Source organism: Staurois parvus, unplaced genomic scaffold (assembly GCF_062004578.1).
Source record: "Staurois parvus isolate SC_StPar_1 unplaced genomic scaffold, SC_StPar_1.0 ptg000211l, whole genome shotgun sequence".
Lineage (NCBI taxonomy): Eukaryota > Metazoa > Chordata > Amphibia > Anura > Ranidae > Staurois > Staurois parvus.
The window spans coordinates 1-116,167 of record NW_028318007.1 but is presented as its reverse complement, the minus strand read 5'-3'; the positions used below and the strand labels follow the sequence as shown (position 1 = coordinate 116,167).

Here is a 116,167-nt window from a genome sequence, read left to right as displayed (position 1 = left end):
GTTTGGCCATAGGGCGGGCGGCAAATGGTTAAAGTATATTAAAAGCCCAAACTTTAGTTCATTTTTAGATTTGGATAGAGTGGTGAGTGTTTAGAACCTTGTTCAGGTTTTTATTGCTGTACCCGTTAGGAAGAATTATTTTCCTTAATATTCCTGATGACCATGGTCATCAAGGCCAAAAGGATGGGCAAATTTTATATTCTGAGCTGGCATCAGAACAAGAAGAGAAATCTTTTAATGGGGCACTTTTTCCAGTGACATCTTCTTAAAAGGATAACTATATCACTTTGGGAGGAATTCCTCCAATTTCCTGTTGTGCCTACAGATCAGGAAGCAATGTAGAAAAACAAATTGACAATATTTTTACCCTTCTTTATTCTACCCAAAATGGCAAAAAAGTTGGCGTTGGATATACTTAAATCTACACATCATTGGATCAGCCAAGGAAACAGCAGTTTCAGGAGGCAAACTCCGCAGGGCAGTCTCTCTGGAGTGGTTCTACTAAAAAAGCCTTAACCGGTTTCTTTTTCTGGTGATAGAAGATGTTTCCAGATGAGCGTCATGTCTATTATGGTAAAACAACAATTTTCTTCTCCAGCTTCTGTGGTGGGAATAGAAAAGCTCTCATGATAGAGTCCAGTTCCTCCAGGCCTAGCTGGGCATGAAGAACAGACACAGAGTCCGATTCACACTGAACCACAAACTTGAGCAGGCGGTACAGCTCCAGGAGAACATCACGTAACACCTAGAAGAACAAAGAACAAGGAGGAGGAAAGTGTTGGTGTGATATGTCTACTGGAAATTATCATTGTCTACAACCTACAACAGTGTTCAGTCTTAGATCCTCATTAAAGGATTCTTGTCAGAGATACATGGAGGCTGCCATAGTTGACCTCTCCTTTAGAAAATGCTAGCTGTCTGGCATTCCTTCTAACCCTCTGGCTTCAATGTTTTTGAAAAAAAACTTACCTAGGACAAGCATGCAGTTAATGACTCTTGACAGCTCTCTGGCTTTCCTGACCTGCATCCTAGTTCCAGGCTAGTGGCTCAAAAAGTATTCAAGACAGAAGTCTACGTTAGTAGCCAGGTAACTAGCACTTTAAAACAAGGTCTATATGAACAGCTTTGCATTTCAGGTTTACTTTGAGGACAGATATAAAAAGCAATTAAGGCAGATAAGGAATTATTACAAGTGACACAATTAAATGTACAAGGGTTGGAAAGAAATCTGGAAACTTCATTATTTGTATGTGTGAAAGGGATGATGTTTCACATTGAAAGTGATGTAACATTCTTTTGCTTCTGCTGTGTGATGAGCCACCTTGCTAAACAGGTGGGAAGCCTCACTTTTGTCATTCACGCTGCTAGTAATATGGAGTCATATCAGAACTTACAGAGCTTCAAAGAGGGCAAATTGTTGGTGCCGCTTAGCTGGTGCCTCTATGATTGAAGTTGACAATATATGCAGTGTCGTGAGGTGCAGTATCAAAGGTTATAAAGGCATATGCAGTTTCTGGGAAAAGGTCAACTGATTAGCATAAGCCAGGTCGATATAGTCAACTGACCAACTGAGGACATTGTACAGGATTGTGACCCGGAATAAGAAAAAGGACAAAAGTGACTGCAGAGCTCAATCTCAGTCTTCCAAAGCTCGTGTCCACAAAAACTGTGCCAAGGGAACTCCATAAGCAAAACATTCATGGGCGAGCTCTTATTGCCAAACCACTAGTGACCAATATTAATGTTTAGAAGAGGAGAGAGTGGTGCAACTCCCATAAATTGTGGACTAGCTATCAATGGAAGACTGTAATATGGTCTGATGAATCGAGCTTCACACCACCGAACGTTTTTACGCGTGGCAAACATCTTCCCAAGCTTGCGACCAGGACTGTCTTGTGCCAACGGTAAAGCATGGAGCATGGTGGAGGTTCAATCATGGTTTGGGCAGCCATATCTCGGTATTTTGTAGGTCCCATCATCAGCTTGAAAGGTAGAGTCACTGCCAGCAAGTAAGTACAAATGTTGGCTGACCATGTGCACTCCATGGGGAGAGCCACTATGGTCAATTTTGGAGAATAAGGTTCAGTCTTGTTTTCTGCCTTTGGCATTTATGCATGAAGAGTGGTATCCAATTCCATTATCCACCTTCCAAGACTTATATTCGTCAATTCCCAGGCCTTCTTGGAAGCCAAAGGCGATCCAACACCATTTAGGTAACAATTTCATTCTTTTACCTGGTGTTTCCATAGTTTTGTTCAACCCCTTTATTTTTAAATGCAAAAGCTGAAAACACATGGCTTAGACATAGTACCTGACTCCTGTTTTCCCCCTGTATAGCAGCGCTAAGACTGAAAGAGGGAAGAGCAGAACCAGGGGAGCTGCATTCACATCTACTGTGAGAGAAGATGCAGACAGGAGGAGAGAGCATAGGGGTGATCTCGATCACTATGCCTTCATGGCCCTTATTACAGTTTGTGAAAAGGAAAATGACCCAGCTGTTTCGCCTAATTGCAGTAGAGAGCAGTCACGTCACCAACCCAGCTGTGCAAATCTCAGGACTAACTAGACAGAAATATGAATCCTTTAGCAGGTAGACATGAAAGCTTCTGATTTCCTTCCTCTCTGGCTCTAAATAGCAGTTCACATTTTCAGGTTTGCATTGTACAAATCTTGTCTCTATTCTTCAGTGTCTATTACCACACTTATTCTTTGCTGACATCCATCACAGTTACTTCTTTCAAGAATTTACTCCTCTTATCAGATAATGACATTTCCTATACTACCAGTCATTACTCCATCTGCAATAGATTTGATGCGTTGTTATGGAAACCAGAGTAAAGGCTTCAACCTGTGACTATGACAACTGATTAAGAAACTATATTTTATAGTGATGACAACATATAATAGTACTTGGAGGACCGAAGATTTTAATTATCACAATTCCAGCTTCTACTATGTTGAATTTAAACAATTTAAAAAATGCCAAAAATAATCATATTACAATATACATTTGTAGCAACAGTGGGAAATAAGATGAACAGTGTTGAGAAAAAGTATTTGCCCCCTTTGGGATATTTTTTTTTTCTTCATATTTGTCACACTTAAATGATTCAGATCAAACAAATTTTGAGCGGAGTTAAATTTCACTTGCCACACTCAGGCCTGATTACTGCCAGACCTGTTGAAGCAAGTGATCACTTAAAATAGGAGCTGCCTGACAAAGTGAAGCAAGCTTAAACAAAGTCATTGACATGTATCAGTCGGGAAAGGGTTACAAAGCCATTTCTAAGGTTTTGGGACTCCAGCGAACCATGGTGTGAGCCATTATTCACAAATCATTTAAAAGCTGCATTTTGTATTTACTTGGGTTATCTTTGTATAATAGTAAAATTTGTTGGTGCTCTCTGCAGGGCTAATCCAACACTTCCGGCGGTCAATTGCGGATAATTCAAAGGCTAAGAGTCAGGATGATGTTATTGATCGTTAGCTGTTTCAACAAAGGCAACTGCAGCTGACAGCAAAAAAAAATAAAATAAAATAAAAAACGGATTCAGGCTGGCTGATGGGCAGATGTCACACCAAGAACGCCAAGCCTTCCTGGTTCACCCAAAAGATGGATACTATGCATGTGCAGGAAAATTGCCATACAGAAGATAATGGCTGGATAATTTACAGTTTAAATCAGACAAGTAAATTATGTATTTCTGAAAGAAAATGTTGATTATTCTTCTTTTTCAATGGTTTTAAGTGTGTACTAAATTGACATTAAATAAAGCTTATTGCCCCTAAGCAGCAGCCCTATAATTGAAGGTGTGTTATGCCTGCCTATCAGCAGCCAGCAAGTGAACACCGCTGTGGCAGAACTTAGGGGTGGGACCTGTTTTCAGTCAAAGCTACAGATTCGCTGACTCTGCCTGAAAGTCATCCTTTGAACGACACTGCATATCTTGTCGCAGTGGCTGAGTTTGAATAATGGCAGCTAAGAGGAGCCCCAAGTAAAAGGGATCACACAGATCATGTTATGGATCAGAGGTGGCTAAAAAGTAGAATGAATGTTGTGTAGCAACAATGTATCAAACTTAAAACCGAAATCCAGGCACAAAAAACCCCCCCAAAAAACAAAAAACAACAATATTAAATTACATTCAATAAAAAGCACACACCCCAACAGCCAAGAGGAGAGGGGGCAGAAACACAACCATAGCGCAGGTCTATACAGCTCCCAAATCTCAGTGGCCAGGAATGCAGTAGGAGTCTCCCTCCCCGTGTGTAGACAATAAATGTATAAAAATATTAAAAAATGTGTATATAACTAATAAATGTATAAATGTGTACAGATGGTAAACCCAAATCATTACACACTCTTGTAAGCTTTAATATTTTAATAATGTCAAGTCATCTCCTAGATTGTAAGCTCCCAAGATCAGGGCCCTCTTGTATTGAACTGTATTGTTCCTGTATTGTCTCCCGTTATATTGTAAAGCGCTGAGCAAACTGTTGGCGCTATATAAATCCTGTATAATAATATATATATATATATATATATATATATAAATCCTGTATCATAATAATAATAATAATATATAAATCCTGTATAATAATAATATATACAGTTGTGACCAAAATTATTCAACCCCCAATGCTGTAAAGGGGTTTAGGGACTATAGTGTACATTTGGAATTGTATTCAGAATCAAATCCTACAAGGACGTTGTAACTACCCAAATGCAACTAAAATGACATCAATTGTTTATGTAATACAGTAGTAAATGGTTCTTATGTGGTTTCTTCATTGCCACAATTATTCAACCCCTTAAAGACTACCACTCTGAAGAACAGAGGTTCATACAGGTGCTTTCCATCAGGTATTGAAAACACCTGTGGATGTCACCGAGCAGCAATCAAGCATAATAAGCACCAATTAGGCAGCTTTAAAATGACTGTGATACTCAGCTCCTTCTAGACATTTACTGGTGTGGTTACAAACATGGTGAAGGCAAGAGAATGGTCCAGGAAGACAAGAGAAGAGGTGATTTCTCTTCACAGGAAGGGCAATGGCTATAAGAAGATTGCAAAGATGTTAAACATACCAAGAGACACCTTAGGAAGCATCATTCGCAAATTCAAGGCAAAGGGCACTGTTGAAACGCTACCTGGTCGTGGCAGAAAGAAGATGCTGACTTCGACTGCTGTGCGCTACCTGAAGCGTAGAGTGGAGAGAAGTCCCCGTGTGACTGCTGAGGAACTGAGAAAAGATTTGTCAGATGTGGGTACAGAAGTTTCAGCCCAGACAATAAGACGCACACTGCGTAATGAAGGCCTCCGTGCCAGAACTCCCAGGCGTACCCCCTTGCTGTCTCCAAAGAATAAGAAGAGTCGACTGCAGTATGCCAAAAGCCATGTGGACAAACCACAAAAGTTGTGGGATAGTGTTCTGTGGACTGATGAAACAAAATTAGAACTGTTTGGGCCCATGGATCAACGCTATGTTTGGAGGAGGAAGAACAAGGCCTATGATGAAAAGAACACCTTGCCTACTGTGAAGCATGGTGGAGGGTCAATCATGCTTTGGGGCTGTTTTGCTTCTGCAGGTACAGGGAAGCTTCAGCGTGTGCAAGGTACCATGAATTCTCTTCAGTACCAGGAGATATTGGATGGAAACGTGATGCAGTCCGTCACACACCTGAGGCTTGGGAGACGTTGGACCTTTCAACAGGACAATGATCCCAAGCATACCTCCAAGTCCACTAGAGCATGGTTGCAGAGGAAAGGCTGGAACATTTTGGAGTGGCCATCGCAGTCACCAGACTTAAATCCGATTGAGAACCTCTGGTGGGACTTAAAGAAAGCAGTTGCAGTGCGCAAGCCTAAGAATGTGACTGAACTGGAGGCCTTTGCCCATGAAGAATGGGCGAAGATACCCGTAGATCGCTGCAAGACACTTGTGTCAAGCTATGCTTCACGTTTAAAAGCTGTTATAACTGTAAAAGGATGCTGTACTAAGTACTAAGATTGAATGTCACTTGGGGGTTGAATAAAACTGATAATGCTGTGAGCACAGAAAAGACATTTGTGGTTATTTCATTATAACTGTTATGTTATATTTGTCTGACCTACAAGTGCCTCTTTAATGTAAATGTAAGCAAGATGACTGAATGATCAAAAGCAATGTCAAACTGGCCAAAACACTCAATTTCAGTGGGGGTTGAATAATTTTGGTCACAACTGTAAATGCTGTATAATAATAATAACAAATCCTGTATAATAATAACATAAATCCTGTATAATAATAATAACATAAATCCTGTATAATAATAATATATAAATCCTGTATCATAATAATAATAATATATAAATCCTGTATAATAATAATAATAATAACAAATCCTGTATAATAATAATATATAAATCCTGTATAATAATAACATAAATCCTGTATAATAATAATAACATAAATCCTGTATAATAATAATATATAAATCCTGTATCATAATAATATATAAATCCTGTATCATAATAATAATATATAAATCCTGTATAATATTAATAATAATAATAATAATATATAAATCCTGTATCATAATAATAATAATATATAAATCCTGTATAATAATAATTTTAATATTTTAAAATATCTGTGGCTTTCTTTTAAATCACTGCTGATCCTGACATGAATGGTCTCTGTGCAAACACTTTTTTTTTTTTATAGCGTACTCTGTCCTTGTCCCCCAATTACTTTTCTGCATTGTCACCTTGTCACACACACTGCCCCGATGAAGACATGATCCATGATCATGGCATGATCCAATGCGGTCACCATCGGGAAACCAACCTTGACCAATTTTTCTTGAGTGCTAGTAGACAGGATGGGTGAAAAGGGGCTGCAAGAAATCAGCAGCACTGAGATGCAACCAAGAAGGAAAAAAAAAAGTGAAGAGTATTTTATAAATTAAATTTAAAAAAATTAAAAGATACACATATGGCAATGGTTAATAGAAACAGACAAGAGATGGCAGAAGTGACCAAGTGGTAAAACCATGACAACAGCTGCCTGTTTTTACTACCCCCAAGCCTCCTGTGTGAAAGAGCCCTAACTGCTAGTAAAGGAATTAGATGGAGCAGAATGTCAGTGAAACAGCTGCAACAAACCATGCCTATGGGTCAGGTCTGACTGATCACAGACTCTCTAAATGGCTAATGGTAGCCATACACTGTATGAAAAATTGCTCGAAAAGCCATCGTTTGGACAGTTCGTTCGTTTTTCATCCAATTAATGGGCACAAATAAAAAATAGTTTATGGCTTTTTTTTTGAGTCAAAAGATTGAAGGAAAAGGTTGGGAAACATCTGCTGAACAGACAATAAATTGAAAGGTTAATGTGTTTTTCGCCTGCTAAACTTCAAACTGTTTTTGCTAAGGACACTCATCATTACATGCGCAAGTGGTCTCAGTTTCTGCAACGTGACATTGACCTTACACAATGGAAGAAAATTTGGGATAACACATCTAAATCCTCTGTCTGTGTAGTTTATAAAGAGAACACGTATAAAATTTGAATGTTATGGTATAAAACTCCCGAGGCTGTCCATGCCTTTAATCCGAAGGCTCCTTCCGCTTGCTGGCGCTGTTGGAGGGATGTTGGCTCCCTCTTCCATATTTTTTGGACTTGTGGATCTATTGTCCCTTTTTGGGAGGAGGTTCGGTCTTTTCTACAATTGTTATTGCAGACTTCTCTCCCTTTTGAGCCTCTGTATTTTTTACTGAGCCTGCCATTCCCAGGTCTTCCCAGAATGGCCAGTAAACTCTCTACACATATCCTGACTGCGGCCAGAAGAAGCACTCCGATGTGTTGGCTATCTACTATACCCCCTTCGATGTCAACGCTGTTTAAAATTATTGCTGATGTACGACAGATGGAGTACCTGACGGCTGGACAAGCTGGTTCGCTTGCTTTGTTTGAGGCAGTGTAGCACCCATGGGATACTTTCTCGTCCTTCCGCCTATCTGCAGATGTATAGTTCTGTTGGCCACCCCAATGTAATTTTATGCCATTCTTATGTTCATAACCATGCAGTTCTCATCATCGATGTGCTCCTTTGTTCCTTTTTCTTCTGTGATTTTTTTTGTAATTACAGTGGGGCAAAAAAGTATTTAGTCAGCCACCAATTGTACAAGTTCTCCCACTTAAAAAGATGAGAGAGGCCTGTAATTGGCATCATAGGTAGACCTCAACTATGAGAGACAAAATGAGAAAAAAAATCCAGACAATCACATTGGCTGATTTGGAAAGAATTTATTTGCAAATTATGGTGGAAAATAAGTATTTGGTCGATATCAAAAGTTCATCTCAATACTTTGTTATATATCCTTTGTTGGCAATGACAGAGGTCAAACGTTTCCTGTACGTCTTCACAAGGTTGGCACACACTGTTGCTGGTATGTTGGCCCATCCTCCATGCAGATCTCCTCTAGAGCAGTGATGTTTTGGGGCTGTCGCTGGGCAACACGGACTTTCAACTCCCTCCAAAGATTTTCTATGGGGTTGAGATCTGGAGACTGGCTAGGCCACTCCAGGACCTTGAAATGCTTCTTACGAAGCCACTCCTTCGTTGCCCGGGTGGTATGTTTGGGATCATTGTCATGTTGGAAGACCCAGCCACATTTCATCTTCAATGCCCTTGCTGATGGAAGGAGGTTTGCACTCAAAATCTCACGATACATGGCCCCATTCATTCTGTCCTGTACATGGATCAGTCATCCTGAGAAACAGCCCCAAAGCATGATGTTACCACCCCCATGCTTCACAGTAGGTATGGTGTTCTTTGGATGCAACGCAGCATTCTCTCTCCTCCAAACACGACGAGTTGTGTTTCTACCAAACAGTTCTATTTTGGTTTCATCTGACCATATGACATTTTCCCAATCCTCTTCTGGATCTTCCAGATGCTCTCTAGCAAACTTCAGACGGGCCCGGACATGTACTGGCTTAAGTAGGGGGACATGTCTGGCACTGCAGGATCTGAGTCCCTGGCGGCGTAGTGTGTTACTGATGGTAGCCTTTGTTACGTTGGTCCCAGCTCTCTGCAGGTCATTCACTAGGTCCCCCCGTGTGGTCCTGGGATTTTTGCTCACTGTTCTTGTGATGATTTTGACCCCACGGGGTGAGATCTTGCGTGGAGCCCCAGATCGAGGGAGATTATCAGTGGTCTTGTATGTCTTCCATTTTCTAATTATTGCTCCTACAGTTGATTTGTTCACACCAAGCTACTTGCCTATTGCAGATTCAGTCTTCCCAGCCTGGTGCAGGTCTACAATTTTGTTTCTGGTGTCCTTCGACAGCTCTTTGGTCTTCACCATAGTGGAGTTTGGAGTGTGACTGTTTGAGGTTGTGGACAGGTGTCTTTTATACTGATAACAAGTTCAAACAGGTGCCACTGATACAGGTAATGAGTGCAAGACAGAGGAGCCTCTTAAAGAAGAAGGTACAGGTCTGTGAGAGCCAGAAATCTTGCTGGTTTGTAGGTGACCAAATACTTATTTTCCACCATAATTTGCAAATACATTCTTTCCAAATCAGCCAATGTGATTGTCTGGATTTGTTTTCTCATTTTGTCTCTCATAGTTGAGGTCTACCTATGATGCCAATTACAGGCCTCTCTCATCTTTTTAAGTGGGAGAACTTGCACAATTGGTGGCTGACTAAATACTTTTTTGCCCCACTGTATATGTATATGTGAAAATCAATAAAAATTGTTAATATAAAAAAAAAGAAAAGAAATTCAAACTGTTTGTACTGCGCATATGTGACAAAATAAATGGGAAACTGATTCATTTATGACTATTAAACAATTTATCATTCGAAATTTGGTCATCACATGATGGCAATATTGTTTGCTCTCACGATCAAGTGTTCGTTATTCAAAAACGAGTTTGAACGATTTTTCGACTAGTGTATGGTCAGCATTATCCTGTATTTTCTGGAGCTTTTTAGCAAGCAGGCTGAATACACTGACATATCAATAAATCTCTCTGACATAACATCCTGGAATATGGTACAGCAAGTGGTTAAAAATGTGGAAGTCACATGAAACATTACTTTTAAAGTAATAACTAAAAATATGCACTCAATGAAATTCTAGCGCTGCATTAAGTGGTAATTTGTATAATTTCTCAGCTGAGGTTACCAGGGAAATTAACAAAGGCTGGAGGGGAAGCGAGAGGCTTGCAGAGCTCCTGCTGTTTTATAAGCAGAGTATATTATAGTACGGGAGGGGAATAAGAAGGATAAAACAGGAATCCAATGCAGAGTGGAGACCTCATGCTTGAAATGCCGTTACAATAATCCTCAGTCTGAGATCGACTCCAAAATTCTGATCTCCAAGTTACAGAAACAGGGATGAAGACAGACCAGTTGTAATTAAAATGAGATTCCATAAAAAAAAATTTGAAATTATACATAAAAAAGCATGCTCTTATTTGTAATTAAGGAATATTGGTGCTATATTTATAGGAAAAAACGACGACGCAGTCTAATGCCGGCCATACATGGGTCCAAAATCGACCAATTTTTCATCCGAAAATCGTACCTAAGAATAATCAGTCGATTTTAGCTCTGTTAGAGGGTCAATGGCACTGGCTGATTTTCGTGGTTCCTCCTCTTTTTGGTGATCGGGCATGTTGGAAAATTCCTAAAAAGCTCCCGATTTTCGACTTGATGGTCAAATCGTACGATCGTTTTTCCGAAAAGAATACGTGCATGAGCCGTGACCTGGAAGGAACAGAAGTTTTGCATGTTTTGTGGGGTGAACTTAATGAATTGGTCAGCCGATTTTCGTTTTCAATGATGGCACCATCAAACTACCGAGGGAACGACGTTTCCGATTTTCGGATGAAAAATCGTTCGGAATTCGAACCACGTATGGCCTGCATTAGAATGCTTCTCTCGTCTTATCCTTTGCTTTAAAGGATAAGTTCACCTTTTAGACAAAAATATTAAAATGTACATTTTTTGCAGGTAAAAAAATGTGCATTTATTATTTTTGTCTAAGAAGCCTGGAAAGCATTGCACCAGTAATCAGTAGATCGATGATGCCATGTAGGTCTCCTGCAGACCTGTCATACTATCTGCTTGCCGTATGGGGTGTACGAGAACGCAGATATTCTGACAGGAAACTTCAATGGACCACCACAGCGCAGTGGTCGTTCATTGAAAACTACAAGCCGACAGCTGCTAAGGCTGTCGGGACTTGTAGTTCATTCATTCACAGAAGTCCGTGAATGAATGATGCGACTGTGTGAGCGGAGCCACGCTTGGCTGTGCGGTTTTCAAATTTGATAGATAGTACGGGGAGACTTCTCCCCGTACTGTCAGAGGGAGGAGGGGGAGCGGCGAATGGCAGCTGTGGCTATGGGAACATGTTACATGTTCCACCCTAAAAACGGGTGGGACATGTAACATGTTCCTAAAGGTGAATGTATCCTTTAAAGCGGAGCTCCAGGTCCATGGAAAATGTTTTTGGTTTGAGGGCCAGTTCACACCAAGGTGCGGTAGGTCTGTTTTGGGCAGCTATTCCAGCTCAGCCCCACCGCACTGCTGAAAAAAAAAAAGAACCGCATGCACTACTTTTTTCAGTGCAGTGAACAGCAACACAATCCACTGCCTCGCCCCGTGATTGGTGCATTGGCACTGCTGTCATCTTGCTGCATGCCAGTGGCTGCGTTCTAATGAAGCCAATGGTAAACCAGCTCTAATACACTAGGCTATGATGCATGTTATTTGCCCAACAATCACTTCCGGTATGTGCATTGTAGCAGCAATCCTTAGTTATGCTGAGTTAGTACGAGTCATGTGACCAAATGCCGGGTCATGTGACCAAATGCAAAATTATATATACACCCTACTTGTAACATTTCAGATTGGAATGGCGTTTTACATGCTTGCTCTAGGCTCCATTCACAACAATGCGTTTTTTAGTGCTTTTTGCAGAAATGCAGTCCATTTAACATGGTTTCCTATGGAACGCGTTGACATCTATGCTTTTTTGAGCTGCTGCATTTTTGGAAAGGGTCAGGGACTTTTTTAAAAGCAAAAAAGCAGCATTTTTGCTACAATAGAGTTCAATGGAGAATCTGCTGAAATTCATGGTGGTGTGTTTTTGCTGCGATTTTGCGTTTTGCATTTTTATTCTGCCCAGCAAAAGAAAAATTCCACTTAAAAAAAAAAAAAAATAGTTGAACAAAAACGCAAATCGAGGCGAAATCGTGACAAAAAGCAAACTGGATAGGTGTGAACGGAGCCCAAAACATAAAATCTACCATCACCTCCTCCAATGCAGACATTCTCACCCCAATATATTTACATGGATTATAAGAGGGATTTAACTACCCTTCCTGAAGAAAATACTATGCCAGGTTAGTGCTGGTCATGTGACCAAATGCCAATGGCAGGTGTTTAGGTAGAGCCATTCAATCAGCAGCTTTGCTTGAACACCAAACCTCCTCTCCTGGTCATTTTTTGTAATGCGAATGACACCAAAGTGACCCCAGAGATCATAATGCAGGAAGGAGTGCTATTATTCTATAGGTTCACTGTTAGGACTTTAAAATATCATTTCTTTTTTTAACAAAACTACTGTGCAAGTTAAACACGTGCTTCTTTTTTTTTTTCCTTTCCATATCTGCAACGTGTTGTGTGTTGAATCATTGGGTATCAGTGGCCCCACTTTCGGATGTAATTTGTGTCCGTGATTAAAGCTGTGACCTTCAGCCTGAGCAGCCAATATAAAAAGGACGTCTGCAGGTGACCGGCTCAGGGCGTGCTTGGGCTGACACTTCCATTGTGTGTAAGAATTTCACTGCAATCAGAATATATTTCTCTAGTGTGCCTAAAAATAGCAGCCTGGGGAGGGCCTGAAAAATGAACAGAGCGGCAGAAATTGGCAGTTTATCACGGTGGGTAATTAAGAAATTGAATCTGTGCAGGAGCTGAGCTTAAAATACCCTTCCGTGCCGGCTGCTCGTTGTACGCCGCATGGAATTAACTCCAGCAGTGCCTTGGAGGTCTGAACGTCCAGGAATCAATACAGACACAAGGAGGTAGATATGAGAAAAGCATTTGATCAATGCAGGAGAAGATAGTGTGTACAGTGGGCAATCAGGCACATAAACAACGAAGCCCATCCAACTATAGTGTAGCCTGCTGAGGGTCGATGATTGGCTGCCAAGCTTCAATGGGAAAGTGCTGGCTCAGCTGCCATATCAGTCATTCTGCATTACCTGGAGGGCTGTGCTAAGTAATAAAACTATTGATGCCCTGCAGCTAGTGAGAATGGAGCAAAGTGAAGCTGGAGGACACATTTTCACATATACTACAAATGCTGTACCTCCTAAATGTCAAAGATGTTTTACAAATACTCTGTATATGTATGTATATATTATTAAAAGAAAAAAAAATTATATATATACAGTCATGGCCGAAATTGTTGGCACCCTTGATATTTTTCCTGAAAATCAAGTATTTCACACAAAAAAGGTATTGCATTAACACATGTTTTGCTATACACATGTTTATTCCCTTTGTATGTATTGGAACAAATATAAAACAGAGGCAGAAAAGCAAATATGACATAATGTCACACAAAACCCCAAAAATGGGCTGGACAAAAGTATTGGCACCCTTAACTTAATATTTGGTTGCACACCCTTTGGAAAACATAACTGAAATCAGTCGCTTCCTATAACCATCAATAAGCTTCTGACACCTCTCACCCGGAATTTTGGACCACTCTTCCTTTGCAAACAGCTCCAGGTCTCTCTTATTGGAAGGACACCTTTTCCCAACAGCAATTTTAAGATCTCTCCACAGGTGTTCAATGGGATTTAGATCTGGGCTCATTGCTGGCCACTTCAGAACTCTCCAGCGCTTCTTTGCCATCCATTTCTGAGTGCTTTTTGACGTATGTTTGGGGTCATTGTCCTGCTGGAAGACCCAGGATCTTGGACGCAAACCCAGCTTTCTGACACTGGGCCCTACAGTGCGACCCAAAATCCTTTGGTAATCCTCAGATTTCATGATGCCTTGCACACAGTCAAGGCACCCAGTGCCAGAGGCAGCAAAACAACCCCAAAACATCATTGAACCTCCACCATATTTTACCGTAGGTACTGTGTTTTGTTCTTTGTAGGCCTCATTCCGTTTTCGGTAAACAGTAGAATGATGTGCTTTACCGAAAAGCTCTATCTTGGTCTCATCTGTCCACAAGACGTTTTCCCAGAAGGCTTTTGGCTTACTCAAGTACATTTTGGCAAACTGTAGTCTTGCTTTTTTATGTCTCTGTGTCAGCAGTGGGGTCCTCCTGGGTCTCCTGCCATAGCGTTTCATTTCATTTAAATGTCGACGGATAGTTCGCGCTGACACTGATGCTCCCTGAGCCTGCAGGACAGCTTGAATGTCTTTGGAACATGTTTGGGGCTGCTTATCCACCATCCGGACTATTCTGCGTTGCAATCTTTCATCAATTTTCCTCATCCGTCCACGACCAGGGAGATTAGCTACAGTGCCATGGGTTGCAAACTTCTTGATAATGTTGCGCACTGTGGACAAAGGCAAATCTAGTTCTCTGGAGATGGACTTGTAACCTTGAGATTGTTGATATTTTGCCACAATTTTGGTTCTCAGGTCCTCAGACAGTTCTCGTCTCCTCTTTCTGTTGTCCATGCTTAGTGTGGCACAGACAGACACACAATGCAAAGGTTAAGTGAACGTCTCTCCTTTTTATCTGCTTTCAGGTGTGATTTCTATATTGCCCACACCTGTTACTTGCCCCAGGTGAGTTTACAGGAGCATCACATGCTTGTAACATTCTTATTTATCCGCAGTTGTGAAAGGGTGCCAATACTTTTGTCCAGCCCATTTTTGGAGGTTTGTGTGACATTATGTCGAATTTGCTTTCTTTCCTCCCTTTTTTTGTTTTGTCCCAATACACACAAAGGGAATAAACATGTGTATAGCAAAACATGTGTTAATGCAATACGTTTCGTGAGAAATACATGATTTCCTGGAGAAATATCAAGGGTGCCAACAATTTCGGCCATGACTGTATATACACACACACACACACACACACATACATACTGTATATATATATTCACATACATACACACATACACAATATTACCAAAACTATTGGGCCGTCTGCCTTTACATACACATGAACTTTAATGGCCCCCCAGTCTTAGTCCGTAGGGTTCAATATTGAGTTGGCCCCGCCCTTTGCAGCTATAACAGCTTCAACTCTTCTGGGAAGGCCGTCCACAAGGTTTAGGAGGGTGTCTATGGGAAGGTTGGACCATTCTTCCAGAAGCACATTTGTGAGGTCAGGAAATGATGTCAGATGAGAAGGCCTGCCTCACAGTCTCCACTCTAATTCATCCCAAAGGTGTTCTATGGGGTTGAGGTCATGACACTTTGCAGGCCAGTCAAGTTCTTCCACCCCAAACTCGCTCCTCCATGTCTTTATGGACCTTGCTTTGTGCACTGCTGTTCAGTCATGTTGGAACAGGAAGGGGCCGCCCCAAAATGTTCCCACAAAGTTGGGAGCATGAAATTGTCCAAAATGTCTTGGTATGCTGAAGCCTTAAGAGTTCCCTTCACTGGAACTAAAGGGCCAAGCCCAACCCCTGAAAAACAACCCCACACCATAATCCCCCCTCCATCAAACTTTACACTTGGCACAATGAAGTCGGGCAAGTACCATTCTCCTGGCAACCACCAAACTCAGACACGTCCATCGGATTTCCAGACAGAGAAGCATGATTGGTCACTCCAGGGAACGCGTCTCCACTGCTCTAGAGTCCAGTGGCGGCGTGCTTTACACCACGGCATCCGACACTTTGCATTGCACTTGGTGATGTAAGGCTTGGATGCAGCTGCTCGGTCATGGAAACCCATTCCATGAAGCTCTCTATGCACTGCTGTTGTGCTAATGTGAAGGCCACATGAAGTTTGGAGGTCTTTAGCTATTGACTCTGCAGACAATTGGTGACTTCTGCACACTGAGCTTCAGCATGCGTTGACCCCGCTCTGTCATTTTATGTGGCCTACCACTTGGTGGCTGAGTTGCTGTTGTTCCCAGTTGCTTCCACTTTGTTATAATCCCACTAACAGTTGAGTGTGGAATATTTAGTAACAAGGAAATGTCACAGATGGACTTATTACACAGGTGGAAACCTATCACGGGACCACACTTGGAGTCACTGAGCTCTTGAGAGCGACCCATTATTTCACATTTGTTTGTAGAAGTAGTCTACATGTCTAGGGGCTTGATTTCATACACCTGTGGCCATGGAGGTGATTGGAACACAGGAATCCTATGATTTGGAGGGATGGTCCAATAGTTATGGCAATATAGTGTGTATATATTTGCCACCAGTGCTGGGACAAGGTAATCTAGAGCCCAGGGCGAACATGCCAAGCTGCCCCCCACAAGATGTATGAGCTTTATGTGTCAGCAAAAACCTCCCTCAAAAAACTGAGCACTAATCTCCATGTTTACCCCCCAATCATAAATTCCCCCTCCTCCCAGTACAAATCCACCACTCTTAGCACCCCCCCCCCCTCTTCTAGCACAACCTCCCCCCCATCCCCCCTCTTAGCATAAATCCTTTTCCTCCATTCCCCTTCCCAACACAAATTCCCCTAAATCACTACTCCTAACACCCTCCCCCCTCACATTTCCTAGAACAACTCTTCCTGCTGCCCCCAAAAATTCCCCGTCTCAGCACATCCCCTCCCACCTCACATGATACCATAGTGCCCAGGGCAGTTTCCCCTCCTGCCCACCCCTTGTCCCGTCCCTGTTTGCCACTGCTTATTCATTAATAGAATCTTAAAGCTGAACTCTGTGTCTGGACATCAGGAACAGTCCACCACTGGTTCGTTGGGGAGTGCTATTTGAGGATCAGGTGAGTATAAGGCTTTCTGGTAGCCCCTTGACAAAACGAGTAGTTAACCCATGTGGTGCAGGCGCAGCCCCACTGCATGGGAAAAAAACTGTCTGGAGTTTGGCTTTAAATGTATTTTTTTCAATGCAAGTAGAGCAAGTACCCAAATTTGACTTCAGATCAGTCGTTTGCAATCCCCTGTACAGCAAAGCTGAATGGGCAAGGAAGCTACAGCATAGCTTGCTAGTTCATGTACTGACAAGGTGCATGCTGACAGGAGGAGAAAAGCAGAGCAACAGAAAGATGGGCTAATCGCTGTGCAGCTGCTGCTTCACTATCACAGACTGGTGATGGAGCCCATGAAGTCCTGGGCTCAGAGGAAGTGGGCTGAATGATGCTGGCCATTGTTCAAACCAGAAGGCTGAGAACATTTTGTTGTAGAATAGATGTATTGTAAAGGACAGCTCTGGCCTGAATCTGAATATTGCAGTAAAAGTTGTTTTTGGAATTTTATCTTTTAATGGAGTATTCAAACTCTCCTAAAATCTGATTGGTACATACACATCAGTAATAGTCAGTACACTTGATATAGGTACCCAATGCAGCCTTACCACATCAACAAAGGCCCACATATATTCAACATACTGTATAATGCTGCAGACAAATGTAGAGACTGCTGACATGTTACAGGAGATGTGCACAGGCTGCAAGCATGCTACAGGAGACAGGCAGAGGTCATGGGTATGCTGCAAGAGAGCAAAAAAAAACTGCGAGCATGCTACCAGTGACAGGAAGAGCCTGTGGGCATACTACAGGAGATGAGCAAATACTGCTGGTATACTAGAGGAAATGGGAAGAGATTGCTGGAATACTAAAAGAGATGGGCAGAGACTGCTAACATGCTATAAGACCAGGGCAGAGACTCTTAGCATACTACAAGAGATGGGCAGAGACTGCTGACATGCTATAAGACCAGGGAAGAGACTGCTAGCATACTACAAGAGATGGGCAGAGACTGCTGACATGCTATAAGACCAGGGCTGAGACTGCTAGCATACTACAAGAGATGGACAGAGACTGCTGACATGCTATAAGACCAGGGAAGAGACTGCCAGCATACTACAAGAGATGGGCAGAGACTGCTGACATGCTATAAGACCAGGGAAGAGACTGCTGACATGCTATAAGACCAGGGCAGAGACTGCTGACATGCTATAAGACCAGGGCTGAGACTGCTAGCATACTACAAGAGATGGGAAGAGACTGCTGACATGCTATAAGACCAGGGCTGAGACTGCTAGCACACTACAAGAGATGGGCAGAGACTGCTGACATGCTATAAGACCAGGGCAGAGACTGCTAGTATACTACAAGAGATGGGAAGAGACTGCTGACATGCTATAAGACCAGGGCAGAGACTGCTAGCACACTACAAGAGATGGGCAGAGACTGCTGACATGCTATAAGACCAGGGCAGAGACTGCTAGTATACTACAAGAGATGGGAAGAGACTGCTGACATGCTATAAGACCAGGGAAGAGACTGCTAGCATACTACAAGAGATGGGCAGAGACTGCTGACATGCTGTAAGACCAGGGAAGAGACTGCTAGTATACTACAAGAGATGGGCAGAGACTGCTGGCATACTAGGAAAGATGGAATGTCTGACAAGCCAAAATCGTTGTGACAGTCTTACATTTTTGCAGATAGAGAGAGCAAAAAGGGGGGTTTCCATGTCAACCAAATTCTACTGATCATATTGACAGTGTCACATCATAAAATTACTCTCTTTCCACCAGTTTTATTATGAAGAATGATGTTCTTCAGAAACAATGCTACAGATAAAAGCTTTAATAATACCTCCTGGCATTAATGAGCAGAAGGCAGGGACACCGCCATGACTATGTGAACAAAAGAAGGCTTCCTTATAGAAAGGCTGGATAAACCACTTGATTTCGGCTCACTGTGTTACAACATGCTCACAAAGAATAGCATGACTTCCTAAAGAATAAGGTATTTACATGTCATCACATCAAACACAATTTCATTAAATGTTTTAGGATAGCAGAATAGTAGGTCTTCAGGGTCTAATTGATCCCTTTAGACCCTCAAAGTGGCTATAAATGCAGATTTTATTTTTCTTTAAAATAACAAACATGTTATGGTTTGTACAGAGCAGCCCCTCCCTCCTGCCAAGTGCCCACATAGCAAGCAGCTTGCTATGGGGGCACCCAAGTAGATTTACTCCCCAGCCATTGTTCTGTGTGTTCATTCACACAGACATGGCTTGGCCCTGCCCCCGCTCTCATTGGCTCACTGGCTGTGACTGATAGTAGCTGGAGCAAATGGCATGTTTGTCACTGCTACTCACTCCACTCCTCACCTGTCATTGGTTGTTAAGGATGCTGTTGGCTTCACAGCTGACAGCCTTCTAGCAACCAGTGACACTGATTGTGGATGGAGCCTGTATGGGAAGCTGAGACACTAGTTCCCCCCACCGGGTATGGTCTCTCTTTATGGCTCGACAGCAAGCAGTGGGTGGATCTTACAGCCAATAGCAGGCGTCTATTCGCTACTGACTCACCTGAAGCCCACTGTCAGTCAAGGAGATGAGATATGATGGGGAACTAATGTCTCTTATTCCATATCAGGCTCTGCCAACACAGACTGAAAACTCCTTGTTGGATGCACTGACTCTTCAACAGCTGCAGCACCAGGGAGGGAGCTCAGCTGCAGCACCAGGGAGGGAGCTCAGCTGCACCACCAGGGAGGGAGCTCAGCTGCACCAGGAATGAAGTGCCCCTATGGACACCCAAGCATCATGGATGCAAAGCTTGCCCCTAATTAATGTACCTATTTCCAATCTGTCATCTGAACCAGCATTTGTTATGCAGAGGCTTGACAGAATTCTAAAGAGTAAACTCTTTATGGATTTCCTTGAAAATATGTTGGCTGTATACAGGTGTTCAGTAATGGGAATTCATCATTATACTGAAGTTTCTGAACACTTGACTGAAGCACCAGTTTGGTGGAAGACATGCATTGTAGTTTGATGGTAAAATGATTTAAAAAGAAATGAGCGTCTAGGCAAAAAAACATGCATATAGTACATCGCTGCAATACACGCACACCTGCCCTTGTTTTATCCCTCCAAACACAATGCAAGTACATGAAAATAACTGTTGATGTGCCAGAATTATAATGTGTTATTACCTTCTTCCTTGACATGACAACACAGTATTTTTGGCTCTGAATGCTAAAGTATGTGTTATCCCTTTGAGGACCAAGGGACGTATTTGTCCCATGTTTGTAATTGCGTGTATCATCTGATTAAGAACTTAAAACTCTTTTTTTTTTTTGGTTTGAGTCAAAATATTAGTTCTTATCAACAAACAACAAATGGATCTAGCTTTTTGCCAATTATTTCATGAAATGGCTTAGTTACAGCAACTGAAGTGTACGAACTTTAAAAACAAACAAATTGGTTCTTTTGGCGTTCCAAAATCTTACAGTCCTCAAAGGGTTATGAGCCTTGTCTGTGCAACTCTGCACGGGCAGAGAGCAGAATTCAATAAGGTGCCTTTTTATAATTATTGCACATATAAAACCTTTCCATATATATTAGGCAGTCTAAAAGGAAGCAAATAAGAAGTAGTTCTTTATTAGGGAAGGGATGACATACACACAAAAAAAATGAAAATGCACTATTCTTAACTCCTTTGCACCCACCTTGTAATGGTCAGTGGTTTAAACTTCTGTGGCTTGTTTTTTCTTATTACAGGTTGTAGGAGCATTGAAAGAGCATATTGTCTTGGAATGAATTTGTTATCTCCAGTGATATGTGATAAGTTGTATAGTCCTGTGCCATAGGATTTAATGCAGTCACTTTGTTTAGTATTGTAGATTTGATACCCAGAGGTAACAGACCAGAGCTGTTAAGCAGGGTATACATGTACAGTAATTTTTTGTTTTAGTTCAACCAGGGGATGTTGATGCAAGGATCTCTCCCAATGTTCTATTGTAGTCCCCCCACCACCAAATACACAGATCAGCCACTGGCTGCAAGTGCTGATCGAATGCTGGTTTTCCAGCAAGACCACTTGACAGAAGCCGGCAATTAGACTGACTTCAGTTGAACATACAGAAGTATATACATACCGAACGTTGGCTGGTGCCTGCTGATGTTGTAAGTTGTATGTGTTTAATGAAAAAAAAAAAAATGAAAAGAAAAAAGCAAAAATAAAACCCAGAAACATTTACTTAAATGCCCTATATTATAATTTTTCTTTGTGCCTCCTCTGGTAGCTGACTGGTGATCAAAAGTTTTTTTGTTTGCTCTCCCCTCTGGTCAGCTGACCAGTCTTGTGCCTTCCCATCCATATGGAATTGCTGGAAGGCATCATGGTCCTGCATGAACTCCAATTCTAGCCCAGCGATGGAAACCTCCAAAAGGCAATAGGCAGCATCAACATCACCAGAAGGCAACGTTAGCACTGCAGACAAGATCCTCTTACTCTACAGATGAGAATAAAGAAGACCTGGTGTGTCAAATGACCAGAATTAATTGGATATTTAAGATTGAAAAATATCAGTTAAATACAGGGAAGTGTCATGATAAGTTTTTTTTTTTTTGCTCACTGGAGATGAGATTCAATGAGGTTTTCAACCATCAGTGAAAATGTCAGTAGTTCGAGGCCATACAATACAGCAGGGGTGTCCAAACTATGGCCCTCCAGGTGTTGAGGAACTGCAAGTCCCATGAGGCCTTGCAAGACTCTGACATCCACAGGCAAGACACCCAGCAGCAGAGGCATGATGGGACTTGTAGTACTTCGACAGCTGGAGGACCATAGTTTGGACACCCATGCAATACAGAGACACTTACTTCTGTGGCTCGTGAGCTCAGTCCCCTTAGGAGTAGCACCACCACGTGAATAGCAGCCCGGCGCACCTCAGCCTCTGGATCAGTACGTATCAGCGCTGATAAACAGGAGCTCACCTAAAATGAAGAAAATTCAGTTTTCAGTATCTATAGGAAGACTGCCATTTTGTGAGGGCTTCATATGATTACAGAAAACCAATTAGATGAGAAAATGAGGATTTACCTCATGGACAACTGAACCTAAAGAAAATTGGAGCAGCTTGCACAACTCCCCCAAGTTAGAAAGGCTGCTGGCCCTCAGAGAGCTGTCTGGATCCCGGGAACCCCTCAGGAAAGCGTGAATTAAGGCGCTCTTGTGTGGGATGACCATGTCTCCTGCAGAAAAAGAAACTTGATTATATTAAATATATTCTAAGGCATTGCATACTCCTTGAAATGACTGAGGCTTTCATGAACAACATGGAGGGGTACAAGGTGTAACCTCCTAAGCCACGTGTTAAGGAAATAAGATATCACAGTAAGATCAATCTCGTGGTGTAGAGGGGAAGGGAAGGTATACTTTATTTTCACTGAGCTCATATTTTAAGCTGTTGTTGCAAAATTTACTTTACAATGTGTGACTGTGAACTTAGCACTTAGTCATCCCTTTGATAAGGTGCTGGTGCACGAAACGCGTCAGTGAGGAGCCTACTAGAGTGACATCACGCCGCATACGGCCACCAGGAAGGCTGGCGGCCATTTTACATATCTCTTCATTCATGTGTTTTATATTACGGATTTTACTGGAACTTCAATAAATACTACATGATCACTACCCATTTGTCTCTGGCTCGTATTATGCGAGCCCCTAAGGTGGATATCTCCCCCAACCTTTGATGCTTCTGATCTGGTGGTCTGATACTAACGTGGCGCTGTCCCTGTGATATCCCTGGTTTGGTGGTCTGATGACAACATGGAGCTGTACCTGGGAGCAGAGTGTGCCCTTTGAGAGTGATGTTACCCTGTGTGCCTTGAGTGTGCCTGATGACCCCGCAGCCCTAGCTTTGACCCTGATGACCACTGTTGGATGTTTACACGCATGCGCATTTTTTGTGCGCTTCTGGTGAGTGCATTCATATTACTGGCCCTCACCATATAGGATCACCAGCACAAAGCACGGATCACCTAATTTTTTGGACTTGATTTGCATTGTATATGATGCACTACAGTCACTTTATCTATTGATCTTATACTCTTAAGACGTCACTAAGAGACGATTTATCACGTTATCACTTTAGAAGCGCTGTATTAGCGCTCACCGTGTATCATTTAATATTTTTATTATTATTTTTAGCGCTGCATTTATATTTTACTGTGAACTTAACATGTTGAAATTCTTAAAAAACCAAAAATATATATCCCAGCGCCAAAAAGAAAATACTAAGAGATTATGCAGCTGTGCAACAGTGAAAACCACCAATAAACAACAAAAAAACAGCGCAAAATCCAAAAACAAAATTACATAAGTGAACAAAAATTAAATTAATAATAAGTGTCCATGCACTCACCAGATGGAGATGAGTAATGAGCCTTATAGGATATAAGGGATCCTATAACCCCTCCAAAAGAGATCAAATCTTCTTTTTCACCCTGCTTAGGTATATAAATCGTCTCCACTTTATTCCTCCATGGATGTTGAAATTCTTGTTCACCCATATTTATGTCAGTTTGTTAAATGTAGAGAACTGTATGTTAGCCGATAGAGGCACAGCGGATTAACCACTACAGCAACTCTGCCTAACTGCCTAAACAGATAACTCATCAGCCACACATGGAGTGAATTGTTTTTGAGGAGTCTGCCAACTCATACTGTATACATATAACTAAAAAAAGACATTGACTACATTCCCTTTAAACCAGGTGGCTATAAACTTGCAGATCTCGTAAAGCAAGAATAATGGGTGAAAACTTTGCCGATCATTTCCCAAACTCAGCCAATAAACAGATGAACTACAAAGGTTTGTTCATGAATTCTCTCCCTGCAGTTTCATATCGGTGTGATGCATCAAATTCCTACACATTTCTGCACAACAAGCCTACAGCTGACCCCTACCCCTGATGAAAAACATGGTCTGAAATGCGCTGGGAGGGGAGGGGGGGTTTCTGTGGAGTGACATACGTAGGGAATTTTGGAATATACCTGTCAGCATAGAAAGTCAGTTCCTGGTAATATAGAAATACCCAGATCTGGTCTTTTAATACAGGTAAAAACTGTACAAGGAAAGTGTTCTAGCTTTTTGGGGAATATTATGATTGATCCTGGAAGTCATGTGACTAGGGGAGGAGGAGTTTGAGAACAAGGACTGGGTCGGAAGGTGCCAGCTAAGAGTGCACCATGGAATGGATTGGGTACCAGACAGAACATTGAAGGCATGCCACAGAGAGGACGGACATTCTGATAGAGGAAACTAGTAGGGGAGGATCGAAGGAAAGCAATTACAGAAGAGAGCAGACAAAGATATGGAAAAGACGTATTGTAAAGGACAGCTCTTGGATGAAGCTGAGTACAGCAGTAAAAGCTGTTTTTTTTTTTAGAATTTTATCTTTTAATGGCGTATTCAATTTCTCTTAAAATCTGCTTGGCACGTACACATACGTGGTAGTCGGCACACCTGATATAGGGACCCAATGCAGCCTACCACATCACCAAAACACCCAATATACTATTCATTAGAAATGACTAAAGAAAAATGTGTAGAGACTGCAGGTAAGCTACAGAAGATGGAAGAGACATCGGGCAACCTACAAGTGACAGGCACAGGCTGCAAAGCATGCTACAGGAGACAGGCAGTGGGTGTGGGTAGGATACAAAACATAAAAAGAAACCACGGGTATGCTACAAGTGACAGGAAGAGACTGCAGGCATGCTCCAGGAGAAGGGTAGCGATTGTGGGCACGCAACAAAAGGGCAAAGATTGTGAGCACATTACAGAAGACAGGAAAAGCCCATGGGCATTCTACAGGAAATGGTCAGAGACTGCTGGTATACTACAGGAGATGGGCAGAGATTGACAGGTACCCGCTCCCACTTCCGGTCCAATCGCCTAGGCCAGGGGTAGGTAACCTGCAGCTCTCTAGCTGTTGTGGAACTACATTTCCCATGAGGCATTGCAGACTAAAACTGACAGTTACAGCTAAGACTTGCAGAGGCAGGATGGATGTTGTAGTCCTGCGGCTCTCAGGTTGCCTACCCCTGGCCTAGGTGATCGGAAGCAGAAGGTGTCCTCCCTCCCTCAATCCCTGCAGTCTTTTGGGACACGTGACAGGTCCCAGAGGGCTACAGGACCATTCATGAAGCGCAGCGCTACTCGCGCATGCGAAGTGGGTACCCGGCTGTAAAGACGCAAGGAGTCACAGCCGGGTGTCCACACTGAAGATGCCGGCCTCCTGGAATACAGGACGGCTTGTGAAACGAGCTGCGGGGGACACACCGCGGGACAGGTAAGTGGCTGTTTTTTAAAAGTCAGCAGCTACAGTTTTTGTAGCTGCTGACATTTATTTTTTGACAGGGTGAGTGGAACTCCACTTTAAAGTGGACCTGAACTCAAAAAGTGAAATATTGCTGTGTTATAGGAAACATCTGGAAATGTTAATTGTGCCCAAGCAGTGCCTTAAATCATACCCTTATAACTTTTTAGGCGAGATTCGGTGATGCCACTAATGTGCTGTTTATTATTCTCCTTGCTGGAGGCTCTGATATAAAGGAAGCAAAACCCTGCCTCTACAAAGATGGCTGCCTTCACGCAGAGACACAGTGCAGAACAAGGCATGGCAAGTCAGTTTTAGGGAAAAGATCAGCTGCAGGGAGTCCACAGGCAATACTGGCGAATCTTTGTCCTCGGCTTCCAGAGCTCAGTTCCTCTTTAAGCTAAAAGTAGATAAAATACATGGAGAACATTATCAGAACCAGAAAAGAAGAGAGAAAAATGTTTAACCTGCAGGCAATGACCATCACAGCCATTGAAAGGTTTCTCTCTTTTTAAGTGGCGTTTCCTCACAGTGTGTCAGTCTGTAGCCTCCGGACCTGCTGACAAGGCTGCATAGAACCAGATACACACCTCACTGAGTAACAAAGAGTCATCATAAGCAGCAGTTAGTCTGAGGGCCAGGAGGTTACTCCCACCACCATCAAAGCCTCACCTTCACCTACACGTCCTCCAGCAATTTCCTATTACTTGCCAATTTACATGGAGTCCAATGTGCAGACCTGCAGGAGATGTTGTACAAGTATACAACATTACTAAAGTGAAATTTATAATAAAATAAAAAATGACAGCATAATGAACCATCTGTGCGTTAAGGATGTGCTGAATGTAAATAAACTGTAGGTGCATATTTAGGTCCACTGTGGTGTGTTGATAGCTCATTCCAAATGAATGGACTGCATTACAGCGATGAGTGTTCATGCACCGCACATACGTGAGCCTGGAGTACCATTTTACATAACTGTATTACTAACTGGTATGGTATTGGTAAGTATATGCCCACACCAGCCGCTGCGTTACAGCGCAACAGGTGGTGTGCACTCCAGCTGGACTGGCGCATTGCTGATGCACAGATCTCGACGCATCCCATGGTTCACCTTTTTTTTTTTGGGTAATGAACATTATTGAAAATTCACAAAGACATTCCATAAAGTTTCCTTGTCCACCGCACTGTATTGCATTGCACTGCGCTGAAAAAAAAAAAAAAGTACTGCACACAGTATTTTATTTCATTGCACAGTGTCTGCACAACACCGCAATGCAGCGGTGTGTACTAGACCAGTGGTCGGCAAGCCGCGGCTCGCGAGCCACATGCGGCTCTTTGCACACTTTAATGCGGCTCTTCTGTGTGCCGGGTGCCCGCTCCCCTCCCTCCTCTCGGGCGGCTGCCCCAAAAGTCAGGACTCTGCAGCTAGCCCAGCAATGGGCAAACTACGGCCCGGCGGACCTTTTAATCCCACGGAGCGTGGCAAACATTGGCTGTCAGGGTGTAGGCGGGGCAGCGTGACGAACTCCTCTCCTCTCACAGTCCGCCCTGAAGACCGGAACGGCGCGGGAACATGGCGAGAGGAACGCGCGGAGCAAAGGTAAGTAAATTGACACAATATGGGGAATGAATTACTATAGGGGGGATGAATTACTATATGGGGGATGAATTACTATATGGGGGATGAATTACTATGGGGGATGAATTACTATATGGGGGATGAATTACTATATGGGGGATGAATTGCTATATGGGGGATGAATTGCTATATGGGGGATGAATTACTATATGGGGGATAAATTACTATATGGGGGATGAATTACTATGGGGGATGAATTACTATGGGGGATGAATTACTATATGGGGGATGAATTACTATAGGGGATGAATTACTATATGGGGGATGAATTACTATGCTTACTATGGGGGATGAATTACTACATGGGGGATGTATTTTCAGTTTTAAAAATGTGGCTCTCAAAATAAATTTCAATCGTGGTTTTGGCGAGATTTGGCTCAGTTGAAAAAAAAAGGTTGCCCACCACTGGCCTAGACAAATGAGGAGACAAGGCATTTTACTTTGTCATGAAATGGGATTACTCCGACATAACTGCCCAGTGCAGTCCCATCACATATGGGTCTGAATGTACCTTAAATGAAAGAAACAACACACATACCATAATAAATACAAATGCACGAATAGGTTCTTATTTTTCCTTTTTTTCAGTTTACTTCCTCAGTATCTCAATAAAAGCAGACAGGCATTTATTTTACTACTGAAAGAAAGCTTCAGCACATCGAATTCAGATGGTGATGACAAATGAAAAAGGTTAATAATGATTAAACGGATATGGCACTAAAATGCAAAAAAGTATTCAGGTAGTTAAGTGATTAAAAGACAAAAGATTTCCTTTAAAAATGACTTTTCCTCTATTAGTGGATGTGGAACACACAGGATGAAACATGCAGGGAAGCCCTGTAAATCCTGGGAGAGGCGGACACCAATACACCTGGGAAATGCAGAGTCTCGCTACAGATCTGAGCAAGACACCGGGTCACGTGACACCTGATACGTAGGCAAACTATCCCTGCCTGCAGCAGGTTTACTTACAGTGCAAAGTGAATCAGAATTACAAAAGCATTTCAGGAAAAGAGATCTTTTTTGTGAATGTAATCAGTTTAATGTGAACAATTTACAAACCGGTGTAAATATTTTAGGGGAATCCTCCTCGCTGTATCTTTGTATTCTTACTGCGGGGAGAGCGGCTAAAATCCGACAGAGCGGTTGAAGAGAAGTTATTTTAATATTCGTGAATCAGAATTACAAAAGCATTTCAGGAAAAGAGATCTTTTTTGTGAATGTGCTCAGTTTAATGTGAACAATTTACAAACCGGTGTAAATATTTTAGGAGAATCCTCCTCGCTGTATCTTTGTATTCTTACTGCGGGGAGAGCGGCTAAAATCCGACAGGGTGGTTGAACAGAAGTTATTTCAATATTAGAATTCTGTTCAATCAAAGTGCCCATTAAGTTGACCAAAATTCATCCGGTCCCTGCAGAACCAGAAAAATTTCAATCCATGCATAGCCAGCTTAACCACTTCCAGTCCGGACACTTTTACCCCCTTCCTGTCCACGCCAATTTTCAGCTTTCAGCGCTATCACACTTTGAACGACAATTGTGCGGTTATGCAACACTGTACCCATATGAATTTTTTAGCATTTTTTTGAGACAGGTAAACTGTAATTTTAGTGGTATTTATTCACCACTGCGATGTTTATTTTTTTGCTATATAAGTGAAAAAGTTAAACAATTTTGAAAAAAAGTGGTTCTTATAAAATTTTGCAAATAAATAATCTTTCTTCATAAATCTTGGCCAAAATTTATTCAGTTATCTTTTTAGTAAAAAAAAAAATAACCCAAATTAGTTTATAACCAAAAATAATAATGTTTCAAAAAATGTTTTACATTTTTTTTTTTTTTTTTTTACACATACTGTCACCCTAGCAGTACAGTGTCACCATAGTAAATTAGTAAATTAGTTTATAACCAAAAATTATAATTTTCCACATTTCTTTTACTTTTTTATATTATTATGTGTTGTTTTTTTTTTTTTAACATACTGCCACCCTAGCAGTACAGGGGGGTGATGAAGATTTTTTTTTTTTTACACTGATTGCTTTTACACCCATAAAGGCTGTAAAAACAATCATTTCTCCTCTCTGGCTGCATTCCTGCAGCCATTGAGATATACTGTGTGAGCTGGGATTGGTCACAGCTTGTCACATGGTACAAGGCTTCCTGTCCAGCCATTTATATTCATGGACCGGACAGGAAGTGGTTAAGAGTCAGATGACTCACTGGAACTGATGTACATCTAGTGTGGCTGATACCTGCTGTCAACAGCTGTAAAGCTCTAAAGGTAGTCATTGTAGTAGCTTATCTGCTCCAAACTCTACCGGGCTTCCCCATATTGTAAGGGTTAAATGGTTGTTTTTGGCAAGGTTATCCTTTAAAAGCACTTTTACTTGACTCATCCCTCATCCCACTTCCCCAACAGCCAGCGATCACTATTTCTCGACAGTGCTTTGGGTTGTAGAGAAATGATGATATTAGAAGAGTGAATGACAAAGAACAGAGGCTTCAGTGGACCAGATGCAAAGAAAGAAGGAGGAGCTTTCAGGAGTGAGGTGTAAGGCACATGTGTCAAACACATGGCCCGCAGACCGAATCTGGCCCGCCAGGCCATGTCATGTGGCCCTCACAGCGGATGCCACTTCCTGCTCTCACCCTCTGCTTTCCACTGTCACAGAACAGGTGCTGCAACAGGCAGCATGTGCGATCGGTCCAGCACAGCCGGTCAGTTGTGGAGGTACATGACAGCTCTGGAGGGTAGCGTGTTCCTTACCTGGAGCAGGCTTTTAAGGACTTGATCCATTCAGCAGAGGCAATGTGCATGAAGAGAGGCAGTGCTGTAATTGCCTTCTTGTACATCATACATGTGAGTGCAATTGATTTTAGGTTTTGGTCCAAAAAAAACATATTACAATAGGGCAGAACTGAATTCACTGGAGCTGAATACACAGATTTAAAGAAGTTTTGGGGAGTGAGGGCTATGGAGGTGTGCAGGCAGATGTGTGCAGAAGTGAGGGAATGGGGGGAGAGTGGTGGATGCAGACGTCAGAATCCAGGAGGAGGGGTGGAAATGAGATGTGGCACTCTGTACGCAGTGCACTCCTGAACCCTGCACTCCCCTAAACCCTACACGCTGTACGCAGTGCACTCCTGAACCCTGCACTTTGCACGCAGCACACCCCTAAACCCTACACTCTGTACGCAGTGCACTCCTGAACCCTGCACTTTGCACGCAGCACACCCCTAAACCCTACACTCTGTACGCAGTGCACTCCTGAACCCTGCACTTTGCACGCAGCACACCCCTAAACCCTACACTCTGTACGCAGTGCACTCCTGAACCCTGCACTTTGCACGCAGCACACCCCTAAACCCTACACTCTGTACGCAGTGCACTCCTGAACCCTGCACTTTGCACGCAGCACTCCCCTAAACCCTACACGCTGTACGCAGTGCACTCCTGAACCCTGCACTTTGCACGAAGCACACCCCTAAACCCTACACTCTGTACGCAGTGCACTTCTGAACCCTGCATTTACACGCAGCACTCCCCTAAACCCTACACTCTGTACGCAGTGCACTCCTGAACCCTGCATTTGCACGCAGCACTCCCCTAAACCCTACACGCTGTACGCAGTGCACTCCTGAACCCTGCACTTTGCACGCAGCACTCCCCTAAACCCTACACTCTGTACGCAGTGCACTCCTGAACCCTGCATTTGCACGCAGCACTCCCCTAAACCCTACACTCTGTACGCAGTGCACTCCTGAACCCTGCACTTTGCACTCCCCTAAACCCTACACTCTGTACGCAGTGCACTCCTGAACCCTGCACTTTGCACTCCCCTAAACCCTACACTCTGTACGCAGCGTACTCCTGAACCCTGCACTTTGCACGCAGCACACCCCTAAACCCTACACTCTGTACTTAGTGTACTCATAGCGCACAACTGGTCCTTTGAGGGCAACCATACTGTTGATAAGGCCCTTGATGTATTTGTGTTTGAAAACCCTGATGTAAGGTAAGAAAAAATAGAGAGGGAGAGAGAAAAACATGCAACATGCTCAGCATTCTCCCCCTTGCATTGCTGATCCCCTCTCTCACTGTGATACCGAGCTGGGGATGCTCTCCCCGCATCCGCTTTCACAATTTGAAAACAGCATGGATGTGTGAGGCTCTGCCCACACAGCCACATCATTTATTCACAGAGTTCTGTGAATGAACTATAAGTACCACCTGCCATAGCGGCAGATGGCTTGTGGTTCTCAATGACCTCTGAGGGCACTGATGAGCGTTCTTGTAGTTCATTGATTCTTCCTGCTCTCCAGTAATGGTCTGCATGTATGGGTGGTACAAGCAGACAGCTTTATGGAGAGTTCTGCACCCACGATCTGCTGATCGTGGGTGCAATGCTTTGCATGCTCTAAAGAAAAAAATAATAAATGCACATTTTTTTACCTGCAAGAAAATGTGCATTTATTATTATTATATTTTTTTTTTTTTTAAGTGAACCTATCCTATAAATGCTTCATCACAAAAAGGTGTGAATGAAAGTTTTCCCTTTTAGTTCTCTTCTGGACATTAAACACAATGAAGACACTTACCCAAAGTTCTAGTGCACCTCATCAGTGCCTCCCCCATTTTCATCCTGGTCTCAGGAGACAGTGTCTTGCTGTTGGATGATGCAGAATTGTTGTACTGTGCAAGAAGGATAGGTAGGACGCGGTCTGGAATGTCCCCAGAAAGTACAGCGACACCTATTCATCAAAATCATATGTTATCAACACGATTCATGATTTATATCATCTTTTTATATGGAAAAAACAAACACGGTGCATGCACTGCAGCCAAGTGCTAAAGCCAAAACTAAAAAATGACAGAACAGTAACTCATTAGATGATGGATTTAGGGGGACTTAACAATGACTGTTGACAAAAGCATCAAAAGTGCTATTCTTTGTACAATGATGGCATTGAGCTCCACAAACTGGATGCTTACCAAAGTGTTACCTTTGCCATCTTTCATAATGCACACTACCTACAGAAATGATCATTCATTCCTCTCCTCATTTAGCCCAATGAAGCACTTAGCAATCCAGCTTTGGTGACTGATTTTTAGTGGACAGTCAAAATATCCAACCAATATCCAATCAGTTAATGCTACCGAACCCTAGACTAGGGACTATAGGGGATAATAAAGCAGCAGATACTCATACTTTTTAGGGGCCCTTTCACACCTATGCATTTTAACCATTAGCCGCCCGGCCAATGGCCGTTTGGCGGCTTCAAAAGTGTTGCTGCATTCCGGGTGCACGCCATTTGGCGTGCTCCCGCACATGCGCAGTTTGCGCTAATGCAGAGCGGCGCAGCAGCGCGATCTGTCACCGGCCGTGTACCTCGGACACGGCCGATGACAGATCCGAGTACCGGCTCCCGTTGCTGGTACCATGTGACCTGCTGTGACCAATCACAGCAGGTCACATGACAGTTGTATACAATGGATGGCTTCATTCATGCCATCCATTGTATACTAGTGCCTAGCTGTGAATGGTCACAGCTAATCACATGCACATGTCATGTGATTAGCTGTGACCAAATCACAGCTAAGCACAAAAAAAAAAAAAAAAAAAAAAAAAAAAGCTGAATGAATCGATGTCATTCAGGTAAATGCTTGCTTATAGCAAAGTAATTCTTTGCTATAAGCAAATTGTATAAAGAAAAAAAAAACAAAAAAAATACTGATCACTTCCCCAAAGTAGTACAATGTTACTATGGTAACATTGTACTACTTTGGTCATAGTAAAATATGAAAAAAAATCTTAAAAAAAAATAATAAAAAATTAAAAATAATAATAATAAAAAAAATATATATTTTTTTTTTCCATACTGTCACCAGTCAGTGTCCCTGTTCACCGCCATGCCAGTTATATGATGATGCTGTACTGCACTGGTGACAGTATGTAAAAAAAATAATTTTTTTAATTTTTTAATTTTCCGAAAAATTATGACAAAAAAAATACAACTTCAAAAAACTCGCCATGCCTCTTATGAAGTACGTCAGACTGTCTACTTTGCAAAAAGGGGTCATTTGGGGATATCTGTACTATTCTGACATTCTTGGACCTCAAGAAATTAGATTGGCTGTCAGTACTTCAGGATTGATCAATATTCAGATCTATACCATAGTTTGTGAACTCTATAACTTTCCTACAAACTAAATAATACATCCTAATTTGGGTTATTTTCACCAAAGACATGTAGCAGAATACATCTCGGCCTAAATTTATGAAGTACAATTATTTATTTGTAAACTTTTATAACAGAAACAAAGAAAAATGTGTTTTTTTTTCAAAATGTTTGGTCTTTTTTTGTTAATTTAGCAAAAAATAAAAACCCCAGCGGTGATTAAATACCACCAAAAGAAAGCTCTAGTTGTGTGAAGAAAATGATAACATTTTAGTTTGGGTACAGTGTTGTATGACCGCGCAATTGTCATTCAAAGTGTGAGAGCGCTGAAACCTGAAAAATGGCCTGGACAGGAAGGGGTAAAATTGCCCGGTATTGAAATGGTTAAAGCACATCAATGCATGCACACAGGTAAGCCATTGTACTAATACATGTCTGTGTGATGCATCAACTTGCACAGATGTGTACTGCGCACAGACATGTTATAGGGCGATTCTGTTGACAATGTACATAAAACCGCACGGAAAGGGGAGAAACCACCCAAGGAGGATTATATGCCACTACAGAAGTGACTGCTGGACAGAGAACTGAGACCAAGAAACCTTGTTGGTTTATTGATCATTTTTGATTTACTTGCCATAGTAACCTGGCAGTGTATGGTGACCACATAGTGTATTGTTGTCCAGTTATGGCCATCACATAAAGAGGACCAGTCATTTAATCCATACCAGCATACGCCTCGACTATTGTAACTCCCTCCTCATTGGCCGACCTCATCGCAGGCTATCCCCCCTTCAGTCTATCATGAACGCTGCTGCCAGACTCATCCACCTCACTAACTGCTCTGTATCCGCCACCCCTCTCTGCCAATCCCTCCACTGGCTCCCAGTTGCCCAAAGGATAAAATTTCAAAACACTAATAATGACATACAAAGCCGTCCACAACACTGCCCCAATTTACATGTCCGATCTTATCTCTAAATATCACCCAAAACGTACACTCCGCTCCTCGCAAGACCTCCTACTATCTAGCTCACTTTTCTCCTCCTCCCATGCTAGTCTCCAAGACTTCTCCAGGGCGTCACCCATCCTCGCCAATTCGCCAATCAGTGATCACATGATCGGGACCTCGTACAGAGGTCCTGATCACATGATCGGGACCTCGTACAGAGGTCCCGTCCGACGATCGGTGTTTCACTGTGTTCTGAGGACACAACGGGCACCGGATCGCGGTGGTGCGCGCTCCCAGGGAGCGCGCACAGCTAGAAAAGGCGGGTGCCGTTTAGGAACGGCAACCCGCACCTGGACTGCCACCGCCCTGCCGTTTATAAACAGCAGGCGGACCACAAGAGGTTAATAACTTAGGCTGGCCGTCTATTATACAATTTTGTTGAAAGTTTTGCTTTAGATTTACCAAAAACCATATAATATGAGGTCAAACCCAAAGAACACTTTTGATTGTATTCAGTTAGTCGGGCCCTTGCGCTACATAGTTGAAGGTAAATCTAAAGGAAATTGGGCAGAAAATTGTATAGTGTATGGCCAGCCTTATCCCCTCAGAGTCTCTTTGAGCCCACTGCAGCTAATGCACAGCACAGTAAAGGACTAAAGTGAACCTGTGCTGGCAACAATACCTTCATTTGGAAGTGAAGTATGTTCTTGTGTGCCACCACTTTCTAATGCAGCACTTCTTGGGATAGCAAGGTGAAGAGGGTCTCTTGTCTTCTGCATGGTCAGGCTGAGAGGTAGGTAGAAAAGATGGCTGCCTTGGGCACTTCAGCAGCAAGGGATGCAAAAAGAGCAAGGCCTGCAATCTTTGCTGCTGAAGTGGTTCATAGCTCCTGAGGGGTGCACCTTGGCCTTTTTCTCTTGAATCTTGTCCCTGCAATATGTGGCTGTACTGTTGGATTTTTTTCAAGTATAGGTTCACTTTGCTATCCCTGTAGCTGTAGATGCACCTAGCAATGACTGCTATATCCTGCATGATCCTCTCTGGGTTGCTTTGAAGCTGCTCTCTGCCCTGAGAGTTCTTTATTAATGATTAGTGAGGCCTTTCAGGAGGGAGATCAAAGCTTCCTGAATCTTTGACTTTGGTTGGGGAACCTGGGAAGGAGCTATAAACATAGGTGGTATTGTCTCGCTGCTACAAAGGGGTTCCTTTCTGCTCCTGTCCCTTCACTTCCCCTCCACTCTTTCCTAAGCATCCCCCATTATTATCAGTGAAGCAGATCATCGAATTAGGGTGTAAATATACAAAGCCACTTGCTTATCTAAGAAAATAAAGAACTCCGATCTATATAAAAAGAATGCTGTTGACTGAAGCAGATCCAAGCCCAGTCACTAGAATATCATAATTTGATTTTTTTTTTTTCTTTAAAACGTAATTTTAATTTTTTTAAATCTGCAACTTTAATTAAAATAACACCTGATGATCCTGACATGAAGGTCTTTTTGCTGTGATTGTACACTGAGCTGCACATATGCACCTCACTGTACAGTGTAAACACCTGGTGCCCAACCTGCAGCCCTTTGGTGTATGTTGTGTGGCCCTTGGTCCTCAGCAGTCTGTAATGGGAACATTGATTAGGCTAATAGCATTGATGTCTACTAGCCTCACGTAACATGTTCCCAGTTTCACATTGTCTTCTGCATCATGTCTCCAGGCCAAAAATGTAGCATGTCCACACTGACCCTCAGTTCCTTTACTAGGTCTGCAGTTTGACGGTCCTCACAAGCATTACATATATTGAACATTATGGGAAGTCCTTTGGTGATGTCAGGGGCCAATTTTGAGGCCCCTTTTAACTCAGAAGTTGACAACTATTGGTGTAAACAATTTACAAAGAGGAAGGTAAACATCGTTAGTTTTTGAATAGATTGGGGAAAGATTAGCACCCCTGTCAGCTTTTACTAAAATTCAGGGCACCTTTGGAGAGCTTCCTCCTTCACTTTCTGCTCTGTGGACAACTTTTAACACACAGGTAGAAAGGAACAATCTGCTGCAGGGAAACGGAAAATAAAAAGCTGACCAGGGTTCTAGAATACTCCCACTTAACCACAAACTATAAAAAAAAGAAAAAAAGAAATTTTTTTTTACTTATGTCTGTGTTGAGGTTACAGATTACCTCTCACTTTCTGGCCTGGGGGGAAACCTCACAGGAAGCGAAGGAATCTCTCCAACAAAGCCGCGTACTGCAGTAAAACCTAACAGAGTTCTAATCCTTCACCACTACAAATTTCTGCTTACCTTTTATTTGCAGAAACTTCCTATAAAATCTTAAGCAGGCCATAGATGGATCAAATGTTGGCCAGGTTCAGCAGGAACCAGCCAAGATTCGATCCATCTATGGGCAGGCTGGTTGTACTGAAGTTGATCCATCAGTCAAATTCAGCTTGTTGGATTTTTCATGTGATCGCTACCAGCGGCTATAGCTCCCTGCCAGCAGAACACTAGGTGCTGTGGAAGGGATTCCCCCATTAACGCTGACTGTTGATGGGGAAATTGAGCAATTTTCTTTCTATCCACCCCCAGGTATTTATCACCTCTCATACAGATCACAGTATTCCACTGCCAGATAGCACCATCATTGTTTTGCCATCATCCAGAATCAGCATCTACTTCCTGTGTTGAAATTCTGATGACACAGTCATGTAAATCCTGGTGTCTGTGCAGTTCTTGGCTGTAATCACAAATATCTGAAACAGATCAGTCCATTTTTCAGCCTTCATCCATGTGTTACATGATTCAAAGCTACACTGGTAATTGCTGGAGGAAAGGAGACTGAGGAAATACTCCCTTTTTCCTGCAGCAGACTGATAGCAATGCGTCAGCTTAGGCAGAATTTTTTTTGACACATTAACCATTTCAATATCGGGCAATTTTACACCTTCCTGCCCAGGCCAGTATTCAGGTTTCAGCGCTCTCACACTTTGAATGACAATTGCGCGGTCATACAACATTGTACCCAAACTAAAATTTTATAATTTTCTTCACACAACTAGAGCTTTCTTTTGGTGGTATTTAATCACCGCTGGGGTTTTTATTTTTTGCTAAAGTAACAAAAAAAGACCAAACATTTTGAAAAAAAAAAGTTTTTCTTTGTTTCTGTTATAAAAGTTTGCAAATAAATAATTGTTCTTCATAAATTTAGGCCGAGATGTATTCTGCTACATGTCTTTGGTGAAAATAACCCAAATTAGGATGCATTTTTTAGTTTGTAGGAAAGTTATAGAGTTCACAAACTATGGGATAGATCTGAATATTGATCAATCCTGAAGTACTGACAGCCAATCTAATTTCTTGAGGTCCAAGAATGTCAGAACAGTACAAATATCCCCCAAATGACCCCTTTTTGCAAAGTAGACAGTCCGACGTACTTCATAAGAGGCATGGCGAGTTTTTTTGAAGTTGTATTTATTTGTCATAATTTTTAGGAAAATGAAAAAATTAAAAAAAGTAGTTTCACTATTTTTTTTTTTTTTACATATTGTCACCAGTGCAGTACAGCGTCATTATATAACTGGCATGGCGGTGAACAGGGACACTGACTGGTGACAGTATGAAAAAAAATATATATTTTTTTATTTTTTATTAAGTTTCTTTTCTTTTTTTTAAGATTTTTTTTTCATATTTCACTATGACCAAAGTAGTACAATGTTAACAAAGTAACATTGTACTACTTTGGGGAAGTGATCAGTATTTTTTTTTTTTTTTTTACACAATTTGCTTATAGCAAAGAATTTCTTTGCTATAAGCAAGCATTTACCTGAATGACATCGATTCATTCAGGGTTTTTTTTTTTTTTTTTTTTTGTGCTTAGCTGTGATTTGGCCACAGCTAATCACATGACATGTGCATGTGATTAGCTGTGACCATTCACAGCTAGACACTAGTATACAATGGATGGCATGAATGAAGCCATCCATTGTATACAACTGTAATGTGACCTGCTGTGATTGGTCACAGCAGGTCACATGGTACCGGCAATGGGGCCGGTACTCAGATCTGTCATCGGCCGTGTCCGAGGTACACGGCCGGTGACAGATTGCGCCGCTGCGCTGCCCTGCAGGAGCGCAATCTGCGCATGTGCGGGAGGACGCCATATGGCGTCCATGCGGAACGCTGATGACATTTGCCGCCCGCCATTCGGCCATAGGGCGGGCGGCAAATGGTTAAACTGTTGCTGCAAATTATGACATGTCAGGAATTTACGTATGTAGCCTTGTTATGTTACTAAAAGGTCCTCTTTAAACACTGAACAATTTTTGAAGAAACAACCGCTCTCTTGTCCCAGTCACATGACCAGATACCATGTCATTGGCCATATAACCACAGTGAAAGACGAGGATCAACATTAAGGCAGAGCAGCTGACATGATGCTGTTACCTGAACCTCAGTCCTAGGCCATTTGGTCTAGTTCATAGGACCAATGTTTTGGCTTTGAGGTGGTGGCCCAGAGCAGACACTTTATTAAAGTAAAGCCATTTAAATCAGAACCTACAGCGTATTAAACACACGTGCTGTATTCAGATTCATTTGTCAAACTACAGTTGTTAAATTACCTTGAATTGCTGACAGGTACACAAAGGAATCCTCTTGCTCCAAGTTATCCAAGAACAACTGGGGAAGGAAAAAAAAAAAAAAGAAGTTATTATTGTTATACAACTCTGCAGACAGAGCTACAATGCAGGTAACAAGTTTGTCAAATCCTTACCTGCATCACCTGTTCCCTGTGTTCTGTCACTTTTGGATGTTTCTGCTCCAGAAGCCGAGTGAGGGTGCGCAGGGCTGCCGCTCTTGTGGGGACATCTCCGTCTGTTGCTGACTTCAGCAGCTCCTGGATATTCAGAATGTCAGAAGTCAGGTGATCTCTGTTGGGCTTCTGTGGTTTGCTTTCCATTTTGTCTGTGTTGTGGTCAGCATAGGTTCCATGCATGAGTGGGACCGCACAGTGTGTGGCAATTGCAACACGAAGGTCACTTGCCAGCTCCTGAATAACCGGCTCTGGGTGGGAGCGGGACACGTTTTCCAGCACTGGAAGTAAACGCTTGAGATGCTTGAAATCTGTAGAAGTCAACTGAGTTAAAAAATAAAAAAAAGGACATGCAAATGTCAGAACCATACAATACTGAAGGTCAGATTTACAAGCCTCTTAAACATGTTGTGATCAGAGGTCACTGATGCTTAGATTGTTTAAAAGAACATATTTGGCTTTTATTTGGTACATTGTTTTAGTAAAAACTCTGCTCTGTATCAGGCTAACAAATGTGAAAAAAAAAATATGAACAGGAGCCAGGCGCTGTGTAGTTTTGTGATAAAAGTAATACACCTTTATATGGAGGTGTGCCTTTAATAATTCATATGGTACAAAATAAATAACCAGCCTGTGGCTTTAAGAAGCCAGGTTCCAAGATGGACGGCCCGTCTGCTCAGAGGGAAGCAGTGGAGTAGAATACCTGTCAGTGCAGGGACCACGTGTACCCGACGTCCCAGCGTCCTGGATGACGTCACCACGATGTGGAGAGACGTAGGGGGGGAACTCTTGCTCCCCCATTTGAGAGCCATGCTGCTGGCTCTCAAATGGGGGGACATTTATTACAGTATTCTCAGCATGGGGTATTGTCCTAGGGATCATTAATGAACAGATTTTAGATACATGTGTGAAATTGGACCCCTAACTGTGTTGAGGGCTGGCAAGGTCAGTCATCACAGACTACCAATTGGAAGACCTAAAAAAGTGGGAGGGGTAGGGCTAACCTATTTTTACAGGAAAAGTCTAAATCTGCACCTACCTTTAGCTGCATAGGTCTTTGAATGTATTTATCTGTGTAAAGCTGAAGCTTAAAGTGTTACTAACCCAGGACCCTGCATTCACTATATCTGGTCTCCCCGGACCCTGCATTCACTATATCTGGTCTCCCCGGACCCTGCATTCACTATATCTGGTCTCCCCGGACCCTGCATTCACTATATCTGGTCTCCCCGGACCCTGCATTCACTATATCTGGTCTCCCCGGACCCTGCATACACTATATCTCGTCTCCCACAGTACACACAACATGGAAATGCAATTATTTTATATATATAAACTGCTAAATACCTTTTCTCATCAGCGGTATATAGCAGTCTTGTGCCTTCTATCAGTGCCTGGCCCAGCACTGGTTAAAGCTTGAAGGAGGAGTTTTTATCCTCCTCTGACTGTCCTATGATGCTGCATGACCCCTGAACCTCTGTCTAGACAGTGCTGGTTGGCCCTGTGATGACCACATGCACTGCCCCCCCCCCCCCCCCAGGGCTCTATATTAAAGGCAGATGGACTGGGGACTGTGGAAGAAGGGGAGGATCAGAGGAGACAGGACCAAACAGCCTTTTTACACAGTGCAGAGGATTAACCCCTTAGGTTCCACAGTGAGTATAACAAGCATGCTTTACTGCATATACAGACTGATTGTACTGTTGTGGGTTTAGTAACACTTTAAAAAGGAGCTGCACTTTCTGAAAAAAATAAAAGTCAGCAGCTACAAATACCGTAGCTGATGACTTTTTATAATAATATGCTTACCAGCCCAGGAATCAAGCACGGTCCTCATCCAGGCTGGTTCTTTGTCAGTCTTAGGGTCCCCGGAACCACCACCAGGGATGTTAAAAGCCGGCTGTGACTGCGGCACTTTCTGAATGGTCCTGCAGTCTCCTGGGACATGTGATGTGTCCCAGGAGGTTGCAGGTGGAGGGAGGAGCTGAGCTTCTGCTCTACTTGCCTAAGCGAGCAGAGCGGAAGTGAGTTGTGAGAGTGGGTCTCTGCCAGAAATAGGTACCTGCTCCCAGAAGAGAAAAAAAACAAACAATTAATTAGCGAGGTGGAAGGGGAGGAGGAGAATAAATGGAACTTTGTATTTTAAGCGAAGTTCAGCTTTAATCGGCTAATATTTTACCTTCCCTGGTTCTTCAATAACACGCTGATGAAGACAGTAAATAAAACCTGTTTTAGTTACAAACCTTATTTTAGGCCCAGTGTCACCATCACTAGGTCTACAAGCTTCTCTATGCAAAGAAGGCAGATAATGGCTGGTGGGAGGGGGCAGCAGGGAGCCGTACATAGCTCCCTAAAAACAAGAAGCTGAGGCAACGCATACATATGATGCTGAGCATCCATTATTGAAAGAACTGAAATTCAATTAATGAAAGGGGAGGGCCAAGGACTGCAAGGCTGGGGAGTAAAGAACTATATGATACTGGACGTCATCCAGCCAGGAAATGAGGCAGGCTCTAGGTGACTTGCTGCAGCTTCTAATGCACACTGTGAGAAGCTACCAGTGTGCAGTGAGATCAGTAAGTAATTTGAGTACAGGAGAGGAGCCAGTACAACTATGTAAGACAGAAAGGAAGGCTGGAGTTCAGTTTTAACCACTTCAAGTCCGGACACTTTCACCCCCTTCCTGTCCAGGCCAATTTTCAGCTTTCAGCGCTATCACACTTTCAATGACAATTGCGCGGTCATGCAACACTGTACCAATATGAATTTTTTAGCATTTTTTTGAGACAGATAAAACTTTATTTTGGTGGTATTTATTCACCACTGGGATTTTTATTTTTTTTGCTATATAAATGAAAAAGTCCAAAAATTTTTAAAAAAAGTGTTTTTCTTATAAAATTTTGCAAATAACCTTTCTTTATAAATCTTGGCCAAAATGTATTCAGTTATCTTTTTAGTAAAAAAAAACAAAAACAAATTAGTTTATAACCAAAAATAATAATGTTTCAAAATATGTTTTACATTTTTATATTATTATTTATGGTTTTTTTTTTACATACTGTCACCCTAGCAGTACAGTGTCACCATAGCAACACTGTACTTCTTGTGGGGGGTGATGAAGATTTATTTATTTTTTTTTTTACACTGATTGCTTTTACACCCATAAAGGCTGTAAAAGCAATCATTTCTCCTTCTCTCTGGCTGCATTCCTGCAGCCATTGAGAAATGCTGTGATTGGTAACAGCTTGTCACATGGTACAAGGCGGTTGTGAATAGCCTTGTACCTTGTGATCTCTGTGATCATTCACAGATTTCACAAGTAGTAAGCAATGATGTCAGGATAGGCCAATCAGTGACCACATAAATCGGGACCTCACACAGAGGTCCCCTACAGCGATCTGTGTTCCGCCATTGAGGAATACTGTGTGAGCTGTGATTGGTCACAGCCTGTCACATGGTACAAGGCGGTTGTGAATAGCCTTGTACCATGTGATCTCTGTGATCATTCACAGATTTCACAAGTAGTAAGCAATGATGTCAGGATTGGCCAATCAGTGACCACATAAATCGGGACCTCACACAGAGGTCCCCTACAGCGATCTGTGTTCCGCCATTGAGGAATACTGTGTGAGCTGTGATTGGTAACAGCCTGTCACACGGTACAAGGCGGTTGTGAATAGCCTTGTACCTTGTGATCTCTGTGATCATTCACAGATTTCACAAGGCTGTTGTGAATAGCCCCAGGGAGCGTGCACAAGCAGGGAACAGGGAGGCAGTTTATAAACGGCCACCCGCCCTTGTACTGCTTGGGCCGGATGGGAAGTGGTTAACATGCAGCAGTTTTCACTCAAGACGACCCCTATTTGCAATTTTCTCAACAAATTTTCAGTTTGAAATGTCTAATTCTGGGACAGGTTTACATAAACAAACTTCACGTAAAATGTAAGACCTTGTATATCCATACACACAACAACATAGACAATGCAGCATGATCCTTCATTGTGCCAAGCATTGATCACCTCTTCTACACGGTTATATATACACAAATTACTAGTCACTGGTTATTCCTTTGGCTCTGGGGATGATGACTGATTGACTTTTATACAGGGGGTCTTACAAAAAGAGATCTGTGCCAAGAGTGGGTATCTTCTTGACAGGTGTCAAAGGATGAGGATGTTATGCAGGCCATAGATGGGTCGAAAATCGGCCGATTTTTCGGCCGAAAATAAAATCGGCCGATTTTCGGATCGTTAGTGGGCTATTTGTTCGGCCGTTTTTCGGTATTTTGGGCGTTTTTTTTTATCGGTAAAGTTGGAAAAAAAGTCGGCCGATTTTGCCGATCGGCCGATTTTCGCGGCAATAATGGGCAAATCGGCCGATTTTTTTACCGATAAAAAATCTGCGCATGAGCAGTGACCTGCAAGAGGAAGACAAAAAGAAGAAGAGGAAGAAGAAGAGGATGATGATGATGAAGAAGAAGAGGACGATGATGAAGAAGAGGAGGACGATGATGAAGAAGAAGAGGACGATGATGAAGAAGAAGAGGATGATGATGAAGAAGAAGATGATGAAGATGAAGAAAAAGAAGAAGAGGATGATGATGATGAAGAAGAAGAGGATGATGATGATGAAGAAGAAGAGGATGATGAAGATGAAGAGGATGATGAAGATGAAGAAGAAGAGGATGATGATGAAGAAGAAGATGAGGATGATGATGAAGAAGAAGAAGAGAATGATGAAGAAAAAGAAGAAGAGGATGATGATGATGAAGAAGAAGAAGAAGAGGATGATGATGAAGAAGAAGAGGATGATGATGAAGAAGTAGAAGAAGAAGAAGAGGATGATGATGTAGAAGAAGAAGAGGATGATGATGAAGAAGAAGAGGATGATGATGATGAAGAAAAAGAAGAAGAGGATGATAATGATGAAGAAGATGAGGCAGATGATGATGAAGAAGAAGAGGATGATGATGAAGAAAAAGAAGAAGAAGAGGATGATGATGAAGAAGAGGAAGAAGAAGTAGTAGTAGAAGAAGAAGAGGATGATGAAGAAGAGGAAGAAGTAGAAGAAGAAGAGGATGATGAAGAAGAGGAAGAAGTAGAAGAAGAGGATGATGATGATGAAGAAGAAGAAGAGGATGATGATGATGATGAAGAAAAAGAGGATGATGATGAAGACGTAGAAGAAGAGGATGATGATGACGAAGAAAAAGAATAGGATGATGATGATGATGAAGAAGAAGAGGATGATGATGATGAAGAAAAAGAAGAGGATGATGATGATGAAGAAGAAGACGAGGATGATGATGAAGAAGAAAAAGAAGAGGATGATGATGAAGAAGAAGAAGAGGATGATGATGAAGAAGAAGAAGAGGATGATGATGAAGAAGGAGAAGAAGAGGATGAAGAATAAGAGGAATTCCAGTCCGGCAAAAAGTGTCCCTGCAGAGAGCTCCGCTATTTCTTTGACAGTTCCTTGACATTTACAGAGGTTGCAACATTGTATCTATTTGTTTCCGAATAAAAACATCTGTATCCTAAATGGATACAAATAGATACATTGTTGCAACCTCTGTAAATGTCAAGGAACTGTCAAAGAACTGTCAAAGAAATAGCAGAGCTCTCTGCAGGGACACTTTTTGCCAGCTGTAGACGGGATGAAAATCGGCCGGTTTTTTTTACCATTGGTGGTAACGTCGGCCGCTTAAACGACCGATTTTTCGTTTTTTAAAAGAAAAACCGGCCGTTTTTCTCCCCGTCTATGGCCTACATTAGGGTGAGTCAGGCAGAAAAGCAAACACTTCAAACTCTGGGCTACAAGGATGCCATTAGTGGTCTGGAGTATAGAGGAGGTTTATAAACAGTCAGTGGATACCACCAATAAATGTGGACCCTATAAAGGGTATGCTTGAGGAAAGTGAACTAATAATAAGGGCCACTCAAACTTTTCCTGCAATAAATGGTACTTATATAATAATGTTGAGTAACGCTCCTCTAGATTGCAGGTTGGATTATAGGAGAGGCTGCAATTAGGTCACTTTCCCGACTCTCTGAAGGGCTCCTAGATGTCTGCTCTGTGCCAGTTTACTACAGGGCTGGGCAGGAGTCGTCATCGCCTTCCTTCCTACTCTCTCTTACAAAATATTGTGTACTACGGCAGAGGTGTATAGGTGTCTGTTAGAGTTGCCTGTATATGCATGCTGCTAGTTTTATTGCTTCCTGTATCCTGAATCTAGTTCTGAAGAAGCAAACCTACGACACCTCCGGGTAGTGTCAGAATCCACCCACGTATCATACTGCCTCATCGGCCCAAAGGGACGTATTGTAGGAGGAAGCCAAGCTCCATACATCTCCAAACTCATCCACAGATAGCACCCAAATCGCCTGCTCCGCTCCTCCCATGATATCTTCCTCTCTAGCTCCCTCATCACCTCCAGAACTTCTCCAGAGCCTCTCCCATCCTCTGGAACTCCCTACCACAGCATGTCCGGTCAGCCCCCACTCTGTCTGCCTTTAGGCGATCTTTGAAAACTCACTTCTTCAGGGAAGCCTACCCCACCTCCACCTAAGAACTGTACTTGAATCACCTCCGCCAGATCATCCCCCGCAGCTATCACCTTTTGTATCACCTCCCCCTTCCTTTAGATTGTAAGCTCCACGAGCCAGGCCCTCACATTCCTTCTGTACTGAAATGTATTGTAATTGTACTGTCTCCCTTATATTGTAAAGCGCTGAGCAAAAAATCAGGGATTCTTGGTACACATTTTATAGTACACAGGGGGAATGTGTCCTGAATGGCAGGTACAATTCCCCAATATTGGATTGTGGTGTCTTTAAGGGGGACAATTTTAGGGGCATTGCTGTACTCAAGAGGTTCTCAATCATGCAGGGCGAGGTGTTCAGAGGGAGTTTGGGCTAGCGAGAGGTCTGATTTCCAGTACTCTGTGGTTTGACAAGTCCATGTTAGGGACCCGGAATTTTAGAGGTTCCAAAAGACTTGGGTGGGAAAACCTTCCAAACCTTGACTACCAGGACTGTGAAGTGAAGCAAAAAGAAAGAGCGCACCAACCTTGCGCATTTCCTCAGTAAATCTGTGATTTTATTAAATAAAATTTATATAGTCACAAACAAGGAAGTTAAACAAGCATTACAGATCCTCAAAGGAACTAGGGAGTGTAGAGCCAGTGTGAGTCCCTTCATGGGGGTAGACTCTCAAAGTGAGGCTGACGCGTTTCGAAGGGGGACCCTTCTTCATCAGAGCTTTTTTTGTCTTTTCTTTCTTTTTGCTTCACTTCACAGTATCGATCAGGCTTCTCCAGCCTTGTTCTAGAGCTGCACAACCTTCCATGCACTGGTGGAATTGTTTTGAAGTTCCATCGATTCTTCCATCCCGGGTTCGAGTCCTATAGCGCAGGAGGTGTTGTTTCTGTACCTGACTACTAGGACTCTGGTCCCAAAGACTGTTTGTCATTCAGTGACTGCCTGCCAGTATGAGGTACGGGCAGATAGCTACACAGACAGTCTGCAGGAGCCTGAGATTGCAACTGGGTGCAACGATTTACAGGCTCACCAAAAAAACAAAACAAAACAAAAAAAACAGATGCAAATTTTTTTTTACCTGCAAAAGATTTGCATTTATAATTTTTTTTTCTTTTAGAAACTTATCCTTTAAAGTGCCAATCACTTAGAAGTATTTCTTGAACAGATGTAACTTGTCCTCCAGATAAGTTGGCACTTCAAGGTAACTGCATGCATGTTTAGTTAAAGTATAATCAGAGGCAAAACTTTTTTTTTGTTTTGGATAGAGTAGTGTTGGATTAGAACACCTTTTATTGCTGTCTGTGCCCCCTTAAGGAGATTCACCCTCTCGATTTGCTCTGTTAGCCATTATCAATAAAAGTGAAGGTAAAATAAAATCCCAAATTTTGGGTTTTCCCCAGAAAATAATAGGAGGGAAATCTTCCAATGGGGACAATAGTTCTGGTGACCCCAAGGAATTCCCTTAATTTGCAGGGATTTCCTCTCACTTCTAGTTTAGCTATGGGATAGGAAATGAGGGGAAATCTCTGCAATGGGGACACAGATGGAGACCCTCCTTACTCTATTCAAAATGGAAAAAAAAGAAGTTGTGCCTATAGTTCTACTTTAATTTGCAGAAGGTTCACACAGCATCCAGATATCTCAGTGCTGGCCTGCCCTGCTCATATCCCCACTGGCATGCCAAAGTGTAACTGGTGGCCTCACTAGCCAATAGGGAGGGTAAAAGGTCTCTGATTGGAGCTCTGCTGAAATGGATACATATTTTTTTTCAAGTTTACACCTGCGGGGATTATTTTGATATTTTGGACACTTTTGTTTGTTTTTATATTTTATTGTATTTTTTATTTTTAAAAAAAAAGAGAAAAGTTTTATAATTTTTGTTTGATTGGCCTTCAAGGGTGGAGGTGGATGACTTTTTTGGGATATTACACGGGGATTTTTGTGCTGTGTATTTTAATATATATATATATATATTTTCAAATGTTGCTACAAATTCTCAAAACAAAACAAGAACTATAATGATATTTTATATTATGACAAAATTATGATGATTTTGCTCAAAATACCCTATTAGTTTATTATACACATTTTTTTTGTAGCACTACAAAGCTTAACTGTCCTAAAAATGTTTTAAACTCTGAGAATTGGGGCTCTATATTTGTAGTTACGCCGCTGATTCTGTCGATGACTTACAAATCTTTTTCTGAACGTCCTATCAACCTTTTTTACCAGTGTATCAGAAAAACAAAGAATTGAAGAATATATATATAAAAAAAAAAAAACTATAAGACATGAAGTAGAAAATAGTTCAAGTGAACTAAAAATGTTCATAATGCCACAAGACACTTTATCATGAACAATGCGAAAAGAACAGGCTACACAAGATAAAACAATCAGTCACTCACTATACTGCACCCTATAATCTCACAATGGGAACACAAAGAAACCTAAAACTCAACATATGCAGTAATCTGTAAATGATGGGAATGGTTACAGGACTCTGACCCATTTTACTTGACCGACATAATGAAACAAGGAGCTGACATTTCATGGAAAAGTGACTCATGCCCTCTTTATGAATTAATGTTTTGTCACCAGCTGCTAAATAGCTTAGTAAACCATTAAATAGGATTAAATCAATCCTTTCACCTCTACCCCTACCACTGTGTAAACCAATCAACTCTCTCTTCAGTTTTTTTTTTTTAAGCTTGTCCTCTGTTTCTTTAACCATTTGCCGCCCGCCCTATGGCCGAATGGCGGGCGGCAAATGTCATCAGCGTTCCGGGTGGACGCCATATGGCGTCCTCCCGCACATGCACAGATTGCGCTCCTGCAGCTCGGCGCAGCGGCGCGATCTGTCACTGGCTGTGTACCTCGGACACGGCCGATGACAGATCTGAGTATCGCCCCATGCCGGTACCATGTGACCTGCTGTGACCAATCACAGCAGGTCACATGACAGTTGTATACAATGGATGGCTTCATTCATGCCATCCATTGTATACTAGTGTGTCTAGCTGTGAATGGTCATAGTGATCAATGCACATGTCATGTGATTAGCTGTGGCCAAATCACAGCTAAGCACAAAAAAAAACAAACCCTGAATGAATCGACGTCATTCAGGTAAATGCTTGCTTATAGCAAAGTAATTCTTTGCTATAAGCAAATTGTGTAAAAAAAATAAAAAATACTGATCACTTCCCCAAAGTAGTACAATGTTACTATGGTAACATTGTACTACTTTGGTCATAGTGAAATATGAAAAAAAAATCTTAAAAAAAGAAAAAAAATGTAATAAAAAAAAAATATATATATATTTTTTTCATACTGTCACCAGTCAGTGTACTGCACCAGTGACAATATGTAAAACAAAATAGTGAAACTAATTTTTTTTAATTTTTTAATTTTCCAAAAAATACTTCAAAAAACTCACCATGCCTCTTATGAAGTACGTCGGACTGTCTACTTTGCAAAAAGGGGTCATTTGGGGGATATCTGTACTGTTCTGACATTCTTGGACCTCAAGAAATTAGATTGGCTGTCAGTACTTCAGGACTGATCAATATTCAGATCTATACCATAGTTTGTGAACTCTATAACTTTCCTACAAACTAAAAAATACATCCTAATTTGGGTTATTTTCACCAAAGACATGTAGCAGAATACATCTTGGCCTAAATTTATGAAGTACAATTATTTATTTGCAAACTTTTATAACAAAGAAAAACTTTTTTTTTTCAAAATTTTTTTGGTCTTTTTTTGTTAATTTAGCAAAAAATAAAAACCCCAGCGGTGATTAAATACCACCAAAAGAAAGCTCTAGTTGTGTGAGGAAAATGATAACATTTTAGTTTGGGTACAATGTTGTATGACCGTGCAATTGTCATTAAAAATGTGAGAGCGCTGAAACCTGAAAACTGGCCTGGGCAGGAAGGGGTAAAATTGCCCGGTATTGAATTGGTTAAAGTCCACCTTAAAGTGGTTAAGACTAGATATTTTTGAATTTCCTGCATTAGGGTAAAAAATGTCCCAGTAGCAGTAGTGCACCCACTCATCAATACTTACCTCACTTGATCCAACGCTGTGTCCGTCTGTAGAAGCTCTCTGCTCTCTTCCTGTATTCACAGAACAGAGGCAGCCATTGGCTCCTGTGAGAATGGAGAGGGGGCAGGGCCGAGCTGCACTGTGTGTGTCTATGAATGCATGCAGCCTGGATCAGGAGCGAGCTCGCACATGTGCCACCATAGGAAGCGGCTTCCTATGGTAGCACACCAACAAGTGGAGAATCCATGAGTGCAGGTGGGGGGATCCCAGAGGAGGATGTTTGGGGCCGCTCTGTGCAATGGTAAGTATAAACCGGTTTGTTATCTTAATTAAAAAAATAAAGACTTTACAATCACTTAAAAAAAAATAATAAATGCACATATTTGTGAAGTAAAATAAATGCGCATTTATTATTTTTTTTCACAGGAGACTACAAAGCACTGCATCTATGATCAGTGGATTGTGGATGCAATGCCAGGCTCAAGCAGACTTGTCCTCCAGATTCCTTCCGAAATTGAGGTATGGGCTTTCAGTTGAAGGGCTGGAGGAAGTGTCAATGGACTACGAGTGCGGTGATCACTGAACTTGTATTCCAATGGGAACTACAAGTCCCACCAAGTCACAAGTCCTCCACGGCAGACATTTGTAGCTCATTCATTCACAGATTGTGCCCATTTCAAAAGTGACAGTGGCTGTAAAAGGAGAAAAAACCCTCACGCTGTCATGAAGGGGGGGGGGCATTCCGTAAATGGGGATGTTAACTTGGCACCATGTTACACCTTAAGTATGGTTGTAATAAGTGACATGGTGTAAAAGATGGAGTTGGCTTTCCAGCATCTGAGAATGGCACTGGTACAGTAACATGGAAGAAAACAGTGAGCAGGTATAAAAAATGCAGGAGGGGTGAAATTCTAATATTCAGACAAAACTGCAATTTAATTGCAATCACTGCAATCATTGTCAGTTCCGCTACTGTTATTTTCTTTTTTCATATCCAATTGTGGTTCTTAAATAAAACAGATTATTAATATATGGGCAGAAAAGCCACTGGGTTTTCCATATCTATATAATGAAGCAAGGCCTATGCTTATGGACACTCTAGTACCTTATGGCCATTGGCATAATCCTTTACAGCCTACTGTCATTCATAATGACACAAGCACTTTAACTGACAGACATTTTGCACTGACCTCCACTGCTCCCAGCATGGCAGCGACAAGCCCCATGGCCATACTCAGCGTCTGTGTTGCTACTGTAACTCCCTCTGGGGTAGAAAGACTTGAACAGGCCCGCTCTAGAGTCATCAACACAAATTCTACCACCTGTGTGCATAGAAAATTAGTGGATATGAACATGGAACAGAACCTTTGCTTATCAAATTTTAAAAGGTTATGCAGACCCCAGCATGCTTTGCTATCTATCTCTCACCTGCTTGACATCTGTGAAGATGGAGTCGGAGATCTTTTCGCACAGCACAGAGAGAACCTGCAAGAGCTGAAGGTATTTTTCCTGCGACTGGTAGCGAAGTGTTAGCTTCCGCTCAATGTCAAGCAAGCTGTCCCCTGAGCTATGTCTGAGCTCTTCACTTTCTTCTACCGGTGCTACGGGGGTCAGCTTCTACAAAGAGCAAGGAAAACAACATTGATGCAAAAAGTAGGCTGCCACCAGTGTTACACAGACCATAAACAAGAAAGAATATTGAATGGAGTCCATGGGTATGAGTTTCAATCTACAGCCAGAAAACAGTGTCCTGATCAATGCTTCTTGGAGGTTGCTTACCCTGGCTCTACGCAATGGGCTAATGATTACTGCTAAAAATGCTTCACTTCAGACACATCCTTCTCCATCTACTGTCACTTCTCTTAAAGACATATACAGCTTTATTCAAACAGTTTGGACGATGTGCTAAAAGCAGTGATCCTTAGCAAACAAAGTTCCATGCAGTGAAATCAGGAGAATGAAAAATTATTGAATGGATGTTGCTAAGAAATGAAGTAAACTGCACTTTGCTTTCTGCAGCTACCTTTAGGCAGTACAAGAAGAAGTCTGCAGCCAGTCCGGTGTGAGGGTTCACAGACAGTAAATCCACTAAACACTGCATCCTCCACTGATCCGAAGACACCTTCTCATACAGAATATCATCGTCATCTTCACCACTGTAAGACACAATGCAGAGAGCAAAGGTGATCATTTCTATGAGCTCAAATATAGCAGTTGTGTCACTTTGGTGTGTATACAGCAAGAGTAAATTAGAATGCCAGAACAAAAAAAAAAAAAAAATGGAGAGCAATAAAGGATAAAATACAAAAAGCAGTCTTTGCTGCAATACACAATTTGAATCTGGAGTTGTCCTCACAGTAAAGAAGCCCTCAGTCTTCTGGCCTAAATGACAGCTACTCCTGAGGATGTCAAAGAAGAAGTAATAATCAGCGCAAATACCAAAATCAAGACCGGAACAGCCTGGTAGTAGGTAGAAATGGTTAGGGTGACTTTAATTGGGGGGTCCGTAAGGCACTAAGGGCAAGCTCCATATAGTACTGCAGCAGAGTCTGTGTAAAGGAGAGAAGGAGAAGCGCCTATAAGTGCAGCATAACACTTTATTGTAGTGTAAAAGTAGGAACACTCACATTTATGTGGATTAATACAGGCATGTTATTGTAGGGTGTAACACCAAAATAGAACGGCTGTCATCGGTTCCCACTGTGTACACGTCTCAGCTTGACAAAGGAGCACGCTTCCGCCACTAGAGGCTAGCGCATGCTCCGAAATGCGTCGCATTGTATCCTGGTTTCGCTGACGTCATCACGCCCACGGCGCGCTCCAGCATGCGTTCCAGCTGCCATTGAGGAGTACGTGCATGCCGGCCGGCTCCACAGCTGTCTCCCTCCAGCCACCACGCTGCTCCAGCGAGACGTTGACACAGTGAGAACCGATGCCAGCCATTCAATTTTGGTGTTACACCCTACAATAACATACCTATATTAATCCACATAAATGTGAGTGTTCCTACTTTTACACTACAATAAAGTGTTATGCTGCACTTAGAGGCGCTTCTCCTTCACTCCTGAGGATGTCGCACACTGATGACAAAACACGCTGGGCGGAACTTCAGGTCTGTCTGGAACACATGCTGGGCAAGCAGCACCTCTTACATTAGCTGTGTTTCTTCAGTGTACATTAGTGCATATGATTTTTTTTTGGCACTTCTATCCTAAAAGATTTTACGTATGAGAGAACACCTCTCTTTGACACCCTCATATGTTTGGGTGACCTGGGCAAATGTGTTTGGTATACTATCCAGTGGGAAAATCTGTTCTGGTAAAGTGGAGGTCAATCCAAGGGTTCCTACTCAGTGGTCCTGGCTCCAGAGGAGTTATAACAAGTGCATTTGACTTTCTTGTTTTCTGACAAGAGTTCATTGGCATCCGATGAGTGTGGAATGTTTTCCAGGGGCATGTGGTGGATTGGAGCATGTGGTGGTTGTAATTACAATGCAAGTACAAGTGCTGTATTTTGGACTGTATTATTTGGCATGTGATATACAACTACATGTGGGGACATTTATTCATTTTATTTTTACTTCTGTTTATACGGATGTTTAATTATTATATTTATTGAACGTATTGCACAATTGTGTTGCATGTGCTGTTTTTATGTACATGGATGTCTAAATGACAGCTAATATCATTCAACCCAGGTTCTCTAAGCCGAAGCTGTCATGGACCATCCCCTATTGTGGCATCATCACATATGAGCTAAGAAGATTAGTACACAGCAAGGTGCTCACATGTCTTTACATAAACGCCAATCAGTGGAGCAGTAAGTAGTGCCCCACCACCACCGGACAAGTAGAGGAAGGATGTGTAATGTCATAGCACAGGCTGGAAGGCCCTTGGAAAAAATGAGGTGTGTAGGGGTGTGTGTGTGTGTTTTTAAGTGGGGGCCCAGGACATGTGTTAGATATAGTAGACTTCATGTTACCTAATAGCTTCCAATATATTTTGGGAACACCATGAGAATTCTAAGCCTGACTTCCCAGCATTATCCCCATGTTTTATCCATTATATATGGATCCTATCCCCTATAGGGGATACAATAGAGAATGTAGCAGGAAGAGAGAACGGAAAATTTGCAGCCCACAGCACAATCCATGCCTCTCCCTTGCTTGCTACACAAGCTGTAGGTATGTGCCTACTTATCATGTCTATCGGGTGATTTTTCTTTTCTCTGTTCTGGGCCGTTTTTGTCAGAAAGGTGCATCATTTTCTCAATAAAAATCAAAGCTACACATAATTTGGAGTCATACTTGTATTTCAGTCTATTTACGAATTGATCTTGCCATCTAGAGGCAACTAGAGGAATCTAAAATGTAAAAATCTCACTTTTTCTGTTCTTGAACAGTGATGACCGCTCCACCATGGCTTCCTGGCTGGATGTGGCAATAGGGAGGCAGAGAAGGGACCCATTCCTCCAGGCCACTCAGCCCTGCCAGTGCGGAAACTGCAGAATCTCTGTCCGATTTCTCTAGGAACCACAGGAGGATATCCTGGCTTGGTGACCTGGAAAAGGTAACATTTAGTATTCAAACAAACATCATATCTATTTTTATCACCTTGTTTGAAATAAATGTGTTTCATAATTTGAAAGGTTTACCTTAAGTTTTTTGAATCTTTCACTCTGAACAGGTTTTAAAAATATTACTTTGCAACTGAAAGAATTCTTCCTCAATAAGAATTATTAATACTTTAACATTTGCTTAGGTTCTCTCTTCATTAGCGAAAAGGCTTCTGACCCTTTACACGAATATTAACCTCTTGCCTACCGGGCACTTATACTCCCTTCTTTACCAGGCCAATTTTCAGCTTTCAGCGCTGTCACACTTTGATTGACAATTGCGCAAGATTGTACCCATATGAAATTTTTATCATTTTTTTCTCACAAATAGAGCTTTCTTTTGGTGGTATTTAATCGCCACTGGGCACTTTACTTTTTGCGCTATAAACAAAAAAATTGCAAAAAATTTGAAAAAAAAAAAAAAAGTTTCTTTGTTTCTATTATAAAATTTTTCAAACAGGTAATTTTTCTCCTTCACTGATGTGCGTTGATGAGACAGCACTGATGGGCACTGATAAGCGGCACTGATGGGCACTGATAGGCAGCACTGATAGGCAGCACTAATGAGGTGTCACGGATAGGCGGCACTTATAGGCGACAATGATGATGGGTACTGATAGACAGCACTGATAGGTGGCACTGACTGGCATCACTACTGGGCACTGACTGGCACAACCGCTGGGCACTGACTGGTGCCACTGACTGGCAGCACTGCTGGGCTGCACTGATGGGCACAGGTGGGTGGCACTGGTGGGCATAGGTGGGTGGCACTGCTTGGCTAAGGAAGGTGGCACTTCTGGGTACAGGTAGGTGGCACTGCTGGGTGGCACAGGTGGGTGCACTGCTGGGCACAGGTGGGTGGAGTTAGTGGGCGCACTGCTGGGCACCGATCATCAGTGCACTGATCATCAGTGCCGATCCCTGCTCTAAGAATTGCCGGTTCTCGGCAGTACTTTCCTCACGATCTGACAGCGTGAGGAAAGTGCAGCCGAGAATCGGCAATTGCATTTCCCGGTGATCAGCGTGTCATTGGACACGGCTGATCACGTGGTAAAAGGCCGCTGTGATTGGCCTTTTACCACATCACGTGATCAGCTGTGTCCGTAGGACACAGCGATCACGGAGATCGCCGGGTGCGCGCCCAGCGCGTTCTGGGAGGACGCCATATGACGCCCACCCAAAACTGGCCGGCCGCAGTGCAGCCGTCATTCGGCTATCTGCGGTCAGCAAGTAGTTAACAAAACAACACATCTGTTTGCTGAACATGTTCATCAATTGGCATTATTGGGTGTGTAAAGCCCAAACGTGTTTTTTGTAGTTATGGAGAGAATGTAAAAGAATAAAACTATTTGTCAAGTTCTTTGCTGTCTGTGCCTCCACTGGGAAGATTAACCCACTGTGCTTGTCATGGTACCATCGTCACAGAGACAGAAAGCGATGGGGAATCTTACATTTCAAGGTGGTCCGAGTAGGCCAAGGAATTATGCCATGTCATGTGTATGGAGAATTTTACGGCTCGGTTACACAAGAGAACTAACATTTTTGATACCTGGAATCCCTGGTTGCTGTACAAAAGCTTTTGTTAGCAAAAGGCTGGGTTCACATGGATGCGATGCCGGAAATGCACAGAAATGGCTGCGTTTCCTGCATCTCCCCGCATAGCACTGTGTTCATGTGATCTGGTGCGGGTGTCAAAAGTTACTGACACTCCAAAAGCAGGTCACAGACATAGTGCGTTTGCCTAAATTGGATTGCATAGTTATGAACACCCATGTGATCCGATTCCAGTGTGGCTTGCACCTTTTTCGTATGGATGCGGTGCGATTTGAGTCATACAAAATGATGGGCTTAAATTACACCACACAAAATCTCATGTGCTTTGCACAGGAATGTGAAGTGATTTATGTGCGGATCCCATGCAATGAGACAGTGTGAACTGGGGCTTAAACTATATTTGCAGCTTGGACCTGACTATCATAGGCTGTGATCGTTACCCGCTGTACCCGTAGTTGGGCTGCTACATGCTCAGAGCATGGTGCGTCTTCTCCTTGTCCTCTCTTCTTTCTATCTCCTTTTCTTTTCCTCTCCCTTCTTCTTCTGTTGCTTTGTCCGATTTCTATGATCTGAGTTGTGCATTCCCCAAAAAGTAGCCAGGTGTTCTGTGGGTTTATATTGTAACAATCTACGAATGTTTTCTTAAATGCCAATTTTCTATGTGTGATGTCTGCTGGAATAATCTCTTTGACAACTTTGGGGGAGGGGGATTTAATAAAACTGGAGGTCTCAGAATCTGGTGCAGCCGTGCATAGTAACCAATCCCCTTCTGAAGTCAGTTCGCTCAATTAAAGAAACACTAAAGCTTTGTTTTTTTCTCTCCTAAAATAACAAACCTGCTCTGTGATTTTGCACAGAGCATCCCCGAATCTCTTCTTTTTGGTTCCCTGTCGGCGCTCCTCCCCCTCAAGCAGTGCCCCCAGGGAAAGCCGCTCGCCCTTGGGGCACCGCTGCTTGTTCGTCCCCGCCCCTTGCTCTATCCTCATTGGCTCACTGGCTGTGATCGACAGCTCCCACTGCTGTCTCAGCCAATGAGGAGGAACAGTACCCAGACAGCACAGGCTGTCATTAACGTCACTGGATTGGAGATCGCTCAGGTAAGGATGGGGGGGGGGGGGGGGTTGCAGAAGGTTTTTTACCTACGTGCATAACCTTTAGAACCACTTTAAGCTTTGAAACCTGTTTTTTTCTATGCAAAGCTGCTCCAGTTTTAGTAAATCTCCCCCAATGTATCTGTTTTGTACCACAACAGTGGTGGGATTGTGATTTTGCTTCATATCTATCAATGACTCTGTCTAGCTTTTTACTTTGTTTATAAACTAAAATAAAAATATTTGAAATTTAAAAAAAAAAAAAAAAAAAATCAGCGTGGTCACAAAAACAAGTGGTAAGGGGGGATTCTTCCCATTGGAGCACCTGTTCCAGTGACACCTAACAGCAGAATTCCCCTCATTTTGCAGAAATTTTCTCTTATTTCCTGTTGCATCTTGGGGCAGGAAGTATAGGGAAAGCTACAAAAAGCCACATACAGAAAAAAAATAGAGGGGCCCTCCCCCATAAAGTTATTCCCATTACAAACTGACGTGTGCGCTGTATAGTATGCAACACTGTGTTCGCCAGCAGTACGGGTGACTTCCTGTCTGCTGAATAAACTGATTTGAGTTGGCTTAAATGCTTCTCAGCCATTCATGATGTCATCTGCACATCTCTCCACCTCAACCAAACAGAGAGCCTTATGTTCATTCATAAAAAAACAAGACTTCCCCTGAATGGCTAGGAAGCATCCTGGCAGAATCGATTTAGTTCTGGCAGCAGATGGGAAGTTGCCTGCACTGCTTAGTACTTCATACTGTATAAAGCACGAACAAAGTCCGGATCACGTACAGAATTTTTCTCTTTGTTGGATAGTGTCTTAAAGATTTGACCATTCTTGAATTACTTCTATTAGACAGAGCTGAGTTCATATCAAAGGCCAGCCAACACTATTGAGTCTATTTATAAAATGTTTTCACATAAGATTATCACAACTTTCACTAATAGGTTTCAACTGGAAAAATGAGTGAATTCTGGGTGAAAGTTGTGAGTCTGGTCTGAAAACATTTATAAAAAGACCCCTATATGTAATTTATAACATCTCCGGAACTGCACATGAAGGTGTACTTTTATTACCATGCCATGTTGAGGGCCGTTACACACTGCGGCTCTTCACCATCTATAAAGCTCTATGAGGAAAGCATGTTTATTAAAGCGGAGCTCCACACAAAGGGGGAGTTCCACTTTCAGGACTACTCCCCATTAAGGATTGGCACCTTTGGGGGGCGGGTATCCGAGTTTGGCAGGTACCCGCTCCCACTTCCGGTCTGATCGCCTAGTGTCCTCCCTGCTGTCAGGACCGGAGCTGTGGAATGGACAGGCAGGCCTAATGGCAGGGTCACGCACCGACTGACGACAACCACCACCCACAGACCAGAGTCCTTCAGGGCGCGGAGTCTAAGTCCCAGGCTGCCCTTCACCAGGGCCCCTGATGGTGGGGATGGACTTGACGCAGCCAGGGACCAGGTGACGGCCCCCGAGACACCCCAGCTGCGGTAATGGCCGCCGCCAATGGTGTATAGCTGGTAGGAACCAGAAGACAATAGCGTAGTCGGTCAGGCCGGGTCGATAACAACGGGACAGACAGTACAGAACGGTAGACAAGAATAACAGGTCACAAGCCGGGTTCAGCAACGGGAGGTCAGATAAAAGGGATAAGGCAGAGAATAGTCTAGTCAAAAGCCGAGTCTGTTTCCAGGAGAGTCACGAGAGTATAAACAGAACTTGTTGCAACACGAACATACAAGACACAAATGCAAAGGGCATGTGCGGACAACAGGCTTATATACGATCAACCACACCCCTCTGGGGGATGGACCGCAGAGGCCTGAAGGCATAAAAGACTCCCACCATGCTCTGCAGAAATCCAAGATGGATACCAGCACATGAGCAGCACAACCTCTGGGAAACGGTAGGACCTTGACACCTCCCTGTAGTCTTTTGGGACACGTGACAGGTCCCAGAAGACTACAGAACCATTCATGAAGCGCAGCGCTACTTGCGCATGCGCAGTGGGTACCCGGCTGTGAAGTTGCAAGTTATCACAGCCAGGTGTCCACACTGAAGATGCCGGCCTCCTGGAATACAGGACGGCCAGTGAAACGGGCTGCGGGGGACACACCGCGGGACCGAGGGACAGGTAAGTGGCTGTTTTGTAAAAGTCAGCAGCTACAGTTTTTTGTAGCTCCTGACTTTTATTTTTTTGACAGCGTGAGTGGAACTCCGCTTTAACAATTGGACTTCTCTTCTCTGACCGAGAACAGAAGTGAATGAAATACACGGTAAATGGTCTCAACGTGTAGAAGTAGTAAGATTTGTGCCCATGATCCAACAAGATCAGGGGCTCAGGTACGCCTCAACGAAAGTAAACTAAAAGTAAAAAAACAAAACAAAAAAACTCCCACAATTATTTAAGATTGGTCCCTCTCAAATAGGTATTTCAATAATGGGAATATACTATTATTACAGTTTGGGGTCTCCTAAGCATTAAGATTTTTTTTTTCAGGGATGGAAGGTCCCCAACTTCTAGAGGCCATGGGGGGGATGCTCCTCACATTGCAGCATTTTTCCTCTTTCCTCTCTGCTATCACAATCCCTGAGATGGAGAAGCAAGGAGGGACATAATTTACATAAACAGCCAGTACTTACTAGTTACATCGCACCTTATTAAACTGGCCTTATATATTGACTTCACCGGCTGCTTCTCAACGTGCTGCAATGGGGAGTGGAGATGCTGTTCTCCACTCTCCATTGCAGCTTATCAAACTGCTGCACAGTGGATGGTAGTCATGGTAATCACTATCGCGACTTCTCAGTTTATTAAACATACACCCAAATGCAGAAGAGGGATTTATTCTTAATGTAGCCGACTGCTTACCGTAAGTGAGATACGTTTTGCCGAGAAAAGCAATACAAGGAGAAGACTGTGGAGAGGACCCGTTTGGTGTAGTTCAGAATGGTTGGCGTGGCGTCGTTACCAACTACAAACACCTGGAATCACAACATTGGCAATCAGACACAGAGTAATTACAGGGGTCACAACTGGACACACAGCATTCACAGCACTCATTCAGAGAATACAAAGCCGTTGATGAATGACCAAGCCTCTTTCAGCCTGGCTTACTTTTATTCCGGATGTGGAATGGGATGTTTGCGTCCCCCAGCCGGAACACAAGGCTGTATACTGTATGTTGCTGAGGCTATGTACAGGTAATACAGCACGCCCAACAGGTGCACTTGTTAGTGTAGGAAATAGTCCGTGTGGGCCAGCTTGGCTCAAACAATCTAGGTAAATTAAAAGTAAAGATGGAGACAAGCTTTGAAACCATAGTCCATCTTATGGTCACTGGATACAATATCCAAGCTCTACTGCTTCACTGTCTCGTCTACTGCTGAAGACCATTGCTCTGAGCTAGCATGTGCAGCCCCTTAGCAGAATGTTGGCCAGCAACTCAGTATACTCCAAAGTTTAAGTCTTTATTAGCTACGCATAGAATACACAGTAACTCAACTAACGCGTTTTGGCCCTGGACGGCCTTACTCACAGCGGTAGCGGTTTTTACTGTGTAATATACATGTAGCTACTAAAGACTTAAACTCTGGAGTATAGAGAGTTGCCGGATAACATTCGTCAGTGCATAGTACAAGTTATGAGTAAATCAGCCTATATAGACAAGAGGCCCCAGTATATTACAGTGCACTGTAGGCACTCCCAAAGCCTGCCCAATGTACTGCCATATGGTTTACCTTTGCTTGTCTCTATAACCTTCTCATGCACAGCAAGGCTTATACAATCATTTTTGGCATCATGGTAGCACGTGTCACTTTTTTAAAAAGCAGCGCATGTGCAGTGCATGCTCTGTCCCCTAGTCTACATCGGCCTTCTTACTCATAGGGTGGACTATACCTTTAAATATTACTTACACAAAACACCAGAAGTGTCTTCGAGGTGCAAGGATAATCAACGCGATTTTACAAACTCAAGACGTACCTTATACTATCCCACAGGTATATGGCATTGACTAAACTAAAGAAGTGATGCTGCTCCTCCCTCTGAGTCAATAAGTGCTAACAATACAAATACCATACATATATATGTGTAAATAACCCCACAGAAATATATATCAACATAATAAACATACAACAATTCCAAAGTGCCCTTGTGAATAAAAGAGAAAAATAGTGTTTTCAGATGTATTTTCAGTCTTATAATAACAAAGGTATATTATTATTATTATACAGGATTTATATAGCGCCAACAGTTTGCGCAGCGCTTTACAATATAAAGGGAGAAGTACAATTACAATACAGTTCAGTGCAGAAGGAATATGAGGGCCTGGCTCATGGAGATTACAATCTAAAGGAAGGGGGAGGTGGTATAAAATGTGATAGCTGCGTGGGATGATTCAAATACAGTTCTTAGGTGAAGGTGGGGTAGGTTTCCCTGAATAAGTGGGTTTTCAAAGATCGCCTAAAGGCGAATAGGGTGGGGGCTGACCGGACATACTGGGGGGTAGGGAGTTCCAGAGGATGGGAGAGGTTATGGAGAAGTCTTGGAGGCTGGCATAGGAGGAAGTGACAAGGGAGTTAGAGAGCAAGATGTCTTGGGAGGAGTGGAGTGGACAATATCTGTGGATAAGGTTGGTGATGTAGCTAGGAGCAGTGTTGTGGATAGCTTTGTACGTTGCAGTTAGTATTTGGAATTTTATACGTGGGGCTGTTGAAAGCAAGTGACAGGATTGGCAGAGAGGGGCAGCCTACGCTGATGGTTGGTAAGGTGTATAAGTCTAGCAGCATTCATAATAGACTGAAGGGGGGATAGCCTGTGTAAAGGTAGACCAGTGAGGAGGGAGTTGCAGTAATCGAGGCGGGATATAAACCAAAGGAGTGGATAAGTTATTTTGTGGTGTCGTTAGTTAGGAAGGGGCAAATTCTGTGAAGGTTGAGACAGCAGGATTTAGCCAGTGATGTGGATGTGGAGCCCGAAGGAGCGGTCAGAGTCTAGGATTACGCCTAGCACCCTGGCATATGGGGATGAACCAATGATTGTGCTGTTGATGTTAATGGTAAGGTCATGAGTGGGGGATCGGGGAGGAGGAAATATTATAGGCTCGGTTTTAGAAAGATTGAGTTTGAGGTAGTATTGTGACATCCATAATGATATGTTGCTCAGTAAATTTGTGGTACGTGAGGAGATCGAGGGGGTGAGCTGGGAGTGGAGAGAGATCTGGGTGTCGTCAGCGTAGAGTTGGTATTGGAAGCCAAGGGAGGTTATCAATTGGCCCAGGAAGGAATTGTAGAAAGAGAAAAGGAGGGGCCCAAGGACAAAGCCTTGGGGTACCCCAAAAGAAAGTGGAGGAGGATCGGACGAGTTGGTGTTGTATGTGACCCTGAAAGTGCGCTGAGAAAGGTAAGAGGAGAACCAGGAAAGAGCGGAGTCATGGAGGCCAAGGGAGTGGAGTTTACTGAGGAGGAACGGGTGGTCAACTGTGTCAAAGGCAGCGGAAAGGTCTAGGAGTACGAGTATGCAGTAATGGCCCTTGGTTTTAGTAGTTACTAGGTTGTTAGTAAGTTTTGGTAGGGCAGTTTCAGTGGAATGTTGTGGGCAGAAGCCAGACTGTAGGGGATCGAGAAGGTTGTTATCGCTGAAGTGGCAACTCATACGGTTGTGGACCTTGTTCAATTTATTTCTGTATTGCATCTCCTGTGTTCAGTCCAAATCGTGCAAAGTGACATCCACCACCGTTCACCACTGCGCACACCTCAACATATGGACCTGTCCACTTACAGGTCATAATACACTTTATTCCTCTTTTTATGGGTTCCTTCTGGTGACTCCCTTTGAATGTTGCTTCACTGATAGGTAATCTGTTGTTCCTGGGTCTAGGATCTGATCCTCCGCAATTATAGTTGCATGACCCTTTAAAAATGCGATCTATGTTCCTACGGTAGACGCATACAAGATAGGAGGGTCCCATAGTGTAGTATTTATTAAATTGGTATTTATTAGATTAAAAGAACACTCACATTTAAATAAAATTCACAAGCATGTAATTCAGAAAGTGAAGCCGCGACTCCTGCGTCACTTCAGGTTTCGGCTAACTCCCGGTTCCACCTACATACGTATTGTCACACCACGTGACTTCCTCAATAGTACGGAAGTCACGTGGTGTTCCAACTCATTTCTTTAGCTTATTCATATATATATATTGTTCCTAGATTGTAAGCTCGAAAGAGCAGGGCCCTCAATCCCCTCATGTTTTGCATTGTATTGGTATTGTTCTGTCACATGTTCTGTCCCCCTTTGTAATGTACAGCGCTGAGCGAACTATTGGCGCTTTATAAATACTGTATAATAATAATAATAATATTGTGGGAACACACTGTTGTCTGCCACCCTACAGGGTACATTTTTGTTTAGTGTAAATATTACAAATGGTTTCACTATTTAGGTATTAGAGGTGTGGGATAATTACATTTTTTATCACTTGCTTGAATATGGCATTGGAGTTTTAATACATTTAGCTCACTAATTCACTTAGACTCACCTTAACAATGTCCTCCACACATTGAGACAGTTCTAATTCTGACACCAAAATTTCTCCCGAGGATGAAGACTTTTCTATAATAAAGAACAGGAATGGGAACGGTGACAACATTAATACTAGGGTCTAAGAGCCCACAGGGAGTTTTATGTAACGCATATCCATACTTAGGCATAAAGCTATGCTAAAAAATCTTGTTGGAATGAATGAATAAAGGGGCCAAAATATGCTCCTTGGGGAGATGTTGTTGTAGACTGACTTTTTCCAGTGCTGATCACAAATATGAAGGCCAACCTGGTACTATGGTCAATGCTTACAAAAAAAAAAAATATCCAAAATGAACTTCCTTCAGAAGAGATCAGATGACCAAATGAGTAAGCCTTCAGGATGATCTTGCTGAAATTTCCAACTCTGAACAGAGGTAGGTTTTATTTTAGCAAAAACTAGCTTTAAATCCTTTACACAGGCTCTGTCAATGGGAGTGTGCAAACTACTGCAGGTATGTGGAGAATCTAAAGCTGGCCATACATGTGTAGATTTTCGAACGAGAATGTTTGTAAGAAAAATTAGTATGAAAATTCGTTGAACATTCAATGAATGGATGAATGGCATTTGAAATGACTACGCTTTTGCTGCACTACAAGACAATGTGGCTACTTACCTGCCTGTAGCACAGAACAACGCAACAGAGGTTCCAGCATTGGCAGAATTAGAAGTTTTTCTGCCAGGTCTGGATGATCACGCCCCATCTTCAGCATGGTTTCCGTGGCCACTCTCTGAAACTGACGTGCTGTCAACATGTTTTGGATGTGCAGCAAATCCAGAATCTACAGGGGAAGGCAGCAAAGATGAATGTAAGAATTGCATCCTATGAAGAGTCATAGCTCAGCCTAGAGTAGAGTACAGATCACTGGTATGTGCTTTCCAGACTTATGGCTGATTCCTCCATTGTACAAAGTGTCTTACAAGAGGGTGTTACACATACACTGGGTAGCTTTCTGTATTGAGAAAAATGGTACATTTGCAAATCACATGAGACCATGTCAGGTCATGCTAAAATATTGAAATGTCAAGGCAGGGCAACACAGCAGGTCCATTTACTGCTGTCCTGCAGTTTCTTGAAGCAACTTGTACTCAATGTAATAAACAACACAATTACAAAACCTGTATACATTCCTCTTAAAAGCGCCTATAGGTGGTTTTAGGTGTGACAGAAGACGCTTGTTTTCCTGGGTAGAGGATTGATGACGCTTGTTTTCCTGGGTAGAGGGTTGATGACGCTTGTTTTCCTGGGTAGAGGGATGATGCCGCTGAGAGGAATCTGAAGACAGAATGTAATAGGCTGGTATTGGCTTTCTGCTCCAGCCATCTCTCTGTCCTTTATTCCCATCAACTTCCATCAACTGGACACCTAACAACTGACTAATATGCTATCCATAAATAAAATCCTATACAAATAAGCCAGAGCATAAACCCTCACAAAGGACACTAAAACCTTCATAAATGAAAACGCTGCATGGTTACCTGTGGGCAGACCTTCTGGTAATACTGTTCCACAGTCAGGGATTGCTGAGGACATGAGGCCAGAATCTTGGCCACAGCGTCACACTTCTTCCAGTTGCTGGCAGCAGCTTCTGCATCTCTTCCCCCAGCAGCACCAGCTGTAAGGTAACAAAAAAAATGAGCACTAATTTTTTTATACCTGCTACTTGGGACACACAAATGGGAAAAATTTCAAAGCAACAATCTCTTGCTACAAAGAGTTTTAACCACTTGCTGGCAGTCACCTTAAAGCGGAGTTCCTCTCACCCTGTCAAAAAATAAAAGTCAGCAGCTACAAAAACTGTAGCTGCTGACTTTTAAAAAACAGCCACTTACCTGTCCCTCGGTGTGTCCCCCGCAGCCCGTTTCACCGGCCGTCCTGTATTCCAGGAGGCGGCATCTTCAGTGTGGGCACCCGGCTGTGATAGCTTGCGGCTTCACAGCCGAGTACCCACTTCGCATGTGCGAGTAGCGCTGCGCTTCATGAATGGTCCTGTAGCCTTCTGGGACCTGTTACGTGTCCCAAAAGACTGCAGGGAGGGAGGAAACTTTCTGCTTCCGATTGCCTAGGCCAGGGGTAGGCAAACTGAGAGCCGCAGGACTGCAAGATCCATCATGCCTCTGCAAGTCATAGCTGTAACTGTCAGTTTTAGTCTGCAATGCCTCCTTCCACTTCTGATCACCTAGGCGATTGGACCGGAAGTGAGAGCAGGTACCTGTCAAATCCCCCCCCCCCCCCGCTCCCCAAAGGTGCCAATCCTTTATGGGGAGCGGTCCTTAAAGCGGAACTTCCCCTTTTGGCTGGAGCTCCGCTTTAATAACATTCAACTACATGGGGGGGGGGGGGGGCAGAGTCGACGCTCTGTGTGTGAATGGACACACAGAGCGCAGCTAGGGAGTGAGCTCGCTAGAGTGCCCCCATAGCAAGAGCCCTGCTATTGAAGGGACTTGGCAGGGGGGAGGAGCCAAAACCACCAGAGGGGACCCAAAAAGAAAAGAAGAGGATCGGGGATGCACTGTGTAAACTCACTGCACAGAGCAGCCAAGTATACCATGTTTGTTATGTAGAAAAAAAAATGACAACCTTTAGAATTACTTAAAACAACACAATTGAGCTAGTAAAAATCTCCTGCGGAGCTCTAGCCTAAAAAGATGTCAGCAAGTCAATAAATTTGCAATAGCAAAACTTGCCCGTGTATCTCTGGCATTAGTTTGAAGTCTGAGACCCCCATTCCCTAAGACCACAATTGTATCAGGCTGCAGAGACTTCTTAAAGACATTCTGTCAAAATACTTATTCCAGCCATCTTCAAAAGCATGTTATAAGGCACAATTATGGCAACAGAGAGAAGATTGGTGTCAATTACCCAGATTCTGTCTTTTTCACATGAGAGCAGAGGATCTAGAGATTTCCGCTGGCAACCTGGCTGAAATTTAGCTTTAAATTTTTTTCAAATTTAGAAATTTAGCAGGATCATGGTGCACACCTGAAGATTCACCTTGCATGCGCATTAATTCGAATATATCTTCTTCAGTCAAACATACTCCCCCAATATCATATAATAGCACCTTATATCTAGCTTAAAGTGAACCTGTATGGCCAAAGTACAGATCCACATTTCAAGGAATCTATAGTCAATGGTGTAATCAGGTAAGTATAATAAACTGAATATAGATTATCCACATCAGACATTTGCAGTGAACAAATGAAGGTAAACCAACCTCCAGCTCCTGCTAAAATCCCGTGAACCACAGCCTGAACCCCTTTCGGTCTCATTAATCTATCAGACAGCAGCTGTCCAGACAAACGGCGCAACCAGGCAGGAGCCGGGGCCCTTTGCACTGAGGATGAAGTTCCTGATGGATGTGGACCCTGAAACACAGTATGATGTCCATTTAGCAACAATAGGAACCAATAGAATAGAATAGAAAAAAGCTCTGCAATCAAACAAAAACAAGGATCAGTTAAAACATTGATCTATTGTGTTTTACCAGAAAGAAAACAATAAAGACTTTGAGATACACATTCACCCCAAACAGAGAATTACCTGTCTGGGTCCTCCTTGCAGGATTATTAGTTCCTTGATTACTAGTGGCTGGTACAGCTGATCTATCAGGCCCCTCAGGGACTCCTTACATTGGATCCTCTCACTTTCTGTCAAATTCTTAAGAAGAAAACAAAGTAAAACGTTTGTATGTTCATCTTCTTCACAACAGCAACTCTGAAGGGTACTTAACCTCCTTGGCGGTATTCCCGAGTGTAGCTCGGGGTAAAATTTGACTACCAAGAGCGGTAACCCCGAGCTACACTCAGGCTTACCATGCGGCGTTGCTCATGGAGTCCCTGCAGCACTTACCTTGTCCTTCGCTCCCACGATGTGTCCCCTGCAGCATCCCCGGCCATCTCCTCCGGCCGATGCCGACATCCGGCTTCCGTGTTCCGGTCCCTGTGACGTCAGGACGTACGGGCGCCGGAACCGGTGGCAAATTTGAATTTTTAAATGTCATTTTTTTTAAAAATGATTATTACATAGTAAAACATTGCTGTTTCAACCCATTTCACATACATTTTGTCCCTACTGCTTTGTCCTGTGCCCTGCCTGCATTTTGACTGTTCTTTCTGCCTGGAAACTTAGAAAAGTCCATGGCGTCCAAAAAGCGTCCCTTTATGTCAAAAGTGGTTTTAGACCGGCTAGAGAACAGCGATAGTAAATCAGAACCACTTGCAGAATTGAGTGATGATTCGTGGGGAAATTCGTCATCAGACACTGAAAACGATTTTGCGACTTTGCTCAGTGATGTGCGAACTTGCCGCTATATTTCAAATTTCAGTGTTTTTGGTTTGATTATATTATTGAATTACATTTATTATTATATTATTTTTTTTTATGATTATTAAATTATAATTTATGATTTCGTGTTTCAAATTTTATCCTACTCGGGATGTTTACTAGACTCTTGTTCGAACAGATTTCAGTGAGTTATTCCTAAAAATTACAGCCTACAATAAAAAACTACATATTTCCATGCAAACAAATGGTGCCGCTGTCAGCACAAAAAATCGGAAAGAATCATACCGCCGAGGAGGTTAAAGTGGTTGTAAAGTTTTTATTTTTTCCATTAAAATTATAAACATTATATTTATGTGTTCTGTGTAATGGTATTGCACATAGCAGTCTCTTACCTCCACTTTTGGCGTACCCCACAGGTGTTCACCGCTCCTTCTCTTCTCCCTCCCGCAGCAAGCCGGCTGTTAAGGGGCAATCCAGGGGCGGACTGACAACTCATGGGGCCCCCCGGGCAATAGGGGATCATGGGGCCCCTGTGTCCTTGCCCAAACTCAAAAAAAGCCTATGAAAAAGGTACCAGAGGCATCTCATGGGGCCCCCTACTGACCCCGGGCCCTCGGGCACTGCCTGAGTTTGCAAATGGTCAGTCCGCCCCTGGGGCACTCATGAGGGTGCGCTCCCGAATCAGGCTGTGTGCGTCCATAGATTGGCCACGGCTAATCACATGACACAGATGGGCTGCAATTGGCCCAGCCTGTGCATGTGATCACTGTGACCATTCACAGCTAGACACACTTGTATACAATGGATGGCATGAAAGGCCCAGACGCTGAGAGGCCGCATATTTGCGGGCGATCGGCATCAAGGGGTTAATGACTACAAAAATTTGACATATCTGAGAATTCAGGTGGGAGTCAATCTCTACTGGTGACCCAACTAGATATAAGACGACAGCACCTGATTTTTCTTGCCAATAACCAGAAAAACTCAAATAAAAGCTTTTCATGAGGTTGAATTTTTTAAATTTTCGCTAGACGTGAACTAGCCATGAAGAAATGAGACCCTAATCGCTCTCAGGTGGTACGGGAGTATTACACTGACTTCATACCTTCACTCTGCCTTCTGTAACCGGCTCGGCCTTTGTCTTGGTTGGGCAGTACCCGAGCTGGCACAGTCCTGCCATGAGATCCCCCAGATGTTGTGTAAAGAGAAGGCTCCCCAGTGATGGATGCTGAGACACCTCCAGTAAGGTAGTGCAGGTAATATACAGTCTATGGGTACGAACGTTAGACAGGTCATGAGACACCATTGAACACACGAGAGCTCCAAATTCTGAGCGATGTTGTAATGGAAGGCCGATGCCAGGCAGGAGATAAGGACAGATGCCCATAGAAACCACAAACTGGAGCGCTGAGCGGACATTCTTCTGTTGGGTGATACTGAGTGCATCTGGGCTCAGGACTGGGGCAGCCTCAGGGGTCTTTAGGTTGGGTTTAGGAGGTTTGAATGAAGCTGCCAATTGAAGCATACACTCCTTCAGACACAGAAGCAGCACCAGAGCCTCTAATGTGAACCTCCACGATGGATCTGCCACGGCTTCTGAGCCGTCCTGTATCAGCTTGGTGTCCTCTAAGACTTTTGTCCGCAGGATTCGCAGGTTCTCCCACTTAGGGCCACTCTGCAGCTCCTCCTCCAGAGAGGCCACGTGAAGCTGCAATGTTCTGATTAAGGCGGCTTGTTTATCCGTATCGTGAGCTGCTGATCCAGGTTCTGCAGAAGGACAAAAACAAAACACATATTTCAGAATTTTCCGGCGTATAAGACGACTTTTAACCCCTTGAAAATCCTCTCAAAAGTCGGGGGTCGTCTTATACGCTGGTATACGGCATGCTAACACTTTTTAGGGGGGTGGCGTGGTGCCGCCGCCCCCCCCCCTTCCAACGGATGGGACACTAAGTACAGGGGTGGGCAGGGGCTGCTGTTTCTTACCTGGCTCCGGTCCCACAACGATCCGGTCCAGGAAGGGCGGCTGCTCCTTCAGTTCGGCCACTGGATGTTAGCGCGGCTACTCGGCTCCGTCTCCTCACCGGTGATTGGCCGCCAGAACTGTAGCTCAGGAAAGGGACACAGGCGGCCAATCACCGGCGAGGGGGCGGAGCCGAGCAGCCCCACGAAAATCGAGTGCAGGAGCGGCCGGTAAGTGTGCAGTGTAGAGGTGCTGCTGCAACCACATATGCTGGCTGCAGCAGCACCATACTAGAACATCGGTCAGCAAGTGTAATTGGTGTCAGTGGGAGGAATAGTGCCCCATCATTGGTGTCACTGATACTAATGATAGGACACTATTCCTCCCACTGACACCAATGATGGGGCACTATTCCTCCCACTGACACCAATGATGGGGCACTATTCCTCCCACTGATACCAATGATGGGGCACTATTTCTCCCCCCCCCCACTGCCACCAATGATGGGGCACTATTCCTCCCCCCACTGACACCAATGATAGGACACTTTTCCTCCCACTGACACCAAAGATGGGGCACTATTCCTCCCACTGACACCAATGATGGGGCACTATTCCTCCCACTGACACCAATGATGGGGCACTATTCCTCCCACTGACACCAATGATGGGGCACTATTCCTCCCACTGATACCAATGATGGGGCACTATTCCTCCCACTGACACCAATGATGGGGCACTATTCCTCCCACTGATACCAATGATGGGGCACTATTCCTCCCACTGACACCAATGATGGGGCACTATTCCTCCCACTGACACCAATGATGGGGCACTATTCCTCCCACTGACACCAATGATGGGGCACTATTCCTCCCACTGACACCAATGATGGGGCACTATTCCTCCCACTGGTGTGCATTGGAAGAGGGGTAGTCTTATACGGCAAGTATAGCCCAAACACTACATTTTAGCAGGAAAAGTAGGGGGTTGTCTTATACGCCGGCAAATACGGTATATGGCAACAAAGAAAAAAGTTATGTGGGCCGATCACACTTTTATCACATCACTTTCATTTCTATCCCGGGTTATGTATGACATGTGTAGAGGAGTGACTGGAATCGAGAATCACATTTTTTTTTTTTGACAAGTAGCACTTTTTTATATTCCTCCAAACATGTCGATGTATGATTGGTGCGGTGTGTGCCGTGCCTCGCACTTCAGGGATCACAAATCAAACATATCCTTAGGACAGTGGCTAAATGGTTAGCACTTCCACCTGGCAGCACTAGGAGCAATGGTTCAAATCGCAACCACAGAACCACCTGCCTGGAGTTTGCATGTTCTCCCTGTGCCTGCGTGGGTTTCCTCTGGGTACTCCGGTTTCCTCCCACACTCCAAAGACATGCTGAAGGGTTAACTGGATCCTGTCTACATTGGCCCTAGTATGAGTATGTATGAATGTAACTTAGGGACTTGAGATTGTACGTCCCTTGAGGGTCAGGGACTGATGTGAATGTAATGTAAATTGACGGCGCTATATAAGTACATGAAATAAATAAAATATCCAGAGGAATTCAAAATATGTGTCCACTTAAAGCCTAACTGAGCGTTTAATGTTCCTTTAACCAATTGCCTTCTTTTACCCCCTTCATGACCGGGCCATTTTTTGCTATTTAGCACCGTGCTGCATTAACTGGCAATTGCGCAGTCATGCAACGCTGTACCCAAATGAAATGTATATCTTTATTTTCACACAAATAGAGCTTTCTTTTGGTGGTATTTGATTTTTTTAATTATATAAATGAAAAAAAAAGACCGAAAATTTTGAAAACAAAAACTTTTCTACTTTGTGTTATGAATTACAGTATATCCAAGGACACATGGTTTACAACGCTGGGAAATCTGGGACATGCAATTCCAGGAGCTGCAAGCAGCCTCTTTAGCCTGGGTTCACACATATGTGTACTGAAATCGAGTTCCACTGACCTCAATGCAAAAAATGCCTCCCATTGCCTTCAATGCAAAAACCACCTCCCATTGACTTCATGGCAAAAACACGCCTCTCATTGACTTCATGGCAAAAACACGCCTCCCATTGCCTTCAATGCAAAAAACGTCTCCCATTGCCTTCAATGCAAAAACCACCTCCCATTGACTTCATGGCAAAAACACGCCTCTCATTGACTTCATGGCAAAAACACGCCTCCCATTGCCTTCAATGCAAAAAACGTCTCCCATTGCCTTCAATGCAAAAACCGCCTCCCATTGCCTTCAATGCAAAAAATGCCTTCCATTGCCTTCAATGCAAAAAAACACCTCGCATTGCCTTCAATGCAAAAAATGCCTTCCATTGCCTTCAATGCAAAAACCGCCTCCCATTGCCTTCAATGCAAAAAAACACCTCCCATTGCCTTCAATGCAAAAAAACACCTCCCATTGCCTTCAATGCAAAAAAACACCTCCCATTGCCTTCAATGCAAAAAAATGCCTCCCATTGCCTTCAATGCAAAAAAACACCTCCCATTGCCTTCAATGCAAAAAAAACGCCTCCCATTGCCTTCAATGCAAAAAAACGCCACCCATTGCTTTCAATGCAAAAAACGCCTCCCATTGCCTTCACTGCAAAAAACGCCTCCCATTGCCTTCACTGCAAAAAACGCCTCCCATTGCCTTCACTGCAAAAACCACCTCCCATTGCCTTCACTGCAAAAACCGCCTCCCATTGCCTTCACTGCAAAAACATCTCCCATTGCCTTCAATGCAAAAACCGCCTCCCATTGCTTTTAATGCAAAAAAAGTCTCCCATTGACTTCAATACAAAAACCGCCTCCCATTGCCTTCAATGCAAAAACCACCTCCCATTGCCTTCAATGCAAAAACCGCCTCCCATTGCCTTCACTGCAAAAACTCCCGTCAATAGCAATCCTATATGAACACTTATCTCTGCATGCCACTCTATTTTATCACTTGCGATCCTGGAACGCACCGCTACAAACTCGCACAGGACCCCTTTTTGTAATGGCGCTCAAAGCGCAATGCGTGTGGATTGCACCTGTGCAAACCGCCTCAATAGGAACACAATACCTAAGCGGTCATGTGAATCTGTGAGTTAAAAACACGCATCCAGAATCACATACATGCGAACCCGGGTGGGCCCATTCACAGCTGGGCATTTCGGAATCGGAACAGAATCGCAGTGATGCCGCCCACGATCGCAAAACGCAGCTTCAGGCGCCATTATTGTCACTAGTGTGGCAGGGATCAGATACGGACCGGAGACCATATGATGAAGAATACATTATTTATAAAGAAACTTGTTTCCCCTCTTTTATTATTATTTGTTTTACATCCGGTCATTGGAGTAGTTCAGTGACACCATAGGGACACTACAGACATGTATTCCTCCCATGATAGATTTCCTTTAACCCCATGAAATGCTCTGTGCACCCCAACACTGACAGTCCACACACAGCCCCTCCGCCCACCTGCAGGTAGCCCCGTGTCATGCTATCAATGTATTTATAACGCCCTAGAAGTCCCAGCATGCCGTGCCGAGAGGTAGTGGAGGGGTCCCCCCGCCTGGGCTCACCTCTCGGGGTGATCAGCACTTTCAGCGCCTCTGTCACCTCAGACACGCTCGGAACACCCGCCATCTTTCTACACCCAGAGTCGCGCTTCATGACGTCATGCTAGACGGAGCCGCAGAGCGAGGGAGCTGAGCGCCGCCGTGTGGTGAGTGGCGGTTGTGAAGCGTCACGTGACCCTCTGTACCTGAGAAGTACCCGAGCATCGATCTGTAGGTGGGGCTCCCGGCATTGTATACAGGAGAAGAGAACCTGTCACCTCCCAGCCTCACATGAATGTTCATGGTTCCCAATAAGGGGATGTTGTTGGGGATTACTGTTAATATATATATATTCATGATGGTAGGAGTCAGGGGTGGACTGACCATTTGGAAACTCTGGCACTGCCCGAGGTCAGTAGGGGGCCCCATGAGATGCCCCTGGTACCTTTTTTCATAGGCTTTTTTGAGTTTGGCCAAGGACACAGGGGCCCCATGATCCCCTATTGCCCCGGGGCCCCATGAGTTGTCAATCCACTTCTGGTAGGAGTGACAACCCAGCCGCCTCATCGCTCACCCGCCTCATCGTTCACCTGCCGAGTGTGTGGAAGACAGGGGCGGACTGACCATTTGGAAACTTGGGCACTGCCCAAGGGCCTGGAGTCAGTAGGGGGCCCCATGAGATGCCCCTGGTACCTTTTTCATAGGCTTTTTTGAGTTTGGGCAAGGACACAAGGGCCCCAAGATCCCCTATTGCCCGGGGGCCCCATGAGTTGTCAATCCGCCTCTAGTAGGAGTGACAACCCACCCGCCTCATCGTTCATCCGCCTTTTCGTTCACCTGCCGAGTGTGTGGAAGATGGGTGGACTGACCATTTGGAAACTCGGGCACTGCCCGAGGGCCCGAGGTCAGTAGGGGGCCCCATGAGATGTCCTTGGTACCTTTTTCATAGGCTTTTTTGAGTTTGGGCAAGGACACAGGGGCCCCATGATCCCCTATTGCCCGGGGGCCCCATGAACCCCTATTGCCCAGGGGCCCCATGAGTTGTCAGTCCATCCCTGGTGGAAGATATGGAATTTGCTGTCCTCATGAAGAAACTCCAACACAATCTTATAGAAGAACTCCGACTTTAATTGTGTTTTCAGCACATCGTCCCCCGGTGTGTGTAATACTTCACCCCATCTTCCTCTGTGCCCCCCCCCCCCTCCGACAACGCAGGAGCAAGGAGACGGCTGGCTGATGTCTCACATTGGTATCCCAATCACTTCCACAGGAACCAAACCTTTCCCTCCCTCCGTCATGTGCCCCGGCCTCTCCTGTCCCACCTGTGGACCCCAGACCAGCATGCTGGGTGTCACTGGGTGTGGCGGAGGGAGTCCAGCAAGAATTCATTCACTGATCCCCCTTCCGGTGAATGTATTACGTCATTTCCCAGAAGTGCTGCTGGAGAGAGGAGCTAATGGAGCACAAGCTGTTCCCCATTATCCTCAGTGGATTGCAGGGGAGACATCAGGGGTCAAACAGACGGACCCCTGATGTCTCAGCGATGAGATACCCTCAGTACAATTCACTTGTACAGGTACCACGGGAGGTCGGCTCGTACACGCACCCTAATGTACCAGTACATCACCGCAGGTCAGTGCACTCAGAAACTGGAGCTCCCCAAGGATAGTGCTGTGACTGTGCTGTGTCCCCCGTCTGTGACCTCCCTGGTCTAAATTTATAGGGAGATGGTCAAATGAGCAACTCTCCTCCATCCCAATTAGGAACTGATAAGGATCACATGAATTGGGGGGGGGGGGGGGGGGGGGGATGCTCAAAGACAGACCAGATACAGGCTAAAGTTCTAAAAGATTCTCTGATCGCAGAATGACAAAGGAGGTGAGTATCAATCACCACAAACAGAAAGATATACACTCATTATCCTGAGTTTTGCAAAAAGTCAATGCTTTGCAGACACACAGTTTAGGGTGGAAATGAAAAAGCATTTACCTGTGAAAAAGCAGAGAGGACATGATCAGGCGGCTGTGTTCAACTGCTGCTTCACACTCCAGCAGAAAACTGCACCCTGTATATGACTGTGCCCCCCATTCTTCCATCCTATGCTCCCTCGCTCACATCTTCAATCCCTCCCTCTGTAATGTTGCTTTCCCCACCCCTCTAAAGCATGCACACATCACTCCCATACTTAAAAATCCCTCCCTGGACCCCACCAACCTGAACAACTTAAGGCCCATCTCCCTGCTGCCACTTACCTCTAAACTCTTAGGGCTCATGTACACTGCAGCTGATAACTCACGTTTAGGAGCTGTTCAGTGTTTCTTTCAGCAGTCCCTGAACTCTCCCTAATGTTCTCCTATGTGTCCATGTACACATCGTCATTTACAGGCATTTGAGTTTACAGTCGTTTTTTTGAACACAGAAAACTTGCGTTCAGCAGTCGATTTTATCAGCATTTCAAACGCAAAATACTTTAAACGCGGCAAATCGCGTCTATAAGCATTTGCATCTGAAAAGTGTTTTAACTCTTCAGTTCCCAATGCTGCCCAGAGCCTTTTTTCATCATGAAAAATGCATGCAAAGAGTTTTCAAGGTTCTCAGATGGACAAAACACTGAACACAGGATGTTCCTACTAAGCTTGTCACACATTGTAATGACCAATTCACACCTCAGACCTCTCCCATCCTTGGAAACAAAAGATATGGTAATGACCATTCACACCTCAAATTCCTCATGAAGACCCCCTGCCAGGTGACCTTAATGACTCCCTCCACCAGACACCTTCCCACCCTTGGAAACAAAAGAAATGTTAATGAGCAACTCACACCTAGCTAATGTCAACACATACTGCTATCTCTGCTTCTACTCTCTGTATTTCTCTGAAACAGTCTGAAATAGTTAATAATTTACCACTTTTTAGTGCATTCTGGGCATTTGGGTGGTTCTTCTGTGCTTATCTTTAAAAAAACGCTTCTAAACGCAAACACACATAAACGCGGTATGCAACCACAGCTGAACAGATGTTTTTTAACCTACATTTTCCAGCAGTCAGTTTCCATCGTTCAGAAGTGTCCCGTGTACATGGGGCCTTAGAACGCTTAGTCTACAATCGCCTGACCTCCCACCTCACTGACAACAACCTTCTTCACCCTTTACAGTCTGGCTTTCGCTCACTCCACTCCACTGAAACATCCCTACTAAAAGTCACTAATGATCTACTAACTGCTAAAAACCAATGGCCACTACTCCATACTCCTCCCAACCAATGGCCACTACTCCGTACTCCTCCCAACCAATGGCCACTACTCCGTACTCCTCCCAACAATGGCCACTACTCCGTACTCCACCCAACCAATGATCACTACTCCGTACTCCTCCCAACAATGGCCACTACTCCGTACTCCTCCCAACCAATGGACACTACTCCACACTCCTCCCAATCAATAGCCACTACTCCATACTCCTCCCAAACCAATGGCCACTATACTATACTCTTACTACTTGATCTCTCCGTGGCTTTTGATACTGTTAGCCATCCTCTCCTCCTCAAAAAACTCCACTTTCTTGGTCTCAGAGACTCTGCTCTCTCCTGGTTCTCCTCCTACCTATCGCAGCGCTCCTTCAGTGATACCTATAACTCTGTCTCCTCCTCTTTACTCCCTCTTTCTGTAGGGGTCCCTCAAGGTTCTGTCCTTGGACCTCTTGTCTTCTCCACACCTCCTCCCTTGGTCACTTGATAAACTCCCATTGCTTTAAGTACCATCTCTATGCTGATGACACACAAATCTATCTTTCTACTCCTCACCTCACCCCTTCAGTCTCCTCTCGCATTATTAACCTACTAAGCAACATATCAGCATGGATGTCACTCCACTTCCTCAAACTCAATCTTTCCAAAACTGAGCTCTTAGTATTCCCCCCAGCCTGTGCCCCCTCCCCTGACTTCTCCATACAGATCAACAATACAACCATTAGTCCCTCCCCTCATGCCACGGTACTAGGTGTAATCCTGGACTCCTATCCGTCCTTTCACCCCCAAATCCAATCACTGTCCAAATTACATCACCTATCTTGTCTCCAAATATCACCCAAACTGTCCTCTCTTCTCCTCCCACGACCTACTGCTCTCTAGTTCCCTTGTCTCCTTCTCCCATGCTGGTCTCCAGGACTTCTCCAGAGCTTCCCCCATCCTCTGGAACTCTCTACCCCAATTTATCAGACTATCGCCTACTCTGCTCACTTTTAGGCAATCTCTGAAAACCTATCTCTTCAGGGAAGCCTATCCTGCCCTCAGCTAATAACGGAATATTCTACTCCTCCAACCAGTCCATCCCCCACAGTATTTACCTTTTGTACCACTAGCCCCTCCCTCCTAGATTGTAAGCTCCGAGGAGCAGGGCCCTCCTATCCCTCTTGTATTGAACTGTATTGTTGCTGTATTGTCTCCTGTCATATTGTAAAGCGCTGAGCAAACTGTTGGCGCTATATAAATCCTGTATAATAATAATAATAATATTAATAGTATGCATTTTAAAAATTGACTGTACATATAAAAGGCACCACTAGAGGGTACAATGTGTCTTTCCTATTTGAAATGAACTTACCCTGGATTCACATCTATGCGTTTTCTGCAGCGTTTTGTGTTTTGCAGAAATTCACTACAGTCAATTTACGCCCCGGTCACATCAAGTCGATATTGAAATTGTGCGACTTACAGTGAAGTTGCCGATTTCAGGTGTGATTTGCAAGACATCTAAGGCTTGGTTCACACTGGATGCGATTTAAAATTGCGCGTTTTGTTTGCGATTTCATATATTCTACGTCCAAATGCTGTCTTTGTTCCTATGCAATTCAGTGCAGTGTGATATTCACCTGAAAATTGCACCGGAAAGCACATAAAAGTAGAGCATGCACTCCTTTTCAAAAACGCACTGCACCAAATTGCATGGTACTGTGGTACTATGCGATCCAGTGCAGGCAAATGCACTTCATTTGCGATCTGCGTTCTGGGGTGTCATTGGGATTATAGTAACACGGTGCTGACAACTCATGGGCAATAGGGATCATGGGGCCCCCGGGCAATAGGGATCATGGGGCCCCTGTGTCCTTGCCCAAACTTAAAGAAAGCCTATGAAAAAGGTACCAGGGGCATCTCATGGGGCCCCCTACTGACCCCGGGCCCTCGGGCAGTGCCTGAGTTTCCAAATGGTCAGTCCGCCCCTGGGTGCAGGAAATGCGCACAGAACACAGGTTTCCTGCACCGCGTTACGGTGTGAGCGAGCCCTTTGAAATAGTGTCAGTTTTGTCGTCTATTTATGACCTCTAGATACAATTTGGATACATTTTAGTTTCATTTTAAATAGATATAAACACATCACTTCCTGCAGAGCAGAGGGCTCCACTCTCCAAATGTTCCAAACAAACGGCCAGTTTACTGTTCTTCAGACTTTAGGGGGGCCGGACTGTGGCCAGGGGGAGTAGAAAATGTCCCAATGTTGGTGGGAATAGACAATGTCTCAGGCTTGCTGGTCAGTGGGATTAAAATAATGCCCCATTATTGGTGTCAGAGGGAGGAATAGTGCCCCATCACTGGTGTCAGAGGGAGGAAAAATGTCCCATCATTGGTATCAGTGGGAGGAAAAATGTCCCATCATTGGTGTCAGTGGAAGGAATAGTGCCCCATCATTGGTGTCAGTGGGAGGAATAATGTCCCATCATTGGTGTCAGTGGAAGGAATAGTGCCCCATCATTGGAATCAGTGGGATGAATAGTGCCCCATTATTGGTATCAGTGGAAGGAATAGTGCCCCATCATTGGTGTCAGTGGGATGAATAGTGCCCCATCATTGGTGTCAGTGGAAGGAATAGTGCCCCATTATTGGTATCAGTCGAAGGAATAGTGCCCCATTATTGGTATCAGTGGAAGGAATAGTGCCCCATCATTGGTGTCAGTGGGATGAACAGTGCCCCATCATTGGTGTCAGTGGAAGGAATAGCGCCCCATCATTGGTGTCAGTGCGATGAATAGTGCCCCATCACTGGTGTCAGTGGAAGGAATAGTGCCCCACCATTGGTGTCAGAGGGAGGAATAGTGCCTTATCATTGGTGTCAGTGGGAGGAATGGTGCCCCATCATTGGTGTCAGTGGAAGGAATAGTGCCCCATCATTGGTGTCAGTGGGATGAACAGTGCCCCATCAGTGGTGTCAGTGGGAGGAATAGTGCCCATCATTGGTGTCAGTGGGAGGCATAGTGCCCTATCATTGGTATCAGTGGGAGGAATAGTGCCCCATCATTGGTGTCAGTGGGAGGAATAGTGCCCCATCATTGGTGTCAGTGGGAGGAATAGTGCCCCATCATTGGTGTCAGTGGGAGGAATAGTGCCCCATCATTGGTGTCAGTGGGAGGAATAGTGCCCCATCATTGGTGTCAGTGGGAGGAATAGTACCCCATCATTGGTGTCAGTGGAATAGTGCCCCATCATTGGTGTCAGTGGGAGGAATAGTACCCCATCATTGATGTCAGTAGGAGGAATAGTGCCCCATCATTGGTGTCAGTGGAAGGAATAGTGCCCCATCATTGGTGTCAGTGGAAGGAATAGCGCCCCATCATTGGTGTCAGTGCGATGAATAGTGCCCCATCACTGGTGTCAGTGGAAGGAATAGTGCCCCACCATTGGTGTCAGAGGGAGGAATAGTGCCTTATCATTGGTGTCAGTGGGAGGAATGGTGCCCCATCATTGGTGTCAGTGGAAGGAATAGTGCCCCGTCATTGGTGTCAGTGGGATGAATAGTGCCCCATCAGTGGTGTCAGTGGGAGGAATAGTGCCCCATCACTGGTGTCAGTGGGATGAATAGTGCCCCATCAGTGGTGTCAGTGGGAGGAATAGTGCCCCATCACTGGTGTCAGTGGAAGAAATAGTGCCCCATCATTGGTGTCAGTGGGAAGCATGGTGCCCCATCAATGGTGTCAGTGGAAGAACTAGTACCCCATCATTGGTATCAGTAGGAGGGATAGTACCCAGTCATTGGTGTCAGTGAGAGGAATAGTGCCCCATCATTGGTGTCGGTGGGAGGAATATTGCCCCATCATTGGTGTCAGTAGGAGGAATAGTGCCCCATCATTGGTGTCAGTGGAAGGAATAGTGCCCCATCATTGGTGTCAGTGGGAGGAATAGTGCCCCATCATTGCTGTCAGTGGGAGGAATAGTGCCCCATCATTGGTGTCAGTGGGAGGAATAGTGCCCCATTATTGGTATCAGTGGGAGGAAAAATGCCCCATCATTGGTATCAGTGGGAGGAAAAATGCCCCATCATTGGTGTCAGTGGGAGGAAAAATGTCACATCCTTGGTGTCATCGGGGGGGAATAGTACCCAGTCATTGGTATCAGTAGGAGGGATAGTACCCAGTCATTGGTATCAGTAGGAGGGATAGTACCCAGTCATTGGTGTCGGTGGGAGGAATAGTGCCCCATCATTGGTGTCGGTGGGAGGAATAGTGCCCCATCATTGGTGTCGGTGGGAGGAATAGTGCCCCATCATTGGTGTCGGTGGGAGGAATAGTGCCCCATCATTGGTGTCGGTGGGAGGAATAGTGCCCCATCATTGGTGTCGGTGGGAGGAATAGTGCCCCATCATTGGTGTCGGTGGGAGGAATAGTGCCCCATCATTGGTGTCAGTGGGAAGAACAGAGCCCTAAGGGAAGGCCCATCACTCTAGAGACACTTCCTTCTCCCTACACTCTATAGAATGCTATTGATCCCATTTGTTATAACAATGATCATGTCTTTGTCTTCTCTTCCATGACATTCATGTACTGCTCTAGTATATTCCCAGCAATTTCTGCGGTGTTCCCTCCTCCGGTCACTTGTTCCCTCCTCCGGTCTCTTGTTCCCTCCCTCCTCCGGTCCCTTGTTCCCTCCTCCGGTCTCTTGTTCCCTCCCTCCTCCGGTCCCTTGTTCCCTCCCTCCTCCGGTCCCTTGTTCCCTCCTCCGGTCACATATAGAATCACGGCTTCCCTGGGCACTTCTTAGTCTGGTAAAGGAGGTTGTCCTGTGGAAAGTGTTGCCTAGCAACCCCAGCCTGACCCCGCTACCCGGAAGGATCTGGTTGCACGAGGCCTGCACACAGCACTGCTCTCTCCTCTGCCGTCCTCTTCCCCCCGGGATCTGTGCTCAGCCTGGAGGACTCTGATCACCGGCCACACTGACTGCCCCTGCTGGCCGCAGGAAGCGGACCCTTCCCATCCTTCTCCGGGGATTGGACATCGTCTTCCATAGAAGTGTCATCACAGAGCGGAGTGTCTCCTCCATGCTCTCCATTCTATTCCCCGGAGAGTGATTCCCCCAGACATTCATGGTTCTTCCCTTTGCAATGCAGTGTGGGAATTGTGGCCCCCTGCTGTGAGCGGTGTCTTCTCCTCTGGGGCCCCAGGTGTCATTGTTTAGGCTGAAGACATGGATGGGTTTGAAGGAGAAGCTTCCACCGCCTCCATGGTGTCAGGGACCAGCAGTCCTTACCAGCCCACCACGGAGCCCGTCAGACAGAACCAGGGCTGGCGGGCTCTCCAGTGTGACATGGACTACATCCGCTCCCTCTGTGGGGTCCTGAAATGCAGCCAAGTGGTGAGTGATGGGGGGGCTGGGCATGGGGGTTGGGAGGTGAATGATGGGGGTCATGGGGTGTTTAATGTTGGGGATCTGGGAGAATGAGTGAGTGATGGGGGTCTGGGAGGGGGGGGTGAATGAATAATGGGGATGGAGGATGAGTGATAAGAATCTGAGGGGGAGATGAGTGATAAGGATCTGGGGGGGGCGAGTGAAGAGGATCTGGGGGGGGAGGACGAGTGACGAGGATCTGGGGGGGGGACGAGTGACGAGGATCTGGGGGGGGGGGTGAGTGATGAGGATCTGGGGGGGGGGGGGCGAGTGATGAAGATCTGGGGGGGGAGTGATGAAGATCTGGGGGGGGGGCGAGTGATGAAGATCTGGGGGGGGACGAGTGACGAGGATCTGGGGGGTGGGGGACGAGTGACGAGGATCTGTGGGGTGGGGGACGAGTGACGAGGATCGGGGGGGGCGAGTGACGAGGATTGGGGGGGGACGAGTGACGAGGATCGGGGGGGGGGACGAGTGACGAGGATCGGGGGGGGACGAGTGACGAGGATCAGGGGGGGAGAAGAGATGAGTGAGGAGGATCGGGGGGGGGGAGACAGAAGAGTTGAGAGAGGAGGATCGGGGGGGGGGGAGAGAAGAGATGAGTGAGGAGGATCGGGGGGGAGAGATGAGTGAGGAGGATCGGGGGGGTGGAGAGAAGAGATGAGTGAGGAGGATCGGGGGGGGGAGAGATGAGTGAGGAGGATCGGGGGGGGGAGAGATGAGTGAGGAGGATCGGGGGGGGGGAGAGATGAGTGAGGAGGATCGGGGGGGGGGAGAGATGAGTGAGGAGGATCAGGGGGGGAGAGATGAGTGAGGAGGATCGGGGGGGGAGAGATGAGTGAGGAGGATCGGGGGGGGGGAGAGATGAGTGAGGAGGATGGGGGGGGGGGAGAGATGAGTGAGGAGGATCGGGGGGGGGGAGAGATGAGTGAGGAGGATCGGGGGGGGAGAGATGAGTGAGGAGGATCGGGGGGGGAGAGATGAGTGAGGAGGATCGGGGGGGGAGAGATGAGTGAGGAGGATCGGGGGGGAGATGAGTGAGGAGGATCGGGGGGGGAGAGAACAGATGAGTGAGGATCGGGGGGGGGGAGAGATGAATGAGGATCGGGGGGGAGAAGAGATGAGGAGGATGGGGGGGCAGAGAAGAGATGAGTGAGGAGGATGGGGGGGGCAGAGAAGAGATGAGTGAGGAGGATGGGGGGGGCAGAGAAGAGATGAGTGAGGAGGATGGGGGGGGCAGAGAAGAGATGAGTGAGGAGGATGGGGGGGGGGCAGAGAAGAGATGAGTGAGGAGGATCGGGGGGGGGGGGGGCAGAGAAGAGATGAGTGAGGAGGATGAGGGGGGCAGAGAAGAGATGAGTGAGGAGGATCGGGGGGGGGGCAGAGAAGAGATGAGTGAGGAGGATCGGGGGGGGGCAGAGAAGAGATGAGTGAGGAGGATCGGGGGGGCAGAGAAGAGATGAGTGAGGAGGATCGGGGGAGAGAGAAGAGATGAGTGAGGAGGATCGGGGGAGAGAGAAGAGATGAGTGAGGAGGATCGGGGGAGAGAGAAGAGATGAGTGAGGAGGATCGGGGGGGGGGCAGAGAAGAGATGAGTGAGGAGGATCGGGGGGGGGCAGAGGAGAGAAGAGATGAGTGAGGAGGATCGGGGGGGGCAGAGAAGAGATGAGTGAGGAGGATGGGGGGGCAGAGAAGAGATGAGTGAGGAGGATGGGGGGGGCAGAGAAGAGATGAGTGAGGAGGATGGGGGGGGCAGAGAAGAGATGAGTGAGGAGGATGGGGGGGGAGAGAGAAGAGATGAGTGAGGAGGATGGGAGAGAGAAGAGATGAGCGAGGAGGATGGGGGGGGGAGAGAGAAGAGATGAGTGAGGAGGATGGGGGGGGGAGAGAGAAGAGATGAGTGAGGAGGATGGGGGGGGGGGAGAGAGAAGAGATGAGTGAGGAGGATGGGGGGGGGAGAGAGAAGAGATGAGTGAGAAGGATGGGGGGGGAGAAGAGATGAGTGAGGAGGATGGGGGGGGAGAAGAGATGAGTGAGGATGGGGGGGAGAGAGAAGAGATGAGTGAGGAGGATGGGGGGGGGGAGAGAGAAGAGATGAGTGAGGAGGATGGGGGGGGGGAGAGAGAAGAGATGAGTGAGGAGGATGGGGGGGGGAGAAGAGATGAGTGAGGAGGATGGGGGGGGGAGAAGAGATGAGTGAGGAGGATGGGGGGGGAGAAGAGATGAGTGAGGATGGGGGGGAGAGAGAAGAGATGAGTGAGGAGGATGGGGGGGGGGAGAGAGAAGAGATGAGTGAGGAGGATGGGGGGGGGAGAGAGAAGAGATGAGTGAGGAGGATGGGGGGGGAGAGAGAAGAGATGAGTGAGGAGGATGGGGGGGGAGAGAGAAGAGATGAGTGAGGAGGATGGGGGGGAGAGAGAAGAGATGAGTGAGGAGGATGGGGGGGAGAGAGAAGAGATGAGTGAGGAGGATGGGGAGGGCAGAGAAGAGATGAATGAGGAGGATGGGGGGGGCAGAGAAGAGATGAGTGAGGAGGATGGGGGGGCAGAGAAGAGATGAGTGTGGAGGATGGGGGGGCAGAGAAGGGATGAGTGAGGAGGATGGGGGGGGCAGAGAAGGGATGAGTGAGGAGGATGGGGGGGGCAGAGAAGGGATGAGTGAGGAGGATGGGGGGGGCAGAGAAGGGATGAGTGAGGAGGATGGGGGGGAGAAGAGATGAGTGAGGAGGATGGGGGGGGCAGAGAAGAGATGAGTGAGGAGGATGGGGGGGGGGAGAAGAGATGAGTGAGGAGGATGGGGGGGGCGGAGGAGAGATGAGTGAGGAGGATGGGGGGGGGGCAGAGAAGAGATGAGTGAGGAGGATGGGGGGGGAGAGAAGAGATGAGTGAGGAGGATGGGGGGGGAGAGAAGAGATGAGTGAGGAGGATGGGGGGGGAGAGAAGAGATGAGTGAGGAGGATGGGGGGGGAGAGAAGAGATGAGTGAGGAGGATGGGGGGAGAGAAGAGATGAGTGAGGAGGATGGGGGGGGGGAGAGAAGAGATGAGTGAGGAGGATGGGGGGGGGGAGAGAAGAGATGAGTGAGGAGGATGGGGGGGGGGAGAGAAGAGATGAGTGAGGAGGATGGGGGGGGAGAGAGAAGAGATGAGTGAGGAGGATGGGGGGGTAGAGAGAAGAGATGAGTGAGGAGGATGGGGGGGGGTAGAGAGAAGAGATGAGTGAGGAGGATGGGGGGGTAGAGAGAAGAGATGAGTGAGGAGGATGGGGGGGTAGAGAGAAGAGATGAGTGAGGAGGATGGGGTGGAGAGAGAAGAGATGAGTGAGGAGGATGGGGGAGAGAAGAGATGAGTGAGGAGGATGGGGGGGGCAGAGAAGAGATGAGTGAGGAGGATCGGGGGGAGAAGAGATGAGTGAGGAGGATCGGGGGGAGAAGAGATGAGTGAGGAGGATCGGGGGGGAGAAGAGATGAGTGAGGAGGATGGGGGGGGAGAAGAGATGAGTGAGGAGGATGGGGGGGAGAGAGAAGAGATGAGTGAGGAGGATGGGGGGGGCAGAGAAGAGATGAGTGAGGAGGATCGGGGGGGGCAGAGAAGAGATGAGTGAGGAGGATCGGGGGGGAGAAGAGATGAGTGAGGAGAATTGGGGGAGGGGTTTGGGGGTGAGTGTTTAGGATCTGTGGGGCGGATGAGTGATGAGGATCTGGGGGGGTTTGGGGTTTGTGATAAGGATCTGGGGGGATGGTGATGGGAGATTGGGGGGTGTGTGCATGAGTAATGGGGCTCTGGGGGTGCTGTGCGATGGCCTGGACAACCTTGACAGATTGTTTTGTTGCATTGACCTATTGAAGGGTCAGACCAGCCGGGGTCTGGGGGGGGATGGGGGTGACATGGATTTGGGGGTGCCTGCACAGCACAGGGATCTGTAATTCATATTGTGATGAAATATCCCGGCAGATTGCTTCTTGCATTGCATTGACCTATTGAAGGATCAGACCACCTGAAATGTATCTTTCAAGTGTAGTCCGATGTGTGTGGATGGAATCCTGTAATTGGACTTCGATGGTTCTCAGGGTCAGCACCGAGATCGCCCCACCATCGTTCTCAGGGTCAGCACCGAGATCGCCCCACCATCGTTCTCAGGGTCAGCACCGAGATCGCCCCACCATCGTTCTCAGGGTCAGCACCGAGATCGCCCCACCATCGTTCTCAGGGTCAGCACCGAGATCGCCCCACCACGGGGCTTTCCTTGGTCACCTTGAATGTGGCTTATGAGGGAATCTGTGCCAAGTGAAATCCAGAGGTTGCCACTGCAGACCTCCCATCCTGAAACTGCTATTTGCCTGGCTGTCATATCAATGTAATGGATTCAACACTTCCTGACCAGTGGCAAGTAAGCAAAAAGATCTTTGGGCTTCACTGCCTGCATGCTTGTTCCAGGTCAGTGATTTGGAATGTATCAGTCAGAAGATCAGCAACAATGTTCTGCATTTCCAGCCTTCATAGTTCTTCTCTCCATGCAGGTTTTCCTTTAAGCGGCAGTCTGTAGACTTGCAGAGATGATTAGATCTGTGATTGTGATTGGTGAACTCGGGTGTGTTTGGACCCAATCCCAATCCCACATGTGGGAGCCCAAAAGGAAGTGAACATGTCTAGAGGCCAATCCTCTCTGGCTGGGTAGGGAAGCTTACACTCATGGCATCATCAGGAAAACCCTGTGGACTACGTATCCCATTATTTTTGTGTAATGAGCTCAGGCATGTTCAGACAAATCTGACAGACAATCATAGGCGGTACAGGCACTCCCCACCCTGCAGCTGCACATATGCAAGGGGCGTGTACATGAGTGGCAGCGGTGGGGTGGGGAGTTCCTCAGCCACCTATAATTGGCTGTTGGCTTTGACAGCTTCCTGGCAGGATAGCTCAGTTGGGTTTGGATGCGTGTCTGAATACTCATCCCTACTCTTGAGCTACCTGTCCATGGCGGTGCAGGCAGTGTGATCGTGTCGCACTGTATTCAGATCCTGGGAACACACATGAAAGGGTGGCTCCACAGAACCCTTCAAGAGAAAGGAGCCACCCTAACATAGAAATGTAGGGCCAGCGCACAGGCACCAGCAGAATGGAGATGAAATGAGAACTTGTGATTGTAAACCTCAGACATGAAATGTGAACAAAGCATATCCCTCTGTAGTGTGTACTTGTCTCAATTCAGAGCATTAAGTGTCATTTCTGTTTGCTGCCTCATCCCTCTGCTGTCTGCATGAATCCCTTCTGACAAGTTTTCCTGACACCAAGAGAAAAATGGTGACAGAGGAGGGACCTCCAGCTGATTGATAGTCCCAGCTATGTTTCTGTGTGCTGTGTTAAGGGGATGTGTCCCTCCAATTAGCTTGCAGAGCTCTCCTCACTGAGCCGCCTTTTTTTCCTGACCACTCAGACAAGCTTTATACATTCTGGTAATATATATAGGTCCATATATTTGGGCACAGGCACAATTTTCATACTTTTGGCTCTGTACGCCACCAGAATAAATTAAAACGAAACTAACCAAATTAATTTGAAGTGCAGACTTCCATCTTTAATTCAAGGGGTTGAACATAAATACCAAGTATAAATTTTAGGAACTGCAACCATTTTTATACACAGTCCCCCCATTTTCAGGGGCTCAAATATAATTGGACAAATGAATATAATCATAAATAAAATGTTCATGTTTAATATTTTGTTGAGAATCCTTTACTGGCAATGACTGCCTGAAGTCTGGAACCCATGGACATTACCAAAGACTGGGTTTCCTTCTTTTTGATGCTTCGCCTGAAGTCTGGAACCCATGGACATTACCAAAGACTGGGTCTCCTTTTTGATGCTTCGCCTGAAGTCTGGAACCCATGGACATTACCAAAGACAGGGATTCCTCCTTTTTGATGCTTTGCCTGAAGTCTGGAACCCATGGACATTACCAAAGATTGGGTTTCCTCCTTTCTGATGCTTTGCCTGAAGTCTGGAACCCATGGACATTACCAAAGACAGGGATTCCTCCTTTCTTATGCTTTGCCTGAAGTCTGGAACCCATGGACATTACCAAAGATTGGGTTTCCTCCTTTCTGATGCTTTGCCTGAAGTCTGGAACCCATGGACATTACCAAAGATTGGGACTCCTTCTTGTTGCTTTGCCTGAAGTCTGGAACCCATGGACATTACCAAAGATTGGGTTTCCTCCTTTCTGATGCTTTGCCTGAAGTCTGGAACCCATGGACATTACCAAAGACTGGGACTCCTTCTTGTTGCTTTGCCTGAAGTCTGGAACCCATGGACATTACCAAAGATTGGGTTTCCTCCTTTCTGATGCTTTGCCTGAAGTCTGGAACCCATGGACATTACCAAAGACAGGGATTCCTCCTTTATTATGCTTTGCCTGAAGTCTGGAACCCATGGACATTACCAAAGATTGGCTTTCCTCCTTTCTGATGCTTTGCCTGAAGTCTGGAACCCATGGACATTACCAAAGACTGGCTTTCCTCCTTTCTGATGCTTTGCCTGAAGTCTGGAACCCATGGACATTACCAAAGATTGGCTTTCCTCCTTTCTGATGCTTTGCCAGGCTCTAACTGCAGCTGTCTTCAGTTGTTCTTTTTCTGCCTTTAGTTTTGCCTTCAGCAAGTGAAATGCATGCTCAATTGGGTTGAGATCAGGTGATTGATCCGCCGTTGCAGAATATTCCACTTCTTTTCCTTCAAAAGCTCCTGGGTTGCTTTTGCAGTGTGTTTTGGATCATTGTCCATCTGTACTGTGAAGCGCCATCCAATCTACTTTGCTGCATATGGCTGAGTCTGTGCTGACAGTATATCTCTAAACACTGCAGAATTCATCTGGCTGCTTCTGTCACATCATCAATGACCCAGTGCCACTGGAAGCCATGCATGTCCATGCCATCACACTACCTCCACCATGTTTTACAGATGACATGTACTTTGGATCATGAGCTGTTCCAAGCCTTCTCCACACTTTTTTTCTTCCCGTCATTCTGGTACAGATTAATCTTAGTTTCATCCCTCCAAAGAATGCTTTTCCAGAACTGGTCTGCCTTTTTTAAATGTTTTTTGGCAAAGTCTTATCTGGCTTTTCTATTCTCCAGGCTTATGACTGGTTTGCACCTTGTGGTGAACCCTCTGTGTTTGCTCTCGTGAAGTCTTCTCTTGATTGTAGACTTTGACAATAATACGCCCTCCTCCTGGAGAGTGTCCTTCACTTGTCTGGATGTTGTGAATGGGTTTTCCTTTTCCATAGAGAGGATCCTGCTATCATCCACCACTGTTGTCTTCCATGGACGTCCATGCCTTTTTATGTTGCTGAGCTCACCAGTGCGTTCTTCTTTCCTCAGAATGTGCCAAACTGCAGATTTGGCCACTCCTAATGTTGCTGCTATCTCTCTGATGGATTTGTTTCCTTTTTGAAGCCTCACGATGGCCTGTTTCACTTGCATGGACAGCTCCTTTGAACGCATGATGTAGGTTCACAGCAATGGATTCCAACTGCAAATACCACACTTGGAATCAACTCCAGACCTTTTACCTGCTTAATTGATGAAGAAATAACAAAGGAGTAGCCCAAACCTGGCCATGAAACAGATTTTGATTCAATTGTCCAATTACTTTTGGTCCCTTGAAAAAGGGGGGGGCTGCTCTTTAGAGCTGTAAATCCTAAACCCTTCCTCCAATTTGGATGTACATACCCTCAAATTACACCTGAGAGTGTGCACTTTCAGCCCATATCCATTATATAACTATAGCTTGAATATTGTTTGGTAAATATCTGAAAAAACCTAAGATTATGCCTGCATCCAAATATATATGGACGTGTATGTATATATGTTTTGACCTGGTCACATGAATGAAGCTGTGCCACAACTGCTTACAAATTACATGGTTGCAACGCTGTGGTGTAGGCTTTTAGAGGTTAAAATAGCCTCCTTACCACCTTTCAAAGATCCTGTGGAAAGCAATCCACTACAGATCGTGCTTCAGAGGGATACCGCTAGTGTGCTATCCACTAAAAAGTTCAAACACTCCAGCGCTCAGACAGAAGTACATCCATTTGGTGTCCTAAAACGTAATGCTTTGCCCGATGCAGCCCTACTCAGATTGGGAAATCTTCAACAAACTGCAGAAAGGCACAGGAGGGTGCAAACGGCTAGTGCATTACCACCATAAATATTTACTGGATCCCCGAAAACAATTGTATGTTCCCAAATATAAGAAACAGGCGTATTAAATGACTTCAGCCTTATGGCGATGTCTTCTGTCCATATGTAACACAGTTGGAAGACTGACGCGTTTCGGGGGACGTGCCCCATCTCCAGAGTACTGAGATTGTGATTTCAGATTTGGCTGCATCACCCCCTACTGGACTTCTACAGTAAATGCTGTATTTTATTTGGCATCTTATACCTCCTCTGCCATTTCTCATGCATTGATAGTCATCGTTCTTATGCGTTTATAAATCCTTTTTGTGTTCTTCTAGAGCGCTTCATTTTATTGCCTCGCCCCCCTCCCCATGCTTACCTGGGCATCACCGCATATATTTTTGGGTAACCTATTGGTAGAGAGTGTAGGGTCCTTTGCCTCCTCCAAATCCACTTCTTCTGTCATTTATGACCCCCCTTCCTTGTATCAGATCTGATTTGCTATCTTTCAGGTATGTTTTGTTGGCAGTTTATAGTGTATAGTATTTTTGTTGTTTTGTAGTAGAGAATTTGTGAATGAAGAGCCGGCCAGTATGAATATTGAATCTAAATCAAGCACACTGACAGCTAAAAGCCCATCGAAGCTCCAGGCAAATATAATTCATTGTGTGGCGGCTTTCCCTACGGCATAGAAGCTGCCACTTCCCTCTATTTACATGAAATACGTTGAGTGAATGTGAAAAGGCCGACTTGTAGACAGTGGGATTGATTTACTAAAGGCAAATAGACTGTGCTGTTGCTCCAGAGCTTTGTGAATGATGGCAAGCTGGGCTGACTTCTATCATCCAATCATATGCAAGCAAAAATGCTGCTTTTTTTTTTTTTTTTTCTGCATGTGATTGGGTATTCTTTGCAAAGTGAAGCTTCACCTCATTTACTAAGCTCTGGAGTAACTGCACTTGCAAAGTGCACAATCTATTTGGCTTTAGGGAATTAACCCCAGTGTATAGCTGTTTTATGGTAAATAGGGAAGTGTTGGGGTATCTGTGGTTTTGTTTTTTTTTGTTTTTTTATATATTGCTGTTTGTCCCCATTGTGGGGCTGACCCCTAACGTTCTTACTGTGGTCACCAGCACAGGACATGAGGGTAGATCACTCCAGTAAGGACACAGAAACCCATAGAATATAAATTTTCAGATTTTATTATCTTAGCTTGCATATTTCCTGGTACAACCAAGTCAACAGTACTTAAAAGTGGCTTAATAAAAGCTTGTAAACCAGCGTGCCATAGCATTATAACGGATCTGGTAAATGGCAGAAATGCGCACTCACCGACCGCGCAGAGGAAATGCGCATGTGTATATCAAATCATCAATCGATCTGCTGGGCTTACGGGGCCTCCTTAGGTTTGAGTCAGCCAGGATACACGTTCCTTCCACGTACAGGCTTCCCTCCTCTGGATAGAATATGTAGCTGCGTCTGTCGGCCCCTCCAATCATCCCAGATCAGGCACTTGTTCTGATCTCACTAGCTACCACAATCCCCCCAGAGAAGAACCTGTGTGTTGGGAGATCCGTTGAAGGTACAAAGTTAGGAGAACTAGTGAAGAAAGTCCAGCATCCTCCACACAATAGAGCGTTCTTTCTTCACTCAAACCTAAGGAGGCCCCAGTAAGCCCAGCAGATCGATTGATGATTTGATATACACATGCGCATTTCCTATGCGCGGTCGGTGAGTGCGCATTTCTGCCATTTTCCAGATCCGTTATAAGCTGTGTTTACCACATTCACAGATCGATCGCACGATTTCATGAACATTTATATTTTTGATCGAACATTTTAGATCCAATTTTCTAGAATTTTATATCGTGTTATATAGTGCTGCACTTTATTTATTTATATCAGAGGTGGTTGTGATCATCTTCAGTGCTTTTAACTGCTTATTTGCCATTTTATTAGTAGCATTCACTTTGTTTTATATTACTTGCCATAGCATTGCCTATGCATAACAATCCTGGGGACATCCAGTCCCAGGGATAAAAGGTAAGACTGGTCATAGACAGGCTGATTGGGGGGGGGGGGAAACGGATTCCGCCATTTGTACATGCAAGGTGGATGCAGGAATCCTCCCCACTGTGCCATTGTATTCTGAAAGCTGGATTCTTCCACTGTTGGAGTACGCCGATCAGCGGCTGCAAAAACGCACAGGAGGTGCAAACGTCTAGTGCATTACCACCATAAATATTTATTGGTTCTTGAAGACAGTTGCATGTTCACAAATATTATAAGAAACAGACGTATTAAATACCAACTCCAGCCTTAAGGCAATGTCTTCTGTCCATATGTAACACAGTTGGAAGGCTGACGCGTTTCGGGGGCCGTGCCGCGCTCCCCAGAGTACTGCCATTGTGAACCAAGATTTAGAGTTGGCTGCACCACCCCCTACTGGACTTCTACAGTATGCTGTATTTTTAATTGATATCTAATACCACATCTGCCATTTCTCATATTTTATGTAAAAGTGGCCTAATGAAACTCGTAACCAGTGTACCACAGTATTACCTACACAGAACAATCTCGGGGACATCCAGTCCCAGGAATACAAGGTAATGCAGGCCATAGACGGTTCGTTTATCGGCCAAGTTTTCGGCCAAAAAACGAAACATCAGTCGTTCTGTTGCCACCAATGATTACGAAAATCGTCCGTTTTTTGTAAATTTTCCAGCGTGACCGATAAAAGAAATGAGGAGGAACCGTGAAAATCGGCCGATGACATTGCCCCACTAACGGTGCGAATATCGGCCGATTATTCTTTCGGACGAAAATTTGGAAGATAAACGAACAGTCTATGGCCTGCATAAGGCTGGTCATAGACTGGCTGATGGGGGGGTGGGGAAAGAATGTCCCCATCCGTATATGCAAGTTGGATGGAGGAATCCTCCCCATTGTGCCATTGTATTCTGAAAGTGGGATTCTTCCACTGTCCGAGTACATCGATCAGCGGCTGCAGCCAGCTGATTGAGAAATTTTCAGAATTTGACAGAAGTTGATCATTGGATCAGCTTCTGCCGAGCAGTAACAACCATAGATGGATCGAAATTCAGCTGGTCCCTGCTGAATCCGCCAAATTTTGATCCATCTATGGACAGCCAAAAGCTGGCCATAGACTTCCGATAAAGTTGCTGAATTATCGGCCGATATTCGGATTGTTAGTGGGGAAATCTGTTGGCCGTTTTTCGTAATTTTTAGACATTTAGAAAATCAGCCCTGCTGGAAAATTGTTGGACGATTTGGTCGTTTGGCCAATTTTCGCTGTAATTATGGTCAAATCGGCCGTTCTTTTTGCCGATTTTCAAATTAATTGAATATGAAGAAATCGATTTTGCAGGAGAAGAAGAAATAGATTTAGCAGGAGAAGAAGAAGAAAAAGTTGCAACATTGTATCTATTTGTATCCATTTCGGATACAGATGTTTCTATTCAAGTACAAATAGATATGTTTCTTTTTCTTCTGCATAATCTTTTTCTTCTGTCAAATATAATAGCGAGTCTCTAAGCAGGGACACCGCTATTATATTAATTGACGGCCGTAGACGGGACGAAAACCAGCCGACTTTTTTTTAAATTAGTAGTAACGTCGGCCGACTGACCGATTTTTTTTTTTTTTTTTTTTTTTTTTTTTTTTTTTTTTTTTTTTTTACAATTTTCTAAAAAAAATTTTCTCCAAGTCTATGGCCTGCTTAAGGTGGTTGTAAAGACTCGTGTTTTTTTTTTTTTTTTTTTGTTTGAACGAAGGTAAAAAAAAAAAAAACATGAGTCTTTACAACCGACTTAGGCTGTCCATGGATGGATCAAAATTCGGCGGATTCAGCAGGGACCAGCTGAGTTTTGATCCATCTATGGGCAGCCTAAAGTGGTTGTAAAGACTCATGTTTTCTTTTTTTTTTAACCTTCGTTCATTCTATGCATGAAGGTAAAAAACCTTCTTTGTGCAGCAGCCCCCCCCCCCCCCAGCGCTTTCCTTGTCCCCACTGCAACCCTGCAATGTGCACTGGAGCTTTGGCTCTCTGGAAAATCTCTTTTTCAAATGGCTGAGACAGAGATGCCAATGGCAATGTCACTCACAGCCAATGAGGAGAGAAGTGGGGCAGCTCTGTGTGTGAATGGACACGCAGAGCAGCAGCTCAGGAGCAAGCCAGCTTGGGTGCCCCCATAGTAAGCTGCTTGCTCTGGGGGCACTAGGCAGGAGGGAGGGGCCAGGAGCGCAGGCAGGGGGAACTGAGAAGAGGAGGATCAGGGCTGCTTTGTGCAAAACCACTGCATAGAGCAGGTAAGTATGGCTTTGTTACTATTCCTTTTTTTTTTTTTATCAATTTAGGGGTGGGAAATTGCATTCACCAATTTTATTGAAGTTCTAGTAGTCGGTTTGTGGGCTGTTTCAGAGATCAGTATTATGTCTTTGTGGGCAGTTTTGTAAAGAATCCATCCATGTGTAATTGAAATAATCACTTTTCACAGCTGTAAAAGTGTTCTGCTATTTATCTACTGTGCTGCAATTTACGATTTCCTCTGTTGTGTTTTGTGTTGTTGCTGGTGAGCGCTAATGTTGCTCTTTGGTTGCATTTTTTGTTCGTATTTGTCATGTCTGTGCCAACACCACGCCTTTCTGTAAGGTCATTCCTATGAGAAAGTCATCACATGGTGGTGTGTACCTTCCTGGTCATGTGCAATAAGGAAGAGCCTGTCTATAATCCTGCCGTTCCCGATGCAGAGAATCTGAAGAAAATAACCTGAGCTTATATAGAGAGCAAATTCCTTCATGTATGGGGGCCGTGTTCTCCGAGTCCTGACAGCAGCCATGATTGCGTACCCCCAGCTATGGACCCCCATGTGGCTTCCTGCTGCCCTTGATTTCACTCATTCTAACCCTTCAACAGCTGTTTAGTACCTGTTCTGACTGAGCGTCTTCTGTTATAAATGTTCAAATTATAAAGATATGTCAGGTTTTTATTGTTTTTTTTTTTGTTTTTATTGCGGTTTTTTTTTTATTTTTTTGTTTGTTTTTATTGTTTTTATTTTTTTTGTTTGTTTTTTTTTTTTTTTTTTTTTAAGATGTTCTCTTTTAACCTCCTATGCCTTCAACATAGTGAGATGAGATCACATCACTTTTTTAAATGGGCTTGCAGCACACCATAAAGCGCTACATTTTGGACATGCACTTTTTTTTTTTTTTTTTTTTAAACCGCACACCATCTAATGTGCCTGGTACTGTGTTTTGTGCTCCTTCAGAAATGGGCCTCATGCACACTGGGCCTTTTTTTTTTTTTAATTTACAACTGCTGTTTTGGGCGCCCCGGCATTTCCAGTAAACTGCCCAGCATGTTGTCCTAGGTATCCATGCACACATAGGCTTTTACCAGCATTTTTTGGCAGGGGGCGTTTTCCTGCTGGAAACAAAAACCCAGAACTACTTAGTTTAAAGAGGAGTTTTTCAGCTGTAAAAACGCTCTATGGGTCCTTTCACACGGGCGCTCCATATGTCCGTTTTTTTCATCTGTTTACGGATGAAAAACGGGCACCCATGTATTTCTATGGACTAGCGGATGTAAACGGATGATCATCTGTTTACATCCGTTAATGTCCGTATCCGTTAGCCGTTTTTTTGAACGGGAAAAAAACTTATTTTTCTTCCATTTAAAAAAACCCCATGAAAATAGACTTAAAGAAAATGGAGGTAAAAAATGAAGTCTTGATCCCTTTAGCTCTGAATCTGAAAAAAAAAACAAAAAACCCACAACTGAAATGACAAAAAATGGAATGACCGTGTGAAAGGACCCTTACGCTGAAAAAAACAACTATCCATGTTAATGAGCGTTTTTGGGCCTCAAGCTTTTGTGGGAGTATAGTTTTGCTAAAAAAATGCAACAAAACTTGTGTTTTTTAATGCGGCATCCTACAACTAATGCTACTGGTGTTTTTTTTATAACATCCATAGTGCATGAGGCCTTAGGTTCCATGTACACTAGTTTTTTTTTTTGTGGTTTTTTTTTTTTTTTATTTTTTTGTATTTTGTGTGTTTTTTTTTTTGTGTGTGTTTTTTTGTTTTTTTTAGCTCCTAGAAGCTGTTCTCGGCATTTTTTACATGCCCATACACACTATTTTTTGGCTAGTAGAGTTTTTCCAAGCCTTGTCGTTTAGGAGCAGAAAAAGATCATTTCTGTAGGGTTAGTGGGAGCGTTTTTCCGGCAGAAAAAAAAAAATGTTAAACGCTACTAAAACAATCCCAAAGCTTTCTTCTAGCTTTTTTTTTTTTCCCTACATGTATTGTAAAAATGCTCCTAAAAACAATATTACCAGTATTTATCCAGCATTCTTTTGAGCTTAATAAAAAACATTGTGCATGGAGCCTTAATGGCACTGCAACGCTCTTTCAGGCACCTCCTGTTCCAGGGTGACAACGCTCTCTCTGAGACTCCCAGCTGTACCTTGTTACTCTGGTGTATGGGCTTCGGTGCCGGGTGATAGCAAGTGGCTGTAAGGAGCAACACTGAGATTCATCAAAGGATATTGAAAATGTGAAATCCATATTTAATTTAAAAAGGGCAGTTGATGTTCATGATGCACAGCACTAGTTTGGATATGCTCAGGGGCGGACTGACAACTCATGGGGCCCCCGGGCAATAGGGGATCATGGGGCCCCTGTGTCCTTGCCCACACTCAAAAAAGCCTATGAAAAAGGTACCAGGGGCATCTCATGGGGCCCCCTACTGACCCCGGGCCCTCGGGCAGTGCCCGAGTTTCCTTATGGTCAGTCCGCCCCTGGGTATGCTTTATTTCTACTGAAACTTGAGTAAAGCTGACTAATCAGTAATGGTTCTCACTAGGGAGGAGTCCTTCCCGCATTGTAAGTAGTATCTCAGTCCGGGTGTGTGTCAGGTCAATGTCCCCGCACAGCCACAAGACAGGTGTGTGCCGGGATTCCTGCCAAGAGCCAAACCTTCATCCCGCCAAAGTCCTGCAGCATTGGAACACGAAGCGGTTACTCTGGTAGCGGGCGTGTTGCTGCATCAATCATCTGTTTTATCTTTCATGGAAATTTGTGAGCCGGAATGTCAGAGGTGCTGCCACCGAGTCAGCGGCCATGACTGTGGTGACAGGAAACCAGTGCTGCAGTCCTGATATACGGACACATCAGCCTCAGATGTCTCCAGCAGCTGGAGGAGGAAACCGTTCCAGGAATAAATGGTCTTGTGGTTGAGCGAAGGGAAGAGCAGCTCAGACTGAGGAATGTACTGCTGGATCCATCTGAGGGAACTCGCCATCCTTCTCCTGTGTGGAGAAAAGAAAAACAACTCCACTTTAAAGTGATCAGATTTTTATTTCTTTTTTTAAATGTAAGTGTACTACCTCTCATAGAGATCATGGTACTTCCCTTGACAATCTCTGTGTTGCGTGTTTTTTTTTTTTTCTCCAGAAGGACTGAACCATCTTTGTTCAGGCATCATCCATGGTCAGCATTTATGTCTGACACAGATCAGCCCCTGCTCACTTTCAACAAAGTTTAAAATGTAGAAGTCTGATCACTAGGGGAGAGGAGACTGAGGAAATGCCTTCCTTTGCCTGCAGACAACAGATCAGCATTATCTCATCCTGTGCAAAGTCACCGATTGAAGCTCAATGACTCCTCCCCCTTTTTTTTTTTCTCCAGAAGGACTGAACCATCTTTGTTCAGGCATCATCCATGGTCAGCATTTATGTCTGACACAGATCAGCCCCTGCTCACTTTCAACAAAGTTTAAAATGTAGAAGTCTGATCACTAGGGGAGAGGAGACTGAGGAAATGCCTTCCTTTGCCTGCAGACAACAGATCAGCATTATCTCATCCTGTGCAAAGTCACCGATTGAAGCTCAATGACTCCTCCCCCTTTTTTTTTTCTCCACAAGGACTGAGCCATCTTTGTTCAGGCATCATCCATGGTCAGCATTTTTGTCTGTTGAAAGTGAGAAGGGGCTGATCTGTGTCAGACATAAATGCTGACCATGGATGATGCCTGAACAAAGATGCCTCAGTCCTTGTGGAGAAAAAAAAAAAGGGGGAGGAGTCATTGAGCTTCAATCCGGTGACTTTGCACAGGATGAGATAATGCTGATCTGTTGTCTGCAGGCAAAGGAAGGCATTTCCTCAGTCTCCTCTTCCCTAGTGATCAGACTTCTACATTTTAACTTTGTTGAAAGTGAGAAGGGGCTGATCTGTGTCAAAGTTAAAATGTAGAAGTCTGATCACTAGGGAAGAGGAGACTGAGGAAATGCCTTCCTTTGCCTGCAGACAACAGATCAGCATTATCTCATCCTGTGCAAAGTCACCGGATTGAAGCTCAATGACTCCTCCCCCCCCCCCCCTTTTTTTTTTTTTTTTTTTTTTTTTATCGTTCACGCAGATGGACATATACAGCCCTATAATGTGAAATGTATATTTATGTACCTGCAAGCAATGGGAATTGCCTTCTAATCCTGAAAAACAATTTTTTTGGTGAAGATAATCTTTATTCTGCGCTCATTATTATACGTATTCTGTATTTATAGTATGAAAGCAGCCAATGTCACATACATGTACGTGTTGCTGAGATGTGAACAGGCAGCGGTCACCCTCCTCTGTGTATTTTGGAGTCAGAAAAATCTTAAAGCATCTCTTTCTGCAGAGAAACCATTCCATCTCATAAACACCTCTTCTACTTCTATACTGAGGGCACGTTTTTATTGGGAACAGGAATGATGGGCCCCAGAATTACCCTCTCCAGAGCTCATCTGTTGTTATGGTTTGGTTACAGGTATGGTAGTATCAAATATTTAAAGCTGAACTCCAGGTATGGATTTTATTGGATAGTTACATTGGTCCAGCTTGGTGCTCTGTGATTGGATGAGGTGGGGCAGTGATGTCACAAACTCCACCTGGTCCAATCAGAGAACGCCTTGCATTCACTGAGAAAAAATTAAGATGTTCTATAAATGGCACCCCTGCTGAGCAAGTGACCCGCTTCTGCACTGATTCTTCACTTGCACACAGGTATGGCATCGGTGCAAGCTGGACTAATGTAACTATGCAATAAAATCCATACCTTGGGTTTAGCTGCAAAGCGCCATGCACATGGGTGCGGTTCCCTTGCAGTGCGAAGACACTGCGAAGTCCAATATGCCCTAGAGCTGCATATAGACACTCATTGATGGTTGTACGCAGCTTCTTGCTAAAGTAGCGCTCGTGAAGATTATTATTATTATACAGGATTTATATAGCGCCAACAGTTTGCTCAGCACTTTACAACATAACGGGAGACAATACAGCAACAATACAGTTCAATACAAGAGGGATAGGAGGGTCCTGATCCTGGGCGCTTACAATCTGGGAGGGAGGGGCTAGTGGTACAAAAGGTAGTAACTGTGGGGGAGGGACTGGTAGGAGGAGTAGAAGATTCCATTGTTAGCTGAGGGCAGGATAGGCTTCCCTGGTTTTCAGAGATGGCCTAAAAGTGAGCAGAGTAGGCGATAGTCTGATAAATTGGGGTAGAGAGTTCCAGAGGATGGGGGATGCTCTGGGGAAGTCCTGGAGACGAGCATGGGAGGAGGAGACAAGGGAGCTAGAGAGTAGGAGGTCTTGCGAGGAAGAGATATCATTCGCTGAATGTTCTGTAATGTGCAGCTCCAGGACATCCCGGACACAAGAAATAGGCAATGTCTTTATGGGATTGGTATGGTGCAGTTGTGCCCCCTCAATCCCAGCCAGGACAAACTGATCAGCACTCGCAGCCATTGGCTGCAGGCACTGATCGGGTGCTGGTTTTCCAGCAGGATAGGGAGCTGTACACACGGGCTTGAAAATCGGCTGGTTTGAACCATCTGTTTTTGGCCCTTGAGTACCTGGTAAACATATCTGGGGACCATAGGGTCATTTATCAAGCAAACTGTCATCCGGGTTAGTTGCAGATCAGGGCACCTCTGCAGCCAGCAGCAGAGAGGGGGACAGAACTCCTCCTACAACTCATGCGCCTCTCTGTGCAGCCACAGCAGTCTGCATAAGGTGAGCGGACACGGACCTGTCATCTGCCCGCTCTACTCTGATCAGCAGACAGATCCCCACTGATCAAAACAGAGTCCGCCTCGTGTGAAAGGGACCGAAGCCCAGTTAGGGTGAAATGCGTCAGAGGGGTGTGGCTAAGGGCATGGTTTTTGTTAGCAAACAGACCTGGAATTAAAGTCTAAAACTCTATACTCGGTACAACCTCATCATTTATTTTTTACCAAACAGTTGGCTAATTTGTTGCATTTTTGTGCTTTAAAAATAACTTTAGTTTTTTTTTATTACTGAAATTTAGCGTTTCCTGGACTTTTGCAGTAATATTGTGTGACATGAAAAATTGCAACTACCACTATTTTATTCTCTAGGCTTTCTGCTTTCAGGAAATATATCGGGTTTTGAAGTTTTTTGCAAGGGTATTTAGCAGTTTTATGTTTACTAAAATATTTGCATTTCCATGTTGTGTGTACTGTGGGAGGCCGGATACAGGGGACGCAGGGTCCGGGGAGGCCGGATACAGGGGACGCAGGGTCCGGGGAGGCCGGATAGAGGGGACGCAGGGTCCGGGGAGGCCGGATAGAGGGGACGCAGGGTCCGGGGAGGCCGGATAGAGGGGACGCAGGGTCCGGGGAGGCCGGATAGAGGGGACGCAGGGTCCGGGGAGGCCGGATAGAGGGGACGCAGGGTCCGGGGAGGCCGGATACAGGGGACGCAGGGTCCGGGGAGGCCGGCTACAGGGGACGCAGGGTCCGGGGAGGCCGGCTACAGGGGACGCAGGGTCCGGGGAGGCCAGATACAGGGTCCGGGGAGGCCGGCTACAGGGGATGCAGGGTCCGGGGAGGCCAGATACAGGGTCCGGGGAGGCCGGCTACAGGGGACGCAGGGTCCGGGGAGGCCAGATACAGGGTCCGGGGAGGCCGGATACAGGGGACGCAGGGTCCCGGGTTTAGGAACACTTTAAAGTGGAACATTCCCTTTTGGGAGGAGCTCGGCTTTAGGATTGGGAAATACCGGATGGCAATGGTGCTCTGTGGCTGATATTCTCAGACGTTCCCCTGATCTTAGTGGAAATGACTGTACCTCAATACTTTCTGTATTGCTGAAAACTTGCTTTTGTCAAGTCTGTTTTGTCTAAGACTGGGTTCACACTTCTCCGATGCCGCATATTGCAGCATATCGCATGTGAATTCTGTGCGTTGCGATTTGAGACAAAAAGGTGCAGGACCCTTTTTTTTTTGTCCGCACTAGAATCGGATCATATAGGTATTCACACCCATGTGATCCGATTCCACACATCACACATGAGCTGGGTGCGATTATGACGCAGTGTGGTATTCGCTCAGAAATCGCTGCGAATTCCGCAGCGCATCAGTGTGAACCCGGGCTTAAGGTGGCCAAAGATGGATTGAAATTCAGCAGGGACCAAACAAATCGATCCAGGTTTCGCCATCCCTGTTCGATTGTGCCAAATGGGAATGCTGGAAAAACGTTTCTCAATCAGCAACTGCAGCCAATTCATTCTGAGAGCGGAGGAGTCCTGCTGTCACTATACATTGTCTCAGTGGGGAAGATTCCTCTATTCACCTCTGTTTTGTGGATCATCTCGCTGACAAAAAGTCCCATTTGTGATATAATAGTTTTAGGACAGGTTCTCTTTAATGAGATCGCAGGATTTTTTTTTTTTTTTTTTTTTTAAGACCATTCGCTTCTTCCCAGGAAAAGTGACACCAGAAACCAGAAATGACGCTCACATCTGCGTTTATTCCAGCTGGAGGAGATCAGCGAATGGATGATTATTGTACCATTTTGTATATAATTTTTTTTTTTTAGTAATTTTGCACGGTTTTTCATCCTCCGGTCCCTTGTTCCCTCCCTGAGCATATAGAATCACGGCTTCCCTGGGCACTTCTTAGTCTGGGAAAGGAGGTTGTCCTGTGGAAAGTGTTGCCTAGCAACCCCAGCCTGACCCCGCTACCCGGAAGGATCTGGTTGCACGAGGCCTGCACACAGCACTGCTCTCTCCTCTGCCGTCCTCTTCCCCCCGGGATCTGTGCTCAGCCTGGAGGACTCTGATCACCGGCCACACTGACTGCCCCTGCTGGCCGCAGGAAGCGGACCCTTCCCATCCTTCTCTGGGGATTGGACATCGTCTTCCATAGAAGTGTCATCACAGAGCGGAGTGTCTCCTCCATGCTCTCCATTCTATTCCCCGGAGAGTGATTCCCCCAGACATTCATGGTTCTTCCCTTTGCAATGCAGTGTGGGAATTGTGGCCCCCTGCTGTGAGCGGTGTCTTCTCCTCTGGGGCCCCAGGTGTCTTTGTTTAGGCAGAAGACATGGATGGGTTTGAAGGAGAAGCTTCCACCGCCTCCATGGTGTCAGGGACCAGCAGTCCTTACCAGCCCACCACGGAGCCCGTCAGACAGAACCAGGGCTGGCGGGGTCTCCAGTGTGACATGGACTACATCCGCTCCCTCTGTGGGGTCCTGAAATGCAGCCAAGTGGTGAGTGATGGGGGGCTGGGCATGGGGGTTTGGAGGTAAATGATGGGGTCATGGGGTGTTTAATGTTGGGGATCTGGGGGAATGAGTGAGTGATGGGGGTCTGGGAGGGGGGAGGTGAATGATGGTGATCATGGGGTGTTTAATGTTGGGGATCTGGGGGAGTGAGTGATGGGGGTCTGGGAGGGGGGAGGTGAATGATGGGGGTCATGGGGTGTTTAGTGTTGGGGATCTGGGGGAATGAGTGAGTGGTTGGGGTGGGGGCAGGGGTTGGTTGGTGAATGATGGGGATCATGGGGTGTTTAGTGTTGGGGATCTGGGGGAATGAGTGAGTGACTGGGGTTGGGGAGTGGGGAGGGGGGCAGGGTTTGGTTTGTGAATGATGGGGATCATGAGGTGTTTAGTGTTGGGGATCTGGGGGAATGAGTGAGTGATGGGGGGCGGGGAATGGAGGTCGGGGAGTGGGGGGCAGCGGTTGGTTGGTGAATTATTGGGGTCATGAGGTGTTCAGTGTTGGGGATCTGGGGGAATGAGTGAGTGATGGAGGTCAGTGGGGGGTGAATGATGGGTATCATGAGGTGTTTAATGTTGGGGATCTGGGAGAATGAGTGAGTGATTGGGGTCGGGAAGTGGGGGGGGGGGGCGGGGGTTGGTTGGTGAATTATTGGGGTCATGAGGTGTTCAGTGTTGGGGATCTGGGAGAATGAATGTGTGGTGGGGAAGTAATGATGGAGACTTGGGGGTGGTAAATAATTGGATCTGGATGTGGATGAGGGGATGTCTGCACAACGCAGGGGATCTGCATTTCATATTTTGCTTGAAATATCTTGGCAGATTTTTTGTTTTTTTTGTTTTTTTTTATTGCATTTACTTATTGAATTGTCAGCCCACCTGTATCGTCTTTCCAGTATATTATCCGGATGTTTCTAGATGGAATCCTAAGTGACTTTTGATGACTCCCGGGGATGACCGTTTTGAGATCACCCCACCACGTCTCTGCTTGGTCCCCTGGAATGTGGAGTATAAGGGAATCTGTGCCGAGGGAAACACAGAGGCTGCTTCTGCAGACCTCACATCCTGGAAATGCTATTTGCCTGGCCGTCAAATTGATCTAATGGCTGCAACACTTCCTGAGTCCCTGCCTGGCTGCAAGTAAGGAAAAAGGCGTTCTGAATTCACTGACTGCATGCTTGTTCCAGGTCAGTGATTTGGAAAGTACTGGTCAGATCAGCAGGATCAGAATGCGCTCCTCCTTCTTGCCAAAGAGGGAGCGCATACTCTGCAACGCGTCGCCATCTTTGATCGTCAGTTCCGGATGTTGACGTCCCTTCTGCCCTTCGTGCTGCGTTCCACGCCGACCAGGAAGCCTCCAGAACTACCTGCCAGCTGGTTCACAGCTCCCATCTGCTGTGGCCCGGGACCATTACTGACCACCATCCCTATTGATACTTATGCCTACGATCATTCCTCCATTGTCACTGCTATTGGGTTTTATAATACTACACTCAGATGGCGCTTGTTTTCTCCCTTCCTTGATCTATTCAGAGTCCTCTCCTGCTCTCATTACAAGCTGCCTAATTGTGGACATTTAGGGTTCATGTACACTGCAGCTGATAAACTCACGTTTAGGAGCCGTTCAGCGTTTTTTTCAGCAGCCCCTGAACTCACCCTAATGTTTTCCTATGTGTCCATGTTCACATCATCATTTACAGGCAGTTGAGTTTACAGTCGTTTTTTTGAACGCAGAAAACTTGCATTCAGCAGTCGATTTTATCAACGCAAAATGCTTGTAAATTCGGCAAATCACATTTATAAGCATTTGTGTTTGAGAATTTTTTTTAACTCTTCCAGTTCCCGATGCTGTCCAGAGCCTTTCTTCATCATAACAAATGCATGCAAAGCATTTTTAAGGTACTCAGATGGACAAAACACTGAATACAGGATGTTCCTACCAAGCTTGTCACACATGGTAATGACCAATTCACACCTCAGATCTCCCCCCCCCCCCTTGGAAACAAAAGATATGTTAATGACCATACACACCTCAAATTCCTCATGAAGATCCCCTGCCAGGTGGCCTTAATGACTCCCCCCACCAGACACCTTTCCCACTCTTGAAAACAAAAGAAATGTTAATGAGCAACTCACACCTAAGCTAATCTCAACACTTACTGCTGTCTCTGCTTCTACTCTCTGTATTTCTCTGAAACAGTTTGAAATAGTTAATAATTTACCACTTTGCAGTGCATTCTGGGCATTTGGGAGCTTCTCCTGTGCTTATCTTTCAAAAACGCTTCTAATTGAAAACGCGAATAAACGTGTTATGCAGACGCAGCTAAACAGACGTTTTTTAACCTACGTTTTTTTAAAGTTAACTTTAATGTATTTTCTACTGAAATATTGCACTTGATAAACCGTTGTATAAATTTTATATCCCTTTTAAAAAAACTTGGTACTACTGCAATTTTATTCTCTAGGGTCTTTGCTTTTAGAAAATATATAATGTTTGAGGGTTTTAACTAATCTTCAGGCCTAAAATAAGTTTTTAAAATGTGTGCAAAAGAATTAAAAAACAGCTCTGGCAGCGAAAGGGTAAAACCGTCTGTAGACTTGCAGAAGTGATTATATATATATTGTGGTTAATGATGAGCTTGCATGTATTCAGAATAGGACGCAAACTCACATGTTCTAGTCCATCAAGTAGCTGTCACCTGTATGGGCCAATCGTCCAGGGCCGCTTGTATACATCAGAGATTCCTGGGCCGGAGAGTATTGGTCCATACAGGTGACTGCTCCTTGTCAGGCTTGCATATGTGGGTTCTAAACCGTGAATAAAGGGGTACCACCAGTCCTCCTTTATGGGGCCCCGGCCAGCTGGGGGCCCCAGGCATATAGGTGAATTGGATGTGGGCAGTGAGTGATCAGCACAGTATAGGGGGAGATTACTGGAACCAATCCCCTGTATGGCTTTCTCAGCAGCAGCTGAAAGCCGGCTTCTTCTCCTCTCCCTCCCGCTAGCTTTCAGCTGCTGTAGAGAGAGCCATACAGAGGATCTGTTTCAGTAATTGCCATTTCTTTCCTGAATGAACGCAATGAGTGATCGGTACTGATTACTCACTGTGTTCATTCATAACTGATGTACTCTTCCTACCACTCCATCCCCCACAGCTATCTCCTCCTGTACCACCATCCCTTCCCTCCTAGATTGTAAGCTCCAAGGAGCAGGGCCCTCAATCCCCTCATGTTTTGCATTGTATTGGTATTGTTCTGCGACATGTTCTGTCCCCCTTTGTAATGTACAGCGCTGAGCGAACCATTGGCGCTTTATAAATACTGTATAATAATATTCATGCATAGGCACCCCAACACATGCTTTTACTTTAATATGGGGGGGGGCCTCAAAGTTTTTTGTGTGTGTGCGGTGTTTCTTTTTTTTTTGGGGGGGGGGGGGGGGAGTGTTTGGGTGGAATTGTAACTATTTTTTTTTCTTTTGCATTACATAAGGCACAAAAAGTCCCCTTTTGTGATGGCAGGTTCTCTTTAATTGGACACCAGGGGTCTAAAAGAGCTGTGATTGGCTCTGTCAGTAACAGGCCAGTCATTGTGCTGGGAATATGCACTGAGCGTGCTTTCAGCACATACCTCAGGCTGATATGTATGTATATGTGCAGAGGCAGACCATTAAAGTCATTGTAAACCCTTACATATATCCAGTGAAGTGGCTGGCCTCAGGTGATATACAGAGATGAAACAAATCCTCCTACATAAGTTGTACCTGTTTATCTGCAGTCTTCTCTTCTCTACAGTGCTGAATTTATAAACTGCTATTTTGTTCTCTAGGGTCTCTGCTAAAAAAAAAATGTTTGGGGGTAATTTTTTTTTTTCCCCCTAGCAAATAAATGATGATTGTTACATGTAGGCGAGAAATGCCTGAATTTTGAAACGACAGAGTTAAATACACTCTGTCATTTATGCCCCCCCCCCCCTCCCGTTTACTATATCAGATGTGATTCATTATCTTCCTGTTTTCCTATGTTTTGTTGGCAGATTTCTGCCTTCTGTGCATATTATTTTTGTTGTTCTGTAGTAGAAATTTTTGTGAATGAAGAGCTGGCCAGCAATGAGCATTGTATTTTAAATCAACTGACAGATAAAAGCCCATTATGAAGCCAGACAAATATAACTCATTGTGTGGCGGCTTTCCCTTCGGTGTAAAAATTGGCACTTCCCTCTATTTACATGAAATATGTTTAGTGAATGTGAAAAGGCCGACTTGTAGACAACAAGGAGAATTTATCAAAAGTGGAGAATCCAGAATCTGGAGCATTTTTGCATGGCAACCAATCAGCGTCTAGCTTTCATGTTCAAAGCTTTCCTTCACAAACTGAAGACATTCACTGATTGGTTGCTGCTCCAGTTTTGATACATTTTCCCCATTGTATAGCTGTTGTTAAGATTGTGTGTGTGGTTTTGGGGTTTTTTTCGTCTGTCTCCATTGTGTTGCTATCACCTGACTTTCTCACTGTGGTCACCAGCGCAGGAAGTGAAGGTAGACATCAAAACCACAAAATATAAATTTCCAGGTTTTATTTTCTTCACACACATCTTTAAAGTGATACTAAAGCTTCCTTTATTTTTCTTTTTTCTTCTTTTTTTTTCAAATAACAAATATGTTATACTTACCGGCTCTGTGCAGTAGTTTTGCAAACAGCTGCTTCAATTCTTTTTTTCGGGTCCCCTGCTGGTGCTCTGCCTCCTTCCCCTCTAACGGTGCCCCCAGGGAAAGCTGCTTGCCTTGGGGGTACCTCTATGTGCTCGCTCTCGAGCTGCTGCTCTTTGCGTCCATAAGACACATAGAGCTGTGGATTGGCCCCACCCACCCCTGCTCTCTCCTCATTGGCTTAGTGGCTGTGATTGACAGCAGCGAGGAGGGAGAGTCCCCATACAGCCCAGGCTTTTGTGAACATCGCTGGATTGGAGGGGGGCTCAGGTAAGAATTTGGGGGGGGGGGGGCTGGGGTGCCTGCTGCACATGGAAAGAAGGTACCCCCACAATGTTTTTTTCATAATTTTTTTCGATTGCTGGTAATGAATTTTTTTTTTTTTTTTATTTTTACAATAAGCTGTCAGCTGACTCCTCATTGGTTGTTATGGATGCGGTGGCCGGCTTGCAGCTATCCTTGAAATAATCAGATCGGTCAATGAATTTTTGACTGATTTGAATTCTAATTGTTCCAAAAATTAGAAATTCATTCGAAAATAGATGTACATAACGGATATAAAACTGAAGTCCGGATCGTTTTTTCATCTGATTTTCTAACAAAAAAAAATGACTGAACGGATGAAGAAATCGTAATGCCCGTGTGAAAGGACCCGAATAGCCTAAAGTAGTGTGCATGGACACATAAGATAACACTATTTAGGTTCTAGGAGCAGAAAAAATGCTGATAACAGCTTCTAGGAGCTTAAAAAAAAGTGCTAGAGTGCATGGAGCCTAACTGTACCATCTGATCGACTAGCATGTGAACATTGCCAGAGGCCATAGCTGCTAGCATTAAGCACTGTGTTCTTGTGGGGATGGCTTCCTGCTACCCCCCCCCCCCCACTTGTACAGGGGCCAAGCCAGCAGGGGGGCCTGGGTGAAGCGGATGTGGGCAGGGAGGGTGATCAGTGGGAAAGCAATTACTGGAACCGATCCCCTGTATGGTGGTATTTTGCATTGGAGTCAATGGGGTGGTATTTTGCATTGGAGTCAATGGGGTGGTATTTTGCATTGGAGTCAATGGGGTGGGATTTTGCATTGGAGTCAATGGGGTGGGATTTTGCATTGGAGTCAATGGGGTGGGATTTTGCATTGGAGTCAATGGGGTGGGATTTTGCATTGGAGTCAATGGGGTGGGATTTTGCATTGGAGTCAATGGGGTGGGATTTTGCATTGGAGTCAATGGGGTGGGATTTTGCATTGGAGTCAATGGGGTGGGATTTTGCATTGGAGTCAATGGGGTGGGATTTTGCATTGGAGTCAATGGGGTGGGATTTTGCATTGGAGTCAATGGGGTGGGATTTTGCATTGGAGTCAATGGGGTGGGATTTTGCATTGGAGTCAATGGGGTGGGATTTTGCATTGGAGTCAATGGGGTGGGATTTTGCATTGGAGTCAATGGGGTGGGATTTTGCATTGGAGTCAAAGGGACTATTTTAACATTGGAGTCAATGGGGCGGGATTTAACATTGGAGTCAATGGGGCGGGATTTAACATTGGAGTCAATGGGGCGGGATTTAACATTGGAGTCAATGGGGCGGGATTTAACATTGGAGTCAATGGGGCGGGATTTAACATTGGAGTCAATGGGGCGGGATTTAGCATTGGAGTCAATGGGGCGGGCAATTTGCATTGGAGTCAATGGGGCGGGCAATTTGCATTGGAGTCAATGGGGCGGGCAATTTGCATTGGAGTCAATGGGGCGGGCAATTTGCATTGGAGTCAATGGGGCGGGCAATTTGCATTGGAGTCAATGGGGCGGGCAATTTGCATTGGAGTCAATGGGGCGGGCAATTTGCATTGGAGTCAATGGGGCGGGCAATTTGCATTGGAGTCAATGGGGCGGGCAATTTGCATTGGAGTCAATGGGGCGGGCAATTTGCATTGGAGTCAATGGGGCGGGCAATTTGCATTGGAGTCAATGGGGCGGGCAATTTGCATTGGAGTCAATGGGGCGGGCAATTTGCATTGGAGTCAATGGGGCGGGCAATTTGCATTGGAGTCAATGGGGCGGGATTTTGCTTTGGAGTCAATGGGGCGGGATTTAGCATTGGAGTCAATGGGGTGGGATTTTGCATTCGTCCAATTATTTTGCATTCGTCAGTTATTGGCATCTTCTCCTTTTTTTTCTTTTCTTTTCTTCTTTTTTTTTTTTTTTAAATGGCAAAATGCCGATTAACCCTATTTATGGCAGCCCAAATATCGGTGCATCACTAGTGTTTAATTAAAAACAAAGAAGGGCAGTTGTTGTTTATGATGCACAGCACTAGTTTGGATCTGCTTCATTTCTACTGAAACTTGGGTAAAGCTGAGTAATTGGTAATGGTTCTCACTAGGGAGGAGTCCTTCCCGCATTGTAAGTAGTATCTCAGTCCGGGTGTGTGTCAGGTCAATGTCCCCGCACAGCCACAAGACAGGTGTGTGCCGGGATTCCTGCCAAGAGCCAAACCTTCATCCCACCAAAGTCCTGCAGCATTGGAACACGAAGCGGTTACTCTGGTAGCGGGCGTGTTGCTGCATCAATCATCCGTTTTATCTGCCATGGAAATTTGTGAGCCGGAATGTCAGAGGTGCTGCCACCGAGTCAGCGGCCATGACTGTGGTGACAGGAAACCAGTGCTGCAGTCCTGATATACGGACACATCAGCCTCAGATGTCTCGAGCAGCTGGAGGAGGAAACCGTTCCAGGAATAAATGGTCTTGTGGTTGAGCGAAGGGAAGAGCAGCTCAGACTGAGGAATGTACTGCTGGATCCATCTGAGGGAACTCGCCATCCTCTTCCCCTCTGTGGCGTGAAGAAAAACAACTCCACTTTAAAGTGGACCTGTCATCAGATTTTTTTTTTTTTTTTTTTTGTATTACGTTAAGTGTATGCATACAAAGTTTTTTTCCACTTACTGCTTCTCAGAGATCGCAGTACTCCCTCTGACCATGCTTTTACCTGCATTTCTCTCCAGAAGGACTTAACCATCTTTGTTCAGGCATCCTCCATGGTCAGCATCTATGTCTGACACAGATCAGCCCCCTGCAGCCTCTCAGTTTTTTCAAAGTTAAAATGTAGAAGTATGGGGTAGAGGGGACTGAGGAAATGCTTTCCTCTGCTTTCAGCCAACAGATCAGCAAAGTCACTGGACTAGAGCTCAACGACCCCCTTTATATATATATATATATATATGAGTTCATGCAGACAGGCATATACAGCCTTACACTGAAATGTGGATGTAGTTTGGCACCTGGGAGCAATGGGTGTTGCCTACTAATCCTACATTTTTTATTTATTTATTTTTTTTTTTTGCAAGCAGAATTTTTAATGTGCGCTCAACATTAAAAGTATTCTGTATTTATAGTATGAAAGCAGCCGGTATGTCACAGACATTTATATGTTGCTGAAATTTGAACAGGCAGCAATCGCCCTCATCTGTATACTTTGGAGTCAGAAAAATCTTAAACTATTTCTTGCTGCAGAGAAACCATTCCGTTTCCTAATATCACACCTCCTATATTATTACATGGAAAGCACAAATAAATGCGGAAAAGGAAAGATGGTCTCCAGTGTTAGTGTTCCTAAACCCAGGGCCTTGCATTCACTATATCCGGTCTCCCCGGACCCTGCATTCACTATATCCGGTCTCCCCGGACCCTGCATTCACTATATCCAGTCTCCCCGGACCCTGCATTCACTATATCCAGTCTCCCCGGACCCCACATTCACTATATCTGGTCTCCCCGGACCCTGCATTCGCTATATCCGGTTTCCCCGGACCCTGCATTCGCTATATCCGGTCTCCCCGGACCCTGCGTTCACTATATCCGGTCTCCCCGGACCCTGCAGTCACTATATCTGGTCTCCCCGGACCCTGCAGTCACTATATCTGGTCTCCCCGGACCCTGCAGTCACTATATCTGGTCTCCCCAGACCCTGCAGTCACTATATCTGGTCTCCCCGGACCCTGCAGTCACTATATCTGGTCTCCCCGGACCCTGCAGTCACCATATCTGGTCTCCCACAGTACACACAACATGGAAATGCAATTATTTTAGTAAATACAAACTGCTAAATACCTTTTTCTCATCAGCAGTATGTAGCAGTCTTGTGACTTCTATCAGTGACTTCACAGCCGGGTGCCAACTGTGCATGCGCGAGAAGCTTTGCGCTTTGTGAATGGCCCGGTAGTCTTCTGGGTCCTTGAAGACGGGAAGGACAACTTCTATTTCCGATCGCCTAGGCGGTCGCAGCGGAAGTGGGAGCGGGTGTGACGATCGCGGCATCAGACCCCAGCCCTTCTCACCAAACTCGTGACTGAAGTACTAGCCAATCTAAAAACCGCGCTGTCATGTGAGTAACAATGCCACGCCCAGCTGCACCCTGCACAAAGATTTTCCAGCTAATGGGCCACAATCTGTGTACCTGCAGCCTGAGAGCGATTGTTACTGGGTCAGGTTAATTATGCAATTAACCCTTCACATTGCCACCACCTCCTTTTTTGTACAGAGAAAGAGGAAACGCGGCAATATTAGCAATAACACTATGATGTTTGAATAATCGTCTGTATACCACTGTCACCGCAGGCAGATATATATAGAGGTTTAAAAACACACAGTAGTGCTCTTCAGAGACAGGGATTCTTAGTTTTGTATTAAAGAACTTTAGAAACAGTTCAACACTTTCAGATAATAAGATTTATTACTAAGAAGGTCAAAAGGGTGCAATAAAAATATTTACAGAAAAAGATGTAGCATATATATATATATATATATACACAGAGATCATTAATCACAGCAAAGAGATAACAGAAGTTTAGAGAGGTAGAATACTTGTTTGGTTTAAACAGCGTTCAAGTGTCAGAGCAAAAGGGTACCGTTCTCCCAAAGTTGGTTCCGATGTTAAAAGGGAGAATTCTTCAACCTCACTCAACTCCAAGCATAACAGCCTTTTTCTAGGAACTCAGCAGGGTGTCTCCTTGAAGCAGAGAACCAATCGCCTCATTTGGGGAGGGTGTTGTAGGCGGGGGACTCAGACTAGGACCAAAATCCCTCACAAGTTGATACCAGGGCAATAACCTTCCTTGGGTACATGTAACATTCTATCCACGAGTAGATTAATATGCAGAATCATCTGCTGAACGTCTAGATCTTAAACATGACATAGTTCAATATTTCAGCTAGAACTATACGGCTTTCTGCTCTCCTGTAGACTTCAACTGGGGGGTGTAAGATATCAGCTGACTTGTATTAAAGTGACTGATCTGAATATATGGCTGGTTTCCTTGTAAGTCTTTCATATCTCCAGATATAAAATTATATGGAAAAGTGGATTTTTAAATGTGAGTCTGTTTTACAGCTAGCTGGAATGTCTTTGAAGCCCAGTGAAGGACTGGTTTATGGCTTTGCAATCCTTTTCCCAGCAAGAGTCTCACAGACATACTGGGGCCAGGCTAACTGGGGTTTATAACCATGAAGCTCTCCAGCTGGGCCTTGATGCCTTTTGAACTCAGCATCCAGGGACCACGTGTCACTCAACAGAGAGGGAGGGGGGATTTGGAGGAGAGAGAGATACAAGATAGAGGATTCTTAGCAAGATGGATGACCTCATCCATCTCTGTATGCACAATTGCTACAGCGGGTACCTGTCAAATTCGGGTACCCGCTCCCCAAAGGTGCCAAGCATTAAAGCGGAACTTCCCCTTTTGGGTGGAACTCCGCTTTAAGTAAGGGCAGATTATTTATGTAACATTTTTTTCCCGTGATCTCTCTGCCTTTAACTCAGCATGCAGGCAGGTGGGTGTGCTTAGCTGAGAAAGCCCCTCCTGAAAACCCCTCCTCCTTCCCCTCCTGTTATGTGTGACATCATTTGCCTAGGCATGGAAACCAGGAAGTAACTGAAATGTGTTCAAAAAAAAAAAAAAAAGTTTAAAACCAATATATACTGTATAATATACTTCTATTTACTAATGCCAGCAGCATAAGGATTAATTCTAGTCAATGTTGACCGAGTGAAGTTCCACTTTCAGCAATCTGTAGGTACGGCTTAGATTTACCATACATTGGTTTTAGGCTGCACTGTATTTCCAGTCTTTGGCAATTATATACCGTATCTCATTTTAGAATCCATTGGCAAATTCACTCAATGGGCGTATTGCTGGCTCCAGAAACTTGGGCTGGGTTGAGTGCATGAGCGTGTTTATTGCAGCATGTTGAGAACCTGCTTGGATGTCGGGAGCAGTAGTAGCAGTGTAACTACATAACAATACAAGCGAACACAGATCGACCCCACCATGAAGATATCGAAGAGTGTATAAACCCAGTATGAGGCTAGGTTCACACCTATGCAGGTTGCGTTTTGAGCCGTTTCTGCATTGCGTTTTCCATTGCGTTTTTGATGCTTTTTTTTTGGTGTTTTTTAGTTCGGGTTTTTTTTTTATTTTTTATTTTTATTGTTGCTAGGCAGATTTAAAACGCATCAAAAACACAATACACACTTTTCTGCAGCGTTTCCGTTGAAGTCTATAGAACCAAAATGCTAAATTTTTTGCATTCAAAAGATGTCGAAGAGTGTATAAACCCAGGATAAGGCTAGGTTCACACCTATGCAGGTTGCGTTTGAGCTATTTCTGCGTTGAGTTTTTGATGCATTTTTGTTTTTTTTCATTGTTTTTTTTTTTTTTTTTTCTTGTTGCTAGGCAGATTTAAAACGCATCAAAAACACAATACACGCTTTTCTGCAGCGTTTCCATTAATGTCTATACAATCAAAAACGCAACATTTCAAGAAAGTCCCTGAGCCTTTCCAATAAACGCAGCGGGTGAAACCGTGCAGAGGTGAACATATCCCATAGGAAATCATGTTAAATGGACTGTACTGCGTTTCTGCATACCTGCTTAGGTGTGAATTCAGGGTAAGTCAGTGTAAACCCAGCCGGACAAATCGGTGACATAAGTCCATGCAATTGCTCTTGGGTCCGTAGGTGATGGTGTTTGTATGATGAGACAACAGAAGTATCCTCCACCGTCGCCCCAATAATACAGCCTCTTACCAGAAAAATGTTACAACCTTTTTAAAAATGGTCAAATGGCGCATCTTTAAGCCGGATCAGAGCCATCAATCAGTTCTTTGTGAATGCATCCTCCTTCCAGATCCAATATCTAATGGGCCAAATCTCTTCCCAAGATGACATACTTTCGAGAGAAAGCAAGGCCATCTCATACATGGGTGCTCAACCTGTGGCCCTGCAGCTGTTGGGGAACTACAAGTCCCATCAAACCTCTGCCTTTGGGAGTCATGCTTGTAAATGTCAGCCTTGCAATGCATCATGGGACTTGTAGTTCTGCAACAGCTGGCAGGCCACAGCTTGAGCACCTATATAGTGAACTCGGTGTAGAGTTATTCACCCTGAGGTCATCACAGAGGACAAGGGGGCACTCTATACATCTGGAGGAAAAGAAAAGTAATCTCCAAACACGGAAACAGTGAGAGCTGTGAAAATTAAAAAAATAAAATAAAAAAATAGATAGATAGAGATACATAGAGAGAGAGAGAGAGATATAGATAGATAGATCGATAGAGATATATATAGATATATATATATATAGTGTGTGTGATTTTGCGCAGTCCTGGCACCCTGTAGCAGTATATCTTCTATAGGGCGGTGGGAAAGCGGTTAAGATGCATTAATATTTTAATGTATTCAGCATGAAATGGAGCTTTTTTTATGTAGCATAAGGATGTATATTCTGCAATATTCACATTTTTGGTAAACTTGTTCAATGAATTCAAGCTCTGCAAGCTGAGAACATGCACTGCATTGATGCATTCACACAATTTCACGGTAAACCATGAGAAAAAACATGCAATATAAGAATTTGAGTATTTCTCCAACTATGTGGGATTAACCTAAAATCGGTCCTGATATTTCTGTTTTTCTAACCTGACCACTTCTTATTCTAAAAAGGAAACCTTCATTTGGTTTGCAAATATTAAAGAGCCTAACTACCAGCAAGAATGAGTTGGATTCCTTACATTTAAAGAGTACCTGTCATTTTAGATCCATCATGGCAGTGCCTGTCAGTGGGCATCAACTCACCTGCTGCAACCATGTCCCTCACTTTGTTGTGTCACTACCGCATACCAGCCATTCCATTAAAGTGAATGGGACTGTTGGTGAGTCAACAGCGGGTGAGAGGAGGAGCCGCTGCTGGACAGAGATGACAGTTGCTCTTTAAAAATGATTATTTAAATTGAGCCTTTCGCTAGTGATTTAAATCAACTTGATTTAAATTAAATCCACCTTGGTAATCACGTCAAACACTGTGACTTCAACCTACGCGTTTCGTCATCACCAGATGTTGTCAGGGGCATGATTTTTTAATTTGGTTTCTCTTTAGTATTAATGTTTTAGAGCCTGATTTAGATGGATTTTAGTAGTAGCAGTATGCAGCCTTATTCACAGGAAATTTTACTGTACGTCTTCTGCATTCGATTCCGGGTAACATTGGCAGTGGATGTTGTTTTGGTGTGTGGAGTTGCCCTTTGCTTGGATATACAGCCTACTGGTGTTTTGCAAATCTGGTATGGCAGCTTCCTGAGATCACACCTGTAGTTGTACTAAGGAATTGTCCCGACGCTCCTGTCTATACAGAAGTCTGCATCCTACTGCTTGTAAATTATAAGCGCTCTGCGCTCTTTTCCTGTCTCCAGTCGAGTAGTTAGTCTGAAGCGGCTGGAAATGTTTACCGAAGCTAAAAATACATTTTGTTGGGCAGACTGAACTCGTGACATCTCCATTTGCAATAGAAATGCTGTTTTTGTTGGTCTTCCTCATACCATATACTGTTGGCTTACAGTAAACCCATCA

At 44.6% G+C, this 116,167-nt stretch overlaps 1 protein-coding gene across 2 annotated transcripts; it reads right to left on the bottom strand.

The window, feature by feature from the left end:
• Positions 1-357: 357 nt before the first annotated feature.
• Positions 358-73,583, bottom strand: TANGO6 (transport and golgi organization 6 homolog). 2 transcript variants are annotated; one of them, XM_089678859.1, is made up of 18 exons: positions 73,182-73,583; positions 68,733-69,394; positions 66,884-67,000; positions 66,558-66,708; positions 64,819-64,955; positions 63,956-64,121; positions 63,298-63,371; positions 59,628-59,740; positions 53,872-54,048; positions 51,513-51,645; positions 50,918-51,106; positions 50,680-50,811; positions 38,868-39,230; positions 38,716-38,773; positions 31,573-31,725; positions 22,046-22,197; positions 21,826-21,939; positions 358-745 (listed from the first exon to the last, which is right to left on the bottom strand). In XM_089678859.1, the coding sequence occupies exons 1-18, from the start codon at positions 73,270-73,272 to the stop codon at positions 569-571; spliced, it is 3,159 nt and encodes a 1,052-aa protein (XP_089534985.1). In that variant the 5' UTR covers positions 73,273-73,583; the 3' UTR covers positions 358-568. The 2 variants fall into 2 exon arrangements, with proteins under 2 accessions (XP_089534985.1, XP_089534986.1); XM_089678860.1 differs by lacking the exon at positions 73,182-73,583 and adding an exon at positions 69,614-69,750.
• Between the last annotated feature and the right edge of the window lie 42,584 nt (positions 73,584-116,167).

What these genes read in the sequence shown, in the direction of transcription:
- TANGO6 (XM_089678859.1), bottom strand. Translation starts at nt 73,272, where the DNA reads ATGAAGCGCGACTCTGGGTGTAGAAAGATGGCGGGTGTTCCGAGCGTG. An exon ending in CCATGCTGGGAGCAGTGGAG is followed by an intron (nt 39,231 to 50,679) that starts GTCAGTGCAAAA and finishes TTTTTAACTCAG; the next exon opens with TTGACTTCTACAGATTTCAA. An exon ending in ACAGGGAACAGGTGATGCAG is followed by an intron (nt 38,774 to 38,867) that starts GTAAGGATTTGA and finishes TTCCTTCCCCAG; the next exon opens with TTGTTCTTGGATAACTTGGA.